Raw genomic sequence first — 119,744 nt, 5'->3', positions numbered from 1 at the left:
CTGTACGTCTAACTGTTCCCAAAAAAGTTGTTAACGGAAGGCCCCTGAAGTCGGAAAATGTGTTTGGTCCCTCTTTCAAAGTAGGGTTTCAGAAGAATAAAGGTACGTGTTACAAATATGCTGAAAGCAGTTTGGTTGAAGGTTTGTTAAATATGAGTGTTAACTTGGTAAACTCCTTGTTGTGAGGTTATCAGTACTTTAAAATTATTTTTTGGCTTACTGTTTTGCTAAAATTATGTCACAGTTTTGATTTTTACAAGAGTGAAGAATTGAGGGAAATAATCTCCTTAATCTTAGCTCTTCTTTAACCCTTACAAAATGTAACCCTAATCAGTAGACTTTCTGTAACTGGAATCTCAATATTAGGAGAAAAAAAATCACATGAAAGATTTTTCAAAGCATATCAAAAATCAACAGCAGCAGTTTTGTAAAACCAGATACTCTAGAGCTGTTCCCTTGGCTATTAAGGCAGGTACAGATACTTTCTAAATCACCAAGTATATCTACATTTTTAATACTACTGTATAAAAGAATAAGATTAATTATTACCTTACAAGTTAATGTTAAATAGTTCCTTTATGTAATTATTATGTTCCTAAAAATGATTTGATTCTACCATATTTATCCTTGATTTCTCTTTTTCTCTCCTGTTCCTTCTACCCAGTCCTTTAACAAATCCTGTCAACTCCACATTGAAAATACTTCTTGAAAAAACTTTAAAAATACACCTCATCTTAAGTCCAATCATTTCACTATTACAGTACCTGCCTAATTATCTCCCTGCTTCCACCCAGTGCCTCCACTTTAACCAAAGCAATCCTTTCCCCATCTGAGCATGTCATTCCCTTCCATGGGCTTTCTGTCACACCTAGAATAAAATCCAAAGACCTAAATGATTTGTCCCTGACAACCTGCCTGACCCTGTAAGCCTCTTATCCCTCTTCTTCACTGTGCTCCAGCCTCAATGGCTTGGCTATTCCTTGAGTACTAGGAGGTCCTACCATGAGGCCTTGGCATTGGATGTTCACAGAGTCCATTCCCTTATTTGTTCAAGTCCCTGTTCAAAGGACCGTGTTCAAGAGACCTCCCTATCTAAAATCAGCCCTGTCACTTCTAACCACTCCCCCTTCATTTTCTAAATAGTCCTTGTCACTACCTAACATCATATACAAAGTTATTTTCTCTCTCTCTTTTTTTAAATTAGAAGGTAAGTTCCCTGGGAGCAGGAACTTCTATTCACTGCTGTGTCCCAACATTGAAAACCAGGCCAGGTAGGGACTTACCTGAAGTCCAGTGATTGGGACTTTCAAGTTCCCAATGCAGGGAGCACAAGTTCAGTCACTGGTCAGGGAACTAAGATCCCATATGCCACACGGTGAGGCCAAAAAAAAAAAGAAAACAATGCCAGGTATGTAATAGATGCTTAATAAATATTTGTTGATGAAAAATCAGAATCATGGTACTTGAGAACTGAAGGGCCTTGAGAGGCCCTCCCACACAACCCCCTCACTGTCCAGATGGGAAAAGCTCAAACAGATAGACCAAGCAACTTGGCCAGGATCGCGTTGTTAGTGGGAGAGCATCAGATAGAAGCCTGGCCCAGTGTTTGTTGCGTCAGCAAACTGGCCTGTGCCCTCTTTTCGTACAGCCCACAGAGCTAAGAATGGCTTTTACATTTTTAAATGGTTGAGGAAAAAGTCAAGAATACTATTCTGTGACACATGAAAATTAGATGAATTCTGAATTTCAGTGTCCATAAATAAACTTGTATTGGAACATAGCCATGTCTATTCATTTACATATTGTCCGTGGTGATTTTCCCACTACAATTACAGAGTTTAGTGCAACAAAGACTGTATGGCTCACAGAGCCTAAAATATTTACCATCTGGCCCTTCATGGAAAAAATTTGCCAACCCCTGCTCTGAAGTTTATTCCATTCATGGAAATGTCTTTCTAAACCTTTTTGGTGTCAACAGTTCCGGTGTTAAAAGCAAATCAAAGCAGCACAGAGGCAATAAAATGGTGTCAGTTCCTTATCACATCTCTGGACCCATTTACATCTCATCTTCTGGGATGGAGAACTAGCTGTCCAAGCCTAATAGCATCACTGTACTGGAAAAAAAACTATACAACTGTGGGCTAAATTCCCTCATCCTACAGGTGAGAAAACTAAGCCTCAAAAAGCTTTGGCATTCAGTATGGGCTAAGCAGGTGGCTGGTAAAGAATCCACCTGGCAGTCCAGGAGATGCAGTTTCCATCCCTGGGTCAGGAAGATCCCCTGGAGAAGGAAATGGCAACCCACTCCAGTGTTCTTGCCTGGAAAATCCCGTGGCCAGAAAAGCCTAGTGGGCTACAGTGCATGGCATCGCAGAGAGTCAGATGCGACTGAGCAAAAACACACACGTAAGCCTGAGTTAGACCTCTAGCCCCAGCTATGCGAGCAGGTTAGTTGGGACTCAGTTCAAGTAACAAAAACCCTACTCCAGCTACCTTCTAGTAGGAAATGTATTGGCTCACGGAACTAAGAAGTCCAGGTGTTCAAATGATATGGTCAGGAATCTGTCTGTCTCTTGATTGTGTTTTCCTCCGGGTTGGTTTCATTCTCAGGCAGGCTCTCCTTAATGGTCTCTGGAGAGAGACTTGAATCCCAAGTTAAAAAACACAGACCTGTCAGAATTTCTTTCTCTCAGGACATGGGGCTACATCGTCCTTCCTCTGCTTTCAGTCTGACTTGGCTAGGATTCCTGATGCTACAGAATGGCTTATTTTTAATATGCCCTGTGACCTTTCTAAGGTAGAAACAGAATTTAAAATTTTACCTTGAAAAACAAAATTAAGTTTTCCTCCTCTGAAAACAGGCCTCTCTCCCTGCTGAAAAGCTTTCTGGCCGGCAACCTCATCAAAAGGAAAGTGGGTCATTCCTCAAGCATCTACACGTGGCAGGTGGGGAAGGTGTATGGATGGGGAGGCGCGGTCCCATACACCACTGTGTGCCTTGATAAAGGGAAGATTTGGGAGCCGCAGGAGTGCAGAAGGTGGGTTCTTACTCAAGCTGGAAACGGAAGCGGGCTCAGAGATGACTTCCCAGAAGAAGCAACAGCTGAACAGAGCTCTGAAGGCTGCCTACACACAAACCAGGCAGAAGATGTGAGAGAAGTGTTGAAGGAACAACAAAGCCCAGTGAAGTGATCGCTAGAGCTAATCATAAAAGGAATTGAGACACCCGAATATTCAGTGGCTATTCACTGGAAGGACCGAAGCTGAAGCTCCAATTCTTTGGCTACCTGATGCAAAGATCTGACTCATTGGAAAAGACCTGACTCATTGGAAAAGACCTTGATGCTGGGAAAGACTGAGGGCAGGAGGAGAAGGGGGTGACAGAGGATAAGATGGTTGGATGGCATTACTGACTCGATGGACATGAGTTTGGGTGAACTCCAGTATTCTTGCCGGGAAAATCCCATGGACAGAGGAGCCTGGTGGTCTAGAGTCCATGGGGTTGCAGAGTCAGTCACGACAGATCATACATGCATGCATGCACATAGAATCATATATAACTTATATGATGGGATATATGATTCTATAAATATACAGCTTAAATATGTAAAGATTATTTAGGAAACTGGATGTGTTGTATTATATATATATAGTAATAAATGTATATAATATATGATCATATATAATATAACAAAGTGACATAATGATTAATAAAGCAACATATAATAATTAACTTTACATTACATGCCCTCTTTCCATCCTTCTTGTCCGTGAAGCTGCCTCAGCACCTCTCCCTTAGATCATTCCAATGTCGTCAGGACTCAGGGAAGGACTCACACCCTTCAGATCTATCCTCAAGCCATTGCTGAAGTCATCTTTCCAAACCCCCAATTTGACCATGTCATCCATATGCTGAAAAGATACGGATGGCCCTTCACAGTTTATGTGCTGAAGTTGAAATGCCTTTGCATATTATACAAGGCTTATCCCAGTCTAGCCTATTTTTAAGCCTTATCTACCTTCTGCTGGAAAAAGATTGGTAAGAGAGATTCATTTCAAGCAGTGTGGCCAGGGAAGAATTCTCTGAGACGATCTCTAGCCCTCTGAGGACACCCTCAAACAGGTTCTCTTTTCTGTTAACTCCTATCTGGTGGTTGAGGAGACTCAGGCTCTATAGAGTTTCTCTCCGACTTTAGGTCTTGCAACCAGTGCGTAACAGACTCCGGTATTAACTGAGGTTACCTGGCTCCAACCCATATTCCCTAACCACTGCACCATGCTGCATCTGCAGGGAAGGATGCTACTTCCCATACAACTGTTGACTCATAGACCCGTAGCTTTGGAGAGGAATCCCAACTCTTCCACTCAGCCTCAGTCCTCTGCAATCTGGATCCTACCCACCTCCCAACATTGCCTCCAGCAAAACACTCACTGGGCACCCATCCTCCATCCTGATCCAACCACTCTTAGTCCTAGCCTGCCTCAGACTTATCCCTTAGGACGCCACTGAAAAGCTACCTCCTCTGGCATGCCATTTCTAATCCCTACCCGCTAAGCCAAATTCAACGTCCCACCTCCTTGCTTCCCTGGCACCTGTGCTCCCCTTTGTGTAGCACCTGTCCTACACTGCAAGTGCTGTCTCTCTTCTTGCCCTGCTGACTGGGCGTCTTATGGTTGACTCTGTTTCCTGTGCCCTGCTGGGAGCCTGGCATCTACTGATGCTAATTTACCCAGTGGACGTCAGAACCAGAAGAGGACTGAGAGACTTTGTGATCACAGCTGCTCACGTGTGCAATACACCCTGAAGTCTCAAATCTCTTCCACACCGATCATCTCATTGACCCACCTGAGGTTATTGTCCCCATAGTCTAGGAAACTGAGGTTCAGATCAGTGAATTGTCCAAGTTCACCCAGCCGGGAAGTAGCTGGGCTGGGATCTGACCTCAGGTCTATCTGACTCCAAGGCTATTGGTGTTTCCATCACTCCCACAATCATGGGATTCAAAGAACACACCCTTCACCAATGAGGACACCGAGGCCAGGAGAGATACATAGGATCATGTGGTCCATACCCCATTCTGTGCTCTTTCCTCAAATAGGAAGTGCCCAGGAAGGTGATGAGGTGAGGATGGGGGCCTGAGCCAGGGAGGGCAGTCCCGCCTATGTCTTTTCCCGTTGCCCCTTCCCATTTATCACAACCTGTATGTTTAAATTTTGTATTTAGTATTTACTCTGAAATGCCTTTCATCTGATTTTTCCCCCCTTACTCACCAATTTAGCTGTCAGAGTAAATAAATGTGAAGTTGGGTCTCCAGCCTCCCCCAGCTCACATTACCTTCCTAGAATTACTCCCCGGCGGGGCGGAACCGCTGCTGGGGGCGCTCCCACAGAATCATCCAGTTACTAATGAAGTCTCTCTTTAAACCCAAATCTTGGACCACGACTCAGGTGGAGGAGGACGGCAAAACTCACCCCTGGGGATGGGATGACCACATCCTGTTTCATGACCAGGAGAAGGACTGAGGTGAGAAGCAGAATTCATTATACACCTAAGATGCTTCTTACAGTGTACATGTAGGATGCTTAGGACATTATACACGAGGGTTACTTACAACATTATACATGTAAGGCGCTTCTACAGGGCCAGGAATAGAGGAAACACTTTCAAAATATTCGTGTTTATTATATGGTTAATTGTCACTAAAATCCTGAGAGGTAAATACTGTTATCTCCCTTTGGCAAGTAAGGAAACTGTGGCTCAGAGAAGCTCAGTGACCTGCTCACAGTCTCCCATAGGAAGGACTTGAGGATCCTGATAGAATGTACTGACTTTGCTCATCCTGATTTTGCCAAGGTCAGTCCTATCCGGACTCTCTTTCCTGCTGGAGTCAGTTGTTGGAGGAGATTTCTCTTCCAAATTAATTTCATTTCTGTCTTCTATGAAGTCAGGCAAGCTCTGGGTTGAAATAATGGTTCTGCAGTTATTCAGGAGAATATTTGATTCTTTGGCTGACTTACACTCTGCCTTTTTCCATAAAAAAATTTTTTGATGTGGCACCTATTAGAATAACAACTGAAAAATGCAGCCAGTCCATAGTTAATGATGGTGGTGATTTAGTCACTAAGTTGTGTCCGACTCTTTGCGACCTCATGGACTGTAGCCTGCCAGGGTCCTCTGTTCATGGGATTCTCCAGGCTAGAATACTAGAGTGGGTTTCCTTCTCTAGGGGATCTTCCTGACCCAGGAATTGAACCGGGGTCTCCTACATTGCAGGCAAATTCTTTACCAACTGAGCTACAAGGGACTATAGTTAAGGATGGCTATTATTTATTGGTTGCTTTCTGTGTGCTAGGCATGATTCTGACACTTTTGCATGGATCATTTGCTTAATTTTCCCAAGTATAAGAAGTGGACTCTGCTATCATCCCCACTTTATGGATGAGAAACTGAGGCTGAAGAGTGGCTGAATAACTTGTCCAGAGTCCTTTAGGTAACAAGGAGCAAGGCCAAGATTGGCACCATGACAGTCTGGCTCTAGAGTATTTGTGTTTCCCTACTGATTTCAATGCCTCTTATTCCAGTTTTGATTTTCTAAGCACCATATCAGAATTACAGAATAGGTAAGTGTCTGAATTCTGGAGTCTGAGTGCTAGAGCCTGAAATGAGGCTCCTGTAAGCTTGTTTCCTCAACTACAAAATAAATAAAATAATATAACCTCCATGCAGGGTTGCTGCAAGGGGTCAAAAGGATAATGCATGTAAAACAGTGCTTGGCACATAAATGCTCTATAAACAGTGTTATTATATTATCACTCAAGGAGCGTGTGTTTCACATTCCTTCTCTTAGGACTGCAACAGCTTGTTTGTCTAGCCTCTGAGTCTTAGCATTCATCCCTCTACCTGGAATATTTTCTTCTCTCCCCTGAATTCATTTCTATTTCATCTACCCTTTCATTTTTTCGTTTTAGCTCAAGTCTCCTCCATACCTCTCCCAACCTCTTGCCTGAAGAGCTAGTGCCATCCTCGTGGCCTCTTCTTTCCCGGAGTCCCTCTGCACTCACACATCTGTACAGCTTTGTATAACTGTCAATGACCTTCTGCTTCCCACAGCTGCCCAGAAAGGGAAGAGAAGGAGACAAAGTTTGCCCAATTATTATTCCCATTTTGCAGATGACAAAGCAAGCTTAGCCCATAACTGGTGACGCCAGGAATCACATCCAGGGCTTTTGGTGGATAAAATGGAAAAGGTGTGTGTGTGCATGTGTGTGCATGTGTGCATGTGTCTGTGCATATATGCATAGAGTGGACATGATCAGGTATGTAGCCTAGAAATTAAGAATATAAGCTCTGATGTCAGATGAATCTGGGTTTTGAGTTCTTGGCCCTGGCCATTTTAGCCATGTGGCACCACTGTGGACATATCACATGATCTCTCTGAACCTCAGTTTCTTCATCAATGAAATGGGTACAATAAGAGACACTACCTAATGGGGTTATTGTGAAAAAAATAGCATGATTGTAAAATGCCTGCCCTGGATTAAAGTACAGAGGAGTAGCAGCTGGGTTTATTATGTTCAAAAGAAGATAGTTTAGGAGGAGGTTGTTCGTCTCTGGTCATCTCTGGTTCATCTCTGGTGGATGTTGGAGGGTGCATGAATGTGCACACAGCTCACCAGCTTTCACACTGCAATTGTACTCTCAGTAGAAAAGATTACGGTCCAAAATAGGAACTTTCCACTCTGTATATCTGTATCTGAGAGCAATAAATGGCTGAAAACGCAGCAAGTGGGAGATGCTATTGGCTGGGGTTGGAGCCATTTCTGTGTACCTTGGTGTGTATAAAGGAACAGATATTTGTCTCTTTTGAGACTACAAGAGGTGTGAGTCTGTAGTATTACCCTGGGGAGCAAATGCCTCATCTGCCTGTGCCTATTAGGATGTGTCTGTGTTTTCATGACTGAAGCTGTGCCTACCAGGAATCCTGTGTCTTCAGAGGTGTGTGGTCTGTCTCTGACTATAAATAGTTATCTCACCATCTGTAGGGATACGTGTGTATGTCTGAGAGTATCTGAGTAGAGGACACGGGGTGTCACATGGGTTTGAAGCTCTCGGTGAGAATCTGCCCTCTTAACTATAGATGTGTGTACACGTCTAAGAACAGTTGTGTGGGGTGTTTACATTTGTAAATGAAGACAATTAGGGAAGTGATGGCATGTGCCACTGCTTGGAGGTGGGCTGTGTGGTGCCTGTAGGGCTGGATCTAAGTGTGCATATTTGTTTTTAGAAGATGATGTCTATTTATATGTCCTTCTGAGCTCAATTTGTGTGTAGAGAAAGGGGCCAAGGCTGTGAGTGTCCACTTAATGTGTGTGTACATTGCATGTTAATGTGTGTAAGGCTGTTTTTAAGTCTTTTGTGTCCGGGTCATTGGAGGCTGTGTCTCCTCTCTCAGTGCCAGGGCCTCCTGGCCTCCCCCACCTCTCTCACTATCAGTAGACCCCTAGAGAAGGTGAGATGGGCATTAGACTACTTAGCAAATTCTGCAGGGGAGGGGGATGTCTCAGGCAATCCCTCCCTGGAGAATTCAGGGGAACAACACCCCCTCAACCTCTCCCACCCAACCCAATCCTATTTAGGATGGGATGTAGCCCAAGCCCTTAGGCACTGGTGTGCCCTCTGTTTGTTATGGAGCAGAGCCAGTGTGCAGGTGTATGAGTTATGTGTGCATGTCTTGTGCTCGTGTAAATGAGGCGAACAGGTAATCACTTGCATCAGCATGTACACAAACGTGCCAGGCGTGGGATTGCATCAACAGAGTCTGATGTGTGACTTTATATGAAACCCATCTGGGCCCAAGGTGTGAGCATGGGTCCCTCTTGTACCTGTAAGTGGGGTTGTGGCCGAGAGAGCCGTGGGTGCCCCGTCAAGGGGCGCAGGGGGCGGTGATGAGAGCTGGGAGTCTGTGCGCCTGCCGGTGCCTTTTGTATGTCAGCGCGTCCCTCAGTCTCTCCGTCGGCGGTTCAGAGTTTCTGCGTGTCTGTCGGTCTGTGTGTGTGTCTCTGGGTCGCCGCCTCGCTGTGTGTGTCTCGCTCTCCCTTGGCGGGGAGGGGATTGGTCACGCATGACTCATCTTGAACCGAGCGGGGCTCCAGCGGCAGGGCGGCCGCCGCCGCAGCTGGAAGGGGAGGAGGACCAGGAGGAGGGAGAGGAGGAGGAGGAGGAGGAGGGGGCGGGGGCCTCTCCAAGTTTGTCGGGACCTTCTTCCGAGGCAGCGGCGGCGGCAGCCAGGGAGCCCGGGGCTGCGCGCGGGCCGGGGGAGGGGGCTGGGGCCGGGCCCTGGGCGGCGGGGCCGGCGCCTCCGCTCTCCTCCTGCTCGTGGTTCAGCCGTTGCTCCTACTGCGGCCGTGGCCCCTCTCGGCACGGCTCTCCGAGCCGCGCGCCCGCCGAGCCCGCCGCTCCCCGGCCCATGTACTGGAAGCATGAGAACGCCGCCCCGGCGCTGCCCGAGGGCTGCCGGCTGCCGGCCGAGGGCGGCCCCGCCACCGACCAGGTGAGCGAGCGAGCGAGTGGGTGAGCCGCCCGGGCCGGGGTCGGACAGGGACCGGGACCCAGCCGGGCCGGGCCGGGCGACGGGCGGCCGCGGGGAGGAGGGGTGCGGGGGTGCGCCTGGGAGTGTGTGTCTGTGAGTGTGTGAGCGCGCGCGAGCACGAGGAGGGGGGGTCGCGGAAAGCGGGAACACATTATGCAAATGTTGGAGGAATTTCTCAAAAAGCGATTTAGCAAAGACACAGGCGAATCAAGAGGAGGCGAAGCGGGTATTGTCCGTCTGAATAGGCGCTGATAGCGCCGATGCGCCGGGGGTTGGGCCGGCGCAACGCTGAGAATCGCGGCGCGGGGCCGGTCCCGGGAGATCCGAGGGGCTGGAGGGTGCTCTTTCCTCTTCTTGGACGCCTCTCTTTTCTCTTTTGGGCCCCGTTTCGTCCCCGATCTCGCCCCCGTTTTACTCTGTGTTTCCCTCGGACTGGCCCTCGGCAAGCGCCTGAGTCCGCGTCAGCATCGCCGCATCAATTTCGCCGCGCGCGCGGGGCGGACGGGCGGATGCTCCCAGCGCTCAGGGTTTTATTTTCCTCAAGCGCCCCTCCCCAGTCTCTTTTTTATTTTCTTTCTTTCTCTCTTTTCTCCTTTTTGCATTTTGCGCCGAGAGCAGGAGAAGGGAGCGAGGAAGGAGGGTGGGTGGAGGGAGAAAAAATTCGATTTTTAATTACTACCATTAAAAAATCAAATTTGCAATTCTTTGGGCGGCCTGATGGATCTCACTGATTGACAGTTGGAATTGACACTCTGGCTACCTCTTATCTTGGGCATTCACGACAATTTCTAATTGCAGGTAGTTTGTGTGTGTGCGCGTGTTTTTTTTCCCCCTCAGAGGCTTGGATTGCAAGGGAACTAAGCGATTACTTCAAGAGCCACGGGTTAAGTGCAGGGAGAGGGGGAGAGAGAGGGAAAAAATCCAATCCAAATTCAAATTGCTTCATTAGAGAGACACCGCTTTTGTGGGGAAGGGCTTTAAATGCCCACTACAAAGTTAGGACTCATTGTTCCGCGCCGGTTTATATAACAGGCGCGGGGAGGCGCTGGGCTCAGGCTGCGCGGAGCCACAGTGCTGCAGCCGCCGCCGCTTGCGTTCCCTCCCCCCTCCCCCAGGTGATGGCCCAGCCAGGGTCCGGCTGCAAAGCGACCACCCGCTGCCTTGAAGGGACCGCGCCACCCGCCATGGTGAGTTCGTTCGGCCCTGCCTTCGGTCCCCGGTCCCCTGGCGGCCGGGCCCGGGGGAGCTAACGCGGCTTTCCGGCCCCGAACAGCTGCCCCGTGCGTTGGGGGACTGCCGCAGGGCGCCGCCCCTCTCTGAGCTCGGTTTTCTGGCCGGGAAGGCGAGCTTTGACCGCTCCTGGCACCTAGGACGCGCGTGCTAAAAGTTGGAGCCGTCCTTTCCTCTCCAGTAGGCCCTTCCATTCCTGTCCTGTAGCCTGTGGCTTGTCGTTTGGGGAGGATTTCGTTGTGGGTTGGTTCGCTGAGGCCGGGGTCTGTCTCCGAGGCAGCAGCAACGCTGGGCATCCGACTCGGCCCGCAGCTCAGAGTGCGGCTCTCACTCTCCCCCCACCGCAGGCTCAGTCGGACGCTGAGGCCCTGGCCGGCGCTCTGGACAAGGACGAGGGCCGGGCTTCTCCCTGTACGCCCAGCACGCCTTCCGTCTGCTCACCTCCCTCTGCCGCCTCCTCCGTGCCGTCCGCCGGCAAGAACATCTGCTCCAGCTGCGGCCTGGAGATCCTGGACCGCTATCTGCTCAAGGTGAGACAGGGGCGGGGTGCTGCGTGTGTGTTGGCGGGGTGTGGGCTGTGACCCCGAGGACTGCAGGGGGAGCCACGCCGGCGCCGGGTCCCCTCAATTCGAATCCTTGCTCAGCCCCGGCCAGACTCCAGCGTCTTCGGGCAGATCTTAGCGTCTCTCTGCGCCCCCGGGTTCCCGTCTGAAAAATGGGCAGAGTTGATTTCTACCTCCCTGCGCCTCCATGTTACAGAAGAAAAGTGGGGGAAGTCACATGTTCCTTCAGATCTCCGGCGCCTGTGTCTGCTAAGGGGGCCGGGGAGGCTGGAGCCGGGCGCGCGCAGAGGTCCGCGCTCAGCCGCCCCCCATCTCCGCCCCCTCCCCAGGTCAACAACCTCATCTGGCACGTTCGTTGCCTCGAGTGCTCCGTGTGTCGCACGTCGCTGAGGCAGCAGAACAGCTGCTACATCAAGAACAAGGAAATCTTCTGCAAGATGGACTACTTCAGGTAGGCTGCGCCGCAGGGCCAGCAGTGTCGCCGGGGGCGCGCAGAGGCCGTTTGTCAGCTGCGCTCGGTCTCTGCCTCCGGAGGCCCCCGCGTCCCGAATGCCCCGGCGCCGAGCCGCGCGGGGGCCCAGCCCGCCGGCTCTCAGCGCCAAGCACCAGGAGCTCCAGGCCGCGCGCCGGTGCTGGCAGGGGTTCGGGCCGGTGATCCGCCTCCGGTTGCTGAGGCCCACTCGGTTTTGGTCGCGTCTCTGGCTCCCTCTCGGTTCCTGCCTGAACCTCAGGCTCCTGTTCCGACTCCCAGCGCGTCGGTCGAGCTCCGAGGCCCCCGGCCCTGGGTTGTAACCCTACTTCCACTCCAGCAAAGCCGGCGTCTCTATCCGGCAGGACCCTGAGCTGGGTTCCAGACTCTTGTCTCGGCTCTGGTCCCGGCTCTTACCCCGGCCGGGTTCGAGGCTGGATTCAGCTCCGGTTCGGCCTCAAGCACTAGCCTCGCATGGGTCTAGGATCCGAACCCACGTTCAAGCTTTCGATCTAACCCCCGACCTCGGTCTCCGGCTCCGCCTCAACTCAGGCCCCGGCATCGCTCGAGTGTAGGATTTCGTGTCTGGGATCCTGCCTGCGCCCTGGGCGCGGGTTCCAGTCCCAGCTCCGTCGCCGTTTCGGCCCCGGCTTCAGCCTCTCCTGGGTCTAGGCTCTGACTTTGGGCTGCCGGGACAGGAAGGAGGAGTGGGGCGCCGCAGCCAGGGCCCCGGAGTAGGATCACCCTGGCCTGCGCCCTCCGCCCCGCGGTGCCGCGTCCGGCAGCTCTCCACAGCAGCCCAACTGGTCCTCCTGCCGCCTCTCCGCCGCTTGCGCGCGCCTGGCTCCTCACCTCGCCTGGCTCGGCCCTGCCCGGGTCATGGTGTCGAGGTCACGGCGAGGTCAGAGGAGCAGCGACTGCCGGCCCGATCCCTAGGGGAAGCGTGAAGCAGGCCTGAACTCGGGTCTATAGAGTCCAGAGAGAGTGGAGTGGGATTGGTTCCTGGGCAGGACGCCTGTTCCCAAGAGCTTTCTTAGGAAGTGGAGAAAGCTACTGCCCTACAACAAGCAGCCCCCATCCCTCCGACATCCTTCCCATCCCTGCCTCGGGAGAGGAGAGGTCACTGATGCAGCCTTCCTGGGAATACCTCAGCCCCAGAAAGATCCTCTAAGTCAGGGGATGCTATGTAAGGCAATGCCGCTTCCCCTGGCCCCTGGATTTGAGTCTCTGGGAACTTGGAAAGAGAGGACCTTGAATCTAGGGGGAGGCTTGTAGTATTTGGGGCTGGGGTGCTCTAAGGACACCTTAGGAAGCCTGGCTGGAGAAATGGACTTTTCTCCATCGGTGCATGGGTGTGAGTGGAAGTGCAGCTAGGGTGTACATGGGCAAGGGCGGCTCTACCAGCTGGCCTGGGACTCCAAGTGCGAGGATGCAGCGTGTCTGTCTGTCCGGATCTGTGCAGTGGCCTGGGTGAATGTGTCAGCTGAGGAGGGCGAGGGGCGTGTGGACAGCGTGGGTGTACCTTTATAGCAAGCACTTGTCTGTCAGTTCATGTGTGAGTGGAGAGTGTGTGTCTCTGTGAATGCTTAGACCGAGCGTGCGCGTGTGTGGGGGTGTGTGTGTTGTCAAGTTGGTCAGGACAAGCTTCCTTCTGGCCTGGGGTCTGGAGGTGAGAGGCTGAAATCCCGTCATTCCCCACCCCACCACACACCCCTCCTCTGAGGGGCATTTCTCCTTTCGGCCTTAATCCAGGCACTGAGGGCTCAAGGGTGTGGAGTGACTGTGGATTTGTGGGTATGGGCTGCAGCCTGTGTGTATGTGAGGGCAGGGTTGTCATTCATTGGTGTGTAACCAGAGTGTGACCTCCCCCTCCACTGTCCTGACTCTTAGCTGGCCAGGGCAGGAAGCAGAGGTTAGGGTCCCTGCTCTAGGCCTGACTCCAGTTGGTAAAGAAACAAGCCAGCTGCCCTTTCAGGGCTCCGTGTGTTCATCAGTGGGCCAGGACGGCCTGGGGAACCCAGCTGGCCTCTTCCCGCAGAGTGAAGCAGGCCTGGCCCCCTCTCCTGGTTCTCCTGGTGGCAGCGGACCCACCACCCACCCTGTGAGCCACTTTGCCCATGTGTCTGTGCTGCTTCTCCAGCCCCAGCTCATGCCCAAGGCTGGACCAAGCCTCCTTGGTTGATGTGCTTTCCTAGATCTTCAAGGATTAGTCAAAACTCAGATCTTGACCCTACTGTTCAAAGCCTCCATTGCCTTCTTTCCCCACGGTAGTGGGACAAAGCATGAAATGTCCAGCTATCATGGAGACACAGAGACCAGACTCCATGAGGCCAACCCTGAATCACTGTGTGACCTCAGGCAAATCACTGCATCTCTCTGCCCTCAGTGTCCTACCAGGGTATCTCTCTGAGCTGCCAAGAAGGCTAGTGAAGGGAGGAAGGCTCAGCAGAGGCTCCCTAAAGGGTAGGTGCTATGGGTGTCACCACTGGCAGGGTGGCAGGGGCATCCTGCCCTGGTGGCATTTCCTCAGACAGCTTGGGGAGCAAGAATGGGGCTGGGCCATTTCTGGGCTGCAGGTTCTGAGCACTAATCCTTTTCTAGTGACAATAGCCCCCAAAGCAAAACTAAAACAGATTTTTGGTTAAGAAAATAGAGCGAATAAAGGCTCACATTCCCTGGGATGAGAGAAGAATTGTGGCTTTTCTGATGATTTCTCCCCCAGCCAGGTCTCCCTGCAGGCATAACTCATCCCTGGCAGCCCCACCTGTAACAAAAATAATGAAACCCACAAAAAGGGAAAGAAAAAAGGCGGAGCACCAGGCAGGGACTATTGTCTGCTCTGAGCAGCAGCCCGGGCTCTGGGTGGCTGCTGCAAGAGAGCTCTTCCTGGAGAGAGCATGGTGGCGTGGAAGGCAGAGCCCCCTCTCTAGATTGGGGCTCAGGGAAGGGCCTAGCACTCAGATTCTCTGGCCGTCTGTTTCCTGAAACCCAAGATCAAGGGTCTGATGGGAAATGGGCTGGAGCACTCACCCCAAAGAGAGGCCAAGACTTCTGAACAGGATGCAGGGAGGGAGGAAGTGGCCAAGACCCCACTGGTAGCTTCCGAGGTCCTCTGACTTCTGGTCTTATTCCCCAGGGAAGGGCTTCCTCTCGGTTCTGTCTGCTATCTTGCCCTTCCCTGACACTGGTCTGTAGACTTCTCTTCTATCTTCTTTGGCAGAGCTGGTAGCACTAGGGGCTCAGGAAGCTAGATGTTAGGAAAGCACTCCAAGCTCACCGGGGCAAAACGCAGGTGGCTGTGCCTGGGTGGGGTAGAGTCTGGAGGGTCATTGCTGCTCCTGGCTTTGTTGGAGGAGATTGGCTTTCCACTGACTATGTGCACTCTCTGAAATCACTGGACCTCTCTGCCTCAGTTTCTCCAACTCACCGTCCAAACAGGGACCTCACCAGCCCTTGTGGCTTCAGTCAGATTCCCACCTCCCCTCACTCCCTGAGTCCTAGAAGAAAAAAAAAAAATTTTTTTTTTCCATTAGAAAAATGTGTGATGCTTTTAACGTCTTCACTTTTTGGGTTAAGACCGTTTTGCTTTCTATTTGCTTCCAAGAAGTAGGGGGGAAAAAGTCCTGTGTGTATGTGTGTGTTGGGGGGGTGGGAAGATAGTGTTCCTTTCTGGGGGATTCATGTCTCAACAATCAAAACCCCAGACAGGTGACTTCTCTGGTGGTCCAGAGGCTAAGACTCCATGCTTCGAATGCAGGGGACCTGGGTTAGATCCCTGGTCAGGGAGCTAGATCCCACATGCTGCAATTAAGACCCGGTGCAGTCAAATAAATAAATATTTCTTAAAAAATAAACCAACCAGACAGCTTCCTCCCACCCACCAATCTGTGGCTGCTGCCCCACATTGACTGATCTGAAATGCCCCTCTGGCCCCTCCCCTCCTGAAGTGTCATACCAATTGTAGACTGGGGGAGACAATGTCCCAAGAGAATAAAGAATGCGTCCCACCAGTGAGAGAGCGGAAGAGGACAGGACCGAGGATGCTGTCCCAAGACTGTACAGAGCGCTTCTCTAAGCTGGGAACTGTGTTAACCCTTTACATCTCATTGCTTTATCTTATTGAATCCTCCCATCCACCCTGTGAGTAGGTAATTGTCATAACCCCTACATTAATAGGATGGGAAGCAGAGGCCCTGAGTGGTGAGGTCACACAGCTAATAAGTGGCAGAACTTGGATAACCCTCACGGCTGCCTGACTTACCATCCTTATGTCTCAATATTTGGCACTCTTCTTCTGTAGCTGAGACACTCAGCAACCTGCTGCCTCTGCAAGGTGGGGCCCATGGGATGGCAAAGACCACACCCACCCAGCCACCCCTGCTGGCCCGAAGACTCCCTACCCTGGCTGGCTGGCTTCCCTCTGTGCTCTGACTGACTGTCCCTGGGTGGGCCCTGAGAGCACTTGAGCAGGAGTGAACTTCTCAGAGTCCCAGTGACTGGAGGTTCAGGTCACAAGGTTCTTAGCCCTCTTGCCTCCTGACCACGGGCATGGGGCGTAAAGGGTTAACTACCTCTCCTCGCGTTGATGGGGGTGGTGTTCAGAGAGTGCCCGGGGCTGGGCCTGGGAAGGGGGGCTGCCCACCACGGTTCCTGTCCCCCACTTGGCCCTAGTGACTTAGGGCAAGTCTGCCGGCTTCTCTTCCTCGTTTCACCTTGAACCCAAGCTCCGACCACATACTCCAGCGGGGGAATCCCACCCCCTCCCCCGGGCCCCGAGGGTCCCCGGGGAGGCTCAGAGCTGGGAAGCGGCCCCCCACCGCGGCTGAGAGCAGCCCAGCGGCCGCCAGCTGTTGGGGGACAGATGTTGGGGGAGCTGAGAGAGGCGTTAGGGGAGGGGCTTGGGCTGGGACCTCCGAGGAGTGGGGCGTTTTAACCTCTTAAATGCTGGTTCTGTTGTTTTCGGCTTCTTCTCCTGTGGGTTTGCAAAGCAGGGAAGAAGCAGAAGGCATAGGACCACTCCCCCGCAACTTGTTTGCCTCATAGAATCTCTTCTCTAAGGCCCTCAAGTGAGCGTCCCGAACGCAAAACAAGAGAACACTGGTTTTGAGTGTCAGCGCCTTGTCTCACTAGCTTCTTAACAGTGTCCCCCCGCCCCGCCCTCTGAGCTCCGGTTTCCAGAAAAGGGGTAGCGTAGCAATGGGGACAGGAGTCGTAGTGAAATTCCGATGGGCTCTTCAGTTGAGGCTCATTCACGCAACAAATAACTGCTGGGCTCCTACTCGGTATCCAGGAAAGACAGGCGGAGAGAGCTAGCCTGCTTCCGTCCCTGGCGCACAGTTCCCTCCGCAAAGCCACGAGTACCCAGATGTCTGCGTTCCCCGCTGGCGTGGAGAGAGGGCAAGGCGGTGCGCGGCGCCCACTCCACTCCTTGCAGCAGCTGCCAGGCTGTGCTTCCTACCTCCGACACCTCTCCATTCCCAAAGCGCCTCTGTGCTTTGCGCCTTTGCCCCGCGGCGCGCGCGGGGACCCAGGGAGGGGCGCGCACAACGCAGAGGGGAGGAGGGCAGTGGCCGCGCCCCCTAATCCCTTTGGCGCTCCCTTCGCAGCTCCCGTTCACCCCTTTCTTGAAGTTTCGTTGTCTCTGCCGCCGATTTCGCTGCTTCCGGAATTCGGCGGCACGGGCCTCGCTGTCCGCCTGGGAAAGGAGTCTGTCGGTTTGTCAGAGCCTGGATCCGCAAGCCTCCTGGTGCCCCCTGTTTATGCTACCTTCCACCGGTTGGGGACACGCTTCAGGAGCGGCCCGAAACGCATCCCAAACTGCAAAATGACCCCCATCCCCATCTAGGATTTAAACGCGAGGATGGTTTCATTGACTGGGCGGAGACACGGCGCGCGCAGGGAGATCCTAGAGCTGGGACAGCTCCCGGCATTTGGGGTGATATGAGGAGGGCGATAAAGTTGCTGAAAGGTCGCCTGCGGTTCCCGCCTCAGAGCAAGGGGGTGAGGGCTCTGCGAGCGGCCAACTGAGGCGCAGAACGCGCGCGGCGTCGCGGACTCGTGGAGCGGGAAGATCAGGGATGCTCGAGGAGTCTTGGATGCGTCCTGGCGGAAAACGACGAACCCTGCAGAGGCAAGCACCAGGATCCGGGAATTTGAACTCTGGTTCTGCGCACCGATCCCGGAACACGGAAACCGCTTCCTAGAGACGGCAATAGCTCTCGCCTGCATCTCAAGGCCGGGGCCTTCCTGTACTGACTCTTTAAGGCTCCCTCTACTCGAGACTGCGGAGGCCCCAGGCCCTGCGCGAGGGAGTTTCCCGGACCTAAGGCTCGGAGTGGGGATGCGACGCAGTCAAACCAGGCCCCTTTCCTGTTCATACCACCGGGTTTCAACTCTACCCATCTCCAGTCCCACTGCTTCCGCAGGTTCTAGGAGATTTTTTTTTGCACGTCGGAAGGGACCTCAACCCGTGTTCCACGCTCCGTGTCGTCTTGGACAAGTCACTTGTCTGCCTTGAACCTCTGATTCCACGTGTGCAAATTGGGTGTCAGAGTCCCCACTTCACATGGCTGCGGCGAGGAAAAACCTGGAGCGTAGCGGGGGTTCTGCACCCGGCTGGCCCTTCCTTCTTCTTCCTTTCAGAGGCCAGGAAATTCTCACAGTCCCGAGACGGGCAGCGGAATTCGGAATCGCCCCTTGGGCGGGAGCAGACTAAAAATGGGCAAAACGATTTCCTCTCCTCTTTACTGAAGGATTGGAAACGGAGACCGCGGACTGTGCTGGGGAAGCCGAATTTCCGGGGTGGGAATCCGCTTCTGTCTGTTTGAGGTACTGTTGACTAGGCCCAGGCGCGCAAAGCGGCCTGAGCGAACCCCGCGGCCGCCGACAGGGTCCCCTAGAACACCTTGTCCAAGAGAGCGGCATGGCACTGGGGGGACGTCTATAGTCGGCACTGGCCGAGGCCTCCGCTCCTGTACTCAGTTCAACCCGAGACCGTTTATTCAACCGGCAGTTGCTTGTGTTTGCCAAGGCAGGCGAGGCTATAACCAGAGTGCATTTGCTGGGCTGGTTCCTGCGCGCTCTCAAGGCGCTTCCCAGTGCTCTTTTGGGTGGAATTGTGCCTCTGGGGACACAGAGGCAAATCTTCTAGAGCTTTTCCCAGGAATGCCGGGGTGGAAGGGAGAGCCAAGAAACCCGTCTTTTACAAGTCGATGTGTTCAGTGCTGAGAAGGTGGTGCTGGGAGCCATGGAGCTAGGAGTGGGAGGTCCACGGTGGGAAGAGGAAACAGTCAGTGCTTAAGCCTGGGGAGTGGGGAGTGCTTCAGAGGGATCATAAGACCTGGGACCACCTTGCTTCGTGGCTGACTCAGGCTCATGCTTGGGTGTGGGGTGAGGGATCTTGAGAAAGGTTAGGGAGGAGATGAGCCAAGAGAGGATGTGGTCTGTTGAGCCCGGTCACCTCCAAGGATCTTGGACCAGATCCTGAGCGTAGAGTGGCGCCACCAGAGGATTTTAAGCTGGGTAGGGTACAGCATAAAGCATCCGTGCTGGCAACTTCCCTGTAGCCACTTTGTGGAGGCTGAGTTGGCCAGGGTGACGCTGGAAACAGACGTAAAGATGGGCAGTGAGAGGTGCATGATGGGAGCAAGGCTAGGAAGGCAGCGCAGGCTGTGGAGAGGAAGAGATGGGTCCCAGAGATACTTAGGAAATGGAACCTACAGTGTCTGATGATTTGTTGGTTGCTGGGTTGAGGAGAAGAAGTGGTTGATTTAGGTTTCTAAGCTTGAGGGGCTGGATAAGTGGGGTCACCATTCCCTAAAAAAGAGTGTGCACCAGAGGGTCAGCGCAGGGTCACTGGGTGAGTCATCTACTTCAAGAAAAGACTTTCCTGGTGCTCCCGGGACAGGCCTTGGGCTGACTTCTAGGACAGGGTAAACCAGACTCTGCTGCTTCTTGGAGGGGCTCCCAGTCCGGTGGCGGTGGAGGCAGCCACACCACAAAGTGGGAGGGTGAAGGGGAAGCGGCAGAATCAAGAAAACTTTGAGAGAGAGTGAGGCATTTGATCTGGGCTTTTCTCTCTTGTTAGGATGACACAGGGCTCCGGAGTCTGAGACTGTAGCTGCTTACTAAACCAATAGCACTAACCATTGCTGTTGTCACCTCGTTCAGCTCAGGGCAAGAAAATGAGAACTCAGAGAAGCTAAACATTGTGTCCAGGGTCACAAAGCCAGTGAGTGCATACCTGTCTATGCTTTCAAGACACTCTCGAATTTCTCTACAACTGGGTTACAGTTTATTCTTCTCAAGAGTCACACTGGCTAGGGCTTCTCTCCTTGCAAGCTGTGTGACCTTGTGCCCATTACTTTACCTCTCTGGTCCCCATTTTCCTCATTTGCAAAAATGAAGATTAATTGGGACAATCAACATAAAACACTTAAAATCTTGCTGGGCAAGTGGTAAGTGCTCATAAATTTGCCAGATTATTACTATTATTACATTTCCCCTATATTTTATTGAGCAGAGTAATGTTATATACAGATTCAGTGATCATGGTAGACTATTTGGAAAACTCAGAAAAGCACCAAGAAGAAAGTAAGAAACCACCCACCAGCTCACCTTCCAGGTGGGACCTGGCTGCAGGGGATGGTGAATCCAGACAAAGGGAAATGCACGCGTGAAGTCCCTCGGGAACCGGGAACCAGGCGTGGCGGAGACTCAGGGGTTTGGATGGCTGGTCTGAGCCTCGCCATCCCTTTTTTCCCCTCCCCCGCCATGTCCCACAGCCGATTCGGAACCAAGTGCGCCCGGTGTGGCCGACAGATCTACGCCAGCGACTGGGTCCGGCGGGCGCGCGGCAATGCCTACCACCTGGCCTGTTTCGCCTGCTTCTCGTGCAAGCGCCAGCTATCCACAGGCGAGGAGTTTGGCTTGGTCGAGGAGAAGGTGCTCTGCCGTATTCACTATGACACCATGATCGAGAACCTCAAGAGGGCCGCGGAGAACGGTACCCAACCCGCCCCTACCCCTCCCCACCCCCAGCCCTCTCTGACCCCCACGCCACCTCAGCACCCCAGGGACTGCTGGCAATTCTCTAGATCCTGGCGCTCCCTTTATCACCTAGGGGCAGCATGGGGGTGGGGCTGCGCACGGACCTTGCCCTTCTGGCTCCACCATTTGTTTGCAAGTCTGAAGTCACACTGCTGGTCCTTGCAAATTGTTTCCTACTCTGTAAAATGGGGCTAACGAAAAGACACGTCAGAGATAGATGAGGCTGGTGTTCTGAAAAGCCGAGAGGCACTCAATGAACCCTAGCGGTGACTCTCATCACGGGCAGCCTCCTCTGCCTTTGGATAGCTCTGGGTGGCCTGGAGGTTCATCCCCTCTCCTTTGCCAGAACCAGGCTTGGGCCAGTCAGCCAGAGTTGATGCAACCCTCTCCTCCCAACTCCCACCCCAGCAGCTATGAGCCAGTGGTTTGGGGGTGGGGTTTTCCTTCTGGGCTGTAAGGAGAAAAGCCTTTGAGTCTAGAGACCCCAACTTCAGTTTTGCTTTTGGCAGGTTGCCCTGCCATACAAAGTTGCCTTTTCTTTCTGGGCCTCACTCTCCCTAGTGGAAAACGGTTATTGGACTACTGAAAGTGAAAGTTGTTCTGTGTGTCTGACTCTTTGCGACTCCACAGATAGTCCATGGAATTCTCCAGGCCAGAATACTGGAGTGGGTAGCCTTTCCCTTTTCCAGGGGATCTTGGACTAGGAAGATCCCTAAATCTCTTCTGTCTTTGATACTGAGATTTCTGAAGACACTTAGGCTCAGGTCTAAAACCCAGGTCTTCCCGGGTTTGTCGGGGCTAAGTCATAAAGTGTCTGCCCCATTCCCAGTGCCTCTCAGGAAATATGGACCACCCCGCCTCAGTCTCCAGTCAGAGGACTAGTTAGGAATCCCCAGAGTGCTGTTTGCCATGGTCACAGCTCCAGTCAGTCGCTCAGTCGTGTCTGACTCTGAGACCACGTGGACTGTAGCCCACCAGGCTTGGTTATCCATGGAATTTTCCAGGCAAGAATACTGGAGTAGATTGCCATTTCCTACTCCAGGGGATCTTCCTGACCCAGGGGTCAAACCCACATCTCCTGCTTTGGCAGGTGTATTCCTTACCACTGCGCCACCTGGGAAGGCTTGGCCACAGCAGGGCCATCACTTTCTCCTGCCAGGATCAGGGCTGAGTGGGTCTGGGTGGGGAGCAAGTGAAGCTGGGGTGCTCTGAATTTACCTTCAAGTAAACTGGGCAAGTCAGTTGTGGAGCTAGGATGGAAGTCCAGGAGTCAGCGTTTCCACCACACCATCAGTCACTCCAGGCTCCTTCCATACCTGGACCAACCAGGACCACTGCTAGCCACAGCCTTGCCAGTTACACTCCAGCTCTCATAGCCAGGCTGACTCCAGACTCCTACCATGCTGGGAACTTGAAAGCTTATGACCTCAGATCTCCTTTACTGACCAGCCTTCAGTTTGGGCTATTGCTTTACTTGTAAAACTTAAACACTCATGTGTCCATTATAGAAAATTTGGAAAGGATGGTTACGCAAAAAGAAGAAAATAAAGACCACTCCAAATGCCGCCACCCCTCACATTTTAGTGTATATCTTCCCAGATTTTGTTCTATGTATGTATGTCAGAGTGTTTGTTTTGTTCTTTCTTTCTTTCAACACAGTGTTCCTAGTTAAAAAATTATGAATAGTGGTGGAGTTTCTGGAGATTTCAATTTTCTTCTTTGTGCTTATCTGAATTTTCTGAGTTATTGATAAGGAGCATGTACTACCTTTGCATTCAGAAAAATGAGATATTAAAAGAAAGGAATATATTTAGTGTGATTAAAAAAGTAATGTTAAGTGGAAAGAGAATAACACGTTCAGTTAACAAAATTAAACCTTAGAGAAGGTGATGACATGTGATTGTTGGAAAAAACTTCAGAAGCTGCAGAAACATTGAGTCTTCATAATTGCGCTGCCTCTTCCTAAGCCTTTGGTGTATATCCTTCCAACCTTTTTGCTTCCATCTTTTTTTTTTTTTTTACAAAATTAGGATCACAGTTCTGTAACCTGCCTGCTTCCCATCTCCATCAGTCTTTGGTTTCCCCAGTATGTCAAGGAGGGAGCCCAAACTGGGATGCTAGAGTCAGCCAGCTTTCAGAATACTAGTCGAAAGGTCCAGAGCTGGGACTTCCTTCTCTCTGAACCTCAGTATCCTCCGCCGTAGGTAACACGGGGATAATGACACCAATCCTCAGGGTTGTGAGAAGTACAGGGCACCCCCAAAGAGAAGCGTCTGGTACTGAGCAGATGCTCAGAAGTAGAAGCCCCTTCCCCAAAGACAGTTCAAGGGCTTAGAACCCTGGGATCCCCGCTCCCAGCCAACTCCGCTCCTGACACTTCCAGGGACCAGCTCCCCCCACCCCCGTCCTTTCCAGGCTGCCACTAGAAGAGATGGGGACGCGTGGTCAGCCACTTCTGTCGCCCCCAGGGAACGGCCTCACGTTGGAGGGGGCAGTGCCCTCGGAACAGGACAGTCAGCCCAAGCCGGCTAAGCGCGCCCGGACATCGTTCACCGCCGAGCAGTTGCAGGTACAGGGGCTGGCCGCGAGTGGCCGGGAGTGGGCGGGGCCTCGAAGTGGGCGGGGCTTAGAGGACCTCCTGACTCCTCCCCTCTGCCCGACCCGCGGGGGGTGGGGAGGGGCTGTAGCTGCCGGGGGGGCGTGGCCTCCGGGCCGGAGCCTCTGATTGGGCCGGGGCCTTGGCGACCTCGGCGGGCTCGTGCCTCACCGCCCCGCGGCGCCTGGCAGGTTATGCAGGCGCAGTTCGCGCAGGACAACAACCCAGACGCGCAGACGCTGCAGAAGCTTGCGGACATGACGGGCCTCAGCCGAAGGGTCATCCAGGTGGGGCCGGGGTGGGCGGGGCCTTCGGGTCTGGGGCGGGGCCTAGGGGCCTGGGGGCGGGCCCTCGAGCGCGTAGCCTGGCTGCTGAGCAGTGGAGTGGGTCGGGGAGCACACGTGGCCGCCCTTCCTCAGGCGGCGACGAGGCAGTCCCGCCTGGGGTCCCGCGGCGGCGCGTCCAGCCTTTTCCCGCGAGGCTGAGGCTGCTGAGGCTGTCGTTCCAGGTGTGGTTTCAAAACTGCCGAGCGCGTCATAAAAAGCACACACCTCAGCATCCCGTGCCACCCTCCGGGGCGCCGCCGTCCCGCCTCCCCTCCGCCCTGTCCGACGACATCCACTACTCCCCGTTCAGCAGCCCCGAGCGGGCTCGCATGGTCACCCTGCACGGCTACATCGAGAGTAAGTGACCGCGACACCCCGGTCGCCCGGCTTGTGGGAGAGCGGGTATAGACGAGCGCTCGTGGGTGGCGGAGGCGTGAGGAGGCCTTGCTGCACCTCGTGAGTGCAGCTGAGGGTTTCTCAGTCACTGGGACCTAGAGGTGGGAGAGAGGAGTTAAGTTCCCCAACTCTGCCGCAGTGGAGCTGGACTCCTCCGTAGAGGCAAGCCATTCAAAAAGTACCATCTCAACACCCACTCTGTGCCAGGGACCGAGGACTAGAAAAAGAACAAGAAGGGTGAAGTCCCTTCCCTGGGGGAGCCTGCATTCTGGTGGGAGAGTCAGGAAATAATACCAGAGAGATGAGCTGTTTGGTTTTCATCGTGGTGATTCCTGTAGTCAGGATTCTGGATGGGAGTGTGTGGAGATGTTGCCTCTCCTCCGGCTGAGAGCAGAAGGGTGGTAGGAGTGAGTGAGACACGAGGAGAGGGGAAATAGGAGTGCAGGCAGCAGAGGAACCGAGTATAGGCAGAAAGTGCCCTGGCATGAAGGCGTTTGGGTCACAGAAGTGAGCCAGGGTGACAGGAGTACCCACAGCTGAGGCCGAGGGCAAATCACCTGACTTCCTGGAACCTGTTTCCTCATCTGTACGCTGGGACATTAATGATGCTACCTCACAGGGTGGTGATCCGCTCATGTGTTCAATAAGTGTTTTTTGAGTGCTTTCTGTGCCCTAAGCACTGGGATGCCTGTGTGCTAAGTCTCATCAGTTGTGTCCAACTCTTTGCAACCCCATGGACTGTATTCTGCCAGGCTCCTCTGTCCACGGGACTCTCCAGGCAAGAATACTGGAATGGGTTGCTACTTCCTTTTCCAGGGGATCTTCCTGACCCAGAGATCGAACCCACATGTCTTGTGTCTCCTGCATTGGTAGCTGGGTTCTTTACTCCTAGCTCCACCCTGGGGGACTCCAAGCACTGAGATACAACAGACCAAAGCCTGTGCTCTCCTGAGGCTCAGGTGGCAGGATGGGGAGGAGGGGAGACAATAAACAAAGGAGGGAGGAGAGGTGTGTCAGTGGGGACTGAGCACTGTGGGTGAGGGGTGGCAGGTCATGGTGAAGTGTTCAAAGAGTGGAAATCTGGGGGAGAGACAGAGAGAGGAGCCTTGTGCATGTCTGGAGGATGGACATTTAATGAATTTGCTATTGAGCGGGTGCTTGTCACAGATTTTCTTTCCCTTTGGGGTTGTTTCTATTGATTGTTTCCTCAAAGCTGGGCATGGCCAGAAAGATAGATGGTGACAACATACCCACAAGCTCAAACCCTCTCTTCTCTGGGTTCAAGTAAAAGAGAAAGAGAAGGGAGGTCAGAGAGAGCACAGCTGTGTTGCAAGTCCCTGCCATGTGCCAGGAGCTATCTTGACAGATGTTTCTAAACATCACTGTTCTACTGCACAGATGAGGAAACCAATGGTCCACAGTAAGTTAGTGGGAGCCAGGATTCTTTAATAATGAAATGTGGGCTTTAGTGTCATACTGTGGGGCTTCAGAGCCCATCTCTGTCACTTACAAGCTGTGAGACATTGGGCAAGTGTCTTATTATCCTGGAATACCAGTTTCCTCATCTGTAAAAATGAAGACAATAAGAATCCAATCTCTTTTTTAAAAAGGAGAATACCTATCTCAAAGCAGTATTGTGAGCATCAGATGAGATCATTGACTTAATGTCTTCAGTATTTAGTAAGTCTGGAAAAGTATTAGCTGCTCTTGTGATGGTGGTGGTGGTTCTGGCTTGCAGAGCTGCGAATGCAGAATCCTGCCTTCTGCACCAGGCTGCCAGTTGGAAGTGGCAGTGTCTGCCAGTGTCTCTTTGTTCTGTTCCATTTCTGAACCATCTACTCAGTAGGAGGGACTCTTTTCCCGCTTTCTTTTCTAAACAATGATGTGTTCAAGCTGTAAAGAGCTCACTGACAATCTAGTTCATCTGTTAAAGGTGCCAAGCACCAGGGGCTCTCTAGGTACCAGGAGTCTGGGCCACCAGCCAACATTTGCTGGGAAGTTGGTAACGGATCTAGGTGACCCCACGGAGAGTGGGGCCATGGTCTCCGGAGCTATGTCAGGACTCTGTCCACATAGTTTGTTGGCCAAGCCTAGGGACACCTAGAGAAAGGACTGAAGTGCCCTTTCCTCTTCCCCTCAAGGTGAACCCAGCTTGGGGCAGGAGGCGTCAAGGGTGTTTCAATGTGCTGCCTCCTGCTGCGAGACTGAAGGTCTCCTTAGAAATTTTCTTTGCCATTCACTGAATTCACAGGTTCCTGCATTTCCCAGAGCCTTCAAGCTTGGGCTTCCCTTCTAGCTCAGTTGGTAAAGAATCTGCCTGCAGTGCAGGAGACCCGGGTTTGATTCCTGGGTTGGGAAGATCCCCTGGAGAAGGAAATGGCAACCCACTCCAGTATCCTTGCCTGGAAAATCTCACGGACAGAGGAGCCTGGTGGGCTGCAGTCTGTGGGGTCGCAAAGAGTCAGACACCACTGAGGGACTAACACTTACTTACTTCAAGCTTGGAATCTCATAAAAAAGCTTTGGAACTAGACTCCAGAAATGCAAACATATGCACATAGTTCTCCACATAATCTCAGGCTGTTCATGGGCCCTAAGAACACCCCATATTAAGAATTCCTCCATCTTCCTCAGATGAGGGAACTGTAGCTCAAAAAGGCACAGTGACTTGCCCTGTTACATATTAATCGCAGGTCTCTGTACAGGGCTCCTTCCCCTGCATCCAAAGAGGATGAAGTTCAGAGAAGAGTGAGGCCCTAGGCGTCACTGTGGTGGTAAAGAGGTGGAAGCATGAGAGATTTGGGTCAGACCAAGGATGGCCTTACCCCTCACTGTTTTAGATCTTGGAACAGGGTATAGAGATTCATCCAGCAAAATTTTAAAGAGTATCTACTAGATGTCATACCTTATTCTAGGTCCTGGAAATCCACAAAGATCTAGAATCTAGAAACAATAAAAAATTCCTGCCCTCATTAGAGGTTGCAGTCTAGCTGGCAAAGACTGATAATATCAAATAAACAATAAAAATATACAGTAAGTCAGATGATGGTAAGTGCTAAGGAGGAAAAATAAAGCTGAGAAAACAGGCAGGGAGGGTAGGGGGGAGGTGTTGGTGTTGGGTGGCAGTTGTGAATAGGGTAGTCAGGGAGAGCATCCTAGAGAAGGTGACATATGAGTGCAGAGTCCTCTATGGGAGGGGGGTAAAACCCTGGTGATAGCTGGGAGATAAGAAGGTACAACGCACCAAGGAAGGACTCGAATGGATGGGGTAGAGCCTTGAATTTAGGAATGTACAGCCTTGAATGTATATATTCATTTCTTTCTCTCTCTTTTTAAAACTTTATAACTGTAATATAGTTGATTTACAATTTATGATTTACAATCATAATTTCTGCTGTACAGCAAAATGATTCTATTATATATATATATATATATATATATATACATTGTTTTTTAATATTCTTTCCCATTATGATTTGTCAGAGAATGTTGAATATAGTTCCCTGTGCTATACAGTAGGACCTTGTTTATCCATTCTGTATCTAATAGTTTGCATGTGCTAACCCCAAATTCCCACTCCATTCCTCTCCCACCTCCCTGCTTGGCAACCACAAATCTGTTCTCTATATCTATGAGTCTGTTTCTATTTCATAAAAGTTCATTTGTGTCGTATTTTAGATTCCACACATAAGTGATATCATATGGTGTTTGTCTTTTTCTTTCTGACTTATTATAAGGCTCTCTAGGTTTATTCGTGTTGCTGCAAATGGCATTATTTCCTTCCTTTTTATGGCTGAGTAGTATTCCATTATATATGTGTACCACATTTTCTTTATCCATTAATCTCTTGATGGGCATTTAGGTTGTTTACATGGCTTGGCTATTGTGAACATAGGGGTGCATGTACATATTCATTTATGAGTGTTTATCAGTGAGTTAGACAGTTATCATCAACTACGCTTCCCAGGTGGCACAGTTGGTAAAGAATCTATCTGCTAACGCAGGAGACACAAGAGATGCAGGTTCGATCTCTGGGTCAGGAAGATGCCCCCAGAGAAGGAAATGGCAACTCCAGTATTCTTGTCTGGAAAATTCTATGGAGAGAGAAGCCTCGTGAGCTATAGTCTGTGGGGTCGCAAAGAGTAGGACACAACTGAGCACACACACAATAGGCAGTTATCACACACGGCTTCATTGCTCATGAAGACTTTCAGGGACTTCCCTGGTGGTCCAGTGGTTAGGACTCTGCGCTTCCATTGCAGAGGGCATGGGTTTAATCCCTGATCAGGGAACTAAGATCCCAGAAGCCAAAAGACTTTCACATAGGGTATTGCAACCAACCCTACTGAAATTTTGCCCAGGGGCATCCCACTGGTAAGTGACAGAGGTGAAAATGGCCTCAGGGATCCAGCCTACCGAGCCCAGGGCTGGTGGGATGCTGCACGGAGACTGTGGGATGGGCTCCAAGGCATCCTCTCGTCCACAGGTCAGGTACAGTGCGGGCAGGTGCACTGCCGGCTGCCTTACACCGCGCCCCCGGTCCACCTCAAAGCCGATATGGATGGACCACTCTCCAGCCGGGGGGAGAAGGTAAATGGAGCCTGGCTGGGTGGGGTGGGTCAGAGCCACCCCGCCGGGATTGGGTTTCCGGCAGGATTCTTGTCACTGAGCAGGCACCCTCTGCCCGGCACTCAGGCCCCCCTGTGCCCCACCACACAGTGCCTTGATCTGGTGCCAGTGTGTTCGGCATGTACGGCCAGCCCCCTGGTGGCTCCCCACCATGGCTGGCCTTCTCTTTTTCAGATTTACGGACTTAGTAACTCCGCTCAAACGTTGCAGCTCTGAGCAGGGCTTATATCACACACCACCCTGCCTCCCACCATCTCACAGGTTCCTCCTCCTGCTTCCTCCTTTGTGTTTCTATCTGTTGCGAGTGAATATCCTGAGCTGGTGGGGCCCAGGGACAGCAGGCCAGCTATAGTGGCCCTTGGTCAACTGGTAAGGCCTCCTTTGTGGAACCCGATCTCTGGTTGTCTCAAGCAGTAGGACTGGACGCCCAGAAGGGTGCTTGGACGTCACCCAGTCCAGTGGCTGAAAGCTCTGTTCTTACTCCCAGGAAGCCATTTGTTTGTTCTTTCTCATAATGAAGGATGGAGATGAAACGGGGTCGGTGGGGAGCCACTCTGGATGAAACTGCAGAGGGAGTAGAGCCCCCACCTCCCCCTCAGCTCCAGGATAGCTCGCAGTGAGCCTTGAAAGCCACTGCTCTCAGACAACCCCTTCTTTTAGAAAATGAGGCCCAGGTAGCTCAAGATCACAGAGCCGGAATGAGAACTTGTGCCTTTGTTCGTTCACAAAATCGGTTCTTCAACCGACATTTGCTAGGTACAGGCTGTGCCCAGGAGCCCCGAGTCAGTTGCCAGGAGCACAGAGATGAAGGAAATGTAGTTCCTGCCCTCGAGGAGGCCAATGGTTAGGACACAGTATGATTCAACTGTGATGCTGGGCCCAAGGGAGCTGGGGGTGGGGGCGCAGCTCAGGAGAGACACAGGAAGGCTTCCTGGAGGAAGGCATGCCTGAGCCTCAGGGTTCGGTAGGGAAGGCATGAGCCGCCACGGCTCTCGGGGAACCCAGAGCGATTCAGAGCTGCTGGCACACAAGCTTGGGAGGAATAAGAGTGAGGGGTGGAGCCCTCAGGTTGCCAGGTGGAGGCGCATGGACCGTGGTGGGCCCTGGAGGTCTCTTTTAGAAGTATCACTGTAGTGGTCCTCGGAAAGACAGGGAGCCCTGGGAGTCAGAGGATGTGCTGGGCTTGGGGAGAAACAGGGCCAGGCCTGAGCGCAGTCTTCTATGCCTCAGCATCATTTGGGCAGCTCCTAGTGAGGCAGATTCCCCAGCCTCACCTGTGGGGAGCTGGGGCAGGCCCCAGGGTGTCATACCCAGCCCCATGATTCTGCAGGCAGCCAGGAGTGGGACCGCCTTTCCAGGACAGCCCCTCTTACTCCACCTCCTGATTAAGCACCTACCTGTGGGGCTGGGCTGAGGGCTGGGCACCATGGGGAAAGTAGATGATGCAGAGGTACAGCCAGCCCGTAGGACCAGTAGGTTTATAAGTAAATAGTAGGACACATGCAGTCCCAAATTCTGGAGACCCCAGTGGTGGGTGACTCCACCCCAGGAACATCCCCTCTGAGACTGTCATACTCACAGGAAGGGCTGCCTTGGGTAAACAGCTTCTTTGTTCATGGCAGGCACTTTACATATGTTGTCTGATGCCCCCGATCACCCTGTGGATATGAGGATGGCATCCTCATGGTAAAGATAAGGCAACAGAGGCTCAGAGAGGTGACCTGACTTGTCCAGGGATGCAGCTAGCCCCTCGGATCTGAAGTCCACCTGGTTCAGTAATCATGTGCTTCCGAGCCGCGCTTCACAGTCTGCACGATGCTCTCTTTGACCTCATCCTTCACAGCCTCCCTGGGAGGATGATTGTGGTTGACTCCAACTCACCCCTGCATGCACGGGCTCAGCCAGAGCAGCAGCTCACCCAGAGACACACAGCAAGTGTGGGTACAGCTGGCCTTGACCCTAGGGCTAGTTGCCCCTCCGGCCTGCAGGAGAGCATTCGTCCTGTCACACCTACACCGGGACTCAGAGGCAAGCTGGCACGGTCCCTGTCCTCAGGGTAGCTTAGAGCAGGAGGTGGGCAGCTACACCCCAGGGCAGTTGAGGATAAGGGATGAACGTGGATCTTTGAGGACCCAGAAGACAGAATGGCCAGCTCCAGGGGAGAGGCAGGGGACGTGAGGAGTCCCTTCCAAGGCATAGAGGTTTGGAAGAACTGGGGGTACAGCAGAGGGCTTAGTGTGGCGGGGGCCCAGGAAAGTGGGGGGAGCCATCAGGGGGGTTACGTAATGAGGGCCCTGTACCTTCAAGCAAAGGGCCTGGGCATTATCTGGGGTCAGAGGGGATCTTTGGAAGGAATTAGCTCAGGGCTCAGCACTTGGAGATGAGCCCTTGTCTCCTGGTTTCTCAGCTAAGCCTGTGGTTATGTCTGGTTCAGCCTGAAGGATGAGCCAGTCTGGGGGTCTGGCAGCTTTTGGATGGGGAAGGTTTCTGGTCCCTGGGATTGGCTGCCGTGCCACAGTTCTCTCTTGCTGGCCCAGAGCCCCAGCTTCACGTCCAGCAACTCTACAGAAAAACATTTCCCCCTCCTCATGACCTTCCGCCCTCTCACTGTCAGACCTTCCTGCCAGCTCCCAGGAACCTTTTCTGTCCACATCTTGCCAAACCCCTGGGGCCTGGCAGACTGTGTGTGTCCAGGCAGTGCAAAACCCTGTGGGCTTTCTTCCAAATCCCTCCGAGCCTGATCCAGCCTGGTGAGGAGGAGATTCAGGGCCCCCTGGGGCAGCCCCCCCAAACCCACTCATCAAGACCAGCACTGGCCTGGCCCAGAGAACAGTATTCTGAGCATCGGGGTAGCATCCTGTGCCTCTGCCATGTTGTCATTGGATTGCTCATCCCTGTGAGTTTCCAGAACCAACATTTCTTCCCAGTCACGGCTCCTGATCCCACACAGAGCTGGGAAAATTCTTAGAAATCAGGGCCCAGCCGTCATTGTTCAGATAGAGAGATGGAAGCTCATGGACAGGCAGGGTCCTCCCTCTGGAGAGAGCTTCTATTAGGAAGAGCCCAAAGTCAGGTAGGCAACCCAGAGACTAGAGGAGAGCAGTCTAAGGTGGGGGTGAGGTCCAGAGTCAGGCAGACCAAACCCCAGCTCGGCCACCTTCTCCCTTTGGGACTTGGGAACACGGTTTCTCTGAGCCTCAGTTCCAGCATCCACAAAATGGGGGCAATAATTGTTCCTACCATGCAAGGTTGTTGCTGAAAGCAAATGCGATCACATATGTACAGGGCCTAACATGACACCCGGTGTGCAGAAAGTGCTCCATGTGTGTTGGTTATTATTACGATGGCTCTTATGGCGAGCATCACCATTGCTTTCTTCCATCTCCTCCTCATGGAAACCGACCTGGGCCGTTAGCATTCTTGATCGAAAAATGGAACAGCCATATGGCCACGCCCACTGGACGTCCTCTGCCCACCTGAAACCTCCTCCTGGCACCGGACTGTCGAAAGGCAGATCCCATTGGCCAGATAGCCAATAATCCTTGACCTGAAGCTTCGGGGTTGTGTTGGTGGCAGTAGGAGGTCAGCCAGGCATCTTAGGTGGGAGACGGGGAGAGGAGGCAGTCTGTCCCTGACCACCCTGTGTGTGTCAGGCACCTGGCGTATCTCAGCCACCTGCCTCTCCAAGTGCTTGGACACATGAAGGGCTTGGCCCATCACCTGGTACTTGGTAGGCACCGTTGGTAACTTTCAGGGTGGTCTGGAGAGAAAGAGGCAGTGGGTCTAACGAGCAGAGCTTATTCTAGAGCCAGGCTGGGGTTGCCGTGCTGGGTCCACCTCTTCTGGGCTGGGTGATCCCAGGCTGTTGAATTTTCACCTCTCTGGCCCCAGTGCCTCCCCTGTAAAAAAGAGATGGTGTCAGGGCACCCTGGTGGGGTTAAGGCCAGGCTCTGTGAAATCATGTCCATGTGCACTATACCCAGTGCCAGGAAGTTTGCCCAGGAGGTGCTAGCTGCTGCTCTTGAATCTTGAATTCTGCTCTTGGATCTTCGTGATTCCTCCCCATCTGAGAGAGAGTGGGAGAGAGGTGTGCTCATCCCTGTTTGACAGATGAGGAAACAGGTTCAGAGAGGTGAAGTGAGTTGCCCAAGGTTGCACAGCAAGCAAGTGACTGAGCCAGGATTTGAACTCAGATGTGGGCCCCGGGTCCCCCTCCTTCTCCAGGCCTTTGAGGACCTCTGGGGGGCTGCCAGCTGGTGCCGACCCTGGCTCAGCCCCTTCCCACGTCCTCCTCTTGCAGGTCATCCTTTTTCAGTACTGACGCTGCCGGCACTTCCGCATCTGTCCATGGGCGACCTGCAGCTGTCCCTCAGCCTCTGAAACCCGGAGTCCGAGCCGCTGCCAGGGATCACCCGCTCTGCGTCCACCCCTCGTCTGCCATCCTGCCCGCCGCCAGCTGGGCCCCTGGGCCTGGCCTCCCCGTCTCCTGCTGAGAACCAGAACCTCCACCAGGAGCATGCGGAGCCCTCCTCCAGGAAAGCTAGAGCTCCCTGATACTTGGAGCCAGGGTGAAAACAACAGCCCGTGTTTCCCATTTAGTCAGGAGTCGTCCTCTTCAACTTAAGCTGATCACAATAGCAAAAGGCCGAATTGAATTGCGCGACGCCAACAGCCTTCCAATTTACAGGTTTTCTTTCCTCCCGTGTTGGCCTTTACTACTTCCTTGGAACCATCTCCAAATTCTGAATAGTCAACAACCCCCAGGGTTATCCACTCTGTTGCTTTTGTCTGGAAAACTCTACAGTGTTTATGGGATGTCCCTAAAGGAAAGCTATGTTCTAATTTTATCATTTCCATCTGTCTGGTTATGTCAAGTTAATTCAGAGAGAGAAGAGACACTGACCAACCCTGAGAGGCCCAATAGGGCAAAGATGGAGGCCTGCCCAGACCAAGAGGCAGGGGGATAAGGAGAGGGTGGGGGGAACAAAGACCCCCATTAGTTTGGAGGCCCAGGAGGAGTTGGCATGCTGGGCTGGGAGGGGCAGGAGCCATTTTAAGGAGAGGAAAGAAGAAACTTGGGGTGTGTGTGTTGGGGGCCCCACTTTCCCCATTATCCAGCGTATGTGCGGGTGACGTAGCAGAGGTGGTTTTTGATCTGTGTGGCGACATTTCTGAATGTCTGGACAGGTTACACTTGGGGACGCTTCTTGGCTACTTGTTGACTCCCGATGGGTGGGGGTGCTTGGGCCACATCTTTTTTTTTGGTGGGGGGGCATCTCCTGAAGGGACTGGGGAATGGAGCCCAGGGAAAGGGCAGTCAGAGCATTCATTCTGGACCTATCTCTGCATAGAAGGAGGGTCCCGATGCTAAGTGAGTGTGCCAAGCCCAGGGTTCTAGCTGGCACTTCTGGGCTTCTCCAGCAACCCTGCCCAGAGCCAGCCCCACCTGCTTCTGAGAATGCGGACCAGACAGCTGTGCTCACACCCACCCCGTCCTGCTACTCTTCCCCCCCAAAAACAAAAGGGCTCATGCTACACAAGACCATGATGTATGTTTTCAGGGGACACCCATTTGTCCCAAGCGTATCCTGTAATTTTAGAATTACTTTGTGTCCTGATGCATTTCCCACTAGAGGCTGCTAGTAAGCATGTTTCAGCCCAAGTCATCCTTCCTCCTTTGGTTCACCTGGTATGTTGCTTTGGGAAGGAGACTCTAGGACAGGGAAAGCAAACTCATGGTACACAGGTATCTGCTGTCTCTGGTTTCACCCGTGGCAGACATCGATAATCGATTGCAGCACTATCTCGCTGAGTCTGGATAAGGGTTCGGAATCCCAATGCTTGAAGCTGGCACTTAAGATGAAAACTTATATGCCATTCTCGCTCTGGGATCTGGAGGAAGGCTGGGCCCGGGTGCAGCCCCTGAAGGGAACCTACTTCTTTTCGCTTTCAAAGACAGTTCCAGCTGATTCAGGGCAAAGAGAAGGCACCCCTCTGAATGTGGGTGGTGCAGCTCAGTTCAGAACTCACCTAGTGAATAATGTGTGCTTAGCCCTGTGCTCGGAGCTGACATTAACAGGAGCAGCTGGGCCCGATCCCTGGTGATTGGGGAACTCTAATCTTTCCTTTGATTTCTGCTCCCAGTGATCGCAGTCCCAAGCACCATCAGGTGGTGAGTGGCCAGCCGAGTCCTGCCCAGGGTCACCTAGTACCCACTCTGCCTTGAGCCTCCCCCCAGGGTCTGTTCCTTGCGTGGATCACGTGGTTGTAGCATGTTGCGGTTCAGACATGTCTCCACTAGCCTGATAGAGCAGCCTGAGAACCTACAGGCCATCAGGACTATTTATTTAAATACAAAGCAAAAGGGGGAAAATACACACACACACACACACACACACACACACACACACACACACACACGGAAAAAAAAAATTGTAAGCACTTTTTTGTAAAACCAATGTCTGTTTTGTTACATACCTTTCATGTTGTGCTTTGTAAATGTCTTATTTGTGTAATAAATAAAGTTAATGCAAGTAGAAGTGCTGGCACTGACCTCCGGAGCACAACAGGATTCCATTTCTTTCCTGTTCTCTGGTGAAGGGCTCAGGCTCAGGCCTGGCCCCCAGAGTAGCAGGGCTGCTAGCCAGTGAAACCCCTTTCCAGAAGGTTGGTTCTGTTTCCCAGCTAGGAGGCTGAGCAGGGTAAAGGCATCATGGTGGGTTTCTTCTCTACTCTGTGCTGTGCCGGGAATCAGGCTGGCTGGTGTCCCCCCTCACTCCCGACCACCCTCTGCTGGGCCCCGTGCTGACCTTGCAGGCTCAGAAAAGGGCCCAGGAAAAGCCCTCAGTCAGGCAAATGCTGTAGACAGACGGATCCCTCCCCATGTGCTGTCTGGACTCGGGGAGGGGGGCACTTGAGCTGTATCCTTAGATGAGAAGTTCACGGAGTAAGTTCACAAGAGGAGATGCTAGGAGGCCAGAGACAGAAGCCTAGAGGAGCCTGACTGGGAAATGGGGTGGAGTGAAGGGAATACGGACTGGAGACGGGGGTGACAACTGGCCTGGTCGGGTTCCAGAGCCACCGTGTAATCCGGGGAGCAGGCATCTTGCTGCTGGTTGCTGAATTTTCTTTTAATGGCAGACCGTTTGTGGAAGCCCAGGCTTACCAGGAAGGGAGTGGACTGGCTCTGCCCAGCAGGCCCGCCCCGCCCTTGCCCCACCCCCACCTCGTGGCCTGGAACTCATAAGCCTCGGCTCAGGGTGGCCGTGGTCCTCGCCCCTGCAGGGCCGCTCTGTTTAGTTGTTGCATACTCCACCCCTGACCCCACCCCTTCCCTCCCTCTTCACTCCTCCAATCCATTTATCAAATGTTGATTTAGATATATGTGTATCTTTGAACATAGTTTAAGTTTGTGTGTCTTTCTTTACTTGAATGTACTTTCTATTTTCAAAACACACTTTGGAATCCCCTGGTGGCCATCCATCCTATCTCCTGAGGTGACTGTTGCCTTGGAGGGGATAGGTGATCTCTTCCTGTCCCCCCCACCCCTCCATGGCTTAGCTGAACATGCCTAGACCTCCCTTGACCTCCAGCTCTGCACCAGCATGCCACTCATGGGTCCCCAATTCAAACAGCTAGGTTCTTGTCCCTGTAGACCTTGGCAGAGCCCTCCTAGGCCTGACTCCCCTCTCCTGGGCAGCCCCTGGTGAGCCAGGGGGCAAGGCGCAGAGGTGCAGGAGCCAGCAGCCTCTAAGGTGGGAAAGCTAGGCAAAGATCCAGGATGCCTGTGGCCCAAGGATAGCCCTGGAACATGTTACCACTTCCTCTGCTGGTTTTCAGGTGACACATAAGATCCCTGGGGGTGATTCTGAAGAATAATTACTCCGTACACACAGCTAACAAATTAGTTTTTTAAAGCAAGCACATACCGAATTCCTGCTAAGTGCCAGCTCCTTGTATTGTTTCATTCAATCCACATAGCTACCCTATGTGTTTAAGCATCATCATACCCATTTTACAGATGAGGAATCTGGAACTCAAGAGATGTGAAGTGACTTGCCCAAGGTTGTATGATACCTGTGAGTGAGCTGGGATCCAAACCCAGGTGTGTATGATGCCAACACTGGATTCTTTCTGGGGCACCGTACTGATTCTGTGCTTAGGGCATAAGACCCAGCTAGGGAAGCTTCAGAGAGGGAGCAGCTGTTGTGGGCAACCATTTCTGTGCTTACAAGATACCAGCTATGAACCTGGGCACAGTCATCCTGTCCTACTGCTCTGTGAAATCAAGATTGATCAGGCAGGCTTCTTGTGGCTAAAAAAAAAAAAAGTAATAAAGCTGGGCTTTATCTTCAGAGGGACTCAGATTCAAATGCTATATGACCGAAGGCAGGTCAAATCTCCCTGAACCTCAAATTCCCTCTCTGTAAAGGTGATGTTAAGCTCTCTTGTACAAATAAGGCTATTAGGAGGAGCTGAGGTAACATACCCATTCTGCCTGCACTCATGAATTGCTCATTCGATTACATGTATCTATCATTATAAGGCAATGACTCTCAAACTTCCATACATGTAAGAGATAGCTGAGAATGCAAATTGCTGGGCCCCAGTCTCAGCGATTCTGATTAGCAGGTACTAGGGTGGGGCTGAGCATCACTAGTTCACAATTTTGCCGAGGTGATTCTGACACAAGCGGAATGAGGGTCCCGTCTCAAGGAATAGTCTAAGGAAATCAGGGCCACTGACTGCAGAAAACCTTTATTCCTAGAGTCAAAAGTCAGGTCCTAGAACTATAGCCTGCCCACCTCTGAGCTAGCCAGGGCCGGGTGCGCAGAAGGAAGCCTGTGATGGAAGAGGCGACAGCACTCACGACTTGGGCTCGGGACCCACGGTCTCATCCCAGCCCTTCCGACACGTCCGGACGATCCACTCGTGCTCATCATCATCTGTAAGGGAGGAGGGGGAGCCAGTCATGCCTCGCCCTGGGAGCCCCCCAGGCAGGGTTTCAGGACTGGGGTGGTGTCAGAGGTGGACGTTGCTGACCGGATGGAGGCAGGCGGGCATCGTTGGGCTGTTCTGAGCTGGGCCCCTCCCCAGTATGACATCCACTTAGGGCGCCCCTGCGACAGCTGGTCCAGGCCTTATTCTCTGGGTTTTTCATTCTGGACCCTTCAGAGAACCCATGGTTCCTCCAGAGGGCCGACGCTTTCTCTTTGCTCGGGTCCTTTCAGTGGGGAGTGGAGAGGAGAAGCTGGGGGCCCTGCAGGCCCACACGTGTTTATCTCCCTCAACTCAACCCTCGGGATCATGCCTTTCTGTGGACAAACCAACAGGCTCGGAGGACCAGTCGTCTGTCCACAGTCATGGGGTAAGCACGTGGGAGAGCCTAGAACTTGAGCCCTGGGAACTTATCTGCATACAAGGCCTGTGCTGTTTTGAAACCTCAGAGAGAGAGGGAGAGAGAAAGTGGAGGAGGGACCTTAGCACACCACCAGCATCTCTCTGTGCCAGGCCCCTCTGCAGACTGACTCTATTTTCATTTTTCCCCTTTATCCTCTAAACCCACACCCAGCCCCTCCTCTCACCACGACTAGAGACCCACTCCAATGGTGGGATATGTACCCCTAAAAACGCACGTAACTCTGTAAAATATATCCTGCTGTTTTGTGTGCGAATGTGGTTTTAATTTACACAAATGGCATTGTACTGTGAGTTTCATTGTGTCTCACTTTTTTTTTTGTTTTCACTCAACACGACATTTTCAAGATCTGTTGTCATTGCGATGTGGACATCTCGTTCTTTGCTCCTGACCACTGCCTAATATTCCATGGTGGGCTTCTGGCTACTCATTCTCCCTGGGTGGGCACGAAGGATGCCTCCACCTCTCATACCAGGAATGATGCTGGGACAGATGCTGTGTTCTTGGGCACTTCCCTTGGTGGGTCTGTGGAGACTTTCTCTGGGGCTATATTCCAGGAGGAGGGTCACGGAGTCGTGCACATAACTCCATTCACCAGGACTCTCAGCAAAGCCCGTGTTTGTTTGTTTTTTTTTTCCCCAGCACCGCATTGCCTACCAGTGGTCCCTCCCTTGTTCCTGCCTGCTTTCTGGGGACAAAGAGGACCGGCCCCAATCCCTGACTTCCTGTCTTGCCTCCTGTCCTCACCCTGTGTCTAGCTCAGTGCTTCCCACCTAAGAGATGGGAGGATGGAATTACTCATCCTCCTTGGGTGAGAATCCCATGGACAGAGGAGCCTGGTGGGTTATGGTCCATGGGGTGGCAAAGAGTCGGACACGACTGAGCAACACTTGGGTGACGAATGGCAGAAGCTGGAGATAAAAGACACTCCTTGAGAGCTAAAACGTGGGAAATCCCGCAGAAATCCTGCCCTCCATACTACAGCCTCCTGCCAGGAACTCCCTTCCTCTTCTGATCCAGGACCCAGGGAAACAAGACTTTTTAATCAGCTTACTGTGTGCTCCGAGCTTTACAAATGCCGGGTCTCACTGAGTCTTTTGTGAGACCCCAGTAGGGTACGAGGCTTCCCAGGTGGCGCTAGTGGTAAAAAACCAGCCTGCCAATGCGGGAGACCGAAGAGACATGGGTTAGATCCCTGGGTAGGGAAGAACCCCTGGAGGAAAGCATGGCAACCCACTCCAGTATTCTTGCCTGGAGAATCTCACGGACAGAAGAGCCTGATGGGCTACAGTCTATAGACTTGCAAAGATTCGGAGACGACTAAAGCAACTTAGCTAGGGGAGATTGCCCCATTTTATAAAGAGGACAAGCCTTGCCTTGTATCCACGGCCAGTGGAATTTAAGCCAAGACTCATCAGACCCTGAAGCCTGACTTTCCACCCCAGGGCAGGCCTGAAGGTGCCAGAAGGCGAGTCTGCCCCCGTGGAGCAAGCCTCCTCTGTTCCCCACTCCCACTAGATCTCTGTCTGTGGCCTCAGGACAAAGGCTCGCCGCCTGCAAGCTCTGGCCTGGGAAGACTGCCCTCGACAGCCAGCGGGTCTGTTTCCCCTGGGGAGGCTGCCGGGGAATCCGCGCGTGGCTGCCAACCCCCCGGGGGTGGGGGCGGAGAGAGCGCGGCACACAAGGAGTTAAGCGCTGGTGAAGCCCACTTTTGCCACACCGCAAGCAGCCTGGTTGATAATTACAGTTCTGAAGTCTCCAGGCTATTCGAATCAGCGCAGCTGCAACCTCTTCAGCGGTAACCCTGAAACCAGACCAACGGGGTTTATTGTGCTGAACCAGTCCTCCGGCCCCTCCCTGATCGTTACACATTGACAGCAATGGACTTAACAGCCCTCTTCACTACCCCTTTCACTCTCTACCTGGCCGCTCAGCCACCAATTTGAATCACAGAAGCCTCTCCTCCCAGCAGCTGCTCCCCAACCCTCCCTCCACCTCCCTGGCGCCTCGAGGCGGCTCCCCTGGCCCTGCCACACCAGGGTGAGGCTGCCGAAGCACATTTCATCAATATTTAAAATGGAATTAAACCTGCAGCTTTGATTAATGCCTCCCCGATGCCGGGAGTTGTGATTACTATTTTGCAAATTGCGATTGTTGGAATATGTTAATATGATTGTCTGAGAACATCTTCACCTTCTCGGATAATTTCCACCCCCCCTTTTTTTTTGGTAGGAGGTGAGGGGGAGAGGAGGGGAAAGAAAGATGGGGAAAAAACACCCCACAAACTCTTTAATCAATTGTAAATTATTACCCTCGGCACAATTGCTGGTGGTTCAGAGGAAGGAGAGGGAGATTTCTGGTTTGGTGCATTTATCTTGAAAAGTTTTGGCCCCCACTGGCCCAGTAATTCCACTCTGGGATGTTATCCTAAGGGAATAATCTATTTGTCCCAGTACTATTTAGAATCAAGAAAACTGAAATAAACCACGCTTCTAAAACAAGAGGATGATTACTTTGTTGTACATTCATTCATTTAACAAGTAATTTCTAAACACTGACTATATGCCAGGGATACAGCTATAGTTTGTTGGGGTGGGGGGGGACACCAAGAGCCACATGAGGGGATATTTAGCAGCTACTGAAAAAAATATGATTATGAAGTCCATATAGCAATGTAGGAGAAATGTTTTTGATATGATAAGAAGCAAAAAGAAAAAGGTGGAAGGAGGTAAGAAACAAAATTACATAGTATAATCTGTGTACAAATTATACACAGAGGAAAAATTAAAAATAATAAATTGAATGGGAATAATGGTCAGCTCCTAGCAGTAGGGCTAGAGAGGTTCTTCTGTTTTGGATATTTCCCAAATCTTTTGTTAATATGTATCCACAATAGAAAAAACAAAAATAATCACTGGCTTTTTTCCTACCCTTTAATTTAATGCTTTCATAATTTCATGCATCTTAGTAACTGAAGTAAGATATTCCTACTGCTGCTGCTGCTGCTAAGTCGCTTCAGTTATGTCCGACTCTGTGCGACCCCATAGACGGAAGCCCACCAGGCTCCTCTGTCCCTGGGATTCTCCAGGCAAGAACACTGGAGTGGGTTGCCATTTCCTTCTCCAATGCATGAAAGTGAAAAGTGAAAGGGAAGTCGCTCAGTCGTGTCCGACTCAGCGATCCCATGGATTGCAGCCTACCAGGCTCCTCCATCCATGGGATTTTCCAGGCAAGAGTACTGAAGTGGGGTGCCATTGCCTTCTCCGAAGATATTCCTAGGTTTCCAGAAACACCAATAGGGTTCTTGAATTTGTAAAAAGTAAAAAGACCCAGCATAAAAATATTGGTAAAAATGCATAACATTTGGCAAATAGGCAAATCTCCTGTGCAGAAGACTTCCAAATAATTTAGGTGGATATTCTGCCCTTGAGGAGACTGGGCATGACTTATTCCCTAGATGTGGCCTGCCTCCAAAAAAGGACTTCCTAAATAGTGACTTCCTCCTAAAAAGGACAGTATAGGAAGGGGGTGGGAGAAAAAAAGGAGTAACTTTTCAGTGAAGAAACCTGACAAACACAACTCATTCAAGTGATCAAGGTCAGTGTCAGCAGTGATGTTGTGTGGATAATGTGTAGCCTTGATTTGATGACGATGGCATTTACCTCCTCCCCTAAACCCATAACCCCAGTCGAACGATGTGAAACCCATCAGATAAATTCCAGTCACGGGGAATTTTAAAAACACTCCTCAAAAATGTCATCAAAAACAAGGAAAGTCTGAGAGACGTTCACTGTCAAGAGGAACCTAAGGTGATGTGACAACTAAATGTAATGTAGTGTCATGAGCGGGATCCTGGAACAGAATAGAGGCATCACGGAAAGACGGAGGAAATAAGGAGGAAGTATGTTGTTACTAATATATCAACGCGTGCTCAGTCACTCAGTTGTGTCCTACTCTTTGCAACTGCATGGACTGTAGCCTGCCAGGCTCCTCTGTCATGGGATTCTCCAGGCAAGAATACTCCAGTGGGTTGCCATTTCCTCCTCCAAATATGTCAATGTTAGCTCATTAATTGTGATATGTGCACGGTACAATGTAAGATGTTAGTAATAGGGAAACTGGATGTGGGGTATAGTGGGAACACTCTGTACTATTGCTTCAGTAAATTCTGTATATCTGCAATTGTTCTAAAATAAAACGCTTATTTAAAAAAAAATGCCTGAAAATCCAGCATGCTCTGTAAAAGTTGCAATTATTGCATTTTCCAAGAGGAGTGGAAGTCTTTTCACACACCCAACCATCTGGAATAAAGTCCTTCACACCCTTTTCTCTTTCCTGGGTCCTGCACATCACAATTTATGAGCCTACACAAATATGAACAACCAACTAGTGGTTACCAGTGGAGACAGGGAAGAGGGGAGGTGCGATACAGGGGTTAGTGGGGAAGGGTTAGTGTGGGATTATATGAAATCATGTATGAAACCTGAAAATTGTAAAGAATTTAAAGCATCTTTCATTCAATTAAAAAACTGTATGAGTCTATGCTTATTGGCATATTTCCTTATGTATTTTTCCCTCCCACTAGGCATAAACCCAATGCAGGTATATGTCTCATTGACCACTGCACCCAGCATACAGTCGGCAACCAATATATGCTTTGCCAGGTGAAGTCTCAAGTCAGTCTGTTGCCTTCTGATTTGTCTTTGATTGCTATCAACAAACATTCCTGACACCTATTTCCTGGCATCCAGGTCGCAGCTCAAATGTTACTTCTCAGGGATCCCTGATCCAGCCACCTTCACTCCCAGTCACTCTATCTTGAGGCTTGCATTCTATCTCCTTCATGGTGTACGGCTCTTGCTGCAATTTTCTTGTTTATTTATGTGTTGTCTGTCTCCCCATCCACACAGTGAGTTCCAGTGAAACCAGGGCCTTATTCACTGTGGCATCGTCAGACCAGTATCTGGCTCACAAGAGTGCTCAGCCCACATCTGTTGGACGAAGGAATGAATGAATCAAAAAGCCCAATCCTGTGGCCTGTCGTGTGCCTAGCGCTGGGGACAAGGGGATTGAGACTCAAAGGCTTGACCTAGGCAGTCTACTGGTTTAATCTGTCTGCTCTTGGGGCACAAAGATATCTTTCCTTTTCTTCCAATTTTTTAACTGGAGTATAGTGTGTTAGTTTCTGCTGGACAGCAAAGGGAATCAACCAGACATGTACATGTATCTCTTCTTTTTGAATTTCCTTCCCAGTTAGGTGACCACAGAATTCTGGGTAGAGTTCCCTGTGCCGTGCAGTGGGTTCTAATCAGTCATCTACTATATACGTGTGTGACTCTGTCTGTCAGTCTCTCAGTCATGTCTGATTCTTTGCGACCCCATGGACTGTAGCCTGCCAGGCTCCTCTGTCCATGCAATTCTCCAGGCAAGAATACTGGAGTGGGTTGCCATTCCCTTCTCCAGGGGATCTTCCCAAAACCATGTCTCCTGCATTGCAGGCAGATTCTTTACCATCTGAGCCACCAGGGAAGCCCATTACATACATACATAGTAGAGTGTGTATATATATATGTCAATCCCAGTCTCTCAATTCATTCCACCTCTTGGGCCACAAAGATTTCTTTATTCTGGTTCTCAAACTTTGGAAGTGACCCCACTGTTCCCCACATCCCCTCCCCTGCCTGACCCAATGAGTCTCACCCATCACCAGGAGAAAGAGGCATCTTATAGAGACGAAAAGGGGCTGGGAAGAGAGACTCCACATCCAACCATGGGATTCCCTGCTGAGAAGTCTTCCCTGCAAAGGCTCCCCACTCCTTCACCCGGACATTGAGACCTTTCCAGCCAGCCTCCCAGGCCTGCCTCACTCTGTGAAATGCAGCTACCCTGTGCTCGCAGTTGACGACAGGCACATGCTCAGTGCCCCGTGCCTTTGTACATGCCGTTCCGGGGAGGGGGGACACGCGTCCTTTTGGGAGAGAGAGGCCCAGGGCATGTCCCATTTCTGGACCTTTCTGGATGTAAAAGTGAAGGAAGATCTCAACATGAGTAATAACAATTGTAATATATTTTAAACACAATCACTTAACAAATTAATGCTTTTAACACAAAGAACCAAATGTAACATAAATGTGCTAGTCTAGAATTTCCATCAAAGAAATAGAAATCCACAGTGCATTAAGGACAGTATGGTCAGGAAATGGAGCTGCCCGCATAAACATGGTTTTCTTTCAGGCCTCACACAGCCCTGACTTCAGACCCTGAAGAACGTGTGTCCTCCAAGCCCTCTTCCCTCGTCCCCTGGGCCCTGCCTAGAGGTCACTTTCTCTGATCCAGGTCGAGGTCATGGTATTGGTCACGGTCACCCCCGCCAGCCAAGGGGCGCCATGATCAATTCACTTCTGGTCTTCAGAACCCAATGCAGATCAAGCACTCAAGAAGTATTTAATAAATACAGGGTGAATGAATGAACAAAGAAATGTAAATTTGAGGACATAAAAGTAAGAATCACCCTGTGGGATTGAGACAAAGGGGAAAGAATTTCTTCCCCACCCTCAGCAAACGGAGCTGAGCGGGCAAAGCAGACATGCCAAGTGCAGGGCTCAGGCCGCTGGCTCCTTTTCCTTCTCTGTCTGGAGGCCATGGACGGGGCAGCCCCACCGCACGGGGAAGGTGGGTTGTCTGGGCTCATACCTGGGCGCCAGCCACGCTCAGGAAGCGCAAAGCCCTGACTGGCCCGGGGCCGACCTCACAGTGAGGGCAGGCCTGCACAGGCCACCGAGTGCGGCCCAGGTCACCAAGGGTGGCATTCATGCAGCCTGCAGGTCGGTGCAGGGCTAGGGGAAGAAGTGATCGAACAGCAAATGCAAGGCCATCTTGGCTCCCCTGATGGCTGGCAGGGAGACACTGCGGCACCGTGGGTTAGAGGCATGAGCTTGGGAACGCGGCAGCCACTAGCTTGGAGATCTTGGGCAAGTGGCCTCACATCTGGGTGCCATTTCCTCATCTGCAGAGGTGCCTGCCTGGAACGGTCCATGGAGATCATTTCCAAAAAGTGCTTAGTATGTTGCCTACAGGAAATGCCCCCAAACCAAAGACGGCCAGAAACTGTCATTGCAAGGTGGGACTTCAGGCACCTGAGACCGCATAGCATAGGCTGGAAGGAGTTCTGGGTCCTATGTGAGCCCAGTTGCCAGCCTGCTGGGTGATCTTAGGCAAGTCACTGCCCCTTTATGAGTGGGTTTGTCCATACAGGGGGTTTCACCAGACTTCTGGGCAAAGGGCAGAGTGAGGACTGGCTGGGCTGAACAGCCCTAGGTGGGCGCCCAGGAGGTATGGGCTAGGATCATCATTTTGATAGGTCCTTAATTCCCAAACTGGGTACCTTCAAGGGAGCGTTCTTAAGGAACTCAGCACCCTGGGACTTCTGGTTCCCTACAAGGGGTGCAGGGAGGAATCGGGGAGGAGGTCTTTACACAAGGATCAGCATCATAAGGATCAAGAGCTGCAGCTCAGCTAATGATTCTGTTCAAAGCGAGGGGCAGGCAGGGGCAGGCGGGCCCAGAGAAGGCAAAGGGGTGGATTCAGGTCACCAGGTACCCACAAGCCAGATGTTGCCAGCTCTCGGCACGCCTTTGGGCCAACTGCACTTGCGGTCACCACTGCTCTGCAGCACCCACCTGGTGTGCAGGGGCCTCGGGTGGGGATTGGGAAAGGGAAGAGACCAGGATGAATCAAGGTGTCCAGTCTCGGGAAAGGAGATGAGGGTCACAGTGGCTGAGCACCCAGGAGGTGCAGGGCTCTGTGGGAAGAGGGTCACACCTGTCCCCTCCTCAGCGAGTAAAAGGGGTTGTCCCCAGTTAGGACGAGGACATGGAGGCTTAGGTGGCGGTGAAAACATTTCCCCACTTCATTCTACCAGCCTGGAGGGGAAAGGCTCAGCGTGCTGGTGTGAGCGTCACCCTCACTGAGGCTGGTACAAGCAGAGTGCTTCCCTCACAAGTGTGAGCATCTACCCCAGTGTGAGCGTAAATGTGTTCAAGCATGCATCGGCGTGTGCTGAATGTATAGGTGGCTGTGTCTGAGATGCCTGGTGACAAGAAGAGAGTGCGCCCCTTCGGGGATCCTCAGCCTGTGTGTGGCACGTGGCATGTGCGTGGCAGGCGGTGTCTGAGTACCTGAGTCTGCGGTGTGTGGTCAGACGTTGAGGGAGGCGGGTGCATCCCACCCATAGTGACAGCCCAGCATACATCTAGAACACCAGGCCACGCCAGGCTCTGGGGCCGGAGCTGGGCCGTGAGAACTGCCCTCTTTCCCCGGGGTCAAGGCCAGTGCATGCTCAGATGTGTTTTGTGAACCGTGGCTTCGGGCTGGGGTGGGAGCCGCATGGCAGACCTGGCGCCCCAGCCGGAGGAGGGGCGCAGGAGCCGAACCCAGAGCCCCAAAGTTCAGCCACACCCTCTGCGCAAACAGGGCTTTGGGAGCTGGAGGGCAGGGCTAGGCCACCGCTGAGCCAGTGCCCGCAATTAAGGCGGTCACCAGTGCCTGACAAGAAAGAGGCTTTGAACTTGGCTGGCAGTGGTGTGGCCAGAGGCCAAGGCCACTGCGTGACCAATATTGACTGAGGGATCGCTGCCCAGGCAGAGCCTGCTACTGGGCAGGAAGGGAGGCCAAGGCCGCTCTTGCTTCCCAGGAAAGGAGCATCTTCTGGGATGGGTGGGTGGAGGTCTTGGGGGTGGGGGTGGGGGCGCGGGTGAGGCCAGGCTGCTTCACCCACTGGGAATAGAGGGGCAGAGCCCGGCACCCACAGGCTCGTCAAGGCCTATTCAAGTGTAAGACACATGGGGAACTTGACTGACTCGGGAACTTGAAAAGGGAAACTGCGACACTGAAATTAATAAATGTGATAATTAATGCATTAGGCCTGAATTAATGATTAAATTTAGAAACCCAAACAATGTTATTACACTTGAAATCAATTTGTGGGCTTGGTTTCCTCAGTTTTCAAGAATTCTCCAGTGTGCACACAAGCTTTCAAGAAATCACAGCCAATTGTTAAAGTCTTGCAGTCAACCAATCCACCAAGCAAAATTTTCAAAATCCTTTTGGGGTTTTAACAGCAAAAAATGATATTTAATGTGGGGGTGTGGATATGTTCTGAAATCATTGGGGTGAGACCTCCAGGGTCAGACCTGGGGCTGGATCAGGCTGTAACTCGGGGGGAGAGTGAATCTGGACAACCGATATGGTGGCCTGGTATCGGGAAGCACGTCTGTGTGCCGGGCACACGCATGCACTCTGCGTGCCTGAGCTCATGTGATCCTCATCCCAGCTTTGTTGCGTATATAGTTGGCGACGGCTCAGGTGGTGTTTCCGCTGCTCCAGTTGGTGGGTAAGGTGGCGCTAGTGGTAAAGAACCGGCCTACCAATGCAGGAGACATGAGACGTGCGTTCAACCCCCGGGTCAGGAAGATCCCTGGAGAAGGGACTGGCAACCCACTCCAGTATTCTTGACTGGAGAATCCCATGGACAGAGAAGCCTCGCAGGCTACAGTCCATGGGTCTGTACGGACACAACTGAAGCGACTTAGCACACACAGAACACTCACAACACAGTCGGTGGGTAAAGGGGAAAAGTGCTCACAGTCATCATGACCCTTGAGAATCTCCAAGGAAGGCCCCAGCCTGGAGAAGGACATCTCACGAAGATGTCACATGTGATTCTGACACAGTTGGGACAGAGTTATTCCTGCTGTTGCGGTCCTGATGGGTAGCTGGCCCGAGTTTATGGGCCATATTGGTAAAAACAAAAATACACATCCTTAAATACTAGCATCAAAAAAAAAAAAAAAAAAAAGAAAAAACTAGCCTCAGCCCGTGTGTGGCAGGTGTGCCCAGAACAGGAGACCACTAACTCACATCTTCCCACTCATTCCAGAGCACATGCGTGCTAAGCGGAGGAGGGCGCTAAGTCACAACATCATTTATATTGCCATTCTTCTTGCTTCCGAGCCCCACTTTTATTTTTCAAGCACTCATAATGGCATCTGCATTTACTAAACATGTTAGTGATGTCCAGCTGCTGTGCACGGGCAGTGCTGGGAAGCCAAGGGCAGGGCCCAAGGTCACCGGTTAGCCCTCACTCTGCCCCTCTGTTCCCTTCCACCCCTGCTCTCCAGCTGCGTGTGGACAATGGACTGATGGGGACAGGCCTGGTGGTTGGCCCTGTCCTCCAAGTGGCAGATGCTGAGGGCGGAATTAAGGCTGGGACAGCAGAGATGGCCAGGGGGAATGTTAGGATAAGGATCTACTGAACTCAGCAACAGACGTGAACTCAGTCCTCACGGCAATCTTGCAAAGGCAGTGTTTTTATCCTGATTCAGAGGGGGAAGGTTTGAGGCTCAGAGAGGTGGGGTTATATGTCCAAGCTGACTCTGCTAATGAGGGGCACAGGCTCACACCCAAGTCTATCGCTTGAGCTGCAGCCTTCAGCCACTACACACTCTCCTGGAAAATCCTTGTGCAACTGCCACAGCTTTACTCCTCACTCTCTGAAGGTTGAAGCTCAGCTCCCTGACCTGGCATTCAAGGCTCTCTCCCACCCTGAGTCCCTCTGCTTTGAACGCCCAGCTCAGACGCACTCCTACACACCCGTCAAAGCCCACTCTGTCCATCACTGCCTAAGGGAGGTCCCCCTCGACTACTCCTCTGTACAACACAGTATCTGGTCTCAGGTACTCCGTCTTGAGTACCTGGGCCCCTGCATCTCTCCAAGCCTTTGCTTATGTTTTTCCTTCCCTTCCATGCAGCAAAACCCACCTCTCAAGCTTCAAAGCCTAGCCAAACACCACCTTTTTTAGAACATCAACTTGACTACACGTGGGACACCCCTGCCCTTTGCTCTCTGCTCCCCCAGCACACTGTGCTTCTGGCTCCTGGCACCAGCAAAGCAGGGGCACTCCCAGTTTTTTGCAGAAAGAATCTCGTATCTGATATTCCACATTAAACATGAATATAAACATCATGGAAAATATAGAATTATGTTGGACTTCCATACACTTATTTTTATAGTTTCTGTTATTTTAATTTCTGACCTATATTTTGAGGGGTGGGAGGTTCACTGCAACCTTTTAAACACTTGAGTTCTAGGCTTCTGTCCAGAGAGTGCCCATCCTGGGTCCTAGGATCAACTACTTATGCATCTGCTCCCCACTCCCCTACCCTGCTACCCCTACTCCCCTCCTTGGCATGGAGCCTTAGGGGGACGTGATAGACACTTAGCTGGCCCCCAGGCGGGACCAGTATCTGTAGGGGATCAGTTAAGGCCCGTGTCTGAGGGGATCTTAGACGGTCTGAGGCTTCAGATGAATCAGAAATGATGAGGGTGATGGAACACATCCAAAACATTACCAAAAGCAAGCTAGAGAGATTAGGGACTTCAGGCCTCCAGCCCAGTTTTGAAATTGGCATCAAACGCAGGTGGGAGGAGGCCAGAGGGCACCTTGCCAAGGTCACTCCGGCTCCTCCCTTTGGGGCATGGGGTTAAGGAGACCCTGCCTCTCAACCAGCACCAGCCCCTGGGGTAGAAACCCCAACTGCAATCTCCAGCATACATGAAGCTCCTCATCACGGGCCCCCACATCATCTCAATAAATACCACAACCCTGGAAGGAAGGCCCTAGTTCTACCCCCGTCTTTCCTATGAGGCAACCGGGAGCTCAGAGAAGTGAAGTGACTAGCTCGAGGCCACACAGCGGGACAACGGCAGAGTCAGGGTCTGAGGACAGAGCTGGCAGGCTCCCCAGACCGGCCCGCAGCCCTGCAACGCCTCTCCTGGACCTGAGGTTGAGCAAGGCTTGCAGCCAACTGTCCAGGGCTCCAGCGCGTGGGCTGAGGAAGTGAGATGAGGCTCCTGTCCCCTGGGCTCTGGCCTTGCAGCCACTTCTATTAAAGGAGACAAAACAAACCAGGCTGGTGCTGGCCCCGGGGCGGACTCTGGCCACGGAAGGGGAAGCTGTGTCCTCTGGATGCTTCCAGGAGGCTGCTGCGGGCGGGGGAGGCGGGGGGTAGGGAAGGGGGGGCGGAGGCGGGGGATGTATTGTTGTCAAGAGTCCTGTGGGCACAACGGCTGGAAGGTGAATTTCCAGGGCCTTTGGAATCCCGGTGGGCAGAGAGGAGGGCAGGGAGCGATTCCCGCAGGTCAGGGAGGGGCAGCGGGCTGTCATTCCTAGAGCGAGGCCCCTCACAGGGGGCCGGATCCCACCCTCTGGTGAGGGTGGGGGTGGGGAGGTTCTAGTGTTTTCCTCGGGGGAGAAGGCCCACAGCTTTGCCAGACTCTTGGAGAAGCTCATATTGGTTCAGAGCGTGGCCTCTGGTATCAGGCACACCTGGTTCAAATCCCGACCCCTCCCTTTACTAACCGCACCCATCAGTAAGTAACTTACTCCCTAAGCCTCAGTTTCCCCCTCTGCCAAATCGGGATAGCGATGCATTCCTCAAAGGACCAGGGTTTGGTGAGTCCCTGGCGCAGTGAAGGCATCTGACAACCCAGAATTCCCTTCCTACCCCTTCAGCTGAAAGCAGATGCCGGGATCTGGGGCCCGCGTGGGCATTTTATTTGGCAGTTTCGAGGGTGATATTATCCCTCCACAAAGCCTTCATTATGGTGCCGCTAACAATACCGCAGATAAGGCAGGCACGGCCCTGCGTGCCAGCCTGCAGGTGATTATAACATTTGGGTAAATTGCCTTTTGTCTCGCGGAGAGATACACAGCGGGAGGGGGTGGGGAAGGAGACTCGCTCAGCCGTTTTGCAGAAACCACGGGGGCGGGAAGCAGGGTGTGGGGGGGGGGTGGGCAGCCTGGGTTTGCAGGAGCAGCCCCGGCTGGCGGTGGGAAGGTGGGTCCATCCGCAGACAGGCTGTGTGGGGTCGAGTACCTCATCCTCCCCTTGCTGGGTCTCAGCTTTCTCACCTGTCTGGTGGAGGCAGAGGCTTTAAGATGAGAAGAGTCTTGGTTTATTGGTGGCATTGAGAGACTCTTGTTCTTTGGCCAGGTTTTGAGCAATAAAGTGGACAGAGAACTATCTAGCGGAAAAGAGCCACTACTACCATCTTACACTCCTTGGATATTTTAAAATCTCTGGGCCACCAGGAAGGCCCTCGGTTCTTTCTTTCACTAGTAAACTCCAGCTCCTCATTCAGAACCAGCTCAAAGGTCATCCTTAGCCTTGAGTCAGCTAGTCCTGGGTTCAAATTCCAGCCCTGCCACCTGTTACCTGAGTAACAAAGCATTTCACCTCATTTCAGTTCCATCATCTGTAAAATGGAAATAATAAAGACAACTATTTTACAGGGTTACTGTGAGGGTTCAGTGCAGCTCAGTCGCTCAGTCGTGTCTGACTCTGCGACCCCATGAATCGCAGCAGGCCAGGCCTCCCTGTCCATCACAAACTCCCGGAGTTTACTCAAACTCACGTCCATCGAGTTGATGATGCCATCCAGCCATCTCATCTTCTGTCATCCTCCTGCCCCCAATCCCTCCCAGCATCAGGGTCTTTTCCAATGAGTCAACTCTTCGCATGAGGTGGCCAAAGTATTGGAGTTTCAGCTTCAGCATCAGTCCTTCCAATGAACACCCAGGACTGATCTCCTTTAGGATGCACTGGTTAGATCTCCTTGCAGTCCCAGGGACTCTCAAGAGTCTTCTCCAACAAGTTCAAAAGCATCAATTTTTTGGCACTCAGCTTTCTTCACAGTCCAACTCTCACATCCATACATGACCACTGGGAAAACCATGGCCTTGACTATATGGACCTTTGTTGGCAAAGTAACATCTCTGCTTTTTAATATGCTATCTAGGTTGGTCATAACTTTCCTTCCAAGGAGTGTCTTTTAATTTCATGGCTGCAATCACCATCTGCAGTGATTTGGAGCCCCCAAAAATAAAGTCTGACACTGTTTCCCCATCTATTTCCCATGAAGTGATGGGACCAGATGCCATGATCTTAGTTTTCTGAATGTTGAGCTTTAAGCCAACCTTTTCACTCTCCTCTTTCACTTTCATCAAGAGGCTTTTTAGTTGCTGTTCACTTTCTGCCATAAGGGTGGTGTCATCTGCATATCTGAGGTTATTGATATTTCTCCCGGCAATCTTGACTCCAGCTTATGCTTCCTCCAGCTCAGCGTTTCTCATGATGTACTCTGCATATAAGTTAAATAAGCAGGGTGACAATATACAGCCTTGACATACTCCTTTTCCTATTTGGAACCAGTCTGATGTTCCATGTCCAGTTCTAACTGTTGCTTCCTGACCTGCACATAGGTTTCTCAAGAGGCAGGTCAGGTGGTCTGGTATTCCCATCTCTTTTAGAATTTTCCACAACTGTGAGAGTTAAGTAAAAGAAAATCAGTTATTGAAAGTGCTCAAACCAGTGCTTGGAACATCATAAGCACTTAGTCATTGATGGTTATTATTATCACTTTGCTTTTCACCTGGACTATGGATACCTTTTTATATCAATATAGCCATTCCTTCACTGCCATTTTGATTGCTGCATTCTATTTTATTGTAAGGATATATTGTTTTTTATTTAATGAATTCCCTCCTGTTGGACATCTGGGATGTTTCTGGTTTTCAACTGTTAATAATAACTGGAGAAACTTTAGAAGACCAAGTGGTCTTTCACTTCCAGGTGCTCACTACACAGCTTTTTAAAAGTTAGGGTGAAAGTGAAAGTCACTCAGTCGTGTCTGACTCTTTGCAACCCCATGGACTATACAGTCCATGGAATTCTCCAGGCCAGAATACTGGAGTGGGTAGCTTTTCCCTTCTCCAGGGGATCTTCCCAACCCAGGGATTAAACTCAGGTCTCCCGGATTGCAGGCAGATTCTTTACCAGCTGAGCCACAAGGGAAGCCCAAGAATACTGGAGTGGGTAACCTATCCCTTCTCCAGTGGATTGTCCAGACCCAGGAATCGAACTGGGGTCTCCTGCATTGCCAGCGAATTCTTTACCAACTGAGCTATCAGGGAAGTCCAAAAATTAGGTTAGGAGCAGATAAACACCAGTCTTTGGGAGCTCCATGCTCAGGACAGAGAGTTTTGGAGTTGGTCAGGCAAAGCGGAAAGAGGCAGAGCTCTGAAGACAGATGAGCCCAAGTGTGAATCCCAAGTCCTGCCAAATTCCCTGGAGAAATTCTTTAGCCACATGGAACCTCACTTTCCTCATTTGTCAAAGAGGGTTCATGCGAATACGCCCCTCTCCTGGAGTTGAGTGTCTGGTGCAGGGTCAACGCTCAGTCAAGGCCAGCTGAGTCACCTCCCTCCGATCTTTATCCTCTCCATCCTCATTCTGGTAGAGCCAGCCATCACCTCCCAAAGTCTCTGAATCACCCATGTGAGGTCACTCTCTGGACCACCACTCACACCCCTTCTTCCCATTGTCCGTTTCACGCAGCAGACATTCCAACGAGGCTTGTGATCTTGATTTTAAATTCTGTCTGGAACCCACAGGTTCAAACGCAAAGGGGCTCTATCTGCAAATAATCGCTGGTATGCGATATTTTTAAGAAGCCCAAGCCATTGTTTCTGATTGAAGGAAAGTTGGTGCTATTTTGAAGAGCAGCACGATTAAGCAGTGGCGTTCTCTCTTTAACTGTTGGGAATTATACGCTGTTTGAAAGATTTGTGAGCTCTAGGACATTTGCCAGATGTGCTTGATTCGACATTTCAGACAACAAAGGGGATAATGTTGGCGGGAATCTTGACGGCATTTCTGATGATCAGGATATTCTCTGAAGATGGTACTGAGACCTTTCGGGGGAAGAATTTCAGCTTTCACATAAACTAATTTGGGATGCTCACTCTCTGTCTTCCACAAAGCAAATTTAGTTCATTGTTAGTTGTATATGTTAAAATGGTTACGAGGGTTTTTTTCCTTTGAATATTAATAATGTGCCTTTCATCTGAGACACGCGCATGGGGTGTCATTAATTGCAGGGAGGGAGGAAGGCTTAGTGGTGCAGTTATTTTGCAAATGATTCCTGCTAGTAACATCGAGGCAGGCAACGGCTCCATGAAGAGACACATGTACACAGCGCCAGCACGACTGGGACGCATCCTTCCAGAGAGGAATGCCGGGGGGCGGGGTGCAGTGGGGGGTCTGCCCACAGTCTGCAAAGGACCCTTTATAAAAAAAGGTAGCATCTCCTTTGGTGACTGTGGTGGTTTTGTCTCCAGACTATCACATGGACCTTTTCATTCCTTTAGAGCATCGCTGAGCTCCCACTGGTGCCAGGAACTGTGCTTGGAGCAGGAGCACCTGTGAATGAGATGCGGTCCTGTCTGGGAGCAGAGGTGTTGAGTAAAGAATAAGCTAGGATGGGGACTTCCCTGGTGGTCCAGTGGTTAAGACTTCATGCTCCCAGTGCAAGGGGCCCGGGTTAGATCCCTGATCAGGAAAGTAGGTACCACATGCCACAGCTAGAGATCCCGCATGCCGCAACGAGGATCGAAGATCCTGAGTGCCACAGCCAAATAAACTAATATTAAAGAAAAGAATGAGCTAGGACACAAAGCTGGCAAGCAGAGGAAAAGGATAGGGTTTGGGTAGAGTCGGGTTAGACTCTTGACTCTGTCACCAGCTATGTAACTGGGAGCAAGTTATTAACCTATTTGAGACCTGATCATCTCATTGCAAACTGTGGCTCCGGAAGAATTTCTCCCTTGGGATGGCGTGAAAAGCAGAGAAGATAAACAGGAAAGGTGCCAAGTGAGGGCCTGGCGAGGCGCCTCCACGTCCCGCGTTCCTGCCCGGCGTCGTGGCCCTGAGCTGTGGGTACACAGCTGAAGCTGCGTGCCATTCTTCCAGGGCCACAGGCAAAGACTTCATGGCCTTCTGTTGTGTGCTGAGTATGCAGAGATGAGGACTGTGATGGGGGAGGAGAGGGGGAAGGGCATCTTCGGCTGGGGGAACAGACGAGGTGAGCACAGAGCCGTGTTGATCAGTGGAGGGCAGCTAGTCAGCTTGGCTGGAACACGGGGAGGGGAGAGACAGGAGGGCAGAAGGTAGACTGGGGCGCTGAACAACATAACCAAGAGTCTGTAGACCCCAGAGTTTCAGCTGGATTTAATTTCCCAAGCAAAACCCCCCAAGGAGGCAGAAAGACCTAGAGTATCCAATCACATGTCTTCCCAGTGCCTTCTTTACTCTTAAACACCTAGAGGAATCTTAGCAAACCCCTGGGCACACTCTCTTCTCTCTCCCACAGCCTGGGCCAGTAATCAGTAGAATGATATCAGTCACAACTACCAATCGTTGGACATGTGTCTTGAACTGGGTGCTGAGTACCTTTCATACTTAACCCCATCTTTTCTAACCCCAATTCCAGATTAAGTACTACTATAATGCCCATTTTACAGATGAGGAAACTGAAGCTCCAAGAGGAGACAAGAAGTAAGCTACCCATGGTCACCCAGCTGGCCAGTGGTAGATCCAGGACCAGAGGAAAACCAGAGATGTGGATCCAGACCCTGGGCATTTCTCTACCATCTCTCTGACCTCTTCCTGCTCTCAAGCCTCCTGCAGTAGGGAGCTTCTATCTCGGTCTCTGCTTTATGTCTGCTGCGTTGATTGGAATATTGCCTACACTAAGTTGCTGTCTTTTATGCTTTTATGGTCCCAACAGAAGCAGCATCAGGATGGAGTGAAAAGACCACAGGACTTGTAGGAAGAGAGGAGTGGGTTAGAGTTTCAGCTTCACCATCACTGGTCTATCATTCATCATTCCCTGACCTAGATTCCTAATCTCAGGACACACCCATTCCTGGCTCATTGGATGCATGGGAAGTTCCCAGGAGACGCAGGGCTCAAAAGCTTATGGGCTTTATGGCTGCTGCTGCTACTGCTAAATTGTGTCCGACTCTGTGCGACCCCATAGCTGGCAGCCTACTAGGCTCCTCCATCCCTGGGATTCTCCAGGCAAGAACACTGGAGTGGGTTGCCTTTTCCTTCTCCAATGCAAGAAAGTGAAACGTGAAAGTGAAGTCGCTCAGTCGTGTCAGACTCTTAGCGACCCCATGGACTGCAGCCTACCACGCTCCTCCGTCCATGGGAGTTTCCAGGCAAGAGTACTGGAGTGGGTTGCCATTAATGCCAGACGCTGGGAATTCCCTGGCAGTCCAGCAGTTAGGACTTGGCGCTTTCACTACTGTAAGCTTGGGTTCAGTCCCTGGTGAGGGAACTAAAATTCCTGCAGCTGTGCTCAAACCCGTGCAATTTCAAGCATGGGGCCAGCCAAGCAAAAACTCAGGCCAGAGAGCCACTGATTTGAGATCCTGAACACTTAAGCTTTTACGCTTTTCAAACTTGGCAGTGCAGAAAAATATAATGGCCTGCTTTTTAAAATATTTGTTTATGTATTTGGCTGCTCCAGATCTTAGTTGGGGCCTGTGGGATCTAGTTCCCTGACCAGGGATCGAACCTGGGCCCCCTGCATTGGGAGTGAGGAGCCTTAGCCACTGGACCATCAGGGAAATCCCTGTAATGACTTATTTTTATTATTCAAAATAATAATCTGTCTATATGTCCCAGGTGATTGAATTGCATATAATCTTTTGAAGAATCTGAGCGACTTGTAGGCAGGTCCTCTGCCCACCTGTCTGCTTTTCTTTCACAAACATCGAATCACCTCCAACTAGTGGGACCTGTATGAGGCGCAGGGGACATGGTGCTGAATCAGACATGATACATGGTCCCCACACTCAAGAAGCTCCCAGTCCAGTGGGGGAGCCAGGCAAAGAGAGATACTTCTGCTGTTGTGCGCTGAGTGCTGCAAGGCTTGTGGAGGTCCGAGGAGGACATCATACCCAGACAGGGTGGAGGGAGGGGTTGGTCAGGGAAGGCTGCCTGGAACAATGGTTCTGACTCTTAAGGAGGTTGTGAAATCAATTTAGTGCATAGCAACCAGCATTAAAAAAAAATTGAACAGAGAATATCACTGCACATCTCATGTACAAAGAGTACATATGTGAGTGTGAGTTTGTGTGCTTTCTGGATCATGATGCAGATCACTCCGGAACCGAGCCAGGGTCCAAAGGTTTGAGAGCCACAGTTGGAGAGAATTCTTGCCTGCCGTGCTCCCCAAAGCCTGGTGCACTGCGGCACTCAAAGACTTTTGGATGAATGGGAGGAGGGATTTAAATTCTAACCTCAATCCAGCAGTTGGGACCATCCTTTCCAGTTAAGAAAGACACACTCATTGGACTTCCCTGGCAATCCAGTGCTTAAAGATGCCACTTTCCAATGCAGGGGGGGTGCAGGTTCGATCCCTGGTCAGGGAACTAGGGTCCCACATGCCATGGGGTGTGGTCAAAAATTAAAAGAAAAAGAAGTGCACACTGAGAAAGCCAAGTCTAGCAAACCTGGATCTGTCACGTGTGCTCACAGCCTAGCAGTCGGCAGCTCAGCTGTCCAGGGTTTCCTCTCTGCCTGCGTAGCAGTGGTGGGGAAGTCAGCCCAAGATGGGGGAGGAGCAAGGCAGTTCAGAGCTGCCTGGAGGAGAGTGGAAGGCGACCCTTCTGCTGGTCCCCCAGCCTGTGACCGCCTAGGAAACAGTGTCCTTGGGTCTGACCCACCCAGGTGGCATGTGCCCCATAATGGCAGTGGCTCAGGCCACTGTTTACTCTGGGATGGCCGCAGTCATGCATCGCAGGCCCACGTGGCCAGCAGTCCTGTGCCCCCAGAATGCCAACAGGAAGCACCGTTTAAGGGGCAGATTGGACTCAAGGGAGAAAGCGCCCCGGGGGGAAGCAGAAGATGGGCAGAAGGTCACCGCAGTCCCCGGCAGGGTGAGGTGAGTTAAGGGTAATGACCAGGTCGCCACCAACAGAGACTCCCTCTTAGTGGTTTCCAGGATACTCCAAACTTGATCCATCCTATAATATCAGGACCAAAATACCCCTTGGCTACCTTTCTCCTCCATCATAGACCATTAAGGTTGGAAGCACCCTAGAAATTATCCAGCCCAACCATCTCATTTTACAGATGAAGAGAAAGGGGCTCAGAGAGGGAAGGTACTGGCCCAGAGTCAGCCAGCAGGTGACCCAGGGAGCTGGGGCCAGAACTCAGAAGCCAAATCTCCAGCCCACCACCCTGGAGACGTGGCTCTGGGGATGCCCCTCTCTACCATCTTGCTGGAAGGATCTCCTATCTCCTCTCCTTTGGCCCCTTTTCTGTATGTAACCAGAAAACTCTAATGGATACATCAATGACTGTTTTGCTTGACCCTAAACTTCCCTGCACCCCAAAAGCCCCCAGAGGAAAAGACCCCTGTGATCTTCCCTCCTGCCCTCTTGGGCCTCCTCTCCTGTTCGTCTTCCCCTGACGCACTGGCGTCTCACGCTCCTGAAGGACCTGCAGCCTCTTCGCTGTGCATCGGTCTCCCCATCTCTAACCCTTCGCACATGCTGTTCTCTCTGTCTTTAACACTCTTCCCAACCCCGCTGCACCTGTCTGCTCTTCTTTAGGTTTCCCATGGGTGGCGGTGGTTCAGTTGCTAAGTCATGTCTGACTCTTGCGACCCCATGGACTGTAGCCTGCCAGGCTCCTCTGTCCATGGGACTTTTCCAGGTAAGAACAGTGGAGTGGGTTGCCATTTCCTTCTGCAGGGAATCTTCCCAACCCAGGGATCGAACCCGAGCCTCCTACATTGGCAGGCAGACTCTACCAGGATAAAGGACTCTGGGAACCACAATTTCTGTTTCCCAGTCACATCACGCATTTTTATGCCTCTGTGTCTTCGCCCATGCTGTTCCCTCGGCCTGGAATGCCCTTCCCCAACAGTCTTGTTTATGACACTCCTACTCGTTCTTTAGGACCCATCACTTCTGGGACCTTTTTCCTGACTGACACCTCCCCCCATCTGGGCCAGGTGATCAATTCCTCCCTCCCATCCGCCGCCACCATCCCCTCCAGCCGGGCACACATCACATTCTACTGTGATGAGATGTTTCTGTGTCTGTCTCCTCCACTAGTCCGTGTACCAGTTGTATTGTACCACAACTGAAGAAAGATTATGCTAACAGAATTCCCCAGAACCCTGGTTCTAGAGAATGTCTCCCTACTGCCCCATCTCCCAACTACTTTTACAATTAGTCAAACAATTTTGGGAAATGATATACCTATATCTCCCTGGTAGAGACTGACAGTACACATTCTTTCCTTGATTTATCTGTTTCGTACACAGTTAATGAGCACCTACTATGTGCCTGGGTCTGTGTGTGGTGCCAGGGCTGTATCAGTATGCCAGGTTTTAAGGAGATTTTTTTGCTTACTTTTTCCTGTAACTTTGAATCTTATTGATCCAAAGGTTTTTGTTCTCAAGAAGAAATGGCCTCACCAAGTGATACAATGATGGTTCAACTGAATTGGAAGTGGGAACAGCCACCTGGCCACTTTGCTCCTAATGCCACTGAAACAACAGGCAAAGAAGGGGAATACATTTCTGGCTGGAGTGATGGATCTCGATTGCCAGGGGGAACTGGGTTGCTGCTATACAGTTGGGGAAAGGGGATGCTGTATGGAACCCAAGGGGGTTCTCTAGGGCAATTCTTAGTTCTTCCACTGCCAGTAGTAAAAATGAGTGAAAACTAAACCAACCAACTAAACAAGCAAAAAAGGCAGGGCCAGTAGGGATTCAGAACCCTCAAGAATGAAGGTTTGGGTTGCCTTACCAGTTAGAACACCAGATCGACTGAAATGCGGGCGGAGAGCAAATGGAATGTGGAATTTATAATAGAAAAAGGAATTTGTAAATTTGTAACTACAGCCTCATGACCAGTTGAGCTTCCCAGGTGATGCTAGTGGTAAAAAACCCACCAGCTTGCCAATGCCTGAGATGTAAGAGATGCGGGTTTGATCCCTGGGTTGGGAAGATCCCCTGGAGGCAGGCATGGCAACCCACTCCAGTATTCTTGCCTGGAGAATCTTATGGACAGAGGAGCCTGGCAGGCTACAGTCCATAGGGTCACAAAGAATCGGACATGACTGAATTGACTCAGCATGCATGCATGACCAGTTATGGAAAGAGGACTGTATCAACAGTATAGCTTTTCTTCCTTGCTTGTATGTTTATGTGTATCTATATCACTTATTCATCTATGGATTTGCTTTTATTAACTAATTTATTTCTTTCCTCTTTTTTCCTTAATATTTTATAGAAAGATTCTTGGCAGTGATGTGTAGGCTGTAGATTAGGCAGGACTGTCAAAGGATAATATCAACCAAAGACAGACACAGTGTCTACTGGGTTTCAGGTCTCCTCTTTTAGAGAAGAAGGTGGGAGTCTCTTTGTATGAATAGGAAGAGTGGTTGGAACTTCTCACACAAAAAAGCACAAACGTGTTATCTTTGCAGCAGAGTAAAGTGTGTCTGGATGCTGAGCAACAAAAAGCAGTGGATGGTGCCAGTTATGAAGCTACTGACTCTCAGCTCCAAACCTACCTCTCCACACCCTGTTTGGCGATGCTGGGACTGGGACCCCATAGAGGTCATGTCTCCTTTGCCAGCTGGTCCCCATCAGGTGCAGCAAGGCAGACGGAGGGGAAGGGAACATGCTCTTTCCTGTTTTGCCTGCTGTTCCGGTCAGTGTCTCAGCAATGGCCTTTCACATCAAATTTCCAGCTCTCCCCACACTCCTAGAATCGGCATTATCACTTTCTCTCCAGAGACCCCACTGGGCAGTGCCCCCTCCTCAGAGGTCTGAATTAGAGCTCCTGGTGGGGGGTGCCTCCAGCAACCTATATTCTAACAACCCAATCTCTTGCCCTGCCCCCCAGTTTTGAGGTGGTAGCTGCTTCTTGCAACTACCTTCTCATACCCCAGTGTCTTTCTTTTGCTTTTTTAATTCTCCAATACTTACTTAATCAATTTTTTTTTAATGTTAAATTCTTTGTTTTCTGACTGGACTCTGACTAGGAAAAGTGGAGACAAGAAGACAGGGTCCCTGCTCTCGGGGATCTTAGCCTCTAGCTGGAGAGACAGACGGTAAGCAATTCATGACATAAGTAAGAGTATTTCATTACAATTGAAGTAAGTGTCTAGTGAAGTTGCTCAGTCGTGTCTGACTCTTTGCGACCCCATGGACTGCAGCCTACCAGGCTCCTCCATCCATGGAATTTTCCAGGAAAGAATACTGGAGTGGGTTGCCATTTCCTTCTCCAGGGGATCTTTCCAATCCAGGGATCAAACCCAGGTCTCCTGCACTGCAGGCAGATTCTTTACCATCTAAGCCAGCAGGGAAGCCCAAGTGTCTGGAAGGACAACTACAAAGTGTACCAGCATATTACAGGCCCCGAGAAGCCCTTCAGTAAGTACAACTGTTGAGTTCTACTTAACCCAGCATCTCCTTATTTGATTTCATCAAGAAACTTCAGGAGAGCCTAGTAACATCCAGCAGAATTAGTGTTCTACACAGTACACTCATCCCCTGGAGGAAGAAATGGCAACCCACTCCAGTATTCTTTCTAGAAAATCCCATGAACAGAGGAGACTGGTGGGCTACAGTCCATGGGGTCACAAAGAGTCGGACGTGACTGAGCACGCATGCAGGCATGCACATAATACACTCTGTTCATGGAGGATGGAAGTATTAGAGAAAAGTGCCAGGGACTTGGAGTGCAAGCATTTGCCATGGTCCCCAGGAGCACCCAGTGGGTGAGGGGTATCTCAGGTCCAGGATTCGGCCACAACATCAGCTGACAATTCCCTTTGTACTTATTTCAGCACTGCAAAGTAAATTTTTTATTGTCATTGAATTGTTCTTGTTCAGCTGCTAAGTTGTGTCCGACTCTTTGTGACCCCATGGACTGCAGCACTCCAGGCTTCCCTGTCCTTCACTATCTCCCAGAGTTTTCTCAAACCCATCTCCATTGAGTTGGTGATGCCATCCAAGCATTTCATTGAATTACTGAATAAACATCCCTGTGGGAAGTGGAGACCTTCATCAGCCAACCCAGGCCTTCTGGTCTACCTGGCAGTTTCTTTCACATTACACAGTAGGTTTCTAGACCAGGGTATTTACAGGAACCATCAACCCCTTAAAACTATGTGCAAAATGGTGTGTATGTGTGTGTGTACACATGTATATTTGTGTGTGTGCATATGTGGGCACTTTTCTAGGGGGAGGATTCATAGATTTTGTTATTCCTAGTGGAACTGTGACTCTAGAAAAGAGAAAGGTTAGGAATCATGGTGTTAAAGGAAAATATTCTCATTCTTATTTGTACACTGATCTCCTACAAGTTTGGTCACTGTAAGTCAGTCCTTCTCAGTCTGATCAGCTTGTGTTCACTCACCAAACCGAGGTTCTGGATCCTCCAAGGTACTCCCTTGCTTGAGGAGCAGGCTTCTTGGACCACATGGCATCACTCACTTTCCAGGCCTGTACCTGTGCTGCTCCTCTGGCTGGAAACCGTCTCCCCACACCTTGGGGTCAATGCCCCAACGTTTTTTGGATCTCAAGTTGGCTGTTTCCTTCTTGAATCCTTCTCAGGATGTCTGGTTCTGGATTAGGTACCACTTATTTGTGCTCCCACAGCATCACTTCCATCTCTCTGGCACCCCAGCCCCTTCTTTTCTACCCTTACCCTTCATCAAGGGCCACTTTTTCCCATTCATTGTGCTTATTCCATGATGCAATTAACTGTTTATAGTACTTGTCTGCTCTTTGCCAAACAAAGAGTTGAACACAACTGGGTAACTGAACAACAAGAAGCTCCATGAGAAAGGGGTTTGTGACTAGTTTTGCCCTGCTTTGGTGCCCAGACTAAGCAGAGTGTCTGGCATACAGCAGGCACTCATTAGCTGCAGGGAAACATGTAAAGATGGGTACTTGAATCCATTCAGTGCTACATTTACGTGCTGTCACAGTTAGACCTCTAACATCCTCTGCCCTACTCTATGACTAGGTATAGACTTGTCAGCCATGAGAATTCCAAAGAGTGAAACACTCACACGATCAAGTTTTGTTTTTCATCGGCAAAAGCTTCTTTCCCACTAAATGCATGTATGTGTGTGCACACGTGTGCACAAACCTATGTGTGATGAGAGAGGAGAAAACATATGCCACAGGGTTTGGAATAAACATACCTGCATTTCTCAGAAAGCGATAATTATAGTCCTTGACTATCCTCGTGTTTGGGTTATAGAAGCCGTCTCCGCAGTCGTAACAGCCTGGAGGGATCTTTCTAGGTGGGTCCATATTGGTGAGTTGAGAGATACCTTGAAAGGATATCAGGCGGTGGGATGAATTAGGAGACTGGGATTGATATATATATATGTGTGTGTATATATATATATATTACTATATATACACACTATTGTATATAAAACTCTAGCCCTATAAATTAAGCTGCTAACATCAGGGGAGAAGAGGACCCAGGCATTGTCTCCCAGGACTGGGGACACTGGAACTACCAGGAGGAAAAGAAGTCAGTGCACCTTTATGGTCATGACTCCTGCGTGTCATCTCTCTTGGAAGCTGAAGCCTGAGAAAAGGGGATAAGGTTGGAAGAAGGAACTTCCTGGTTTCCTCTTATTCGTGGTCTCTGTAACTCCCTGTCCTCTGGACTGAGGGGGATGCTCCGAGCACAGCGCCATGCTCACGGCTCAGGGTCCCGCCCAGAGCTGTGCTGAGGTTGGTTAACCATGATGAGCCGGGACACATGGGCTGAGGGTTACACTCCACGCTGAGCACTTCACAGCCATTCTTGCCCTGAGCCTCCTGCCAAAGCCCATCTCATAGATGCCCAGAGAGGGGAAGGGTAGCCTTAACCCTCCCCACCTCCAACAAAGCCTGCCCCCGAGGCTCAGAGGGGGCCTTCAGAGAGGTATGCAGAGTGACTTTGGAAGGAAGTGGGTATTTAGACAAAGCTTCTTTGCTGGGGCCCCTGAAGGAGAAGGCGAGGCTGCGGGAAATCTGTGCACTGCCTCGAGACAGAGGCCCGGTTTAGCAAAACCTGTGCTGTGTGAGTGCTGAGGGCCCAAAGCCAGGAGCCCTTGGCCTTCAGGTTTCAGTTAGGGTGAAGAGCCTGTGACCAAGTCATCACTACCCCACGAGGAATCATTTACAAGGTTCTGCAGTGGCATCAGACAGGCAGCTCTCTGAAGGCGCAGGCTGTGTCCTCATAGCCCTCTTTCCCCCAGGATCCAGCCGGTGGCTGCCACAGGGCGTGTGCTCAGGAAACATCTGTGAAGGTCATTGCTTACCTACCCTAAGCGCACCCCATCACCTCCCACTGCGATGTCAGTACTCTTATTCCTGTCTGATAATAACTCTTCACTGAACACCTACTATGCGCCAGACAGTGTGCTTGGACGCTAGGAACACAGCGCCTTTGCCCTCCAGGAGCTCACAGCCAGCTCGGGAAGACAGACACCTGTGACAGAGCTCAGGTAAGGGATCATGGCTGCTCTGTGATTCGTCACAGGGAGGCCTCACCTGGTCTGGGAATTCAAGGAAGAGCCCCGAGAAAGGGGCATTAAGCTCAGACCTGAAGGATGGGAAGGAGGTATCTGGGTGAAGCGAGAGGGTTAGAGCATTCCAGGCAGGAGGGGGACTGGCAGGGAAGAGCCTGGTCTCTTTGAGGAACAGAGAGCAAGCATCACCAGCGAGGGAGCAGAGAGAACATTCAAGAAGGGCAGTGAGCGAGGGGTGAGGCTGGGGACCTCACGGGAGCTGGAGAATGCTGGTCGTTTTAAAAGCATGGAGCCTCATCTTCGGGATAGTGAGGAGGCACTAGAAGCTGTGTAGGGGAGGGGGGCAGGCGGCCATCAGATCCATGGTTTTCAGAGATGGAAGTGAGCACAGAGGGGAGAATGGCCCAGAGGGGGGCCAGTGTGGATCTCAAGAGTTCAGGTAAAGAAGGGGAGAGGGTGAAGGTCTGGAATAGTGCAGAGAGATAGGATGGCCACCTGACGTGAACAGCCGACTCACTGGAAAAGACCCTGATGCTGGGAAAGATTGAGGGCAGGTGGAGAAGGGGGCGACAGAGGATGAGATGGTTGGGTGGCATCACCAGCTCAATGGACTTGAGTTTGAACAAACTCTGGGAGTTGGTGATGGACAGCGAAGCCTAATGTGCTGCAGTCCATGGGGTTGCAAAGAGTCAGACATGACTTAGCAACTGACCAATAACAACAAAAGAGGATGAAGAAGCTCAGCTTGGCCCATGGAGATGCTCAGTAAGTATCTGTTTAATGAACAAATGAATGGATATATTTTAGAGGCAGAATCCACAGGACCAGGTGATGGATTGCACACTTATGGAGGAAGGAGGAGTCAGGATTAGGCTTATGTGGGGGTGGGGGTGGGGTGGGAGTGATGGTCTCCAGGGCAGCAGTCCTGGGGGTCAGTGGGCTGGTGGGCAGGGTAACGAATTTAGTGCAGACAAGTTGAGAGATGACCCAGTGGAGGTGTTGGGGAAACAGGATGCAGGAATCTGAGACTCACGGATTTTGATTTCAATTAAATGAAGGCAAAAGGAGAAGAGGACAACAGAGGATGGGATGGTTGGATGGCATCACCAACTCAGTGGACACGAGTCTGAGCAAACTCAGGGAGACAGTGAGGGACAGGGAGGCCTGGCATGCTGCTATCCATGGGACCTCGAAGAGTCGGACATGACTGGGCAACTGAAAAACAATAAATGAAGGCTTAAATGTGAATCAACTTGTAGGGAGAAGATTCAGAACGAAAACAGAAGAGGGCCTAAGCCAGAGAGTCATGGCAAACCCCAGAATTAATAACGGGGGAGGGGGAGCTGGCAAAGGAGATGGGATAGGAAGAAAGTGGGAGGGTGAGGTGTCAGGAAAGCCAAGAGAGAGGAGGCGGCTCACCTGGTCACAAAGCCAGGGCCTGCACTCAGGGTGTCTGGACCCCAATCCCAAGTGCTTTCTGGAGGTTTCTGTCCTTGGGGACGTTGAGCTCCCCAGCCTCATCCAGCTATTGAGGGGAATGCCCGGACTCCAACCCCGATCTTCCAGCTCTCTGCTCTGTCAGTGCCGCCATACTACCTCTAAGTCAGGATTTTTTTTTTTTTTTACACAGTTTACAAGTCACTTCCCGGTATTTGGCTATATTGTCTGGGCTGTGCCTAAATCTTGCCTCTTGAGGTTCAGCTGACCTCACACGAGTCTCAGAAACACAGAGGACCCCTGAAGCTGCCACTCTCTGGACACAGACTCTAGGCCCCAGTGTCCCCTTCTGTGATGGAACTCAATTTTCCCAGGGAGGCAATGTGATGTAGGGACCTCAGAGAGGATGACATGGGCTCCGATGCGAGCTCTGCCACTCGAAACATGCTTGAGCTCCACGGCCTCAGCTCCTTCCTCTGTGACATGGGACTAGGAAGCTGACAATGCAGGGTCACCTGGGGATTCAGTGCGACAGAGAGGACAGAAAGCCTCACCCGGCCCCCGGTACACAGAGCACATGGTCCATGACTGCTGCCCCTCGTCAGTGTTGCAGCTGATCTGATAAATAATGGCAGCTGAGGTGTCCCACGCACCTACTGTGCGTGCAAGACACTGCTGCAAACACTTTACACGTGTGATCTTATTTCTAAGACTTGTAAGGTCAATGAAGCTATTGTCCCATTTTACAGGGGGAGAAACTGAGGCTCAGAGAGGTGAATGCCCTGCCCTTGTTCCCTGGCTTGTACAGGGGATCTGAGATTTGAGGACTGGTCTTTCTGGCTCTAGAACTTGGTCACATCCTGTGGTCCTGCTCCTCTCTCCTCTCCTTTGGGGTGGGTTACTTCAAAGGGACTCAACCCACTTCTTTAGACCCATCTTTTATCTCCCTCTCCGTCTGAGTGTGAAGGGAAGTGAGGATGCCTGGGTACCTGCAGGCTTCAAGCCGTGGCAGATCTCGGTGTAAAACCTCCGATCGTAGCTGTCACAGTAATGCCAGTTCTCAGGGTCATACTGCAGGCCGTCTGAGAAGGTGTACGTGCCCTGGAAGATGAGGTGCACACACGTGGGTCTGGGGAAGCCACAGCCCACTTGCCAAGAAGGATGGAAGTCAAGGGAAGGGGTGGTGTTTTCATTGAAGTGATCACTATCACAGCTACTCAAAGCCGTGGTGATTGGGAGGCATGATGCTAAGTCCTGAGTTGTGTGTCTGGTTCACTATGTGACGTTGGGCAGATGACCTCCCCTTGGTGGCCCTCGGTTTCCTCCTCCATCCACTTGGAAAATCATGCTGTATGCTTAACAGAACTGATTCAATGAGATTCAGTGAGATAGTGCATGAAGAGCATTTAGCGTAGGGCTGGCATATAGTAAACACTCAATAAATGTTACTATTATTCTTTTATTATTATCATGGCTAGAAAGGTCAGGGCCCTCAGTCACGGCTCTTTGTCCAAACAAGTACATTCATCTTTTGCTGCCTTGGTGCTAAAGGAAGCCTCAGGATGTACACATTGCATTGGCCTGGGCATCAGGAAACATGGGTGGAAATTCCAATACTATTAATTCACAGGGTGACCTTGGGTAAGTCACATCCCTTTCCTGGGGCTTAGATTCTCCAAGCTAAAAAGCAAGGAGTGTTTCTTAACCTTTTTTTAGGTTATGAGCCAGCCCCTGTACCCACCCATAAGGAAACCCATGAAAGTTATAGATCCTTTCTCTGGGGAAATTTGAGTCCCATATGCACAGAGGCTTTTGTATATAAATCAGGAGATTTCACTGACACCGTGAATTCTATTTGTGGCCCACAAATCCCAGGCTAAGAACTCTTGACTTAGATGACTGATAAGTCATCTGATTGTAATGGTGGAGTTAGCACTTACTGAGTGCTAGGTACTTACTGTGTGCCAGGTACTGAGTAGAGTACTCACACACACTGCCTCATTTATTCTCATAACCAGCCTAAGGAGAAGCCTCATACTCTTGTGGCTGGCAGACTTGCGGTCCCCCAAAGGTGTCCACGTCTAATCATTGAGCCTATGAATGTTAATCTTACATGGCAAAAGAGACTCTGCAGGTGGGATTAAGTTAAGGATCTTGAAGTGGGGAGATTATCCTGGATTATCTATATGGGTCCAGTGTAATCATAGGGGTTCTCTTAAGAGGGAGGCAAGAGGGTCAGAGTGATAGAAGACGAGACGATGACAAAAGCAGAGGGAGAAGAGATGTGATGACGGAAGTGAAGGTCAGAGGGATGCATGGCCATGAGCCAAGGAATGCATGCAGCTTCCACGAGCTGGAAAAGTCAAGGAAATGGTTCCTCCCACATAGCCTCCAGAAGGAAGACGCACTGCTGGCCTGTTTTAGACTTCTGATGTCCAGAACTAAAAGATATCAAGTTTCTGTCATTTGAAGGCACTGAGTTGACAGTAATTTGTTACAGCAGCAATATGATACTAAGACAACTATTGTCCCCAGTGTACAGATAAGAAACAGGAGTCTCAGAAAGGGTAGGTCATGGGCCCAAGGTCACACAGTTGGTTGCATAAGAGGAGTCAGACTCATGATGGCTTCTCCAGGGGCCTTCTGGATAGAGAGGGAGAAGATTCAAGAGCCCTGGAGATCAAGAGGCGGGAGAGGAGGGCAGCAGAGGGGAGGGCAGGGTGCCCGTCGGGGGCTCTTCCCGTCTAAGGCTTTCCCCTCCCCACCTGATTACCTTCACAACCAACCCTTTCTCCCAAACCGCATCAAATCGGCTCCCATTGGGGAAGTACAAGGTTCCTTGGCCATGAAACATGCCATCCTTCATTTCCCCAATGTATTTTGTTTCAGTTGGGAGGATGTATTCGGCATCACCCTCCATCCTGTAAGGACAAAAAGAAGTCACTGAACCCTCATGGCAACTGGAGGATCAGAGGCAGGGGTACAGGACAGCCAGCACCTCAGGGTCCCCAGATGTTATTGTCCCTGCACTATTCTGTTCAGAAACAAAAATGCTCCCCTTAGAGCTCAAAAGTAAGAGGGGCTGTGTGTTGAAGGAAATGCAAGATTTGGTCTGTTTGTTTTCCCTTGCTCTCAAGTAGGGGCTGTCCTGGAGTTCATGCTGCCCATGGAAGACCCCCTCTGGAGGCCCAGAGAGGGGAACAATGTGCTCAAAGCCACACAGCAAGCACTGTGAAGCAGAGACAGGGACCAGGCTTTCTGGGAGCTGATTCCGGGTCTTCTCCACTCCCCACAACCAGCCCACCCCTGCCCACTGCACCCCAAGTAGGAAACCGGGGAAAGTATGCACCTGAGGAAACAAGAATCTGAGTCTCATTTCATCATATGCTAGATGTACCATCTTGGAGACTTACCTAAGCCTCTGTTTTCCTTCCTTCCTTTATTCCAACAAATATTTATAGAACATCCACTATATGCCAGGTGCCTTGCTAAGTCTACTCTTTGGATACAATACTATACACACAACAGTGATCGAGGTAGATGCAGTCCTTGTCCTTGAGGGGCTCACAGTCTAGTAAGGGACACAGCTGAACAATTACACAATGCGTGACCAGTGCCCTGCAAGGGAAGATAGGCCCCTATGGGAGCAAGGGGCAGGGTACCGCCTGGACCAGATGACCACTTGCTTCATAGGCGAAATGGCTGAGATTAATGCCCAAGATGAATCCAGATACTAATAACAGTTTTCCTAGTAAAGGGCCTGATATATAGTGAGAGCTTAAGAAACAAGCTTTCAGTCATTCATTTGTGCCTTCTTTGTTTCTCCCCACTGGCTGGAAATCATCTTTCCTAACTCTAAACTTATTTTTGGTTTTGTTTGTACCCCTGTTGGATGCCTAGCACTTTCTTCCTTGTATCATAATTGTATATTTCATCTCTCCTATGTAATCAAGCCTCTTGAGAGGAAGACCTCGGTATTCTTAGCTTCTAGAAACATGTTTCTTGTTAAACAGGTGCTACTAAGTAAAGAATGAAGGAAACAGAAGAACTAGTGAACTTACTGAGTGGATGACAGAAATTGCCACCGTACACAGGCCCCAAACAGGAGAGCACTGTGGTTAAGTACAGCTTCTGAGCCAGGGAGACCTGGAGTCCAGGCCTGGCTCCACCTCTCTATGCCTTGTATGACCTCTACCTCTCTAAGCCTGAGTTTCTCATCTGTAAAATAGGATAATGACACTTCAGAAAAATTATTGCACTAATGGCTATGAAACTATAGCAGAAGAGCTTAAAAACTAATTTGCTTTTATTTTGCTGCAAGACATAGGAGGAGAGAGAACTCGTCTTCATATCTCTACCTCTTTGCTTAAGATTATATCTGTTATTTCTAAACACAGTCTCCATCTAAACCCATCTCTGAAATTTGGCATCTCCCCTCTTTTTTTTTTTAAATGTAACTTAGATGTATTCTTCATCGACAGATATCTCCAGCCCATCCCAAACAGAATTCATCCTCTCCTCCCCCAGAGCGTCTCCTCCTCAGTGTTCTCAGTCTCCAGGCTCAAAGCCTGGAGCTGGGCTCTGGGCTGGACTGAAAGCATTCTCTGAGTGGGACCAGGAGCCAATCAGTTGCCAGGTCCTGGCAATGAAACCCCCAAACTTCTGCATTTTTTTTTCTCTCCCGCAGCCATATTGCTTCTGCCTTGGCTCAGGGTCCTGCTGCCTTTTACTGGGACAACAGCAATGGGCTCTGATCTGCTCTCCCTACCTCCACTCTCCCTCACTCCCTCCCTCTTCCTTCTCCCCTTCCATTTTTCTTTTATCATTCAAGGCAAAAAGTCTTGGAATTCCCTAGCAGTCCAGTGGTTAGGATTCTGAGCTCTCACTCCTGAGGGTCCAGATCAATCTCTGGTTGGGGAACTAAGATCCCACAAGCCATGTGGCATAGCCAAAAAAAAAAAAAAGCTAATAAGCCTTCATCTTAAATTCAAAGTAAATTTAAAAGAACAAAAAGAGCTCCTTTATAATAAAGATATCAATCCTTAACAAGGGTATGATGACCATATGTCAAATATTATTCACTCACTCATTCATTCTCTTATTCATTCATGTGGCTAATATTTACTGAGTGCCTACCAGACATGCACTATGAGGAGGGATACAGAGATGAAATAAATTAGACTTCCTAATGTCCAGCACTAGCAAGTGTCTATCCATGGCTCCTCCCACCCACAGAATTGTACAGAGTATTCAAATCTCTCTACACCAGAACACAGACTCCACCCTGTCCAGCTTGGGTTCCCACTCTCCCCTAGACACATCCTACACTCCAGCCAAACTGAACTGCTTGCTCTCTCCTTCACATGTAAGCCCTCTGAGCTATTGCTCATGCTGTTCCCTCTGCCTGTAAACATTCTTCATTTTGCATCTCCACCCACCTAGATCCTACCCAACCTTCAGGGCCCATTTCAAATATTATCTCCTCCACGAAGTCTTCTAGGATTGTTTCAACTAGGTGCATCCTCTGCAGGGGCTCAACAGCAAGACTCTATAATAGAAAGATCATGGGCTCTGGAGGCAGACCAAGTTTTCATCTCTACTGTGTCAAATGCCAGCTAGGTGACTTCAGGCATGTTATGGAACTACTTTGTACCTCACTTTTTCAATCTGGATAATGGGGGTATCTATCTCATATGGTTGCTGTGAGGAGGGAAGATTCATGCAAAGCCACCATCTGAAATTATCTTCTCTGTTTGTTGGCAATACGCTAACTAGACGATAAGCTGCATGAGAGCAAGGATCTTGACAGTTTTTATATTCTTATCTTATTTATATTCTTATCTCTGTACCTAATACTGGCAAATAGCAGACACACATATATACATGGAATGGATGTATCTCAGCTCTGCTGTTAATTAGAATATGCGCCCTTGAACAAGTTACTTCACTTCTCGGGATCTCATTTACCTGAACTGTAAAACGGGAATACACATTCCTACCTAAAAGAGTTTTCCTTAAGTTTAAACGGGAAACAATTTGAGAAAGTGTCTGATACAAAACTCTTTGCAGGGACAAAAAGACCGCCGTCTTTTTCCAGTCACGGATGTTCAAGGACGTAGTGAATCAAACGAACCCCTTACCTGCCATCTACAAATTCCCCAACATATTGGCTCCCCGTGTACTCCATGGCGCCTGTCTCTAACTTCCAGTCTTTGGGACTCCAGAGTCTCAGTGTATCCTGCCTCACCATGACAACCAGGAGGGATGGGCGGGGCCGAGGAGAAGCCCCGCCCCCAGGCTCCGGGAGCGTCCTGGCTTTGCGCAGGCTCCATGGCTCGCGGTTGGGTAGAGCAGTGCGCTTGCGTGCTGCCGCCGCTGCGCATGCGCAGACGCTAGGTGGCCCTCGGCGGTCGGAAGGGGAGTTCAAGGAGACGGGGGAGACGCGGCAGCGGGCACCTCTTCGGGGTCGCGGCTGCAGCCATCATGCCGGGGATAGTGGAGCTGCCCACTCTGGAGGATCTGAAAGTGCAGGAGGTGAGACTCGTCTGGAGGAAGGCAAGCGGGGCACAGGGCTGCAGCTTCCCGGGCCTAGGCCCAGCCGGGCTTGCACTCAGCGGACCCTGGCCCCGGACCCCGCATCCCAACCCCATGCCCTCAACTTGTACACAGGTTGACCCTCGGGACGTCTCGGGGAGACCCATCCTTCAGTAGCTCGAGAACTCTCCGCTTCCTGGCAGCAACCTGCTTCTCCTTTACGTGAATAATAGTGGTATTTCTTATTAAGCACCAATCAGGGTCCTTTTACTTCATGTCACTTGGTACTCAAACGTCTCTACGAAGTGAGTGTACAGCCCCGGGTGCTAACAGTCGAGGGAGAGAGACAGTCACCTTAAAGTAGCATTGTCGCTGCAGAGTGCATTGGAGTGGAGCTCGAAAGCCGCAGAAAAAGGAGATAGTATTGGAGGCGAATTTGCTAACAGCCTGGGAAAGTGTTTGGTAAAAGAACATTTAAAGCATTCATTTACTCAAGAGCTGTCATGTGAATAATTACCATATGCATATACACTGGAAAACGAGATAGACTCTGACCTCATAGAGTTTATAATCTAATAGGGAAACAGACAGTACAGTTACCGTACAGTGTCGTTAGAGCTATATGAGAAGTGAAGACCGATAATACTAATTATGGCAAACACTAGACTCAGACAGGATGCTAACAACAGACATTAATTCATAGACTCCTCCCAGCCAGGTGAGGATATAATTGATCTCTCCATGTTATAGATAAGGTCCTGAGAGAAGTGATTTGCCCATGGTCACACCTCACACCGTAGAGCTACAATATGAACCCAGGTCTGAATTTTAAAGCCATACTTTTAAATGACCATGTTAGGGGCAAAAGCTCAGAAGATCGAGAAGGCTTAGCAGAATTTTGTGTTTTCTGTTTGATGTGACTCTTGGTGGAAAGCAACAATGGCCGAGCCTGGAGAGGTACCTGGGGCTGAGGTAGGGCTGGGTAGCAACTTTGACAGACTGAGCAATTTGGACTTTGGATCCCGTAGGTGAGGTGATGGGGAGATGTGGAAGATTTTTAGGCAAGGAAGTGTCAGAGCAGGACTGGATAATCAGGCTACATTGGAGGAGAAAGAGGAAGATGAAAAATTGCATGCCAAAAATTGTATCACAGGTCCAGTATTAAGTATTTTACCCAGATTACTTCATTTCATCCTATATGCCGGTAAGAATGGCAACTATTATTTTCCTTGGATGAAAGGATTTTTAGCTGTGTTTGGAGACTTTTAAATAAAGTGGGTACTGCCAGCAGTCTGTTTGTTCCTTACCCCATTGTGAATCTGGGTTAAGACTTTGAGTTTCTGTTTCTTCATTGGCACTCTAATTTGGTTCAACAGTCATCTGAGGTTCTGTTTCTTGGACGTGTTCTATTTCTGGAATAAATTTGCCATTAGAGTTCACACAGTTGAATTGAGAAACAGATAATTGCATAAATAATTAAAATGCAGGACATATGATTAAATGCTATGGACGAGGGCAAATATGATTTAAGAAGAGAGTAGGGGACTTCCTGGTGGTCCACTGGTTAGAACTCTGCACTTCCACTACAAAGGTCTTGGGTTCCATCCTTGGTTGGGGAACTGAGATCCCGCCTGCTGGAAGGCAGGGCCAAAAAAAAAAAAAGAGGATTTGAAGTTGTATTTAAATTCTAGGCCTAGCCATTCAGTTACCTTGATTAATCAGTTTTCGCGTTTGCAGACACAGTTATTTTATTTGTTAAATGAAGTGCTTCCAGCTGTCTAATCCTCTGAGGCAGTGAAGGGAACAGAAAACTTCTTGGGCATAATGTGAAACTTGGCTAAATGGCATTTGCAGGATGGTATTTCTAGGCAGAGATGGAGAGAAGAGCTTTCTAAATGAGACAGGATCTGAAAGGTAGGCAGGTGGGACCAAAAGACAGGTCTGGGAACAGTGAGTTCCGGGTGCTAGAGAACAGCCAGTACTTTTTTGAAGTCTGGTGCGTTGAGAAGGCAGAAGGATAGTTGGGATCCAGAAGTCTTTGAATACCTTGTGAGAAACTTAGGCTTTAGTCTGCTGTTCAGCGTGAATCCTTCAAGTGTTTTGTTGCAGATTTAATAGCAGAGTAACATAAGAATTGTCTTTTAGGACAGCAGTTCTGTGAAGAATGATTGAAAGAGAGGAATAAGAAGAGCAAGGGGACCAGTCTTGGTGGCTGTTGAAATAACTGAGGAAGATATTATTGACCCCAATATGATTGGTGACTGTGCTTACAGAGAGGAAAGAACACGTTTATCTAGGATTGATCAGACTTAGCAATGACTTAGATAGCAGAGGCAAGAAAGGTTGAGGAATCAATGTCACATTTGCACCCTGACAATAGGACTGAGGGAGCCAGAAGCGGTGGGTTTGAGAAGCAAGTTAAACCTGTTTTGGACCTCATTGACCTTGGAGTTAATGACACATGCCTATGGTCAACTATTCAGAAGCTTTGGGCAGGAAACTCTTTGGTCACATTGACCATTTTGAATCAAAATAACAGTCAGTATTTATGATGTCTCCTGAGAAATATGGATGCAGGTCAGGAAGCAACAGTTAGAACTAGACATGGAACAGCAGACTAGTTCCAAATTGGGAAAGGAATATGTCAAGGCTGTATATTGTCATCCTGCTTACATGCAGAGTACATCATGTGAAATGCCAGGCTGGATGAAACACAAGATGGAATCAAGATTGCCGGGAGAAATATCAATAACCTCAGATACGTAGCTGACACCACCGTTATGGCAGAAAGCAAAGAAATAAAGAGTCTCTTGATGAAAGTGAAAGAGGAGAGTGAAAAGGTTGGCTTAAAACGCAACATTCAGAAAACTAAGATCATGGTATCCAGTCCCATCACTTCATGGCAAATAGATGGGGAAACAGTGGAAACAGTGAGAGACTTTATTTTGGGGGGCTCCAAAATCACTGCAGATGGTGACTGCAGCCATGAAATTAAAAGATGCTTGCTCCTTGGAAGAAAAGCTATGACCAACCTAGACAGCATATTAAAAAGCAGAGACATTACTTTGCCTTCAAAGGTCCATCTGGTCAAAGCTATGGTTTTTCCAGTAGTCATGTATGGATGTGACAGTTGGGCCGTAAAGAAAGCTGAGTGCCGAAGAATTCATGCTTTTGAACTGTGGTGCTGGAGAATACTCTTGAGAGTCTCTTGGACTACGAGGAGATCCAGCCAGTCAATCCTAAAGGAAATTAGTCCTAAGAATTCATTGGAAGGACTGATGCTGAAGCTGAGACTCTAATACTTTGGCCACCTGATATGGAGAACTGACTCATTGGAAAAGACCCTGATGCTGGGCAAGATTGAGGGCAGGAGGAGAAGGGGACGACAGAGGATGAGATGGTTGCATGGCATCACCGACTCGATGGACATGAGTTTGATCAAGCTCTGGGAGATGGTAAAGGACAGGGAAGCCTGGTGTGCTGCAATCCATGGGGTCGCAAAGAGCCGGACACGACTAAGCGACTGAACTAAACTTATTTACGATGTACTTCTACGCGCTAGGCACTTCATAATATTTTTATGTGTATTGACTCACTTAAGCCTCACAGCAGTTCCATCAGCTGAGTACTGTCATCCTCCATTTTATGTAAAATAAGCAAAATACAAAGCCTAGTATAAATTAAGTACTCCAAAAAGAAAAAAAAGGGTGCAGATAGGGTGTAAGGAAGAGAGAATAGGGCTAGAAGGTTGCTTGTAGATCATGGGACTTGTTCTGCCCCCCTTTCCACACCTGCAGACTGTATAAACCTGGTGTGCAGTGAGGCTGTTGCGGGGATAGATAAGGAAGGGCGTTGAAATTTTGTGTTCTTTTGAGACAAAGGGAGCTGAATGGATCTGAGAGGGTATTCACCGTAAGCAGCTGTGCAGGGATGTGGTTTCTGCTGGAACTCAAATCAGTCTTAGTGAAGAAGCAGGTGAGGGCTGTTGGCGACATCAGTGGTCGTGATGCAGTGGCACGTGGCCTGGTGGGAGGTCGCAGTCTCTCTTGCCAGCTCTGTGCTTGCCACTGACGTGCCGTGCCATCTTGAGCACGTGGGTCCTCTTCCTCAGGAAATGAGTTCAGTGAGTTCTCAGCCCTGATTTCCCTGTGATGGGGCATCTATTACGTGCTCAGCAGCATGGGCATACCTAGACTGGGATAAGACATTTGTAAGGAAGTAAAGCAAAGAAAGCCATAGACTTTTGGTGGCATGGTAGCTGTGGAAGCATCGGAGTAATTAAATCAGCCGTTTAAAGATGTTCTAAGGCATTCAACAAGGAAATCAGTATAGCTAACAATTTAGAAACTATATTAGGCTTTAAAAATAGTTTGTCTTGATTTTTAGTCTCCCAGCTCTCTATAGGTAATATAGCAAGCAAGCATGTACCACTCAACTAACTGAAATAAACTGTCATCAAAAACTGGAATACAAAATTTTAACAGATGTGCAAATGAGCTTATTAGAATTGTCATGGCAAATTTCACTTCCATCCTAAATTCATCTCTGCTTTGATAATTTTAACGGTTGTAATATTAGTGTAGTGTTAGTTGCCCGCTCAGTCATGTCTGACTCTTGGACCTCATAGGCTGTAGCCCTCCAGACTCCTCTGTCCATGGAATTCTCCAGGCAAGAATACTGGAGTGGGTAGCCATTCTCTTCTCCAGGGGATCTTCCCAACCCAGGGATCAAACCCAGGTCTCTTGCATTGCAGGCAGAGTCTTTACCATCTGAGCCACCGAGAAAGCCCATGTAATAGTAGTCACAACCATAACTTTATTCTCTTCCTATAGTGTTTAGATGAATTATCTTTTCTTGTCTTTGGTCTTATTAAAAATAGTAATAACCTAGGCTGTGTGAAATTTGTAAAAAAATGAAATAAAAATTTTATTATTATAAATATTATAAAATATTCTCATGCAAAAATTCTTGATAAATATTTACAAATCAAATCCAGTGGTATCTTAAGGCATAATGCATGAGGACAGACTAGATTTTATTCTAGTACACTGGATCAGTTTTAGAAAATCTGTTAATGCTCTACATGACATGTATAGATTAATGAAAAAGAAATCTGAAAATTTCAGTCTTTCCTGGTGGAGGAATCAGCAGTGAAACAAAGCCAGTCATGATTAGAAAGAAACTTCCCTAATGAGGAACATGTAGGCAAGTATATCCCAGACACCAACAGCCCTTATCATACCAAACTATCTAAAAGTTGGGAACAAAGCGGGGAAGCCTGCCGTCATTGCTGTTTGTCTGTATCATTCTGGAAGTTCTGGTCAGAGCATTAAGAGAGGAAAAGAGAAGAGGAAGGAAAAGAAGTGTCAGAGAGGAGGGCTTCCCTGGGGGCTCAGACCGTAAAGAATCCAACTGCAATGTGGGAGACCTGGGTTCGATCCCTGGGTGGGAAAGATCTCCCGGAGGAGGGCATGGCAACCCACTCCAGTATTCTTGCCTGGAGAATCCCCATGGACAGAGGAGCCTGGCAGGCTATGGTCACAAAGAGTCAGACATGACTGAGCGACTAAGCACATCAGAGAAGAAGGGTGGCAGTTTTTATTTGTACATGGAAGCTTTTCTGTTAATCCCCTTGAATTTCCTATCAGAACTGAAGAGAGTTAGTGAACTATGGCTGTAGAGAAGATACATTGTACAGACTAGCAATAACTAACTTGAAAATGTAAGGGAAATATAACCTATCTAGAGAGTATCCAAAATATGAGAACATTGAGAAATAAATAAGAAATATGCAAGATTCCTGTATGGGAAACTAATTTTAACCGAGGGAAATGAGGATGAGCTAACTGGAGAGACATACTGATAACTATGTTCTGGATGAGAAGGCATTGTCCAGATAGTCTTAACCTCTCCTGTAACTATTACATCCCTTGCTGGGGTGAGTGCTATGCACCAGGTGTAAAAGCCAGCGGTGCCCTCAGAGAGCCCCTTCCACACAACCAGCCCCCTGGCTGCACCAGCCTCATCTCCCCACTCCTGGTCCACACTTCCTCCTTCAGCCACACAAACCCAGTCTCTCCACCCCATCCTCTCCAGGCCTCTGTGTCAGGGGTTTCCTTCCCATGGCCAGAAAACCTGCCCCCCGCCCCCCAGTTTCTCTTTCTGCTCTCGTTCGCCAGCTGCCATCACAAGCCAAGTATTTAATGCCTCGTTTTACCCTGTCTTGTTCTCATTTGTGACAGCTCCTTCTGCTTAGCACTGTTTTCAGTGCTTGGTGGACCATGGTAAATATCACCTTAATTAGAATTTAGGGAGGATGGACATCTTTACAGTAGTGGACCTCTGTTGAAAACAAAACCCCTGCCTTCTTGAAGCTTACCTTCCAGTGGTCACAGATCGAGTGACTGCCGGGGCTAGCTTATCTAAGGTGATCAGGGAGAGACTCTCTGGGGAGATAAAATGTGAGCAGAGACCCAGTATTGTAAAAGTGCCCTTTCCAGTCTAATTTGATATATAACTAGACTTAGCACGATTGCAATGCAAACTATCGGGGGAGGGGTGTTCATCTGTAAGAACAGCTGGACCAGTTTTGTAAAGGAGGGCTGGTGAGGAGGAGGGTCTTCCCAGACAACAAACAGTAATTAAAACTGCCGTGGTACTGGTACCGGAAGAGGTGGTACGGAAAAGAGGCCAGCGGGACCCCCTCTGCAGCAGCTGCTAGGCAGGCTCTGGGCTGTATGGTGAGCTGGCTGCGGCTACTCTGTGCTTCTCGAGAAACTGCTGGGCTGCGAGTGAGAAGACTGGGCTAGCTGTGGGAATGGCTGCCTTGAATACACTCTAAACTTCACAAAGTCCACAAATGCAGTACTTTATTCTTAATAATAACTTGCTGGACTATAGGCTCTTACTGGCCTCTTGCGGTCTCTAATCTGTGATTCTGTCATCTTCTGGAAATTTTACATGTCTTTCCACTTTTATTCTTGGAAAGGAGACTCATCCAACGCTCCTCAGGGTTAGTTCCTTCCCTTACATCCCCAAAGCCTCCATCTCCCTGCAGAGTTCCGCTTTCTGTCTCACAAAGGTCTAAGGATTCTTTGGGGGCTGCCGTTCCCTTATGTCTAAAGTGGGAGTTGTTGATATCAGCCTGATGAGATTATCACAAAGGTGTGAAAATCACACGCATGAAAGAGCTCTGTGGTCTTGGAAGTGCCATGGATCCTAAGGGATTGTTACGGGAGTCCCTATCTTTAGTTTTCTGGGCCAAGTCAGAACAAGGCTACCTTCCTGTTCCTTCTGTCTTGATCTCAAGGTGAGGCTGAGGACCTGGTGTTCTGGTCACGAATCTGTGGCCCTTCTCCCCGTCCCTCTCCCCAGGTGAAAGTCAGTTCGTCTGTGCTGAAGGCTGCGGCCCATCACTATGGCGCTCAGTGCGACAAGCCCAACAAGGAGTTCATGCTGTGCCGGTGGGAAGAGAAGGACCCCCGGCGGTGCCTAGAGGAAGGCAAGCTTGTCAACCAGTGTGCCCTGGAGTTCTTCAGGTACGATCTTTTCACCTAAGTGCTGGTGGGTTGAAACATCAAGGTGTGTGTTATCTTGGTGAACTTCCAGCTCAGTTAGGTGGAAGGATAGTTTTACTAATTCTGGTAGGAAATAGAAGGCTTTGCAATCAGATAGACCACTGTAAAGCTCACAATAAATGATACTTATTTTTGTTATTTGTTTGTATTATTTGTTATTATATGTTCTTTTTCTTTTTTAATTTTTTTTGAAGTTGAGTTGATTTACACTGTTAATGTGACATTATACAGTGTTACTGATTTCTGCCGTCCAGCACAGTTATACATATGTGTTCTTTTTTTAATATTCTTTTCTGTTATAGTTTATCACAGAATATTGACTATAGTTCCCTGTGCTGTACAGTAGTATCTTGTTTTTTATCCATCCCATATATAATAACTTGCATTTCTATATCTGTGAGTCTGTTTCATAGATGTGTTCATTTGTGGACACATCTAAAACACTGTATTTCAGATCCTGCATATAAGTGATATCACACAGTATTTGTCTCTGTCTGTCTGACGTCACTTAGTTTAATCTCTAGGTCTCTCTCTGTGTTATTGCAAATGGCATTATTTCATTCTCTTTTATGACTGAGTAGGATTCCATTGTCATCCCACTCCAGTGTTCTTGCCTGGAGAATCCCAGGGATGGTGGAGCCTGGTGGGCTGCCGTCTGTGGGGTCGCACAGAGTCGGACATGACTGAAGTGACTTAGCAGCAGCAGCAGTAGGATTCCATTGTACGGGCTTCCCCGGTGGTACTAGTGGTAAAGCACCCACCTGTCATCGCAGGAGACATAAGGGATGTGGGTTCAATCCCTGGGTCAGGAAGATCCCCTGGAAGAGGGCATGGCAGCACACTCCCGCATTCTTGCTTGGAGAATCCCATGGACAGAGGAGCCTGATGAGCTGCAGTCCATGGGGTCGCAAAGAGTCGGACACAACTGAAGCAACTTAGCATGCAGGATTCCATTGTATATACACACATACACACTCACGCACCCCACATCTTTATCTGTTCATCTGTTGATGGACATTTAGGTTGTTTTCCATGTCGTGTCTATTGTGAATATTAGCACCTTCTTTAATCTCTGTGAATCACAATTTCCAAACTAGAGTAATACCTGTCATATATGATTGTTGTGAGAAATTTGAAAAGGCACATAAAAGCAACTTAGAACAGTGCTTGCTAGCTATCAGGCATTCACTAGTTTGTTATCATTATTATAAGTGCAGGACACACAGTTATGATGGAAAGGAAGGTGTGTTTAGAGTCAAATGTTTAGATAGGCCACTATACTTAGTACTATAAGTAGAAAAAGTCCAAATTGTAATTGTAGAAAAATGTTTTAACAACCATATTAGCCAAAACTCAAAGGGACAGAAACTGAATTCATAGGGAGTTGACTCAAGTGTCAAGTCCAGAAATAGGATTGGCATCAGGCAGGGCTGGATCCAAGGACTTAAATAATTTCATAACTACTTGGTGTCTTTTTGCGTCACCTCTTCTCCCCTCAGTTTCTTAGTTCTGCTATTCTCTATCAAACTCATTTTGAGAGACTTCCTTGCTGTAGCAGAAATGGCCTCCAGCCACTCCAAGCTTCTAGGCTCCTTACGTAGCAGACCCAGATGGAGTGCCAACCAGTAGCATGAGCTGGGGTCCGTGGAACTGAGTCTCGTTGTCCTGGCTGATCGACTTCATGTACGTGTCTCTGAATCAGTTAGGTTTTGAGAGAGAAAATACTGTGACTGGTCAGGCCTTGCCTTAAGTGGGGAGTAGACTGACTCATCTGAATCACATTGCCAAGCCATAGGGAGGGGTTGTTCCCCAAAGGAGAATTCGAAGGATGTTCCAGAAGAATGGGGAATGACTGCTGGCTAGACAAACGAACAGATGTCCCCTACAGTGACGTAAGAACTGTTCACACAATAGCTGTTTTCCTTCTTTCTTGCTTTTGCTATCTTTGTCCACATGCAGAGATATTTTTGTACTTAAAGTCATAGTGTGTGTATTCATTGGAAATACTCATTTTTCTCTTGAAACTATTGGAAACATTCTTTCAAGTTGCTCCCTCTTTGTGATCATCATTTTTAATGGCTGTCTAATATTCCACTGGTAGATAAACCAGCCATAGTGTAACTCATGATTCTGGTTACTAAACATCATTGTTGATTTCCGTTTTTGATTGTTTTGGATAAATCTGCAGTGGTTACATTTGTATAGAGATCATTTTCATTTTTTAATTGATTCATTGGCATATATTTCCCAGCAATGAGATTATTCTTTTAAAGGCTTTGAACATGTTTTATGGCTCTTGAATTACAGTTGCCCTGTCTTTTGAAGTTGGATCAGTTTATGCTGTACTCAGCACTGTACTCTGGTATCCTTCATCAGCATTGCATTTGATTTAAATATTAGATAGGTACAAAATGGTATTTTACTCCTGTTTGAATTTGTATTCATTTGATTGCTAATAAGGTAGAATGTGTATTTATTTGAAAGCTTTTTATTTTCTAAGAACTTTGGCAAAGCATTTTTCCTTTGCCTCAAAGAAAGTATATATAAGTGAGAAATGTTTGGATTTCACGAGCTTCCAGTATGCTGAAGTTGCCTGCTGTTACGAGCTAATAGATAATTATCTGTTCATGTAGGTGCCAGGGTAGCAGAATCCAGATCACAGCCCTCAGTACCAGAGTGATGGTTTACACCCTTCTTGGCCTCCCTGGTAGCTCAGACGGTAAAGCGTCTGCCTACAATGCGGGAGACCCGGGTTCGATCCCTGGGTCGGGAAGATCTCCTGGAGAAGGAAATGGCAACCCACTCCAGTATTCTTGCCTGGAAAATCCCATGGACTGAGGATCCTGGTAGGCTACAGTCCATGGGGTCGCAAAGAGTCGGACACTACTGAGCGACTTCACTTTAACTTTCTGCCACAGCATATTGGAGGAGTCCAAAGTTCCAACTGGTCATGCCAGCTCACTACCAAGCGTGATTCTCAAGTCCAGGTTTTGTTCAGTTGCTCAGTCGTGTCTGACTCTTTGCAACCCCATGGACTGCATGCAGCACGCCAGGCTTCCCTGTCCATCACCATCTCCCAGAGCTTGCTCAAACTCATGTCCATTATTCAGTGATGCCATCCAGCCATTTCATCCTCTGTCGTCCCCTTCTCCTCCTGCCTTCAGTCTTTCCCAGCATCAGGGTCTTTTCCAGTGAGTCGGCTCTTGGCATCAGGTGGCCAAAGTATTGGAGCTTCAGCTTCAGCATCAGTCCTTGCAGTGAATATTCAGGGTTGATTTCCTTTAGGATGGGCTGGTTTGATCTTTCTGTCCAAGGGACTCTCAAGAGTCTTCTCCAGCACCACAGCTCAAAGGCATCAATTCTTTGGTGCTCAGCCTTTTTTATTATCCTGCTCTCACATCCATATGTGACTACTGGAAAAACCATGGCTTTGATTCTGTGGACCTTTGTAGGCAAAGTAATGTCTCTACTTTTTAATATGCTGTCTAGGTTTGTCATTACTTTTCTTCCAAGGAGCAAGCAGCTCCTTTGATTTCCTGGCTGCAGTCACTGTCCACAGTGATTTTGGAGCCCAGGTAAATAGTGTGTCCCTGTTTCCATTGTTTCCCATCTGTTTGCCATGAAGTGATGGGATCAGATGCCATGATCTTCGTTTTTTGAATGTTGAGTTTTAAGCCAGCTTTTTTATTATCCTCTGTCACCTTCATCAAGAGGCTCTTTAGTTCCTGGTTCCTTTAGTCAAGGTTAGTGGGGTGCAGTTTTGTGTACCGTAGAAGTCTAGGTTAGTGAGACTACAGATAACCCCCAAAAGCTCCCTAGGCTTTGACATTCCTTCTTCCTTCCTGTTATACCTCTTGTCACCCTCCAAAGAGGATTCTCAAAACACCTGGAAGAGTGTAAGAAACTGATATCCATTGGTTGCCTTACAGGAGTGGGACTGAGCCGCGATGAAAAGCCAGTTTTTCTTTTGTATTTTCTTCAGCCACCGCTGAAGTTCTTATATTAAATATGATTCCTGCGTTCACTGTAGCTAGGTTCTTGGAAAATGATGAGTAAGTTCTTCATTATTATTCCAACAGGGGAAGGAGGCACTCTATGCTTCTTCCACTGCCTCAGATAGATAGCCTTTTACATAAAATAACAGTATTTTATCCTTGCCTGAATTTGCATTTATTTGATTACTAGCAACGCTGAATGGTAAGAGAAGGGGAATTTTGCAAAATAATGAAGGCTTATCCCTTTCATACACAAGTTACTTTTTCTTCAACCACTTTTGGTGACCACAAAATGAATTATATTCTATGTTGCTTCTTAAGAGAGCAAATATAGTTTAACTTTCTTATTAATGATAAGAATTAATCTCTGTTTTTTGTTCAGTGCACAAATAGAATGACGTCCTTGAGCTTTGGAGGTGTGGAGGGTGGTCTGCCTCCACACTGATTGACCCCCAGGATCAGAAGATCCTTGTCAATTTGTGAATTTGCTTTTTATAATTCTATCTCCTCCTTTGTCATTGTCTGTCACCTCTGACTTCTGTGAGCACCACGTCTCTGAGTATGCCTCCCTCTCTTCTAAAATTTCAAAGCTGGTAAACTTTAGAATTAGATCTAAGGGGAATAAATAGGTCCCAAGTGAGGAGTTATCTGAGGAAAATATATACACCTTAGACCTTTTTTGGTTTTAAAAATATTTATTTATTAATGTATTTAGCTGTGTCGGGTCTTAGTTGCAGCACGTTGGATCTAGTTCTGAATCCGGGCCCCCTGCATTGGGAGCGTGGAGTCTTAGCCACTAGACTACAGGGGAGTCCCAGGTGACAGTCTTTTGGCATTTCTTTTCATTTGTTTTTGCTGTACAAAGAAATTAGGTCGTATGCCTCAGATCTTTTTTTACGTATTGGTCCTCAACCTGAGGATCTCCAGGTTGCCTTGCAGGTGAGGTAAGAGTACTCTCATACCTTTCAGAAAGCAAGGCTGTGTGTTTGCGGTCTGTATCAAATTTTTCCCCACTTTTTTGTTTTTCATGGTTCTGCAAAGAGCTGCCCCTAACCAAGGGCTTCCCAGCTGGCGCAGTGGAAAAGAAAATGCGTGTCAGTGCAGGAGACCCAGGAGATGCGGGTTTGATCCCTGGGTCAGGAATAGGAAATGGCAACCCTCTCCAGTATTCTTGCCTGGAAAATTCCAATGGACAGAGGAGCCTGGCAGGCTGTGGTCCACGAGGTCGCAAAGAATCAGACATGACTGGGTGCACGCATGCATGTGTGCACGCACGCGCGCGCACACACACACACAAACACACACACGCACACACCTAACCAAGCCCACACACACACACACACGCACGCACGCACGCACGCACACGCACACACACACACACACACTCCTAACCAAGTCCACACACGCACGCACGCACGCACACGCACACACACACACACACTCCTAACCAAGCCCTCTTTTCCAGGCAGATAAAGCGGCACTGTGCGGAGCCTTTTACGGAGTACTGGACCTGCATTGATTACTCCGGCCTGCAGCTATTTCGTCGCTGTCGCAAACAGCAGGCACAGTTTGACGAGTGTGTGCTGGATAAACTGGGCTGGGTGCGGCCGGACCTGGGGGAGCTGTCAAAGGTAACATGGTTTCCTGCTGGTCTCTCTCTCACTGAGGGTGGGGAAAGGCAGGAGGAGGTCCAGAAAGGGTCTTCTGTGAGTTCAAGTCTGATGTGACAGATCCAAACTGACCAGTCAGCTCAGCTAGGGAGTGATTACCCACAGCCAAGTTTACTTAACAGAAATGCTCCTTTCCATAGATCTGTCAGCATGTGCAGGTTTTTTTTTTTGGTTAATTACTAATAGCTAACTGAAGAACAGAAGGGAGTAGATGAGGATAAAGTGTTTAAGGGGCTCGGTCAGTTGAAAACATTGAGGTTATTATGGGGAAATGGGTTTGAGGTTATGCCTGATTTTTCAGGAGCATACCTGAGATTTTTTTTTTTTAAGTCATGCCTGTAGTTTTAAAAGCGTGTTTTCCTACTTTCTCCTTTATTTCCTGTCTCAGCTGTGACACCACCATCTGTTGAAACCTCAGAGCTAGGAGAAACCTGAACATCTCTTTTCTTCACTTTGCCCTCTGTCTTCCTTTATCCAGTCCTCAATTCTTTAGATCAGCATCTCCTCGAATATTATTTTGAATCCTCACACTGTCCTTATTTCTTGAATGGGAGTGCTTAGCTGGGCTACAGGAGCTTGTGGGAGGGCAGGGTGGATGACTGTAGGCATGATCTGTGTGGAAAATAAATATGACTTTCCATTAAAAAAAAACCACAACTTTTCACAGGGGCTTCCTATTTGCTCATAAAACTGAGCATCCCCTCTGTATCCTGAGACGCAAGGCCCTTTGTGATCTGAACCATCCCTGCTTCTTAAGCATTGTCTCCCCCATTCCTTCTGGGAAGCATAGGTGGCAAGGCATGGCAGGAAAGACTGGTTTGAAAGGAGACTGAAAGTAGGTTTGAATCTTAGTTTCATGACTTCATTGCTCTGGGATCTTGAGCGAATTGCTAAACATCTCCTCTCCTACCACAGTTATAAGATGGGACCAGTATTAGTCCCTGTTTTTCTGTGGGGATTAAGCTAAGGAGGCTATGTGAAGCCCCAGCATAGTGTCGGCACACAGGCCCATAATTATTAATGTTCGTTCCCTTCCCTTTGTGTGTGGCATCTGTGGATGATAGTTGGGTCTTACGCTTGTTGCCAGAAGTAGAGGAATGGTTTAGCAATTCTATTTTTTTGGTATGTGGCAAATCTTTACTTCAGGTACCTTCTTTTACTTCAGTGAACAACTTATTTATTTTTACTTTGAAAAATTTTTATTGAAATATAGTTGATTTACAGTGCTGGATTAGTTTCAGGCGTACAGTAAAGTGATTCAGTTATACATGTATATTAATATATATATTCTTTTTTTAAAAAACATTCTCATCATTATATGCTGTTATAGTGTACTGAGTATAATTCCCTGTGCTAAGCAATAGGTCCTTGTTGGTTGTCTGTTTTATGTATAGTAGTGTATATATTCTGATCCAAAGTGAGCAAATTATTTTTATTTATTTTTTTAAGAAATATATATTTTTATTTACTATTTATTTACTTTGGTTGCGCTGAGTCTTGGTAATGTGGCACATGGGATCTTCCATCGTCTTTCCTGTACACAAGATCGTTTAGTTACGGCACGCAGGATCTAGTTCCCTGACCAGGGATTGGACCTGGGCCCCGGCCTTGGGAGCTCAGAGTATTTTTTTTTTTTTTTTTTTTTAGCTTTGACGCCTCCACTGATTTTTTTTTTCCATTTATTTTTATTAGTTGGAGGCTAATTACTTTACAGTATTGTAGTGGTTTTTGTCATACATTGACATGAATCAGCCATGGAGTTACATGTATTCCCATCCCGTCCCCTCCCACCTCCCTCTCTACCCAAACTGTCTGGGTCTTCCCAGTGCACCAGGCCTGAGCACTTGTCTCATGCATCCAACCTGGGCTGGTGATCTGTTTCACCCTTGATAGATACTGTTTCAATGCTGTTCTCTCAGATCATCCCACCCTCACCTTCTCCACAGAGTCCAAAAGTCTGTTCTGTATATCTGTTTCTCTTTTTCTGTTTTGCATATAGGGTTATCGTTACCATCTTTCTAAATTCCATATATATGTGTTAGTATACAGTATTGGTCTTTATCTTTCTGGCTTACTTCACTCTGTATAATGGGCTCCAGTTTCATCCATCTCATTAGAACTGATTCAAATGAATTCTTTTTAATGGCTGAGTAATATTCCATGGTGTATATGTACCACAGCTTCCTTATCCATTCATCTGCTGATGGGCATCTAGGTTGCTTCCATGTCCTGGCTATTATAAACAGTGCTGCGATGAACATTGGAGTGCACGTGTCTCTTTCAGATCTGGTTTCCTCAGTGTGTATGCCCAGAAGTGGGATTGCTGGGTCATATGGCAGTTCTATTTCCAGTTTTTTAAGAAATCTCCACACTGTTTTCCATAGCGGCTGTATTAGTTTGCATTCCCACCAACAGTGTAAGAGGGTTCCCTTTTCTCCACACCCTCTCCAGCATTTATTGCTTGTAGACTTTTGGATAGCAGCCATCCTGACTGGCATGTAATGGTACCTCATGGGAGCTCCGAGTCTTATACACTGGACCACCAGGGAAGTCTCCCAAGTTATTTTGAATAGTTGATAATTTTAAGTTGGAAAGTGGTAGAACTTTTACATCTAATAAAGAAAACTGCCTTTTCTCATTTCTGTCTCATGAAAGAATTTACAAATCATGCTGTTAAGAAAGTATATTTATTCCTGAATCTTTGTATTAAATACCTTTTAAAGAAAGCCTTGAAAAGAAAAAGGTATTGTTATCTGAACTCTTTCCAAAGTGTATTTCATTAAGAGGATTACTAGCTTTAGTTATACTTCAGTTCAGTCTCTAGGAAGGGTCATAACGCTGAACAAAGTCTGTACTTCAGCATCACTCACTCATGCGTCTGGGTCCCTGCCCTCCCGCGTGCTCCCAGTGAATTCCTCATCCAATCTCAGCTCAGGGGTCGGGTCTATCTGTGAAGTTTCTGGCTTTCCTAGGTAGGGTTGCGTGCTCTCGCCCATAATTCATTGCCATGATAATATTAATTTTGAAAATAACTAATGGAGCATCTGCTCCAAACATCAGGCAGTTCACGTGTGTTATTCTAATAACCCTGGGAGCTACTGTTGGCCCCGTTTACAGATGGGAAATTGAAAGTTCAGTCAGATCCCCAAGGTCGTTTACCTAGTAATTAGTTTGACCACGTGCTTCTGCTCCTTCTGTTTTGAGTCTGGTGCAGAAGAGGAAGTTGTTTCATTGTCCTTTCCACAGTAATTTGTCCTTTAAAGGGGCCCTTTTATTTTCTCTAGTTTTATTTCACAGACATCTTGAATTCCTTAAAGGAGCTTCAAATGCCAGCTGGAGGCATTTGGAATACTCTTTCAAGCAACAAGGAACCATTAGTGATCTCTAATTATAGCGGAGAGATGAGAAAACTGTTTTAAAAGCAAATGAAAAACTATTCTGGACTTGTAGTCAGAAAACTGGAGTTCTAGCTCCAGCTCTGACATTTACAGTGTCCTGATCTTAGACAAGCCAGCATCTCTGCTCCTCTTCTATGGACTGGAGATAATTATACCTCGGAGGGTGGTTATAATAAGAATTGTGAGACTGTGTCCATGAAAGCTTTGTTCACAACAAATGGTGTTTGAATTTGTACATCTGTGAAGATTGATCTGGTTGTATCACACGGGGCGGCTTGGGAGACCACTAGATAGTAAGACCGTTAATAACCGTGGCCTTCCGTCTTTCTGCTTCTCTGGGCCCGTTTCCTTATCTTTACAGTGAGAACAGTTTCTCCTGGGTTTCTGATGGAGACTTGTGTGGGCTAATGTGGGTATAAAATTCTGTCCTCCTCTCCCCTTGGACCCCAGTTCTGTGCTCTGCCCTCACCCGGCCTGTGGGCTCAGCACCCCCAGTCTCGCTTTTGCACGCTCTGTCCTGGCCTGCAGACGTGATTAAGTTCTTCCTTGCTCCAGTAACATTTGTTGCCACTGGATTAAAATTCAAACATCTTTGCATATTGTTCATCGCCCTTCATCATCTGGCCCCTGCCTCCCAGCGTCCTGCGACATGTAAAAAGCACAGGCCCTGGAGCAGGCAGATCTGGCTTCAAATCCTGGTGCTTCCAGTGTTGGCCTGGTGACCCCAGGGAGCCTGCAGGTCGACTCTGAGGAGTGTCAGCCTGAGCTGGAATAATGTCGTCTTCAACAACAGGACCAGGCGCACCGCCTGTCCTTCGGCTGTTCTAAGGACGTGCGTCCCTCCCTCTTTGTACTCTTGGTTTACTTGGAAGGTCTTTTCCTTTCTGCCTTCCTGATTGGTTCCTACTCACCCTTCAAGATGGAGCTAAATACTCCCCCTTCAGAAATAGTTGGGGCCCCTGCAGGACAGCAGGTGGGTGGAGGTCCTGCTCCTCCCGCCCCTGCCCCCCTCCCCCATGACTTGCCTGGGAAGCCCCTGGGGATGGCCTGTCTGGCTCCTGCATCGAGGACTGTGTGAATCTTGTTCCCTTTTGTATCCTAACTTCTTCCACATGGAATGGCGCAAAGTAGGCATGCTTCAGTATGTATTCAGGGTGAAGTGTGATGTGCTTAGGGCTTCTATGAGGAGTGGCTGGGGCCGCCGGGGCAGAGAGGAGACCCGGGAGGTGTGTTTGTGGTCACAGCTGCTGCACCTGACTCTCAGCTTCCCTTTTCCTCTTCCTCCCTCCGCAGGTCACCAAAGTGAAAACAGACCGGCCCTTACCAGAGAATCCCTATCACTCAAGAGCAAGGCCAGAGCCCAACCCCGAGGTGGAAGGTGATCTGAAGCCCGCCAGGCACGGCAGCCGTCTCTTTTTCTGGACCATGTGAAGATGGGTCCGTGGCCCCACACCCAGGCACGCACCCAGGCAGCAGGCAGTGAAAACTCTCCCGCCGTTTGCATCAACCGATAGAGGGCTTTTTCCGGGATCACAAACATTAACCAAAACATTAATTTATGTGACTTGGCAGTTATTCTATACCATTTCCTGCCCATTAAAAATTTTAAAGGAAACAGTTGTATTTTATTATGTTTTCTATAACCTTCTGGCCTTTAAAGATGACTTCCCCTTGCTTTTTCTCCTTGTGGTCCTGCCTGTTCCCCCCATCTCTCTCTTTGTTTTAAGTAGGCATCTGCCAGTGCAGTAGGGGAGCCTCGTGGGATCACGGACAGGTGAACGTGTAAAGGAAAGGCTTTGTTACCGCAATGGTGCCTCACGACCTATCTGTGTTCACACATTTTGAAGTCTCCACTTTCTTCCCATCCAACATCTCAGACAAATAGAGTTCCCTGAAGGTCATACAAGGGAAGCGTCCAGGATAGAAGAAGCACAGAAACATTTGCGCTTGTGACTCAGGCCATGGGCGGGGCGCCTGGCTGGGTCTTCTGCAGTCTCGCTCAAAGTTCCTTAAAGAACCAAACTTCCACCACTTCCCCTCGATATCCCATCCTCAAGCGTTATAACCCAGATGTTTTTCCTGATAGACAAGGGAGTTGGAGGCTGAACTCCCAGCTCCAAAGCCAGGAAGTCGGGAGGTCTGAGTGTCAGTTCCAGCCTTGGGTGTGTTTCTTAACCTCTTACAAGAGGTTGAATTTGAGGACAAACTAAAGGGAACATGCTTATCTACCTCCTGGGCAGGTTAGAGCCACAAGTATTTTAAAAGCTCTTTGGTTCAAAGCCGTATTAATGTCTTTATTTTCCCTTTCATTCAATTCCTTTTTCACGACTAGGTTATTTCCTCTCCATCTGACCGAGGGTCACTTTACATCTTCTGCTCATGGCCTTAAATTGCACGTGACTGTGTGTAAGTCTCAGCTCCCCAGGCCTTGCTTTCCCATTTGCAGAGCTCTGGGAAGCAGAACTCCAAGCATTGCATAATCTGCCTTGCCCCTGCCCCCAGCCCACCGTGACCCTACAGTTGGGATCATTTTATGTAAACCTCACTCTCACCCATTCTGCGAAAGCTCCTTGCCAGCCACTTTTACCTCATTCTCCAATTTAAGAAGAAAAACAATAGGTTCTTATGTTTTTTACAACAGCAAAGGCAACACCCATTAACCTCTTGGAGGCCAAGTTGTTGGAAGTCAGCCTTGGTGGGGGAAGCACCACCATCATGACCACAGACCAACTACAAACCACATGTTGCTTCCTAGGTTCTTTCTGCAAAGGAAGCTGGGACTTGTATAAACAATAACAAATACTCTTTGAGCACTGTGCATCGTGGCCACATGTGTCAATTCCTTCAATGCCCAGAACCCTTTAAAAGAGTTTCTAACATGTGCCATTTCATGGGTGGAGGAGCTCAAGCTTAGGGAAACTTAAGTCCTCATATGTGAAACAGTAGAAGTGGAATACACATGAAGATTGGTTCCAACGGCCACACCCTTGTCCTTCAAAGTCATCAGTGGCTGTCCACCTTGGTTGCACACTGGAATCCCCTGGAGGCCTTTAAATTCTGATATCACGATCCTACCTGGGAGAGATGCTGATTTAGTTGGTCTGCAGTATGCCCAGGCCATGGTGGTTTTGGAAAGCTTTCTAGTTCTAAGGTAAAACCAAAGTCTAGGGCCACTGATTGGTTTTATACATGAAGCAGGTTCAAGAGATTTGGTAGTTAAACGGCTAAACTGAGATTTAAAGCCAGATACATCTGATTCCAAATCCCATACTCCTCTCTTTTTTTTGGTCTGTTCTGGGCTTAATAGCACAGGCAAAGTAGTTGCCTCGTGGGCTTAGTAGGCCTGCAGCATGTAGGATCTTATTCCTCCAACCAGGGACTTCATTCTCTGCATTGGGAGGCAGATTTTTAAACACTGAACCACCAGGGAAATCCCCAAAGCCTATATTTTTAATCTGTATGACTGCATGTACATCACCTGAGGTCTTATTAAATGAAGATTCTAATTCCATAGGCCTGGAGTGGCACCTGAGATTTCTAGTAAGTTTCCTAATGCTAACACTGCTGGTTCATGGACCACACTGGGTAACGAGAGAATAAACCACGCTGTGGAAAGCATCTATGATTAATCTATCTAGCCACAAGGTCTAACACAAGGCCCTCCCTGAAAGTTAATCACCTCTTTATAGAGTCCAGAGCAACAAGTCTTGAACTGTTAATGGCTTCAAATTCAATTCAAGGATGTTTTAACTTTTGCCCAAGTTGGACAGAAGCTCACCATCCCCCTACCTTGCTTTGAATTCCTTGAACAAAGCGACTCACTTCTGGCTTTCCTGTATTCTTGATGGAATTACACCACATCACAGACTTCTAGGACCGAAGAGTCATAATTAAGTAAAGGCAGAATTCCTAAAATCTCGTGCCACAGATGGATTCACAATTTCAGTAAGTAAAAGGTCATGGAACAATTTGAAAGCAGTTGGTGTGAAGACTCTCTGAGCGGGGCTTCAAATAATAGTCAGAAAATCTTCCTGCTGGCTTGGCTTAAGAATAATGAGATGGACTCCTTATACTCCCAAAGGAAATTTATCTGCCCCCTTTCCTCCGCCAGGCCTGTTCCTGTCTTCCCTATCGGAGGGAATGGTGTCTCCATCCTTCCAGTGTCAAAACATGGGCCGCTCCTGTGGCTCCTTCCGCTCACTGCTCTCCGTGTTCCAATCCCACACCAAGTCCTTCTATAACCTCTCGCGTCTGTTACTTCCTCTTTTATCTCCCTGTCACTGTTCCTAGCCTGTTTTTGTTCCCCAGGCTTGGATTATTAACACTGCTGCCAAATTGGTCTCCTGCCACCCTCTCGCTCTCCAGACCACGCTCCAACTTGTGCTGTGCCCCTGCCATTTGAAAACCTTCAATGCTGGGACTTCCCTGGTGGTCCAGTGGCTAAGACTGTATGCTCCCAAAACAGAGGGCCCTGGTTCAATCCCTGGTCAAGGAACTAGATCCCATATGTCATAGCTAAGACCCAGCGCAGCCAAATTAACTAATTAGAAGAAAGAAAACCTTCAGTGCCTCCTAAATGGCTATTAACCAAAACGCAGATCCTTACTGGCATCCTGACATAATCTGGCCTCCATAATCTGGCCCATGTCCCTCACTACTAGCTTATTTCTCCTTATCAGGGACCCTACAGTCTCCCAAATGCCTTTGTTCAAGAGTGTTTTCCTACTTCCAAATATCCACTAATGTTGCCGCCGTGCACTTGCTGGGAAACAGTCCTGCCCCCATCTCTGCCTCTTGAAAGTCGACCCATCTCTCAAGGCGAACACTCACACTGTCTTCCCCAGGAAGTGTCTCTTCCTACAGGCACGAGTGCTCTTTCCTGCCCCTTTGTTCTCAAGACACAATATGGCCTGAGGTTTGAGCGCAAGGCCTCTGAAGCTGGGCTGTCTGGATCTGAATCCAGGCTCTGTTGTCTGATAGTTGTGTGACCCTAGGCAAGTTCCTCAACCTTTCGGTACTTTTCTTTCCTCATCTGTAAAATGGGAGAGACCAGGATAGTACCCACGTCCTGGGATGACTATGAGCATTTAAAGAGGTTTATACGTGGAATGCTTTGTGTTACAGTGTTGGCCAATGTTTGCAATTGTTGGGGCTTCCCTGGCAGCCCAGGGGTTGACTTTGCCTTCAGAGCAGGGGGTGCAGGTTCAATCCCTGACTGGGGGCCAAGATCTCTCATGCCTCCAAGCCAAAAAACTAAAACATAAAACAAACAATATTGTAACAAATTCAATAAAGCTTTTGTAAATGGAAAAAATTTAAGGATCCTTCAAGATTAAAAACTCCTTCTCAAGTAAATGAAAGTCATCATCACAGCACGCTATTTGAGTAACATCTGTTATAGCAGAGTGTATCTTGTTTCTCTTGGTCTTACTACTATAAGATCTGGACTTTTATTTATATTTCCATATTCTAGTGCCCAGCACATGAAAGACATCCCTTGTGGCTCAGCTGGTAAAGAATCTGCCTGCAGTGTAGGAGACCTGGCTTTGATCCCTGGGTTGGGAAGATCCCCTCCAGTATTCTGGCTTGGAGAATTCCATGGACTGTATAGCCCACGGTGTCGCAAAGAGTCGGACACAACTGAGCGACTTTCACTTTCAAGTTTATCTTTCCAAAGAACTTGTAAAGTCCCTCCATGGTATAGAACAATACACACGTGAACTGTGCAGTGTGTACCCACCGGGCACCTTTGTCCATGAAGTTTTCCAGGCAAGAATACTGGAGAGGGTAGCCATTCCTTCTCCAGGGGATCTTCCCAACCCAGGGATTGAACCTGAGTCTTGTGTCTCCTGCATTGGCAGGCAGGTTCTTTAACACTACGCCACCTGGGAAGCCCCTTAACTTTGTAGAGATAGGAGTAAATCTTTTGAGATTAAATTACCATCTTTGTAGGTATCAAATCCTAACTGATGAGTTGGGTATAATCAAAGATGTATTCTTAGGTTTCAAAATGGATTATGACATATTTGGGCTTTAAATATACCAGTTGTCAGGATTTCCCTGGTAGTCCAGTCCCTGGTAGTTCTGTGGTGTGGCCTGGGCATACAGATTTTGTAACAAATAATATCATTCTTGCTCATTTACACTCAAATATACATCTCTGAGTTGGGAAGATTCCCTGGAGGAGTGGCAACCCACCCCAGTATTCTTGTCTGGAGAATCCCAGGGACAGAGGAGCCTGGTGGGCTATAGTCCATGGGGTCACAAAGAGTGGGACAAGACTGAAGTGACTTAGCACACACATACACATACTTTCTTCAATGGGAGGGAAGGGGTGTAGTAGCAGGTAGAACCCTGGAAATGCATTCATTCATTCTTTAATTCATTCAACACATATTTTACATCTTGTTTTGTGCTAGTTACCATTCTAGGCACGAATGATGAGCTGCGTACACAGGGGCCCTGCTGCCATGGGGCTTCCAAGCCAGTGTGGGAGACAATAAACAGGTAAACACAGGAACAGGTGACTACAGATTGTGATGAGTCCTGTGAGGAACCAATGTGAAGGGTCAACGTGACCAGGAATAGCTCCGGGGTGAGGATTGTTTGGGAAGAGAGGCCATGGAGGGTCTCTCAAAGGAAGTGGTGTTTGAGCTTCCTCCTCCAGGAGCAGCCAGTTGGAGGGCTGATGGAAGTGCGTCCCAACCTTGGGGGACCGCAGGACGGGGCTCCGTGTATTTTAGGAACAGTCTGCCCAGAGTGTGGTTTTGTGGGAATGAGCCCAGTGCAATCACAACTCCCCGCCTCTGCCTTTAATGCAACGGGGACTCTTCCTGTCCTTGGTGTCCCCACAAGCTGCAAGACAGAATCCACACTCCTCAAAGTGACAGCTGGTCTGATGTCTGACTCAGAACTTGCCAGCTTTGTCTCCCACCATTGTCCCCCTGCGCTGGATCCACGCCATCTCAGACGTATGCATTGTTCCCCGTGCTGCATCCTCTGCCCCAAGGGTCTCCTCCGCCTCTTCTTGGTGAACCTTTCCCTCAAAATGCAGCTCAAACCTGTCTCCTTGGTGAAGCATCCTTCAAGTTCCCCCAGAGTGAATCACACCTTCCTCCGTGTTCAGATGCATCTTCTGTACATCAGCTGCTGTGCATTTTGGGAGTGAGCCATCTCTCTTGTTTTCCACGTGGCTACCCCTTCAGGCAAAGAGCCTGGTGAATGTCAGTGCCTGATTGTTGAATGAATCTTGCATAGCCATTGGCCTCTCCGAAAAGGAGTAGCCTAGTTAATCCTTAACTGTGTACCCTTCTATGTAAACAGGAGGGTGTTTTCTATTCTAAGAGAGGCTCACGGTTCTACCATAATGATTAGCACCGTTGGAGACAGAAGGCAACACTCGGGTTTTTTGCTTTTGTTTTTATTTTTCAAAAACAGCCCAGAAATCCCCGTCATGGTGGCAGTAAAAAGTGCCGTCTGTGAACTACAGAGAGGAGGATGCATAAAAGGTCAGATTAGGCTATGGTAATAAGAAATATAATTGCATGCCAGTATTCCCTTAATTTAAGGGTTGAATGCAAATTAAGCAGGCATGCCCTTTTCTGGAAGCCTTGTTTTAATCAATTCTGCTGCTCTGGTGGAAGAGTTGAAGCTAAAAAGAAAATGATAATAATGTCTCTTTCACTTGCCATCTGAAACTAGGGTATTACGTGATTAGACAGTCATTTGATGTACAGGTTTGTTTTATTGTCTGTGGAGCACACAGTACCTTTATGTTGCTGGGTTCCAAGAAGCTGAACTCAAACTAAAGAACTTTAAGAATATCCCCTGGACTCTTTTCTTCCATATCAGTTTGAAGGGGAGCAGGCTGGCTGGAGGAGGTGCCTGGGATGCTGTTCCCGTGCTATCTCTGACCTTGCTCTGCAGCCTTGGCAAAGCACCTTCCCCTCTGAGCCAGTTTCTTTAACTAAAAAATGAAGTCATGGACTAAGATGATATCTGGGCTCTCTTCCATGCCAAGAATTATATGAAACATAGTTTTTCCAGTAGCCAATTTCTTGGGAAAGATGGAGGTGTTTTTTTGTTTTTTGTTTTGTTTTTTGAGATGGAGGTATTTCGATGATAGTCTTAAGGTGGATCTAATGACCTGCACAGTCCATGCTGGACATTTCATTAAAATGAGAAGGGCATTTTGGGCCTTGGTCTTAGATAAATCACGCACTCTCGCCTTTTGAAGAAGATGAGATGGGAGAGATTTGGGGATTTTTGTCATCCACTTCAAAATTGTTTCGTGCAACTTTCTTGTTAATTGAAGCTGAGTTTGTTCAGAGGATTATTACAAAGACTTTGATCTTAGAAATTAAAGGAGGAAACCTTTGGGGATCATCTTCTACTTGAATTGCCTTCTGATTGGGCTAAGCCTGGTGTGAAACCCTCTGCTGTTGTGGGTTCAGGCTGGCTGACATGGAGCTTGCTTGCACCATGGAGGGCTGAGGGCAGGGGAAATAGTTCACCTGTGGGAGTGGGCTGAAGCACTCGGAATATGAGAGTGGACCTGAGCACTGGATGCCAAAAGGGTAGAAATGGGATAAACAGGCAGCACCAAGTCGGAGAGCAGTTGGGAGACATAGAAACATCTGCAAAAAGCGGAACCAGTACTTTGCAGAAGAGAACATCAGAATGGTCAATCAACGGGTAAAAAGATGTTTAACCTCCAAAGTAGTCAGAACAATGCTCATTAAAGTCACATGAGATGCCATTTTATTAGCAAAAACTAGTCGATGATAATATCAAGTATTGACCGAGATGTGGGAAATGGGACCCCATAGGAGTAGAACTGATCCATTGATATATTATGTTTGGAGGACAATTTGCTGCATCTATCAGAGTGTGTGTACTATTCCACACCTGTCAGCATTCATACTCCAGAAGTGCTGACTGAAGTACTCTAAGATGTGTACAAGAATGTTTAAGAATGTTCACTGTGGCGTTGTTTGTAAAAATGGACGCAGAGAGAGGAACCGCCTACATCAGTAGTAGCAGAGCAGTAGAATGAGATGCATTAGAATCCTACCATGCAGTCCCGGTAGCCAACAAAAAGAGGAAGTGATTCTCCACCGGCCCTGGAAGATTGCTACAAGCTGTGACTCCTTGCAGGGCCTCCCTCACGGCTCAATGGTGAAGAATCCACTTGCCAATGCAGGAGATGCAGGAAACGTGGGTTTGATCCCTGGGTTGGGAAGATCTCCTGGGGAAGGAAATGGCAACCCATGACGGTATTCTTGCCTGGGAAATTCCATGGACAGAGGAGCCTGGCAGGCTACAGTCCATGGGGTCACAATGAGTCAGACACGACTGAAAAACAAACAGCAACATGGCTCCTTGTATGTCAGATTACATGGTGATTATTCGCCTACTGATCTACCTTCCTTCTTGGACTTGAACTCAAAACCCAGAAACTAGGTGTATTTTATGTCTGGCGGAAGCAGAATTATCACCTGGGCCTGACTGGCTCCAGAACCTGGAGTTCTTTACTCTGCTCCATGCTGAGCTATCAGTTTGGAGTTGGTGAATCAGACGATGGAGGTTCAAGGAGGGACAGGAGAGAAAATGCAGAAGGAAGCGACCTCTCCAGAGCCACACTGCTCTGTGCTCATTTGACAAACAGGATCCCAAAGGCTGCTCTAGAGTCTGCTGATCATGAGATGACTCACTCCCAGTGGGACGGAGAGAAATGAGGATGACAATGGTGTCCCCCTTCTGGGCTGGTCTCGTTGACTGGGTAACAAGATGACGGCATCGCCGGCACCATGTCGGTGTCCGGTCACCGTGACCCTCTCAGGTGGCCAGAGGCACCCGGGGCGGGTGTAGGGCAAATTGGAGGGGCAATGGGCCAAGGGTTTCCAGAGGAGAAGGAGAGGGCTGAGGGAACACGGTGCCCCCGAAGCCGGCCCCCAGCGTGGTGCTCCCTGTGAGTCAGCTTTGGGCTAATTGGTGGACCATGGGGCTAATGAAAAGGCCATGTCGCTGGACAAAGGCACCCACCCAGCTCCCGAGCCTGTGGACAGCTTGAACCAGCTGTGTGGCTCTCATCTCCTGGGGAGGGGTCCTGGCTGCTGGTGAACTGGGGACACGGGCACCTTCTCGTGCTGGCTCAGTGGCAGGTCCAGTGACCGGGGATGTAACTGGGGACTGGGCTGCCTCCTGGAGCATCAGAATTGAGGGGAACTTAGAAACCAGCTTCCAGATGGGGCAACGGAGCCCCATAGGTGGGAAGGGCTCAGGGCAAAGTTAGCACTTCTGATGTCCCCACCCTGGATTACCCGTGGGGCAGCAACTGGACACTTCAGATTTGTACAGAGGTGGAGGCGTGGACAGCAGACAGGAAGGGCTCGTAGGCTGGGGCGACAATGTGAGCAAACATAGGAAAAGAGGCCCTTGGTGGAAAGAGTAAGAAGAGGGGTTAACACCTCCTGGGTGTCTACTTTACCGGGCTTGACATTTCTTGGCCTATTTATTTCTCATTTGGTGCCACAAAATAGGGATTCTTGTAATTCCTATTTACTTGTTTATTCTTTCTCATTTTTAAAAAATACTTATTTATTTGGCTGTGCCGGATCTTTAGTTATGGCATTCAAGAGTTAGTTCCCTGACCAGGGATGGAACACAGGCCCCCAGCATTGGGAGCTAGGAGTCTTAGCCATTGAACCATCAGGGGAGTCCCTATTTGTTTATTCTTAAAAAAACAAAACAAAACTGGAGCTCAGAAAGGCCATGACACTGTCCCAAGCCTCACAGTTCATAATTGGCAGAAAATGTTAGTTGCTCAGTCGCGTCTGACTCTTTCTAACCCCATGGACTGTCGCTCTCCAGGTTCCTTTGTCCATGGGGTTTCCCAGGCAAGAATACTGGAGTGGGTTGCTTTTCCCTTCTCCAGGAGATCGTTCCCACCCAGAGATCGAACCCAGGTCTCCTGCATTGCAGGCAGATTCTTTGCCATCAGAGTCACCAGGGACTTTATCCAATTTTGTCTGACTCCAAAACTGTAGGCCTTCACACATGGTACATAGATAAAGCACGTGGAGATGCTTGATGCTTAGTAGACTTGAAAATGTGACTTGACTGTTTCCCGGATTCAGAGCCAAAGTCACATTTTCAAACGCCTACAAAGTACCAAGCACTTCCTGATATATTGTCTACGTACAGGGTATTCACCGGTACTGTTGCTACCATCACCATCGTTCTTATCTCCTCCGATCAGTGGGCAGGGTGAGGATAGGATACCTAAGTTTCAGATGGGGAACTGAGGCCCAGAGAAGTTAGGTGACCGGCCCACAGGAACACAGCTGGCTGGTGACAGAGTGAGGCCTCAGACTCTAAGAGATAAGCAGAAAGGATGGCCCGGCCAGGTCTCAGGAGGTGGGGAGGGATGGGGCAGGGCCAGGCGCAGGGCAGCAGCCCCTTCCTGGCTTCCTGACAGCGCTATTGTTTGAAGCCGGTTCTTGGACATCCAGGAAATGGGCGACATCACTCCCAACAAAGGAGAGGAAGCTGCTTGAATGTTTCAGCTCCACCTCGTGCGCTCGCCCTGGGGCTGGAGATGGGAGCCCCGCCAAGGCTGCCTGACCCCTCAGTTCAGCCAGGCCACCCAACCCCCCCACCCTCGTGTCTGGCCAGCTCCCCCTACTCTCTGCTGATCCAAATCCAAACCCTTCTAGCCTCCATCAGCAGACCTGCCTGCTAGACGGCATCATCTGAGAGCTCCACCAGCACCCCTGAGTCCTGTTGGATGGGGCATCTTCCCCCACATCCCATGTGGGATGATAGGAGTCTGTGCCTTTAATCCTGGGTCCAGGCCTGGCCCTCCCTCACAGAGCCCCAGCTTCCATCTCGTATGGAGGCAGAACAGGTCAGGTCTGGCTGTATGGGTCACCTCAAAGGGCGGTTTCACCCCTGATGCTCTGGAATTCTGAGTCTAAGCATCTTTCCTGCCTGGACAAGGAGGAAGGGGTGTTGTAGGTGGCACCTGGGGCCCCAGGAGGGGGAGGAAGATCTCCAGGGAGCAGAGCTGTCACTGAGGGTGGGACAAGGCAGCTGGGTGGAGTGGAAATCAAGGATGGTCTTTCTACGGGGCTCTGGGATCAGATGGGCCTGGGTTCTAATGCCAGTTCTGCTACTTCCTGGTGGTGTGACTTTGAGTCAGTCACTCCACCTCTCTGAGCCTTTGTTGCCTCACCCATGAAATGCACACAGTAAAACCTACTCTGTAGAGTGGTTGCAAGAATTAAATGGGGTCACAGGCATACAAGGGGGACCACAGGGCACCAGGCAAGTGCATGATGCCCTTCCCCTCACTTTGATGACTTCTCTGGCAGGCGTTGGAGTGAGAGGGAGAAACAGACACTGCAGCGGTCTAATTAGGAAACTCAAGGCTCTGGTGGAGCTGGGAGAACAAAGACACTGTTCTGTTGCCCAACCTTACAGAGGGTGTGTGAAGCCAGGCCCCTCAGTTGGCAGGGGAGGTCCATGCCTGGCATTTGACAAACCCATAGGTTGGTGTCGCCCAGGGTGGTAATGCCGCTTGAACTTGTCCTGCTATAGAATAGAAACCACAGATTGTATGAGTGAGTGCCCTTGGGGTCATCTGGTTTACCTTACAATCGAGAGTCAGAAGATGACAAGTGCCTCCCTCTCCCCAAGATCACAGAGACAGTCGAGGCTGGACCCCAGGCTTCCCACATCAGGGTTCTGACCCCTGAGATTGGAGTGACAGTGAAAGTGTTAGTTGATCAGTCATGTCTGACTTTTTGCGACCCCATGGATTGTAGCTGGCCAGGCTCCTCTGATCATGAGATTCTCCAGGCAATAATAGTGGAGTGGGTTGCCATGCCTTCCTCCAGGGGATCTTCTCAACCCAGTAATTGAACCTGTGTCTCATATTTACCTGCATTGGCAAGTGGGTTCTTTACCACTAGCACCACCTGGGAAGCCCCTCCCATGTAGTGGCTTCCTGGAGACCAAAATCCCAGTCCCTGCTTTCAGTTCAAGGGAGCCCTCTCTCAAATACTCTCTGTCCCATCCTGACAGCCCTGTCACACTGAGGGCGGGGGAGGGGAGGACAGAAGAAGATGGGGGGAGCGGTTAGGAGCCCCCCTGCCCAGCCTCCCATTATAGGGAACAAATCTCCAGGAAGCCCAGCGGGTGGCCAGGTCCCAGCGCTGATTGCAGGAGATGGAACAAGGACTCGCTGGTTGCCATGGCGACTTCCTGAATCGTATGGCCTGTTCCTGCTGAGGCTCTGGGAAGTCGAGACATACCTGGGCAGCCCCTGCGCCCAGCTGGGCCTCTCTGAGGGGGAAGACGCCTGGGCATGTGGCACGCTGGCACACATAGAATCTGAACAACATATTTGATGTTCTTTTCTTGGTAGCAAAAAAAAAGACATGAGTTGGAGCAAGCCTGGCGTTGTGCAGTCCGTGGGGGTCACAAAGAGTCGGACATAAATGAGCGATTGAACACCAACCACCTTGAAAACCAGGGTGTATCCCACACTGACAGCCCACCTCCATTTGGACTAGTCACGTGTCAAGAGCTCGGAAGCCACACATGGCCAGCAGCTACTGCCTTGGACAGCACAGCTCTAGACCCTGGAGCCCACACACCGGAAGTGAGTTTCTGGGTCGGGGGTGCTGAGTGTGTAGAGGCACTCAGGGATACCACCTGATGGGGGCTGGGGCAGGGAGAAGGGAACTATAAGGGTCAATGCCCAGGCTTTTTCCGTTGCTCTCTTCGGGTTCAGCCCTTCTCATTCACTGGCTCGGGTGACAGAATTTTATTGAGCACTTACTATGTGTGAGGCTCTGGGCTAGGTATGAGTGAGACGGCCATGGGGTAGTAACTGAGGCACATCCCCGAGCCCACATCACATGGGCCACCTGGATGCAAATCATAGATGCAAATAAAGCCCCCAGGATGGAGGAGGTGGAGGTACAGGTAGGATCTACAGATGGTCTTCCCCAAGGAGACGCAGGCCTTTGGGCTCCACGCCTCCCTGGAGAGGTGCCTCCTTCCCCTGTTCCTCAGCCCCTCGCCCCCCACCACCTAGCTCTGATGCCCTGAGCCTTGGAGCCACTCTTTCCTGATGAATCTCCATTTAGGCCTCCTTCTTACTGGGTTCTACTCCCTAGCAACCCTGTCAAAGGGACAGTGACTGGTGTCCACTGCTGACCTGCTGGCTGCAGAGGCTGGGCTGGGGCCAGCCTGATGTCTGCAGTCTGAAGGAAGGCCCATCTCTCACCTGGCAGCAGAAAGGTGGGAGCAGGGGCAAGGGAGGCACTATTTTTAGTGGGTTCAAGTCTGGACTCCAGTTGTACCAGCTGGTGACCTTGGGGAAGAGGCTTTGGCCCTCGAGTCTCTTTGGGTTTTGCCTCCATAAATGAGCAAAGTAGTCTATCCTCCAGCATAAGGCGACACAATGGCTCTGAAAACACATGGTCTCAAAGAAGTGTCACACAGGGGCTTCCCTGTTCGTGCAGTGGTTAAGTAGTTAACGGCCACTTCCAATACAGGGGTTCAATCCCCAGTTGGGGAACTAAGATCCCACGTGCTGCAGTGTAGACAAAAAAAAAAAAAAAATGGGTCACGCAGGTCTTGGAAAGGGACCGTTTTTCAAGAAAGACCAACTTGTGTGAGTTTTGCTTAGAAACCCTGACTGAGTTGCCTCCAGCAGCTGGGTACTTGGCAAGGGCTCCTCACAAGTGAAAGCTCTGAAACATGTCTGGAGTAGGGACTTGGGGAGATGAATCTGGCCCAAGGTGAGGGTCTCTTCCTTCACGCTCTCTTCACCCCGTCAATACCGAGCACCAAGGGGCACAGGGATTCAGAGGAGGTTAAATAGCTCTTCTTTACAGAGGGGGAAACAAAGGTCTCCCAGCCAGGAAGCCACAGGGCTGGATGTTACCCCTTGGCCTTCTCATTCAAAGCCATTCCCTCTGGCCACTGCCCAGCATGTCGAGGTGCCCACTGGCTGTTCCGGGAGCCGCTCATGGCAGCAGCTTCGGGGAGAGCCTGGGTCCCCCAGGGCTGGGGTCAGCCCTGCAACTAGACACGCAGGCGGCAGGGGCAGGGAGGCTGGGAGGGAGGGCGCGGCCGGATCCACAGGTTGAAGCCTGTTCCTCGGGGCTTCCGGACTTCGTGCCTTCCCCGCAGCCCCTTCCCCGGCCGCCTCCCTTCCTGGCCTGGTCCTGGGGGTGACCGGTGGGTGGGGAGGGGTATCCGGGCTGCTGTGAAGAGAGTGTCTGCACAGACTGATGGCCTGTCAGCTGGCTGCTGGGACATCCTCAGAGCCTTTGTGTGCAGAGGGGTGGGTGTGGGGTGCTGCAGAAGAGGAGGGGGTGGGGTGGCGAGCAGGGGGTGGGGGGGAGTGGGGTATCTCTGTGGCCTGCTGTCCAGTCCTGGGCCTCTGTTACCCCATCAGTGCAATGGGTCTGTCCAGCTTGGACATGCTGTCATCTCTGTAAACCTCTTTGGGGTTGCAAAGAGTCCGACAGGTCTTAGCGACTGAACAACAACAGTGTAAAGCTGAGCTGATGAGAGCATTTGGATCTGAAATTCTGGAGGCCCTGGGGTTCTCCTGATGGACGGGGGCTGAGTCCCAGTGCTGTCTGAAGGAGGCAATAAGGCCTGGACAGGTGAACCCCTCCAAGCTACAGGGCCTGTCCAGACGGCAAGCACTGCCCTCTCTCTGGTCTGTGCAGGGGAAGTGAAGCTGATGAAAGGGCCGTCAGGGAGGGCAGAAGTTGTCATCTGTCCTGAAAGAAACAGCACCTGCCCCATGCTTGAGTCACACACACACACACACACACACACACACACACACACAATCCTTCTGGGTCATGGCTCCAGAGGGCCCACATCCACAAACAGACACACACCCAGAGTCACACAGACCCGCACCTACAGCCTCCCCTCAGCCACACGGCCACACTCAGCCTCTGTCCCTTAGCCTCGGCGGGCAGCCACACTCAGCTCCGTGATCTCACAGCTCTGCGATCTCACAGGGAACCAAGCAACCACACACACACACACACACACACACACACGCATGTATGATCACAGCCCGCCGCACTCAGCAGGTGTATCTGCAGATGGACGGGTGCACACACACTCACATACACACACTCATACATGAATAGACAACCACACAGGCGCAGAGCTGACTTGCACAGTCTCGGGTGACCCGGGGGGTGGCCAGCTCCTTGGAGAACCACTCTTCACAGACACACACAACGCGACAGGAGCCTGCTCTGGGTGGGGCCTGGGACGATGAGGAGCCCTCTGTGGGACCCAGATCCCCTCTTTTAAAAAAGGAGCTCCGTGGCCCCTCCCCCATTCTCCGGCACCCCCAGCCCCAGCATCCAAAGCACCGGGCATCCTTTCTCTCAGCGGATACCCGTCTTGCTGAGCGAGGGGGTACAGTTAGCGCCTCCCCCAGGGGAGCAAGCAGAGGCTACGAGGAGGAGGAGCCCGACGGTCCAAGGTCAAAGCCAGGAGATAGCAGAGGCGCGATTCGAACCCGCGGCTCTGGGCTCCCCAAGCCCGCGCTCTCCTCCGCCGCCCGCTCCTCAATCCGCTCGGCCCGGGGCCCTGCCGCGGGCTCCGTGTCCCCCCAACCCCAGCACCCAAGGGCCGCCGGGCCCAAAGCCACGCAGCGCCGCTCGAGGGGGCGCGCGTGGGAGCGCGCGCGGGGGCCCGCGCCTCCGGCCAAGATGTTCCCTCTCGGCGTGATTGACAGGCTCGAGTGCCGAGAAACAAAATTGTTTATGCGCTAATGAATAAGGCCCTGATTGCAAGATCCTGTTTGGAAAATTATAGTGCGGCGGCGGCGGCGGCGGCCACGGCGGCCCAATTACAGCCCGCGCTGCATATTCATTTCGTGTCTCCTTTGCATCGAGATGAACGGGCGGCCCCGCGCCCTGCAAAGGCAGCGCCAAATTTAGTCCCAGGTTCCGCACTCCTCCGCGCCATTGTCTGCCCCGACCACCTGCCTCCTGCCGGCCTGATTGCCGGCCACGCGCCCGCCCGGGAGGCGCGAGGAGGGAGGCCCAGAAAGTTCGCCCAGCCACCCCCAGCCTCGCACCCCTCTCTTCGTCCTCTCTCCTGCGTTCCTCGCCCTCCCCATCTCTCACTCTCTCCTTTTCTCCCTTCCTGTCTATTCTCTCCCCCGGATGCTCTGCCTCTTTCCTCTCTTCCTTCTCTGCCTGTCCGACACATATTCTTGGATTCTAAGTCTCTAACTCTGTGTCTGCGAATCTCATGGACTCTTTTCAGCCCTGTCGCCCCTCCCCCTTCAGTTGCAGAAATTCCCTGGGTTCCTGGGTCCTTAGGAACAATGGAGGCCCTGGAGGTAGGAGGAGCAGCCCACCCGGCCTTGGCTTTGAGGATGGGGTGGCTTGGCCCACCCCAAACCAGGTGCCTGAGGATAGGTACCTCCTGTGCTGTATCTTCGATCTCCCCGGAACATCACCTGCACACAACCCGCAGTGAGGGCACCTGGCCTGGTCAGGCTCTGCACTCACACCTCAGTGCTGCCTTCCTGTCCGACTCTTTGCGACCCTAGGGACTGTAGGCCGCCAGGCTCCTCTGTCCCTGACTTTCTCTAGGTGAGAATACTGGAGTGGGTTGCCATGCTCTCCTCCAGGGAGTCTTCCTGACCCAGGGATGGAATGGAGGCCTCCTGCATTGCAGGAAGATTCTTTACCATCTGAGCCACCAGGCAAGCCCCAGTGCCTTTGCATATGCTGCTCTCTTGCTTGCTCTCCCTCTTGTCCTCCAAGAGTCATCTCAAGTATGGTCATAAGAAGCCTCCTTCTTATCACCATAGGCAACAGGACAGCTCCCTCCCCCAGGCACCCTCATTTCCAGGCCTGTCCCTCTGTTATAGCCGTGGGAAGAGTTACACCTGCATCCTTCTCTGGGGGCTTGACCTCTGCGGCCTGGGGACAAGGGTTGAGGCTTCCTGGTGCCCTAGTGGGTAGCTCAGGGCTGACACTGACCAGACTAACACATCTTTTCTGTAATATGGGTGTATAGTGGGCAAATGTAGGGTGTCAGTGGGCAAATGTAGAGGCTGGGAGGGAGGGCCTGGGGGCTCCAAGCCCACGTGGACCCCACAGGTCACGATCTGCTCTGTCTCAAAGCCCTGGACCTCCAGTCAGCATCAGGCCTGTTTACCCCTTCTCACTGACTAGGGTCATTGCCCCAGTCTGATAAGTGCCTGAAGCTCAGGTGTGGCAGCGAGTCTCGTGATGATGGTGACGGTGGCAGGGGTCTTTGCAGAGGGTGAGGACTGCGTGGGGTGAGGCTGTGCTCCCCATGTCTGTTCCTGGGGTTCCGAGTGACCAACATACTCTTTGATGAGGTGGGAACTGGGGGACTAAGATGTGAGCAAAAATGGACAACCGCATACAAACTGGCCTGGATAAATAATCTCATTGAAGATGCACAAAGTAACACACACACACACACACACACACACACACACACTCCCTGAAAAACCCACACCATTTGAGACACAAAGACAGACTGGTCCCAGGGGCTGTGTGTGGGGCAGCACTGCCCTCTGGTGGCCTTTACGATCACGTCTCTGTAAGACCCAGACTGACTTTCTAGAGGCACAGCCGAGCTGTTATGGGGGTCACCCAGACCCAAGGAACTGGGACTCCCAGGGAGGAAGAAGCATTTAAATGCCCCTGAGGATGAGGGGTTTATTCAGCTCCAGTTCCCTGCTCCTGTCCCCATGTACTCCAGGAGCAGAGCTTGCTAACACAGGACCTATCCAGCAAGGTGAAGAGTAAGGGAGCTCCCCATCATGGGAGGTGTACAAGCTGAGCTAGAGCCCCCAGAAGATTGGTGACCCGATGGCGGCCTTAAGTGGCAGAATGGACAACTTTGGAAGTCATCACCAGCTTGGGATGATATGTCCAGGCTTTTCCCACCCCCACCCAGTCCAGACACCCTCCTGTTCCAGTTATTCAGTAGCTATTAAACTTTGAGAACCCCTCAGCACCCAGAGCAGCAATGTGAGATCATGGATGACTGAGGATGAGGTCACAGGGGTGGCAAGACCACATCTTGGGGAGCTTCAAGGCCAGTTTTGAGAGCATTAGAGGTATCAGTGCTTTGTTTGGGGGCACCAGGGATCCAGGGACAGGCTCAGACAAGGAAGCAACATGATCAGATGGGCATGTGAGAACCAGCTAATGAGACGAAGCTGGGGTGGGAGAGCCAGCTGGTAGGCACAGTGGTGGCCTGGACCAGGGCAGGGGCAGCTGTGGGGTGGTGAGAAGGATGAAGCTGCCAGAGCTGATGAGGAGATTGAGCCAGCAGGTTTTGGTGAGGGATTGGCTGTGGTGGGAGGGAACCGGAGGAAGTGAGCATGATGGTGGAATCACCTTGGGGGATATCAGCACTGGTTGAGGGGTTGGGGGAGAGACGATGAGAATGGTTTGGATCTGGTGAGCCTGAGAGCCTGGGGACATTTAAGTGAGAAGCCCGGGAGGCAGTTGGAATCTGCCACGTCTGGTGACATCCTGGGAGCTGGAAGGTTGTTGACAGGTGGTTGAAAGTAACAAATAGATGAGGTCACTCAGATGGGGCCTTCGTCCTATCTCCATTAGTCAAAAAGAAGGATGCTAAATTGTAAAACATAGCACTTACAGGTATTATAACATTTTCATCATCACCAAATGGATGCGTTCACAGAAACAGACATTTTCCTCCTGGTCTTCCTTTTGGGGGCTGCTGGTCTGCTGGCACCCTGAGGCTGTCTACCTACCTGCCTGTCTTCTGGGTGGTCCAGCTCCAAGTCCAGGTAAGAGATGGGAGGTCAGAGGCTCAGGGACAGAGGGGAGCAAGAGTCCCCCCCCCCCCAATCCAAGAGGGAACAGTTGGGGAGGTGGGAAGAAAACCAGGAGAGCCTCTCTTCATCAGGGCCAAGGAGACAGAATTCAAGAAAGAGTGTGTGATCAGAGGAGGCGAAGAGGTGAGGACTGAGGACGTGCCCCAGACGTGGCAATGGGGCTTTCACATGGGCTCTGTTGCAATCCCTCACTCAGCAACAAGGCCCCCTCTAGGGGGTCCCTACCCAAGGGAGCCAGCCTGGCATGGGGAAACAGGGGTGCTCTTTGACCTCAAGTCTCCTCCAGACTGAGAAACAGGGTGTAGATGGTGTCCCAGGGTGGGGTTTGATGGGAGCTGCCCTGGAAGGGAGAAAAGTAGACCAATAAATCGGTGGGCCCATTGCAGGCGCGGAGCTGAGCGGCTGAGCAACTGGCTGCAGTCCCTCTTCTGACCGCGAGGGGGCAGCATGAGAACAGGTCACTCCTTGGCCCAGCGTTCGGCATTAAGGACTGTATTTCCCAGATCCTGCAGGGCGATCTGGAGCTCCCCGGGTCTCGGTTTCTTTCCCTGCAAAATGGGGCAGTTGGGCATTATTGGAATGTGAACAGGGATGCAGAGTGCCAAGCCACAAGTGTGCAAATAGGCAGGAGCGTGGGCTTCCTGTCTCAATGCATGAGCAGGTCACTATGTCAGTGCTTAGCTGGGGTCAAGGAGCTGACCTCAGGGGCCACGGCCAGTCAGGCCTGAGTCAGTAGGATGCTACCCACCCACCCTGCTCATCTGCCCACTAGCTACTGTCACCCGCGCCTCAGTCTTCTGCATCTGCTGCTGTGCCCGCTAGACAGGAGAGAGGCAGGTGCTGGGAGAGGCTCAGGTGGGAAGAGGGTTGTGAACTCCATGCTCTTCAGACCGGAAGTACCTCCTTATCCCTATGCCTATACACCACCCACCTGTGGGCAGCCTCCCAGCTGCACCTACACACCTGCCTTGAGTACCTTGAGGCAGTTGGAGCCAACAGCTTGCCTGGGCCCTCCAGGATCTGGAACCCCCTGGAGCCTGGGAGCAGTGCTGGTCTTGTTGGTGATGGTGATGCTGGAGTTGTGTGTGTTTGAACATCCATGGCATGTCTCTGGTCCGGTCTGCCACGTGCAGTGGGTGCTGGTGAGGGCTGGCAGGCTCCGTACAGATAGAATAGACTGTGTACACCGATGTGGGGGCAGGCCTCAGGAGCACAGCCCTTTAGGCTGAGACAAGTGTAAACAGCGGGGCTACAGGAGTGCAGACACACACACACAGGCCTAGATCAGCAAACACGAAACTGTGGACATTGGTAGGTCTGTATAGGCCTAGGGGAGGGAGCATCATCTTTTTCTTGGAAGCCATGATGATGGAGGGTGTCTTGAGGAACATCTTGGGTGATATAGTCAAACATCTCCAGGTCCAGGGAGTCGTGGCACACATAGAAAATTCCGGAGAATGGGAAGATGCAAAGCATGAGCTACACGTGGCAGCCATCAGGCCAATCAGGAGCCGAGCCCAAGCAGGTCAGGGGCTGAGGCTGAGCTGAGGGGTCTCCAGACCTGTGGATGGGATCGTGCAGCCTTAGGGCCGAGCTCTCATCCTTTGGCAGCTCTGGCCTCTACTGAGAGATGGGAGATGTGGGAAGGGCCAGCCCATGCCCTGGGCTAAGAGTTGTGAGGTCTCAGCCTCCCATGCAGGAAATGAACAGACCCAGGCCCAGCGCAGAGAGGGCAGGATCATTAGGGGGTACCTGAGTTCTCCATGGGAATGGGGGCTCCTCGGGACACGCGGGCAGCTGTGACCTTCTGGGAAGCTGGCCAGCCCTGCCCTGCACACGGTCCTTGACCAGAGCCAAGACTGGCTGTGGCCTTGGCCTCCAAAGGTAAAAAGACTCCAGCCAGATCCTGACCACACCGAATTCTAGGAGGGAAGAAATCCAGGCAAAAGGTCAGAAGCCCCCACCGCCCGGTTCCAAGAAGGGGGCTAAGCCAGCTGTGGCCGGGGTCCTTGGAATGTCCCCATTTGGAGCTTGGTGCTTTGTAGCCCATTTCTCACTTGATCCCATCAAACCTCATACCAGGCGAGCCTTGGCACTCCCCATTTGGAACATTAGAAATTGAGACAGAATTCACCTACCATAAAACTCAGCATTTTAAAGTACACAATCTGGTGCTTTTTAGTATATTTGCAGGGTTATGCGAGTTCTTTCTGGTTCTGTCTGGTTCCCGAACATTTTCACTACCCCGTAAGAAACCCTGTACCCTTGACAGTCACTCCCCATCCCCCAGCCCTGGGCAATCACTCATCTAACCATCTTGATGGATTTGCCTTTTCAGGACATCGTGCTCTGAGGGAACCATACCCTGTGTCTGGCTTCTTTCAGTTTTCCAGGCTCTGTGCTTCTGTTTATAAAAGGGGAAACTGTGGCCCAGACAGACACAGTGACCATCCAAAGTCACTTGGCAACCAAGAGTCAGGCCCCTAGACAGTGCCCTTTTAAGGGCCTCAGCTTGGGGGTTGTGGTGTGGGGAGCTGCAGGTAATGGAAAATTTCACACCCCATCTGATGGGCACCATAATTCAGCAGTGACTGTTTTTTGCTGCCTTGAGTGAGGGAGAATGTGGAGTCAGCATTGCCTGATACTAACGCTAGCAAACAATGGTAAAAACAATAACAGCTAACATCTTGAATGCTTCTTTTGTGTCTAGAGATTTTTCTTTTTGGGGAGGAGGGCGGGGTGCACTGCATGGCTTGTGGGATCCTAGTTCTCTGACCGGGAATTGAACATGGATCCCAGCAGTGAAAGCACCGAGTCCTAATCACTGAACCGCCAGGGAATTCCTGAGAAGAGTGAAAGTGAAGTCACTCAGTCGTGTCTGACTCTCTGCAACCCCATGGACTGTAGCCTGCCAGACTCCTCCATCCATGGGATTTTCCAGGCAAGAATACTGGAGTGGGTTGCCATTTCCTTCTCCAGGGGATCTTCCCGACCCAGGGATTGACGCTTTACCCTCTGAGCCATCAGGGAAGCCTAGGGAATTCCTAGAGCTGCCCTAAAGAAGAGATATGTAAGCATCTTCTCCTGTAGTCTTCATGACAGTCCCGAGGCAGGCACTATCGTAATCCCCATTATACAGATGAAGAAACCGCGGCACAGGGAGGTTAAGTAATTCAAGGACACACAGCAAGTTAGTGGCGGAGGTGGGATCGGAATCCACACAGTCTAACTTCACAGCACCTGCTCTTATTACATGTACTGGTGATCTACCTCTTACAATCTTTTCAGAGAAAAGCGGTAAATACAGATTTTAATGTGACATCTCAACATTTTGAAGGATTCTGAATGTTGGTGACTAACCACAGCTGGTTTTCAATACTGTACAGCCTGGAAAGTTTGGTTTAACACAAAGGGAGGGGAGGGCGGGCACGGCTCTGGCCGAGGCAGGGAGAGCCTGTCCCGGGCATCCTGGGTCCAGCCAGTGGCCACGCTGAGGCAGGCTGCCCTGCACCTGCCCATGTGACCCTGGCCCACACCCTGCCCCTCTCTGAGTCTCCACTTGCCCTCAGCAACCTGGAGAGAGAATGTTCTTTCTCACAGGATGAAGAGCGATAACTCAGCACAGACTCGTGACTCAGTAACTCTTAGCTGTCTCAGAATCAACTGGAGATACCGCAGGCCAGTAATAGCATTTACTGAGAGCTCAGACATTCCAGATATAGTGCAACGTTTTCTCCACGCATTACCTGGTTCAGCCTGAAATTTGTCCTGCTGGTTACAAGCCCAGGGTTGCAAGTCAGGCAGCCTTGCTCAGATCTGTCACTTCTTAGCTATACGACCCTGGGTGGGGGGCTGTTACTCAACCTCTGAATGCCTTTATTTCCTTTCCTGTAAGATGGGGAGAATAAAGCCCACCCTTAAGGCTGCAGTGAGGATTCAGTGAATTAAAACCTAAAACTCATAGTAACTTTGAACATATTTAGTGAGCACTTAATGCAAGTTAGCTTTTCTCCTGGACTACTGTTAATTCCCCTGTTACGTATCGGGAAACAGAGGACAAAGGAAATGGAGAGACTTGTCCAGGGCAGACGTTCTCAGCCAGGGGCCGTTTTACTCTTGGGGGACGTCAGTTAGTATTTGGAGACATTCATGGTTGTCACATCTCAGGGGGTGCTACAGGGATGCTGCTAAACACCCTACGAAGCAGAAGACAGTCCCCCCCAACCTGGTCTTATCCATGAGGGTGTGACCTCTGTCCTTACCCAGGTCAGGCCTCCACAGGGGAAGGGTAGGGGGTCCACCATCCATCCCCTGATGGCAAGAAGGTTGAGGCTGAGAGGCTTAGTCTGATTTCAGTTCAGTTCAATTCAGTCATTCAGTTGTATCCGATTCTCTGCAACCCCATGGATTGCAGCATGCCAGGCCTCCCTGTCCATCACCAACTCCTGGAGTTTACTCAAACTCATGTCCACTGAGTTGGTGATGCCATCCAACTACCTCATCCTCTGTCATCCCCTTCTCCTCCTGCCTTCAATCTTTCCCAGCATCAGGGTCTTTGCAAATGAGTCAGTTCTTCCCATCAGGTGGCCAAAGTATTGGAGTTTCAGTTTCAACATCAGTCCTTCCAATGAATATTCAGGACTGATTTCCTTTAGTCTGATGTAGTAACCCCACTAAAAAGTGGCACCATCAGGGTCTGAGCCCAAGCCTGGAGGGAGGGGGGTGGTGCAAGGTGGTGGCCATGACTATCCTGCTCTGCTGCCCCTCGGGGCATCCTGTCTGAGTCCTGGACAAGAGCGGGCTCCAAAACAAGAGGGTCATGCAACCCAAGGTCAGGAACTGCAGGCCCGGGTCCCAGGTTTGAGGCCTCCCGGCCCTACTTTTGCCCCACAGCCCCTGCCCCTTTGAGATGGCCAGCCGGCAGTCACCACCAAGAGGCAAGGCTCACATGATGCATGGGGGAGCCCCACCCGCAGCAACCCTACCCACTCCAGCCTGCACCTCTGACCCTATCATTTGAAGGTTGATGCCCTGCACAAGAGTGGTATTTTGCCCCCAGAGACTTCCCTGGTGGCTCAGAGGGTAAAGCATCTACCTGCAATGTGGGAGACCTGGGTTCGATCCCTGGGTCAGGAAGATTCCGTGGAGAAGGAAATGGCAACCCAGGCAAGTATTCTTGCCTAGAGAATCCCATGGATGGAGGAGCCTGGTAGGCTATAGTCCATGGGGTCGCGAAGAGTCGGACACTACTGAGCGACTTCACTTTCTTTCTTTCATTGGTACAAGATGTCTGTAGGGTCTCCAAGGACAGTTCTGAAGAGGCTGGGACTGCTACTGGCCAAAGATCAGCCCTTGAGGTCCCTGGCTGGGCAGCTGCCGGGGAGAAGATGTCCTTGTCTCTCGGGGAGTCTGGCTAGGTGCCCCAGGAGGCTGGCCTGAAGCCTCTGTCCTTGGCTGGCTGGCAGGGGTGGGGGGCTGCAGACAGACCCCTGCAGGATCTGGTGGGCTCATCTGCCGGCCTGAGCTGCTTTCCTGCGCGGCCCCAGAAATGAGGAGCTGCTGGGAGGCAGACCAGGAGACGAGGCAGAGGGCTCAAGGTCATGTGGAAGGATGGCCAGGGTTGGCAGAGCACAGAGTCTAGAATGACCCATTTGTTTGCTGAGGAAAGGCCATTGGAGCTGGGCTTTGAGGGCCAAGAAGTGGCAGGAAGACCAGTAGAAAATCTGGAAACTGCCAAGACAAGAATGGGAGACGGGAATAACCTGTCTGGGGAGCCTGGCTTCTCCTGGTGGGAGCCCTCTGTGGCCGTGGAGGATGGGTAGCCTGGGAGGCAGACACTGCAGAAGGTCCTCAGTTCAGAGACCTAGGGATTATCTGAAAGGGGATGAGGACCCAGGGCAAGGGCAGGAAGAGGGGACCTGAGTTCAAGTCCACAGGACTTCATAATCCAACACATGGCTAGTTCACATGGTGTCAGGCACACGGCAGCCGTGTAGGAAGCTGTCTTATCCAGGAGGGCACGGCCTCTGTTCTGATCCAGGCCCGGCCTCCACAGCCTAGGGGTAGGGGGGTGGTCCACCCTCCACCCAACATTAGAGATGCCGCCGGGGCCGGGACATTGGGAGTGGAACACGTTGGACATAGGGGCCATTTTCCAATCCTTAGACTCGGGCAGTTTCTGTCTCTGATGGAACAGGTGACAAAAAGCAAAAGTGGAAACATGAGAAACAGATCCTGTGGCAGAAAAAAGGCAGAAAGAGACACGCAGAGAGACACAGAGCAAGGGAGAGATGTGGACAGGACCGTTGCAAAGCAGGCAGAGACAGGAGACAGACACAAAGAGAGATGTGGAGGGGGTGGGCCATGGGGACACACCCGAGGAGGGGGCGGAGATGGAAATGGGCGGGCAAGGGAAGCCCTGCAGACAGAGGCAGAGCAGCGTGGGCTGGGTTGCATCCCTGGCCCAGCTGAGCTGTGGACCACGCCTAGGATGCTGGCCCCAGCAGGGTCAAGTCAAGACACTGCAGAGGGCCTTTGCTTGTGAGTGTCTTGGGGGTGATGGAGGCTGTCCTCTTCTGTCTGTAGTGCTAAGCCAGCCCCGCCCTCTCTCCACACCTCTTCCCCATCAGGGCTGTCTCTCGCCAGGACAGCCCCCCGCTGAGATTTGAAGATGGAGGCAGCCATTGAGTTCCCCGTCTCTTCCACTATGCGTGTACTGAGCATGTGTGCGCTAAGTGGCTTCAGCTGTGTTAGACCCTTTGTGACCCTATGGACGGTACCTCGCCAGGCTCTTCTGTCCATGGGATTCTCTAGGCAAGAATGTTGGGGTGGGTTGCCACCCCCTTCTCTCAGGGGATCTTCCCGACCCAGGAATCGAACCCACGTCTCTTGTGTCTCCTATACTGGCTGGTGGATCCTTTACCTAACTAGTGCCACCTGGGAAGCCCCTTTCTGAGCCCCTACGGTTTGTGTTGGAGTCCTGGAGAAGACTTGAGAGTCCCTTGGACAGCAAGGAGATCAAACCTGTCAATCCTAAAGGAAATCAACTGTTTGGAAGGACAGACGCTGAAACTGAAGCACCAAAACTTAGGCCACCTGATGTGAAGAGTCGACTCATTAGAAAAGACCCTGATGCTGGGAAAGACTGAAGGCAAAAGGAGGATGAGATAGTTAGATAGCGTCGCCGACTCCATAGACACGAGTTTGAGCAAACTCTGGGAGATAGTGGAGGAGAGAAGAGCCTCGCGGGCTATAGTCCATGGGGTGGAAAGAGTTAGATGTGACTTAGTGACTCAACAAGGACAACTGTTTGCCACCCACGGTGCCAGCATTGTCTCCCCAAACCTCTCAACCACTCTGCCAGGTATGTGAGGCTCAGAGGGGTTAGGCTGCTGCCCTGAGGTCACACAGGAAATGTGCCCTGAGAGAAAATTCAGGTCTGTCTGTCTGATGAGCCAAGGATGTTTTTTTTCCCCACTGGCTTCTTCATCCTCCAACTCTGGGGTTTTAAACACCTCTGCCTCAGAATGTGCTTTAGTTTATTTCCGTATTTTTAGGAATTCTTTTTCCTCCCCTTCTCCCACCTTTGGTTAGAAAGGGAGGGAGCGTGGAGGGGTCAGAGGTGGGTTCAGAAGGGTCTCCTCTGCCTCCCAAGTTTCATCTGGACCCTTTCCTTGAAGCCTGGCCTCTCCCCAGGCACCCTCCTCCCTCCCTGCAATCCCCTGGCCTCTTAGGAAGCTGGAGGAACAATTGCTAATCAGTTTCCGAGAGCTCCAGTGGGGGGCGGGAATAAACGGAGGAGCCACATGCACTGGATTGCACTGGATTGCCGAGAGCTGGTCCCCTCCCCACAGGTAGTCCTAACCCTGGCGCCTCGCTCCCCTTCTCAATTCCAGTTTTTCCTCCTTCTGCCCAGTTCTCTCTGGTCTCTTCAGGGTTCGTCCTCGACTTGATGAAGCCACAGGGGTTGAGAGAGGCTCCCCTTCCTTCACTCACCTCCCCAGGATGAGGCCCTCAAAGTGCTCATCACACTTACATCTCCCAGCCTTTGCACACCTTACCCTCCATGGACAGCCCTCCTCTGGCTGGCAAACTCCTACCCATCTTCTAAGATCTAGCTTACGCGTCACCTCCTCTAGGAAGCCCTCCTAGGCCTAGGGCCTGGCCAGGTGGGCAGTCAGTGCTGCTGCGTGATCCCTGGGAAGAGCACGGGAAGCGGAGTCCAGTGGGTCTGGTCGTGGCTCTGATTCGTGCGGAGGTGAATACTGACCTGAGCTGCCTCTCGGCCTGCCTTTTTGTCTCCTAGTCCTCCTCCTCCACGTCTCAGCTTCTCTGTTGCCTGCTTGTGCAGACTTCTCTGACCCCTCTGTGCTAAGAATGACTCCCTCAGTGTCCCTGGGCTCCTCTCAGGGCAGGGGCCCTGCCTGCCTGGTAGCCACTATGTCCACATGCTTGTTGCACGACGCCCTCCTGCCTTCACCATGACGTGAATGAATGAATGATTCATGAGGACCTCGGGATGCTCGTCTGTAGGAGAGAGAGAGGAGTTCTGCCCTCCTGGGACAGCTGTGAGCATTGGCTCAGTTCAAAGTTTGCTTTTCCCTGGCTCTCAGTACTCAGCTCTACTACGATTGTAAATATCGACTGGGGGGAATCCATTTCCCCCGAGGCTGTTCTAAGGGGATTCCAGCAGGCCCAGCACCTGAAGGCTGCCTCGGAGAAACCCGAGCGCTGGGGGGAGGGGGGAGGATGTGGGGGGGCTGGCAGTGCTCCCCAACCCTTTTGGCACAAGGAACCGGTTTCAGGAAAGACAATTTTTCCATGGATGGATAGGGGAGGGATGGCTTCGGGATGATTCAAGTGTATTACATGTACTGTGCACTTAATTTTATTGTTATTCCATCAGCTCCGCCTCAGATCATCAGGCATCAGATCCTGTGGGTTGGGGACCCCTGTGCTGAAGGATTGGTAGAGTCAGACTAGGGGTACAGGCCCCAGAGCCAGACTGATAACTCTCCCCTCACGGCCCCACATGCCAGATGGAGCCCCAAGTCACAGCTGCCGATGAAGCAAGAGTGGGGTGGAGGGGGCCATGCGGGGCCAGCAGAAGGGCTGGACGGGGGCCTGTACTCGCTGGTAGAGCAGCCAGTGTGCCCTGCCCCGGGCATCACGCAGAGCCCCTCTGTCTCTCTCCTGTGTTCTGTCTCCCCAGCTAGCCTGTGAGCCGCAGAGCAGACTTAAGGAAAGAGAACGGAGACTTTGGGGAGGCCTATTCAACTCCAGGCTGGGGAGAATCTTATAGAGCCAGGAAGGAGGGGAGAGGGAGCCAGGGTTGGGGGGAGGCTGAGAGCAGAGGAGAGAAGCCCCCTCCCCGCTGACTGCGACAGACAGAGGCAGCCTGGGGCGCATCCCAGTCTGCCGGGGTCCAGCCTCAGCAGGATCCAGGGGGTACCCTCAGGATGAATGACGTCGGAGAGAGAAGACACGTGAGACCCGCCTTGATAGGGCCAAGTCTGCGAGGGAGAGAGAGAGAGAGAGAGTGACCAGATGGGGGTGCAGCAGAGTCTGGCAAATCTTTATTTTTTACCGTAGCTTTTATATTCTAAGTTAGTACATTTTTAAGGGGAAGATAGTTTAATATTACATCAGCTTGTCCTACATGAAACCAGGGTGTTTTCTGCATACTTCTTTGTTTATGAGAGTCTTGTACATTATTTTCTGGCCTTGGGGCCTATTGACATCTTATGACCTAGGTGAATGCAAAACTGTTTTCCTGTAATCTATTCTTTAATGAACACAAAGGTCAGTCCTTTTGCAGAAGTTATCAGTAAAATTTATCTAAAAGGTTTACCACCCAAAGACTCTGCAGCTCCGGTGAGGCAGCCCCTGTTTAGCATTCCTGGTTAAAATTAACAATTCTAAACTCTTATTTTTCTAAATCTTTAACTATAACCACTTTTAGAATAATATTTTTGTGTTCTCTAATAGGGCTTCCTCACCCCCGAAGGGCTCTGTGCCTATCAGGGCCTTTTGTGTGATCAGGTTCTTTATGCTGTTTATGATTAAGGTGTCTTTAGCAGTCATGTGCATTAGTATGCATTTGCCAAGCAGGCTAGAATGCCAGCAAAGGGGTCTAAATTGAAACACTCCTTTCATCCTGGATAATCTTATAGGATACCGCCGTCTGGGGGACATATTGATTAAAGTTCTAAGTTGATTCTGTTTGGAGAGAGATCGGGGAAAGCCTTCTGCCTGTGTCACAGAAATTAGGGAGTAGTCTAATACAGCAAGCATCAGAGAGACAGAGATCATCTTTAAGGTGAGCGCCGGGGCAGCTTTTTTAAATCCCTGAGGTCCTGACCTGCCTTGCCTGTCAGGTCTTCTCCTCATGACCTTGTCATGGGTGGGATCTTGTATGCTGGCTCCCAGCACCAGTCAGCTCTGCATCACTGGCCCCAGTCTTGAGGTCCACGGAC

The 119,744-nt window shown here is 50.3% G+C and overlaps 3 protein-coding genes and 1 non-coding gene across 7 annotated transcripts; 2 read left to right on the top strand and 2 right to left on the bottom strand.

The window, feature by feature from the left end:
* The first annotated feature begins 9,242 nt into the window (after nt 1-9,242).
* On the top strand, nt 9,243-35,399 carry LHX6 (LIM homeobox 6). 3 transcript variants are annotated; one of them, XM_043469460.1, is made up of 10 exons: nt 9,244-9,551; nt 10,706-10,777; nt 11,168-11,350; nt 11,713-11,834; nt 20,636-20,856; nt 23,369-23,469; nt 23,688-23,783; nt 24,005-24,179; nt 28,705-28,808; nt 33,148-35,399. In XM_043469460.1, exons 1-10 carry the CDS (start codon nt 9,468-9,470, stop codon nt 33,166-33,168), a joined length of 1,179 nt encoding a protein of 392 aa, XP_043325395.1. In that variant the 5' UTR covers nt 9,244-9,467; the 3' UTR covers nt 33,169-35,399. The 3 variants fall into 3 exon arrangements, with proteins under 3 accessions (XP_043325396.1, XP_043325395.1, XP_043325397.1); XM_043469461.1 differs by lacking the exon at nt 28,705-28,808 and having other exon boundaries at nt 9,243-9,551; XM_043469462.1 differs by lacking the exons at nt 9,244-9,551; nt 28,705-28,808 and adding an exon at nt 9,836-9,901.
* Nucleotides 35,400-37,585: 2,186 nt separating this feature from the next.
* Nucleotides 37,586-72,448, bottom strand: MORN5 (MORN repeat containing 5). 2 transcript variants are annotated; one of them, XM_043469464.1, is made up of 5 exons: nt 72,318-72,448; nt 68,951-69,098; nt 67,167-67,278; nt 63,412-63,543; nt 37,586-37,792 (listed from the first exon to the last, which is right to left on the bottom strand). In XM_043469464.1, exons 1-5 carry the CDS (start codon nt 72,425-72,427, stop codon nt 37,713-37,715), a joined length of 582 nt encoding a protein of 193 aa, XP_043325399.1. In that variant the 5' UTR covers nt 72,428-72,448; the 3' UTR covers nt 37,586-37,712. The 2 variants fall into 2 exon arrangements, with proteins under 2 accessions (XP_043325399.1, XP_043325400.1); XM_043469465.1 differs by lacking the exon at nt 67,167-67,278.
* TRNAG-CCC lies at nt 56,726-56,798 on the bottom strand. Its single transcript has one exon. It is a non-coding gene; the product is annotated as a tRNA-Gly (tRNA).
* A 109-nt stretch (nt 72,449-72,557) lies between the features above and the next one.
* Nucleotides 72,558-90,966, top strand: NDUFA8 (NADH:ubiquinone oxidoreductase subunit A8). The gene is made up of 4 exons (XM_043469459.1): nt 72,558-72,711; nt 80,086-80,249; nt 85,749-85,914; nt 90,645-90,966. Exons 1-4 carry the CDS (start codon nt 72,661-72,663, stop codon nt 90,780-90,782), a joined length of 519 nt encoding a protein of 172 aa, XP_043325394.1. The 5' UTR covers nt 72,558-72,660; the 3' UTR covers nt 90,783-90,966.
* The last annotated feature ends 28,778 nt before the right edge of the window (nt 90,967-119,744 follow it).

This window comes from Cervus canadensis, chromosome 5 (assembly GCF_019320065.1).
Source record: "Cervus canadensis isolate Bull #8, Minnesota chromosome 5, ASM1932006v1, whole genome shotgun sequence".
NCBI classification, from domain to species: domain Eukaryota; kingdom Metazoa; phylum Chordata; class Mammalia; order Artiodactyla; family Cervidae; genus Cervus; species Cervus canadensis.
The sequence above is the reverse complement of the archived record's forward strand: the minus strand, read 5'-3'. Positions and strand labels throughout refer to the sequence as shown.

Coding starts and splice junctions, on each gene's coding strand:
- LHX6 (XM_043469460.1), top strand. CDS start 9,468: ATGTACTGGAAGCATGAGAACGCCGCCCCGGCGCTGCCCGAGGGCTGC. Junction 23,470..23,687: donor TCACCGCCGAGCAGTTGCAG/GTACAGGGGCTG, acceptor GGCGCCTGGCAG/GTTATGCAGGCGCAGTTCGC. Junction 23,784..24,004: donor TCAGCCGAAGGGTCATCCAG/GTGGGGCCGGGG, acceptor CTGTCGTTCCAG/GTGTGGTTTCAAAACTGCCG.
- MORN5 (XM_043469464.1), bottom strand. CDS start 72,427: ATGGTGAGGCAGGATACACTGAGACTCTGGAGTCCCAAAGACTGGAAG. Junction 69,099..72,317: donor GGGGAATTTGTAGATGGCAG/GTAAGGGGTTCG, acceptor TTGTCCTTACAG/GATGGAGGGTGATGCCGAAT. Junction 63,544..67,166: donor CCACGGCTTGAAGCCTGCAG/GTACCCAGGCAT, acceptor TATCCTTTCAAG/GTATCTCTCAACTCACCAAT.
- NDUFA8 (XM_043469459.1), top strand. CDS start 72,661: ATGCCGGGGATAGTGGAGCTGCCCACTCTGGAGGATCTGAAAGTGCAG. Junction 72,712..80,085: donor AGGATCTGAAAGTGCAGGAG/GTGAGACTCGTC, acceptor CCCTCTCCCCAG/GTGAAAGTCAGTTCGTCTGT. Junction 85,915..90,644: donor ACCTGGGGGAGCTGTCAAAG/GTAACATGGTTT, acceptor CTCCCTCCGCAG/GTCACCAAAGTGAAAACAGA.